The following is a 143,720-nucleotide window of genomic DNA, read 5'->3' on the forward strand; positions in this document are numbered from 1 at the left end:
CCCGACATCTCGCCTCAGAGGACTGAACGCAGCGCTGGGGGAGGATCACCAGAAACCACAGGTGTCGTAGTCATTTAATCCACTTGATTACCACCGTCCCTCCTAGCCCTTATTTTGATGTGACGACCTTGGGCACGGACCGAGTCCAGGCCACGACTGCAACCCTCAACATCTGACCCGGCTCCGAGTACCCCCCCATCTCTCAGGGTGGGCTAGCGAGTAGCGAAGTAGGCTTCACACTTCTTGCTCAGGTCAAGCAACGAGCCAAATATAAGTTTGCAGGGGGCTTAAAAATTGCCCTAATCAATGGGAACAGTGCTCAAATGACACGGAAACCGCATGGGGAAGATCCCTGGAAGCATCTCTGACTCTCAGGTCACTGCTGTGAACAACGTTGTCAGAGTATTACTCCACTTTTACGGGCTCACAATAGAACATACAAAAACAAAACTAAAATGGATTTTCCTGGGGAAAACGTTAAGGAACATTCTTTCCAGGGTAATGACTTTCGTATAAGGCAAAATAAATATCCCCTCAAGAAAATGCTGCTGCACACCTTGGGCCAGGCCCGGCATCAGCAACCGGCGAACCCAGGCAAGTGCTGTAGCCCTGAGCAGGCGGGAGGGGGGCACTCACCGCCGGGCACCACACCGCGCTATGGGATCCCTGAGCGCTCATGGGACCCCGCTTGCTCAGGGCCCCAGCAGCCGACGGCACAATACTTACCTCTCCCCGTGCGTTCGCAGCAGGTCTGGTCTCTTCCGCGGCTGCTGCACTGTGACGTCTCAGGTCAGAGGGCGCGGTGACGTCTTTACACTGCGCTCTCTCCTGAGCTGTCAGCGCAGAGCTGGAAGATGCCGGCGACGCTGAGGAGTCCGGAGCAGAGGCAGCAGGTGAGCAGTGAGGCGAGTATTTGATTTTTATTTTTTATATATGTATGGAGTCATGAGGTATTATATGGGATGAGGGGGGGGAAATGATATCCTGCATGGGGCATTATATGGGGAGGGACAAGTGACATCCTGCATGAGGCATTATATGGGGGGAAGGGGGTGACATACTGCATGGGGCATTATGTGGGGGCACAGCCTGCATGCGGCATTATGTGGGGGTCACTATTCTGTATGGAGCGTTATATGGGGGCCAGTATCCTGTATGGAGTGTTATATGGGGACCAGTATCCTGTATGGAGTGTTATATGAGGACCAGTTGTTAGGAGGGCGGTTGCAAACAACTTTAATATAATGGAACGCAACCGACCCCGGGGTCCGCGATGCAGCCTGGTGGACTGCTGCCGAACACTTTCCGAGTGGAAAGGAAAGCAACAAACTTAAATGTTAAACCCTTCCGTGTTTCTGCACACAGGAACGGGTATAGCGGTTCGCTCTATCTCTGTTAACAGCACGGGAGATGTGCGACTGTGAAACTATCTGTAGCCCTGTTACTGCACAGGGACTACACTGGCAGCGCTAGGATGCATGTGTGACTACGTCGACGGGTACACGTGCCTCCAGCCGGCGTGCTACCGGACTGAAGGGTACTACTCCACGTGGCAGACAGGCGATAGCCGTGAATAGGACGGCTGCAGGCTGCTCGGGGTGTTAGGCGACCCCTTTGGCAGAGCCAGACTGCTAGACGAAGCTACCTGCCTACCTTCACTAGCCTGCCTACTTTCACTACGAGGAGCACAGTCGTCCACACACAGCAACACTTGCTCAATGATCAGAGCGCGCTGCCATGTTTGTGGGCGGGCCTTTTAAAGACTAAGCCCTGCCCACTGATGCGCCTTTGGTCACGCCACCCGTGGACCAATCAGGCGGTGCCAGGTCACCGGGTCAGGTGGGTGCCAAACCACCAATCACGATCAGCCAGGTCACGGGCATGCTCAGTGCGGCAAATCCTGGACTTAGACTCCAAAAGCCCTGTCTCCCTCCGCAACCTATGCTTAATATTGCTAGGCACAAATACCCAGGAGACAATCTGTACATCTAGTGGACCAGCTAGGTGTTGGGACTGATGTTGATGCTGAGCAGCATCATCCCTGGCTGGACCAAAATGGGAGACCACAGAAGGTTCTGAACCTATTTCAAATCCAGCAACAGACCGACACCTAACATTATTCCCCCTTCTAACATCCCCCTCTACTTGACGCTCATTTTCCTTCACGAGCAGGGTAGCATGAATGTGGTCCACTGGGTCACAGAGAGGATTAACTGAACCGTGACCCCTCCGCTGTACAGGGTACCCTTTTTTAAAGCGGGGAGCAAACTTAGCAGACTCCCCGCGTACTTTAGTATTGCGGGCCGTGAGCCACACTCTGTCGCCCGGATAGGATACAGGAGCAGGACGACGAGAAGTGACAACCGACTCTCTGTGTAGAGTCCGTCACGGGTAACAGATGGGGAAGACCAGCCTGACTTTGGCGGAAAGATTTATCTCTCGCACAGACGGGACATGCGAGAACAAAGTCCTTGACGTCCTGGGGCCACCAATAGGACCGTTGAAGGGACTTAGTGGGCATGAGCCCAGGAGAGCACCATCTTCTGTAGATTAGGGGAAACAAACGTCCTCCCCGACGGAACCTGGTTAGAGGACACTGAAGCCACCCTCTCTACCTGAGAGTTCTTTTTGACATAGTCTGACAAGACCCGGGTCTTGGGGACAGACAAAGAATCTGTACTGGAAGCCACGACGGTAGAGGGATCAGAAACTACCCTACGGGTGAAAGTAACCATAAACTGAGACGCACAATTCTCACTCCAGGAAGAAATTCTCCCCGTATTCCAGTCAATGTATGGAGTATGACAACGTAACCAGGGGAGACCCAATAACACGTCATCTAATCCACCGGGAGTAATAAGATAGGAGATGACCTCCCGGTGACCCTGAGGAAATGACATGGAGAGGGGAATCGACTGGTGGGTGATTTGCGTGTCCAGGAGTGAACCATTGACTACTCTAAAATTCATGGGTCTTGGCAGTAACTCCATAGGGATGGCGTGCCTCTGGGCAAACGTAGATGACAAAAAATTGCCATCAGCACCAGAGTCCACCCACGCCTTGGCAGTAACTGCTGATGTACCAAAGGATAATGTCACTTCATACGATAATCTGGAGGAAGAAGCCCCCGAATCTAACACACCTCCTCCAACGGTGGTAAGACCTACTCGTTTTCCCGACTGCTTGGAACCCTTATTAACGGGGTACTCCAAGAGATGTGCAGGCCGGGAACGAGAGGGACGAGACTCCGTCCGGGATATATCCATAGCCTCAGGCTCCGGGTCAGGAGTCACGGGTTTGGAAACGGGTCTAGAGAAGGACGGTGCCAACCGACACTGGGGTCTGGGGACCTCCAGTTCTAATTTGTGTTCAGCATGACGCTAATCAATTTGGTTAGCAAGAGAGATTAACTCCTCCAGGGAGGTTGGAATCTCTCTGGTAGACAGAGCATTTTTAATATGCCCAGCCAGATCTTTCCAGAACACCGGGATAAGTGACCGCTCAGACCAGTCCAGTTCAGCCGCTAGGGTTCTAAACTGGATGGCATAGTGGCTGGCGGTGGCCGAACCCTGGATCAACGCAAGAAGCTTAAGGGCCGTATCATGCGTGACCTGAGGACCTAGGAATACACTTTTTAGGGTCTTAAGGAAAAGACCAGCGTTTGCTACAACCGGATCATTCCGCTCCCATAGAGGAGTAGCCTACTCCAGAGCCCCGTGGGAGAGTAATGAGATGACATAACCCACTTTGGCTCTTTCGGAGGGGAACCGTGCCTCCATCATCTCCAACTGAATGGAGCATAAATTAATAAAACCCCTGCAGGATTTACTGTCTCCAGAAAATTTTTCCGGGAGAGCAAAACGGGGTAATGGGGCAGTTGCAGCATTTATCGCAGCCAAGTTAACCAGATTGGCTGCTAGCGAAGCCGCCTGGGTAGATACTGCAGTGATATCAGTGGCCGGAGCTTGTTCCAGAGACCTAAGTCTGGTCTCCAGTTGCTGTATGTAACGCTGCAGTTGCTGGTTGTCGGCCATGTTCGGCAAGACCCTGGCGCTCTGATACTGTTAGGAGGGCGGTTGCAAACAACTTTAATATAATGGAACGAAACCAACCCCGGGGTCCGCGATGCAGCCTGGTGGACTGCTGCCGAACACTTTCCGGGTGGAAAGGAAAGCAACAAACTTAAATGTTAAACCCTTCCGTGTTTCTGCACACAGGAACGGGTATAGCGGTTCGCTCTATCTCCGATAACAGCACAGGAGATGTGCGACCGGGAAACTATCTGTAGCCCTGTTACTGCACAGGGACTACACTGGCAGCGCTCGGATGCGTGTGTGACTACGCCGGCGTGCTACCGGACTGAAGGGTACTACTCCACGTGGCAGACAGGCGATAGCCGTGAATAGGACGTCTGCAGGCTGCTCGGGGTGTTAGGCGACCCCTTTGGCAGAGCCACACTGCTAGACGAAGCTGCCTGCCTACTTTCACTACGTGGAGCACAGCCATCCACACACAGCAACACTTGCTCAATGATTAGAGCGCGCTGCCATGTTTGTGGGCGGGCCTTTTAAAGACAAAGCCCTGCCCACCGACGCGCCATTGGTGACGCCACCCGTGGACCAATCAGGCGGTGCCAGGTCACCGGGTCATGTGGGTGCCAAACCACCAATCACGATCAGCCAGGTCACGGGCATGCTCAGTGCGGCGAATACTGGACTTTGACTCCAAAAGCCCTGTCTCCCTCCGCAACCTATGCTTAACATTGCTAGGCACAAATACCCAGGAGACAATCTGTACATCTAGTGGACCAGCTAGGTGTTGGGACTGATGCTGAGCAGCATCATCCCTGGCTGGACCAAAATGGGAGACCACAGAAGGTTCTGAACCTATTTCAAATCCAGCAACAGACTGACACCTAACACCAGTATTCTGTATGGATCGTTATATGGGGACCAGTATTCTGTATGGGGCCCATAATACTGTATGGAGGACTATACTGTCCAGTCTGCACTGTGTGTTGCATGGATTCACTGGTTTGAGTTATTATAGAATTTACAATAGATAATGCTCATGTAATGTAAGAAGTGAAATCTTTGGGCTTGTACTACATATATATTTCCCTGTGGTATCTGTGCATCATGAACTGTGGTATGTGTTAAAGTGGCCCACTGAGACGCTTTCACCCAGGGCCCACAAAAACCTGGAGCCGGTCCTGCCTTAGGCAGTGTTCACACGTAGCATTTTTGATGTGTTTTTGCACTTTTGCATTGCTGTCAACGGTGAAAAATATATTCACCAGTAAATGTAATTTTAACATTTTACTACCTTATCTGGCCATGTGGTGTGTGAGACATGATCAGAGACATCCATACAGTGCTGAAAAAACATGGGAATAGCATGGGGAAGACCCCTGTAAGCTTCTTTGACTCCCAGGTCACTGTCTAAAACCGTGCTCATTAGACGTGATCCTATATTACTGCGGTAATAATACAGACATTTTTGGCAACATGACATATTAACCCCTTAACGACCGCAATAACACATTTTCACGGCGGCAGTTAAGAGTAGTTATTCCTCAGTGCAGTGAAAATGCGTCACTGAGGAATAGGGCTGTAGCGCCCCCCGAGAGTCGGAAATTCTCCGTGGTCTCAGCTACCCCCGGTAGCTGAGACCTTGGAGAATATGATCAGGGCCATTTTTTCCAGTCCCCGATCATATGATCACCATTATTCAGTGAATTCAGTCACTGCATAAGCAAGAACAGTATGGGAGACCTGCTCCTTTCTAATGGGAACATGTCGTTACTGTGGCCTAACTCTTTGTGTCTTTAAATTTTTATTGGGAATTTCCTAAATTTTGGCAGCCCTTGCAGTCACTGCATGGACATTACCACCATAGGAGACCCGCTCCTTTATAATGGGAACATTTTTTTTTTTGTCAGAGGTATTACGCCATTTTTACAGACTCACAATAAAACATACAAAAACGAAACAAAAATGGATTTTCCTGGAAAATTTGTTAAGGAACATCCTTTCCAAGGTAATGTCTTGTATAAAAGGCAAACTAAATATACAAAAATGAAAATGCTCCTCCACATCTTGGGCTATGTTCACACGTAGTGTTTTTGATGTGTTTTTGCACTTTTGCATTGCTTTCAACCATAACAAATGCATTCACCAGGAAATGTCATTTTAACATTTTACAACCTTATCTGGCCATATGGTGTGTGACACCTCATCAGACACATCCTGTTTAGTGATGAGCGACCACTAAAATGCTCGGGTACTCGTTGCTCGAGTCGAGCAAATTGGAATACTCGGGTGCTCGGTCCGAGTAATGAGCCCAATGTAAGTCTATGGGAAACTCGAGCATTTTTCCGGCGGCTCCCCCCGGTGGTCTGCAGAGGGCCTAAAAATTGCCCAAATCGATGGGTACAGTGCTCAAATGACATGGGAACAGCATGGGGAAGACCCCTGGAAGCATTTCTGACTCCCAGGTCACTGCTGTCAACAACGTTGTCAGAGGTATTACTCCACTTTTACGGACTCACAATAAAACAAAACCAAAATGGATTTTCCTGAGAAAAATGTTCAGGAACATACTTTCCAGGGTAATGACTTGTATATAAGGCAAAATAAATAACTAAAAACAATAATGCTCCTCCACATCTTGGGCTATGTTCACACGTAGCGTTTTTGCACTTTTGCATTGCTTTCAACCAAGACAAATGCATTCACCGGGAAATGTCATTTTAACATTTTACAACCTTATCTGGCCATGTGGTGGTTTGTGACACATCATCAGACACATCCTGTTTCATTTATGATGGAGGGACTCTGAAAGTCACAAAGCCTATTTTTATAGGGCCATCAGGCGGCCCTTACTTTTCTTAAAGGGCCAGCAGTCGGCTATGCTTTATTCCCTTTATTAAAGAGTGGTCACCTGTACTGTTATTTCGTATGCAGTGACTGAAACGGCTGTGAAAAATTTGGAGGAATTCCAATGTCCCTTGCAAGAGACGTAGATATGTTGATATGGTACATATGGTGGTGATATGGTGGTAGAGGATGAGTATGCGGAGAAGGAGGAGGACAAGAGCAAATAGACAAAATCAGGAAGCGTATACCCATGTCTGGGTGTTAAGACAGAGGTGCATGAGAATAGTTAGACCTCCCATATAAAAGACACTGTATTTGAGGTTATGTTACTCTGCTATCATTCGGTGGTGTTGAGAAGTCTGGCCCAATTCAGCCCAAGTTCATTTTTATAAGAGTCAGCCTGTCAGCATTTTCAGATGACAGGTGGATGCGCCTATCGGTTATAATTCCACCGGTGGCACTGAAAACCCGCTTTGACAAAACGCTAGCGGAAGGGCAGGCCATGACCTCCAAGTCATAGAGAGCCAGTTCATGACACGGGTCCAGCTTGGATACCCAATAATTATAAGGCACAGAGGAATCGCGGAGGACGTTGGTACAAAGTACTCCCTCAGCATCTTCCGCAACTTTTCCCTCCTTGAGAGAGTACCCCTCGCCTCAGGGCTTGCGCGATGGGAGGGGCTGAGAAAACTGTCCCAGAACTTTGACAGTGTTCCCCTGCCTCTGCTCGTTTGCATTTGTGTCACTCTCGCCTGTACTTATTGGTTGTCCAACGAACTGTGGCCTCTGCCACCAGCGTTTTCAGTTAGGAATTTTTTTAATAATTCCTCAACAATGGTCTTCTGGTTTTGCACCATTTTATTAGACCCTTGTGCCACGGGAAGAAGAGATACAAAGTTCTCCTTGTTGCATGGGACTAGAAGTTTGACAAACCAGTAATTACTGTTGGCCAAAATGTGTACAACGCGAGGGTCATGGGGAAAGGCAGCGGAACATAAACTCAGTCATGTGTGCCAGACTTCCAACAGCCAAGACTTCCCTGTCTTGACCAAGAGGATGACTGTCCATGCTCTCCTCTTCCTCATCCTGGTACTCCTCATTCTCCCTCTCCTCAGGCCATCCACGCTGAACGGTATGACTGTTGTGTGGGTAGTATCGTCTGTAGCGCAGGAAAACTGCTCCTGTTCCTCCTTCTCCTTATCATCCAATCTGCATTAAGATGAGATGAGGCTGGGCTGTGTGGCATCACCTTTCATAGTTCCTGATCCATCTCATCGATCTCTGGCTGCATTGCCTCCTCTTCAATTGTGAGCAGCGAGCATTTCAGCAGACAGAGAAGCAGGATGGTGATACTAATTATGGTGTCACCGCAGCTCACCATCTTGGTGGAGTCCTCAAAGTTTTGTAGGGCGGCACAGATGTCCAACATCCATGTCAACTCATCAGCTCTTATGTGCGGAGGCTGACCTGAATGCCGATAGGCGTGTTGAAGCTGGTACTCAACAACTGCCCTGTGCTGCTATCAAATCATTCCCAACATATGCAAGGTTGAGTTCCAACGTGTGCTGACATCGCACACCAGTGGGTGAGCTGGAAGCTGCAAATGTTGCTGAAGCACAGGAAGGGCGGCGGTAGCTGTAGCTGACTTTCTGAAATGGGCAGACACATGACGTACATTGACAAGCAGCTCAGGCAGATCCGGGTAGGTTTTGAGAAACCACTGAACCACTAGGTTGAGCACATGAGCCAGGCATCGTACGTGTGCAAGCTTGCCTAGCTTCAGAGCCGCCACCAAGTTTTCGGCCACTGTCACACACGATTGTGTCGGGCTGTAGGTTCAGCGGTGGCAGCCACAGATCAGCCAGCTCTGTTACAGCTGTCAACAACTCTGCAGCAGTGTGAGGTTTGCCCCCAAGCATATTAGCTTCAGAACAGCCTATTGCCGCTTGGCCGAGGCAGTGCTGCAGTGTTCTCAGCTTCCGACTGATGTGGCTATTTCGGAGATGGAGGCTGAAGAGGAGGAGCAGGTGCTAGAGCTATAGAATGTGGGGGGCGAACCTGATTGACCCAGGGCCCGCAATCCTCAGCGTCGGGAGGACGTGTTCCGTCCCAGGGTCCGACTGGGTCCAGGCTTCCAGTATATTAACCCAGTGTGCCATCAGCGAGACGTATAGTCTCTGGCCCAAGCACTTGTCCATGTGTCCTTGGCTAGGTGGACCTTCCCAGTAACTGCGTTGTTGAGGGCACGGGTAACGTTCTGGGACACGTGCTTGTGTAAAGCAGGGACAGCACACCGGGAGACATAGTGGCGGTTGAGCACCAAGTTCTAAGGTACGGCCGCCGCCATGAGGTTGCGGAAATATTCCGTCTCTACGAGTTCTGTGCCCTGTGGGTGGTTGGCTGCATATTTGCGCTTGCATTCAAAGGACTGGGTTAGGGACAACTGAACATTGCACTGGGACAAGGACGAGGTTGCTGATGGTGGTGACTGCGAGTGTGCAAACGACAGGTGCAGGGCAGGTGTCATCTTTGCCTGCGCCATGGGCAGGGGATTGGCATGCGCGCACAACAGCGGTACAGGCAGTGGTGTCACCCGCAGACACTGTTTCTGGACCCTGGCGCTCGGCCCTACTAGTCAGGTGCTTTGCTGTCATGTGCCTGAGCATGCTGGTGGTGGTAAGGATGCTAGTTTTGCTACGCCTTTCTCTCCTTGGCTGCAAACAGAGGCACCTTTACTTCTGCAGCATCAGAGAGATGAAGAAGAAGTGAGGCTGAATGGACCCAGTCAACTAAAGGTCAGTTTATAAAGCAAAGAGCCAATTTGCACCATGCGCTCCGGCCATGCTGGAACTGTAGCTGTAGCCAGAAACCCAGGCAATTATTTTTACGCTATAAATATAAAAATCCCTGCGATCTTGAGAATGGAGAGGATATTTAATAATAAGTAAATTGTAAAGTTGATTGTTTTTACAAGCAATTTGACCCATTTATGAACTTGAGACAACGCACTGAAAATCAAAGCATGAATTGGAAATAAGTTTCCGTAAATTCTCAAACAAGGCATCTGAGAATCATAACATAAATGGAGTTTATTAGAGCTCAGTAAATATGACTGATCCTCAGCATCAACCCCTGGATAACCAGTTAGTGCCTGGTGCCACTTATGAAGAATAGAACTCATGTAGCTCCAACTAGTACACATCCAGTTATACAAGGTAATAGGTACAAAGCACCCTACGCACGCACAAGACTTTATAGATCACAGTCTATGAATTTCTACATATGATCCAGACATATGATGCCAGACCTGAGGCTCGACGCTATACCATTGGCACCATGAGTGTTCATTATATGGGCCGGGAAATGAAGACGACCAAGTCATTATCACACCGGTGTCCCCATTCTGGCCTTTCTTTCTTCTTCAAACTTCTCTCTAGAGAAGATGCGTTTCCTCTGCAGGTCCAGGAGAGGTTCAGTTATTGGTTTTCCTTCCTTCTGCATTTGGGCCAAGATTATGGCTCTCAAGAGAGGCGGGTACAGCACATGGGGCAAGGCCTCCGGCTCGGGCACGGGGGTATACTTTTTAAAGTCGTCCTCTTCATGCCGAGGTACAACACGCCAGTCGTGGTACATGACTTTGCTTATCTCGGTCTCCTCCGACTCTTGTTTACCTGTTTAGAAGGCAGAACAGTGAAGTCAATGTCAGGGATAATAAGATCAAAACTGACACACAGCCATGCTTCTACCCAATGATCAAATAAGCTTTTCTACTCTAGATATGTTTTTGGGTATTAGCCGAATTCAGAAAAGGTTTATTGTAAATCACTACTGGAATGGAGAGATGTATTATATGCACACTTACCTCTAAATGTCAAGTAACCCCAAGCCTGACCAAAGTCCATATTCTATAAAAGAGAAGAAAATGAGATTTACATGCACCTAATTATAAAGTCACCTTAACATCTCTGTCTTAATAAGGTTAATTTCGGCACAGTAAAGTATAACTAAACTTTTATACGTTTTTTGATAGTTTAGAATTTCTCAGTACTCTGTAGTTTGGTGGGGGTGAAGATCTTGTAATGCCCCCCAATTGCTAAAAATCGACGGTCAGAAGTGCTTAGTTGTATATGGTCACAACAGAAAATCTATGAGTCCAAACACTGCTGAGTGCGCGATTACGCAGGAGCTGACCACTGTCTGGTGTGCCGAATAATTTTGCACAGTGGTCTCAGGGATTAACCAGTTTCAAGGGGCGCTGTGTTAGGAAGCAATCATGTGTTTATAATCCTGGACAATCCTTTTAGATGCACCTGTGGTGTGGCCAAGCTCTTGGTGCAAAGTTCCATGCCTGTTCGTGTCAGCGGCTGTGTGCACAGCCAAGTTTCAAGTGCAGGCAGCGGTCACTCTGGTCAAGTAATAATAATAATCTTTATTTTTATATAGCGCTAACATATTCCGCAGCACTTTACATACATTATCGTCGCTGTCCCCATCGGGGCTCACAATCTAGATTCCCTATCAGTATGTCTTTGGAGTGTGGGAGGAAACCGGAGAACCCGGAGGAAACCCACGCAAACACGGGGAGAACATACAAACTCCTTGCAGATGTTGTCCTTGGTGGGATTTGAACCCAGGACCCCAGCGCTGCAAGGCTGCAGTGCTAACCACTGAGCCACCATGCTGCCCAGTAAGCACTGCCAATCAACAAAGAGGGAGGGTGGAATGGTGCACTGAAAATTTGGCCATACCAAGGGCGCACTGAGCACCCTGAGTTGCTTAATAGTAGATACTTTTCTGGAAAATAATAGGTGTAAGCTAAACAACAGATATGATTTTTATATGGGCTTGGATCCCTATCAGACTTATTTAAACTGAGTTTGGGGATGACAGGCCTGTATAAATCCATAAACATTTAGCTCCCTTAGTGGCTTCAGCAGGGAGACAGATTTTCATTATGTGAGGGCATACAAAAAATAATAAACTTACATGTCTAATCACCCTCAGCTTCCAAGTCAATGCTTCAATGAAAGTACATATAGATGTCTTATGCTGCCAATTACTAGCTGCAGCGGTCTTGTGCAATACATGCAATCATTACAAGCATCCCTGCGGGGGCTAGTGATTAGCTACAGCGGTTACAAGGATTTACAAGACAAGTTGGGAACACAGTTGCATATAATGATCTGTTAATCTGTTCTTCTGGAAACGTCAACCTAAAGAACAATTCCAGAACAATTGTTATCTGATTAGGACCAAAAATATTTTTTTAAGGAGTAAGAGCTGCAATTTTTTTTTTGTTGCAGATTTACAAATTCCCTTCTTCCTTTTCCACAACCGCAGAGGTTCAAGGAGTTTTTAAGGATTCTTAAACATTGAGCTAAAAGCAAAAAATATAATATATATAATATAATATAATAATTATATTATAATTCCAGCACTGGGTCACTAACTGACTGAGTGTTTTGTGGCAGTTATCATAAAAACTCACATTATCAGCCACGGCAGAAGCTGAGCGCTGAGTCCCCATACTCATGAGCTGTGGCTGATTGACAGCTTAATCTATACTGTAAATAGGAGGACAATTGCTAATCAGGGTGGCGGGCGCTGGCAGCTCATGGATATTAATAATTCAGGAGTATGCTCACAAAACGGAGAGCACTATAGTGTCTTATGTGCAGATGCAGGCTCTGGTCTAAATAATTAATACAATCCTGTAGAAGATGATCAACCACTTCTCCAGGTCTGCACATAATGTCCTTACTTCATGAATAAGTTATGCCAGCCCTTCTGTGAAGTTTCTGCAGAAGGAGAACGCCGTGAGGCTGGCACAGAAGTTCACCCCACTGGCTGGTATGTCAACTCTGCCTTATTTATTAAAGCATCGCTCCAGTGTTTTTTTTTTTTATTTTACCTCTGGAGTGGTTTCACAAATCTAAATTCCCTGCTCCTATTATTATACTTACCAGCCGCTGTCTTCATCTGTTCCTGGCGCCTCTCCGCTTGTCTTCTGCAGGCTGTGACCTGCAGGATCACTTCAGTGTTTGCTGGGCATTTCTGAAGTCACTACTCATTGTAAGTCTATTAGAGCCAGTATGAGGATCTCATAGACTTGCATTGAGAGCATGTGACCATTACCTCTGACATCCGGTCAGTCAGAATTTAAGGTTACGAACTGGTGGAACTGGACTGGAGCAGCAACGGGAAGAGTTGAAGACAGCGTGTGGTAACTATAATGCTAGAGGCAGGGAACTTAGATTAACTCCTGTGCTGAAATAAAAAAAAAAAGGAAGGAGTGGTGCTTTAATACGGGCCGAGATGCAATACCCGACACTGCTCATGGACTAAAGAGAAGTGGTTTCTAGTGGTGAATACTAAAACTATTTTCCTGCTCTGTTTCTTTATACAAACAGCAATCAAAATTACTTCAGGACGAAAACAACCTCACAGTCGAAGTATTCAACTCACTAGGTTATACACTGCTTAGCATTCAGAGCTCTGCTGGATCGTGATCAGAGAAAACTGTGATTCTATCACAACTACAGCACCCAGTAAAGTTTGTGACACATCGCTGAAATCAATGTCTTTGCCCCTACATCATGCTGCTGTCATATTATATAGTACAAACCTGCTGACAGATTCCCTTTAAAGGGGTATTTTTACATGATAGGAGATAATTCCTAGATCGGTTAGGTTCTTACTGCTGGGACTTCCTCTGGAACAGGGCACTTTTATCCCAGTTACAAACACAATGGAGCGGAGCTGCGCATGTTCGACCGCTGCACTGTTCATTCCCTATAGGACTTCTAGAGAAAGCCAATTACAGGGCTTTAGCAGTCCCAGAAACAATGAATGGAGTGGGGGTAGGGGGAGTCAGAGCCCAATAATCTAGATGTTATCACCTATCCCGTGGAAAAGTAATTACTACTTCCTGCTGGAATACCTCTTTAAAAATACTTGAGCCTTAAATATTGAAATGCCAGGTGCCTAAATGATCACTACGAGATACACCAAAGGAGAGGGATCAGTCTTACCGGCATCTGCAAAATATAGCTTTCTGGAAAACAAGAGTCTAGCAGTCAGGGGGCTCCGGTGTTCTGTCTCCTGCACATCTAACCTTTAACATCAATCCCATTGAAAGAAAATAAATAAATATTAGCACTTGAAATACCCCGATAAATCCCATCATCCTCACCTCAGCTGTGTAATCCACTTTGACCTTAGTTATAGTCCAGTAACAAGGCTCATTATATTCCTCCAGCCACGATTTCCTAGTCACCATTCGTCCCACTCCAAACGCCCGTATCCCCGAGAGCAGAGTGAAAAGTCTCTTCTCATTCTTTACATCTTCCCATGCGAGAACAGGCAGACGTTTTCCAGTGAAGGGTCGGGTCATGGTCTGACAAGATAAATGGTGACATTCAGAATGCAATCAGAAACTTGGAATAGAGACCTACTGTCCCGGGACAATGACTGCGTGGACAGGGCTATGTCTGCTGTTGTGGACATGACTTGAAAGAGAATGAGTTGAAATACCAGACACAACCCATGGGCAAAAGTGGCACTTTTTTTTTTCTCTTTCATGCAATCCCTTCAAACAGTTTGTACAGCAGCTCTTCATCTAATATAGGGCATGAAAAGTCACAGCAGCTGCTAGTCAGGTCAGTTGCCAAGGTATCGTTCTGAAACCTGACAGATACTGTACACAATGCTTCCAGGGTATTGGATGGGTGCTACCTGCTGTGCTGCATCGTCTAAACACTTGATGTCAAGTCATACAGGTGCTGCACACATCTTTTAAAGGGGTGCTAAATTGCTGATGTGTGGGGGGTCTGACTCATGGGATGCATAGCAAGTACTAAATTGGGGAATTTTTATCCCCTTTACAAAATTGTCAAGGCAGGTCGAATCCCTGACAGCTGCTATGGGGCTAGCGGAAAAAGCCATTACTAGCACTCGGGAGCCCCATATTAAATGGATGGAGCAGCGGTTGAACATGTGCATCGCTTTTCCATTCTTACAGTGATAAACGTGACCCATTCTGATGATCAGTCCCAGTGACCGGACCCCCACCGATCAATAAGTTATCACTTCCCCTTTAAATTGACTATTTCTAAGCCAATGTGACAGCTTGGGGCAAATAATGTGCTGTATTTTACCAAATGCTATTTTTTTTCCCCAAATCCCACACCCCTTGGCTAAGTCTGGAGTGCGATTTTTGGATGTGTGCATTTACTTTTTACGGTAATGTAATAATAATAATTCACAACTGTCTCTCGTAATGAATGGAATGAGTTGTGTCGCACTCAAGCAGCAATCGGAAGCTACAGGTGCAAAATTTGTGACACAATGCTTTTCTATTAGGAGAAAATAAAAATCGCATGCGACTTTTTTTCTGCACTGCAGAAGACGCAATAACCTCATAATCCAAAGCATAGCGCTGGGAATCCCGTGGCCGGTTCTTCAGCTCCCTGTACGCCCGGATCTTTCGAGCCATCTCGGCAATGAGCCGTAACTTCTTTTTCTTAGCCATGATTCCCCGCACTGCAGAAATCCAAACACTTGAGGGTGACCCCGAGAATCTCGGCCAAATGTCGAGGACTGGTGACGTCAGTGAGCTGTCAAAGGAGTCACGTGATCCAAGGGACGCGCCTTGCTACTAGGCTTTTTTTTTTTTTTTCAATTAACTTTATTTACAATATGTTAAAATACAGTAGTAAATACATTAAGAATTCATATTTGAACTCTGAATTGTGTTTATTCCAAGCTCTATCCGGAATGTGAAAGAATTAACATTTTGTTATCTCCCGTGATAGAAAAATAATCAATCTGCCCGAAACAAAAATGGACGCTGACAGCCCTTCCATGTCTTGTCATGTGACTGCGTGTTTAGGGGAAAGAGAATGAAGTTGTCTTTATGAAGGAGCCATTTTAATGGAGCCATGCTGAGACAGAGGGACTAATCTACACCCTGCATTGCACATGGGGAGGTGAGATATCGTTAGGATGATGAGGGTTGTCCAAGAACAGAAAATGCAGAATCTGTCTGGTGCTTGGTTGCAGGTGTGATGTAAGTATATGCTAGTAAATAGTTGTATAGTTTAGAGGGGTTGTGCAAATTTAGAAATATATGGTGGTTTATTCTCATGAGATGCAATACCAGACACAACCTGTGGACAAGTGTGGTGCTATTTCTGTAAAAAAAACAGCCATGTTTTCGTAATTATGGACAGCCCTCTTTAAATGATCATAAAAAGGATGTCACCAATCACATGGTTGCCACATCTTATTTTTTTTCTAAGTGAACATACGTCATACTTGCCAATGTTTATGGGTTGACTTCACCACCTTAGGCTGACTTCACACGTCTGCGTTGTCCAGACCGACCGTGGATCTTCTGACCCGAACATAAAACAGCGTCATGCCTATAACACTATTGAGTTTGTGTCATGAGACCGGCGGGTGGTCCGTATTTGAATATCGGACGTGTGAAATTGATCTAAGGTCACATTTAGTTGGCAGTGATTTCTCTGGGACCCGATTCACCATTTGCTATTTATTTAAGTCACTTTTTTTGTCTCGTTTTATTTATTTACGTTGTGTGTGCCACAATCTTCAAAACAATGCACATATTATATTAGTTTTGCACAAAGTAAAAAAATGCTCTTAATTTCTGTGTTTAAAGACTTTTTAGTGCAAACAATTGCGTGTTCTACTAAATGTCGTAACATTTGCATAAAAATTTCAGATGCACGTAAAGAGCCTAAGGGGTAACATTTCTCCTTGTGGAGAGTGACATGTCTGACGTGCCAGAGTAAGGAGACTTATAGGCTATGCAATGCTCCTCTGGGAAATTAAATATGCAAATTGGCTCTTCAGCGAGGAAGATGACTTGAACACTAGAGCCAACTACTAGAAATAGCAATCCTAAGTCAATATCAACCGTTTATCAACCTTGCCACATAACTTAGAATAAAAGCCAAACCAGATACTCTATTTGCAGACACGTGTTTCAGGGTATTGCTAAGTGCAAAGCAAGAGATTGGTTGTGTCAAAATCATTTCAGGGGGAGGGGGAACTGAAGTACATTTGTGCAGAAATACATCAGCCGAAAACATCTGGTAACCCCACTAATAATATAACAATAATAAACATTAATAAAAAAAGAACAGGCACAAATGAAAAGGAGGATAATCCTCAAATAAAAACAGGCAACAACACAAAAAAATAGACTAAAAAAAGGTGCAAATAAAATAATGAACTGCGCCCTATGTTCGCAAATATACATGGAAATGTGAACAGCCCCAGACTAAATATGGACATCTGAATGAGGCTTTATATGTTTGCATTAAAGGATGATGCTAATAATATCCAGCATCTTTAATGTGTGTGTATGTGTATATATATATATATATATATATATATATATATATATATATATATATATATATATATATATATATATATTATTAATTAGTGACTGTTCTTTATGTTCTATTTTATCATGTGTTTCTTATTCTGATAGGAAGACTATCTTCTACCCATCCTGGATCTATGATGTCTGACCTCCTAATTTGAAGAGGATGATTAAATTAATGGAAAAAAAAAATAGTAAATCTGATATATCATAACCACATATTGTGATGGAAACTGAACAAGATAAAGGATTTATTTCAAGGTCCCCAAGGAAAATAATAAAAAGGGCTAAAACCTGGGAGATATCAGATTCCGAGACGGAGGAAGAGTCTACGAATGTTGAGACGGATGACGCCAAGACTGCGGAAATGCTAAGAAAAGAAAGTCTTCATGAAGAACTCGAAGCCTCTGAAATATCTCAGAATAGACTGGAGGATCATGATCTAAATACTAAAGTTCAACCATCCACTGAGGTCCCAACATCTACCTTACATGTGCCTTTATCTGGTTCCACAACTCTCAGTCCAACTAAAAGGACAAAGAGGAGAAAAAACCCTGATGAACTGGAAGCTGATAAGTTACGGGCAGACGAACAGAGAAAAGAAAAAGAGAGGATCCGGAATCAGGAGAAGGAGGAGAAGGCGAAGCGTAAAGAGTCTGCACTAGCGCTGAAGCTCCTGAGACCAGATCAGTGTGGGAAGTACATGACGGTCCAGCTGGATGCCGGTAGGACATTTTGTAACATTATGATCTAGTGGGTAAGAACTAGTGTATATATAAACTGGAGGTGACAATAGAAACTAGCTGAATGATTTCTAGTCGGTGACTTTAATGGTTCTTTTAAGTCCTCTTTTTATGGAGGTCAATGGGGTTATTTAAAACTGAGACCGTTAGGGGTTCCACCACCACCAAACTCAAGAAAATGAGCTCTCCCTTCACATTAGAGGCAGAGAGATGACTCTGACAAAATAGAAATATCACATCAGTATTAGAAATGAGAGAATTGCCCAATACAGGTTATTAAACCTGAGGTTATTCAGTTTGGGAAAACGAAGGTTTAGGAGTAGTGTTGAGCGAGTATGTTCTGTTCCGAGTATGCTCGGGCCGAGCTCCGAGTATTTACAGCTGCTCGGTGATATGTTTGAAACGCTCCCGTGTGCATGATTTGCAACTGTTTGACAGCTTTATTACATGTGAGGAATGTGTAAGAAATAGACATTCCTCACATGTATTAAAACTGTCAAACAGTCGCAAATCATGCACACGGGGAGCGATTCAAACATATCACCGAGCAGCTGTAACTACTCGGAGCTCGGCCCGAGCATACTCGGCGAAAGGGTTAACAGAACATACTCGCTCAACACTATTTAGGAGTGATCTTAATACAATGTACAAATATATGACGGAGCAATGATATGATATTATTACACTTAGGCCTGCAACTTTGTCAAGGTGGCATCCTCTACATCTAGAAGACAGAAGGTTTAATCATAAATCACAGACGTAGATTCTCTACTGTAAGAGCAGTGAGATTATGGATTCTTTAATGTAAGAGCAGTGAGACTGTGGAACTCTCTCCCATATGATGTTGTAATGGTTGATTCACTACTAAAATTCAAGAAGCACCTGGCTGTCTTTCTTGACAAATATAATATAACAGGTAATGAGCATAGGTTTCTGTGATGGGGCATTGATCCAGGGGAAACTAGTCTGATTGCCTTATGTGGAGCCGGGAAAGAATTTTTCTCTTAATATGGAGCTATTAGTATCTGCTTTATAAGATTTTTGCCTTCCTCTGGATCAATATGTTAGGCTATGGGTTGAACTCAATGGGCTCCAATCAACCTTAAAAACAACTGTGATTTGCAGGAGCTATGTCAGAAGTCCATGACTGCAGAACAGGAACCCTGTAAACCTCCTCCTACCTGCTAATGTTCCCGGATCCTCTTCTGATTTGTTGGCCTGGCATGAAGTCATAGTTGCAGCTTGATAAAAGCATGATATCGCACTAGACCTACTAATCAGAAGAGGTGGTGAGATGCCGGCAGATAGAAGGCTTTTCTCGCAGGGCTCCTGTCCGGTGGCCATGGACTACTAACTAAGGTCCTGCAAATCGATTTGCTTATCTCTAGTGAGTATGTGATACCACATGATTAAGGCCTTGTTCAGACCTCTGTTTTTCACATTGTGTTATTTTCGTGTTTCTATGGGACTGTTTGCATGTCTGCATGTTCAATTTCTTGCAAACTGAGTGTCTGTTTGTCATCCGAAGTTAAGTTGTTCTTTCACATCAGTGGGTCTGTGAAAAAAAAAAAAAAAAAAACACCAATGCCACCCATGTATAATTCGAGTGATGTTAATTTTTTTCTGTTTAGTGGTAATAGAAACTTGTAATTATTTTTATTTATTTATTTTTTTGCAAAAAAGAAAAATGGATGCCACGCTGATGTTAGAAATGTGGGCACAGACCTAATGCTGAAAAAAATCAGATCCAACACACTGATAAAAAGTGGTCAGTTTTTTTTCTCATGTGCAAAAAAAAAAAAAAGCTAGACGTCTTCACATCAGATAATTGAGGGAGGAGGGTTATGATTCATTGACAGTTGGGATTTTGATAAGTAAGATGCGAGGGATGGTGTATAACACTGGGAAATGTGTTGTTTTTCACCTGTAGATCAGCTATGCTAGGACTTACAGCTCTACCCCAGCTGTACAGACAAATTGCATTAAAATCTATTTTCAGCTACTCTGTCCCTTCACCATGCTTTATTCTTGGGCTCTGCTTTCTCAGGTTGACCCCTGTATATGGCATAAGCCCACCAGGGAGTCATTTTATGGCATATCTCTCTACACAACAAATAAGCAGCAAAAAGAACATTGGTTATCTGCAGAAAAATACTGAACCAAATCTTTCTCAATGGGGAGAATCTTGTTTAACTCTAGGGTATTTTATTGTATTTTCTGCAGGTCTCCTTCAGGATGCTGGATGTGAAGATCTACTGGAATCCTTGAGCACAGCCGGCTATAATTATGCCATAGAGCCGCACTCTGTTCCCTCTAGTGTCACTTGGCGGAGAGAGATGCCCGGAGACTGGTCGTGTGTCGTAAGATGAGCTTTATAACACTTTATGAAAATAAATTGATGAAATCTTTATAGATTTATTAAAGCTAGCTCAAGCGAACGGGGAAAAAGTGGATCGAGCGACCAATATGAGACTTAATTTTTGGGCAACCTCTCCGCTCTCTGCTTTTCTTTGCAGCATTATTTTTTCACTTGTGGTTAAGGGTCCATATTGGTACTGCTCTTATTTTCTGCCTCCTGTGTTGTTTTGAGGAGGGTATGGAGCTTTGCAGAGGAGAAGAACATGAAATGCTGATACTTGTGGAGCCCAAAGACTTTCTCGCAAGTGTTTGTTGCTACAATCAGGTAATGGGATGAGCACGGGCGTTTTTTGGCAAAGTGGGGCCCTAGGCAAAAATTTTATGTGGGGCCCTAAATGCTGACATTCTGCACCATCACACTCAAACATTTCGGTTGTATTTACATGCGCTGAGTTCAGGCCGTTTAATGAGCGATATCGACAATATTGAAGTCTTCCGACGCTTGTTTCCTGGCCTCTTTACACCGGTTGAGGAAGAATGATGGGCACACTGCTGGGATTTATAAATGTGGATCACGCACACACACACACACGCATGCACATACTGTGTGTCTGCACCCAACCATCTACATATACTATTAACATATATACAAGTTAAAATAATGCAATAAAATCTATAAACATAAACACTTATGTACACCCATCACACACTTGTATACGACCCACACACGTTCACGGCACATGCACACTCCACAACAAATGCTCAGCAGATACACACATTACGCACAGTGTATGGATGCAGGACAACAAACATTCATATAAACACATACAAATCTCACAGACAGCACACACCTCAGATACCAGATACACACACTGCTTTGTGCTGGAACGAATGAAGATTTTCTACAATATGAGCTGCAGCTTCTGCTGCTCACAGCAGCACTGTCCCAGCAGACAATTCCCTGCCCTCTCCTCTGCTGGGAGCTGGCATGAGGATGCGGAGGAGGCTGGCAGGGGCAGCCAGAGGAGGTGGGGCGAGGGAGGCTAGCAGGAGCCGAAGGGGGCTGGCTGGAGGAGACTGGCAGGAGCAAGGGGAAGCTCTTCAGACTGCAAGGCCTGCAGTGACATCGTGGTCTCATGATCGTGATGTCTCTACATCGGAAGCTTCACTGATAATGCTATTATCAGTGAAGCTCCTGCTGTAGCCGCTGGTGGCCCCCAAGGGAGGTGGGGGGGACCCTAAGCAGATGCCTATTCTGCCCTCCACCCTCCCCCATAACACCGGCCCTGGGGATGAGTGAGAAGTGTAGGAAGGAGTAAATGATCCATTACTATTTCAAGATCTTTGTTTAAGGTCATTGAATGTTATCATTCTCCTGCAGATCCATCTTGTAACCCTGTTGCTCAAGTTCAAATTTTGCTACAATTATATAGTCTGTAAGCCTGTATTCTGCCTACATAATCAGCAGAACAAATATTTCTCCTGTCCTGACGGCGTGCTACAATGTATCAGCACAGGTGAAATATATCAGCATTGAGTTCAGGCTAAATTTTTTAGACTGTATATGACACGCCCCCTGGGCCGTGCGTGGGGGAATACCCGGAAACGGGTCTCTGTGTAATGCTAGGGGTTGTAGTCTCCGTGGCTGCGACCCGGTCCCGTGGCTCAGGGTGGTCAAACCAGTGGCGGATCGGTTTATTTGTTTGTTTCAAAGTTTAAATGTCCGACTACGCCACCCGTGGATTGCGGTCACTGAGAACCGCCGCTGCGGGGCAGACCGCTGAGGCCGATGTTGTGTGCGCAGCAGAGGGTAGTATAACTCCCCATGGGAGGAGTATAGCCTCAGGGCAGCGTGTGTAAATGGTGAGGTTTGTGGTGCATGGGCGCAGCAGAAATGACTCAGAGTCCGTGCAGTGCAGTTCAGGGTCTTTACTGTTGGTAATGAAGAAGGCCCTGCCGGGAGTACTGGCTAACATTAGAGGCCTGGTCGGTCTGTGAGCGAACAAGAGTACCCCTGGCCAGGTGGAGTTGTAGACCTTCCTGTCTGACTGCACTCTTCCTGGCTACCTTGCTGTAGTCATGTAGTAGCCCACATCCCTGAGTGTACCGTGTGGTGCTCACCCGTATGGCTGGTGACTTGGGGCCTTTGGTAGCTTCCGCTCCTCGATGGTGGTGCCAGTCCCTTGCGTGTGACTGAGCCTCCGGGCTTCCTATGGCCAGAGGACCTGAAATCCCCTGCCAGGTGGTTTCTGCTGCTGGATGTGGATATCCTCACAGCCTCGGACTCCGGTGTCCGGTTCTCTGCGTCTTCGGCCAGGACGAGCTCTGCTAGCTCCAGCCCCTGGCTTTCAGCTCCTGTCTCCTCCAGTGCTCCTTGCTGCTCCTCTGTCCCTTCCTCTGGACTAGAACTCAACTCTCTAACTCTGCCCCAGATCCAGTTTATAAAGGGCAGGTTTCTCCCCTCCCTGGACTGGGGCAGGAGGCGTTGCATGCAAAAGTGCTCCTGACCAGGAAAACCCATGCTCGCTCTCAGACATGGTATTTCTACCACTGTGGCAACCAGACCTCCGGGGTGCCACATATACATGTTATGAAAAATATTAATATCCAAAATCCCACGAGCATTGTCAATCAACTTCAATCAGACCATTATAGGTCATATAGTGCATATGTGTGCATCAGTAATCACTCCAAAACATACAATTTAATGAAGGAGAAAAATTTACCTTTATTTGTTACATTGATTAAATATTATAATAAAATGGACATGATAATGGCAACACACAGAGGAGGAAGAAATGTTCTGCACACGAACCAGTAATTACATGATATAATGTTAAAGGCAGGTGGGACCAAAGAACAAGGCTGTATCAAAAGTCAATAAATTAGGATCATATGTCGCCTTGAGAAAGCGTGCAGCTAGCACGTGAAACATGTGTCGGGGACTCACTCTTTCCACCTAAATTCCATGGGAGGACTATCTGCAACATGGGTAAGGTTCCTTCACTCTAGGGGCATACTTTTGGTGGGATCTTCTTGACGTTTTTACGCATAATATTACTTTGAACAGGTTGATGTCACCTATGTCCAGCCCTATTGATCCCTTATATACTACACCCAATTGAGGCTCTAGATACGCAGGGACATAGCTATTAGCATCACTAATGGTGACATATGCCTGTCATATGATCCTAATTTATTGACTTTTGATACTGCCTTTCCCTTTGGTCCCACCTGCCTTTAACATTATATCATGTGATTACTGGCTCATGTGCAGAACATTTCTTCCTCCTCTGTGTGTTGCCATTATCATGTCCATTTTATTATAAAATTGTATCAATGTAACTAATAAAGGTATATATTTTTTTAATGAAACACTCCTCTTTTCTCCTTCATTCAAATGTTATGAAAAATAGTAGGTCTCTATGTGATTCATTAACAGCAAACAGTGATCTTGAAAACGACTATAAATTGAAATATGTTCTAAAAGAGTAACCACCGTTTTTATTTCATAAATCAATAGTACACATGAAAATAAGCAACTTTGTAATATACAGTTAGGTCCATATATATTTGGACCGAGACAACATTTTTCTAATTTTGGTTCTAGACATTACCACAATGAATTTTAAACAAAACAATTCAGATGCAGTTGAAGTTCAGACTTTCAGCTTTCATTTGAGGGTATCCACATTAAAATTGGATGAAGGGTTTAGGAGTTTCAGCTCCTTACCATGTGCCACCCTGTTTTTAAAGGGACCAAAAGTAATTGGACAATTGACTCCAAGGCTATTTCATGGACAGGTGTGGGCAATCCCTTCATTATGTCATTCTCAATTAAGCAGATAAAAGGCCGGAAGTTGATTTGAGGTGTGGTGCTATCTGTATAATTAAATTATCATACTGCTCTGTACATTGCAGGCTCCAATAACCTCCAGTAATGAAGAGACCCCAGGTTCTGTATTTGGATTTGCCAAGAAGTACCCTGATAAGAAGATCACATTGGTCATTTTGGGACTCAGAGATTATCGTAGGCAAGTACTATTGTTTTCCTAAGTCCTTTGTTAGTACTGTAATTCATTTAAAGGGGTTGTGCCGGACTTTACCGATTGATTATGGGTCGTCGGTATGAGAGCAGTGGGGTCTGACACCCAGCACCCTCACTCATCAGCTGTTAGCAGGTCCTGCTGCGGCCAGATGTAAATGGCGTACGCAGCAGTACTGTACAGCTGAGTACACCATCAGGGGCTTTCTCGGGTAATGAGCTCCGCTCCTATTCACTTCAATGAGAACTGAGCTGTAGTATCTGAGAATGGCCACTACAGTGTCTGTTCACTGTGTAAATCCAGCTTAAGCTGCAAATTACTGAATTGTGGTGGTGCCGGATTTCTCACCCCCATCGGTCTGATATTGATGACCTATCCTAAGGATATAAGGATACACCATTAATTTCAAAGTCCTGTAAAACCCCTTTAAGTGGTCGTATCACGGCCAAGAAGAAATATCCTAATGGTTTTCACCATTTTAACATTGTGAATTTGATAATTTTAGGGAAGGTCTCTTAATAAAACCGTATACAGCGAGTGTCCGTACTCTTTAATAAGATGTTTATTCACACTAGATGTCAAAGGTTGTCTCACAAAATGGAGAGACATTCGCTGGAGGTGAAAACAAGGCCTGGTGCGGAAGATGGTTGGGTAACCTGGAGACGAATAGATGAGGTGAGGTAAATGGTTGTTATATATATATATATATATATATATATATATATATATATATATATATATATATATATATATATATATACATACACACACACTAGATGGTGGCCCGATTCTAACGCATTGGGTATTCTAGAATATGTATGCGGCCGACCGGGCGCAATCAGTAGAACGTTGTTAAAATTTGCCGCCCATCTCGGCCACCGCGACCAATCAGCAGAGCGGCGTTTAAATTTGCCGCCCATCTCGCTGATTGGTCGCGGTGGCTGGCCGCGACCAATCAGCGTCGTATTAGTGTGGGCCCGGGAGCGGCGCTGCTTGTGCGGCTCCGTATTAGCGAGGACCGGGGAGCGGCGCTGCCTGTGCGGCTCCTTCTGCTGCGGGAAGGCGGGAGAAGAGGGCTGCTCGCAGCAGAAACATCCCGACCGGCTGCGCCACTCCCCGGTCCTCCGTTCACACTTGCTGGCCGCGGCCAATCAGCGGCATGGGATTTCTGAAAAAAGATGGCGGCCATTAGCGGCTCATCTGCGGGACGGAGCTCAGCGGCGATGCAGCCGGGAGATGAGCGGCGCGAGGCGCTCATCTCCCGGCCGGTAGCAGCGGAAGGACCGCCGGCGTCGCTGACCTCCATGCGGAAGGGAGGACCGGGGAGCGGCGCTCCGGGTCGGGATACTTCTGCTGCGAGCGCCCGCTCATGTCCCGGGTTCTCGCAGCCGAAGTAGCCGCACAGGCAGCCGCTCCCCGGTCCTCACCAAGACGATTCGATGATTGGTCGCGGTCTTCGGACCCGACCAATCACTGATCTTGGCTCCAGATTTAAACAGCGCTGTGCTGATTGATCGCGGCCGATATTTAAATTTGGCGCCCAAATCGGTGATTGGTCTCGGGCAGCGCAAAAGTTAAATACCGCTGTGCTGATTGGTCGCGGACGCTGCCCGCGACCAATCACCGATTTGGGCGCCACATTTAAATATCGGCCGCGACCAATTGGATGTCAGCGCCGCTCCTCGGTCCTCCCTTCACACCCTAGCCGCATGGATGTCAGTGGCGCTGCCTGTGCGGATACTTCTGCTGCGAGCTGGGACATGAGCGGGCGCTCGCAGCAGAAGTATCCCGACCCGCAGCGCCGCTCCCCGGTCCTCCCTTCACACCCTAGCCGCTGATGTCCCCACAGTATCTGCTTGGTGTTACTAAGGTCCGGACATTTGTGTTAAAAATCGCTGATTGGTCGCTGGCGCTGCCCGAGACCAATCACCGATTTGGGCGCCAAATTTAAATATCGGCCGCGATCAATCAGCACAGCGCTGTTTAAATCTGGAGCCAAGATCGGTGATTGGTCGCGGCAGATATTTAAATTTGGCGCCCAAATCGGTGATTGGTCGCGGGCAGCGCCAGCGACCAATCAGTGATTTTTAACACAAATGTCCGGACCTTTGTAGCACCATGCGGATACTGTGGGGACATCAGCGGCTAGGGTGTGAAGGGAGGACCGGAGAGCGGCGCTGCCTGTGCGGATACTTCTGCTGCGAGAACCAGGGACTTGAGCGGGCGCTCGCAGGAGAAGTATCCCGACCCGCAGCACCGCTCCCCGGTCCTCCCTTCACACCCTAGCCGCTGATGTCCCCACAGTATCCGCATGGTGTTACAAAGGTCCGGACATTTGTGTTAAAAATCGCTGATTGGTCGCTGGCGCTGCCCTCGACCAATCACCGATCTTGGCTCCACATTTCAACACCGCTGTACTGATTGGTCGCGGACGCTATTTAAATGTGGCGCCAAAATCGGTGATTGGTGGCGCCCAGCGTCGGCGACAAATCAGCACAGCGGTGTTTAAATGTGGAGCCAAGATCCGTGATTGGTCGCGGCCGATATTTAAATGTGGCGCCCAAATCGGTGATTGGTCGCGGGCAGCGCCCGCGACCAATCAGCGATTTTTAACACAAATGTCCAGACCTTTGTAACACCATGCGGATACTGTGGGGACATCAGCGGCTCGGGTGTAAAGGGAGGACCGGGGAGCGGCGTTGCGGGTCCGGATACTTCTGCTGCGAGCTCCCGGTCATGTCCCGGCTTCTCGGAGCGGAAGTATCCGCACAGGCAGCGGCGCTGACATCCATGCGGAAGGGAGGACCGGAGAGCGGCGCTAACATCCATGCGGCTAGCGTGTGTAGGGAGGACCGGGGAGCGGCGCTGCGGGTCAGGATACTTCTGCTGCGAGCGCCCGCTCATGTCCCGGCTTCTCGGAGCGGAAGTAGCCGCACAGGCAGCCGCTCCCCGGTCCTCACCAATACGATACACTGATTGGTCGCGCCCTCCTGACGCGACCAATAAGAGATTTGAACGCTGAATTCAAACACACTGTCCGCTGCTTAGGAACACGGCGCGCGACATTTAAAACCTGCTTCCATGATTGGTCGCGGACGCTGCCAGCGACCAATCACAGATTTCCGCGCCAAATTTAAACACGCTCTCCGGCCAATTACCGCAACATTTCAAATATCTACGCCACCTTCGGGAGATAGCACGGCTAACTCCGCCCATGTGGTCATGTGACTCACAAAATGCTCATAACGTACTGAGCAGGTTTTCTCTGTCACACTGTGCGAGGGACTTCTGTCACACTGTGCGAGGGACTTCTGTCACACTGTGCGAGGGATTTCTCTCAGGTTTACTGAACACGTTCTGCCAGTGACAGCGCGCTTAAGAGATACTTCTTTACGCTTCCTGTTTTATAATGGGTCATAAGCGAAAATACGCCACGGAGGAAGACCGAAAAGCAGCAGAAGCAGCAAGAAAACGACAACGTCGAGAGCAACAGGCACCACAACATACTGCCGCCAGACAAGCCCAGAATGCGGAAGCTCACAAAAACCGCCGGTAACTGGAGACACCGCAACACACTGCCGCCAGACAAGCCCACGATGCAGAATCTCAACAAAAACGCCGGGAACAGGAGACCCCGCAACACACTGCCGTCAGACAAGCCAAGGATGCAGAATATCGCAAGAAACAACGGGCGCAGGACACACCACAACACACTGCCGCCAGACAATCCCAGGATGCGGAATCTCACCAAAAACGCCGGGAACAGGAAACACCACAACACACTACCAGCAGACGAGCCCAGGATGCGGAAGCTCACAGAAAAATTCGGAAGCAGGAGACAACACCACACACTGCCGCCAGACAAGCACAGGATGCGGAATCTCACAGACAACATCGGAAACAGGAGACACTACAAGACACTGCCGCCAGACAAACACAGGATGCGGAATCTCACAGACAACGTCGGGAACGTGAAACACCGCAACACACTGCGGCTAGACACGAACACGATGCAGAATCCCATAGACAATGTCGTCTGAATGAATCTCCAGAATCCAGGACAAACCGAGAATAACACGATCGACAAATTTATCAAAAAAGAATGCTCTACCAACTAAGGCAAACCCAGCAGAACATTCAACTTACACGTTACGTAACAGACAATGAAACTATCATTATTCAACACTACTGTGGGAAGATGAATGTAGTTTGTTCAAAATGTGAATCTATGAATTTTATCGAGGAAAAACCATCTGACAATCAGTTTACTCAATGCTGCCAAAAAGGAACAGTGATGCTACCAAGATGTCACTACTCAGATGTGTTTGAGCAGTTGATGAAAGGAACGCATGAACACAGTAGAAATTTTATGGAAAATATCAGAAGTATCAACAGTTCTCATGCGTTTGCTTCATTTGGTGCCAACATTGCACCGCCCCCTGGATTCGGACCGTATTGTTTTAAAATTCATGGCCAGATCTACCACCGTACTGGAACACTTCACCCAGAACTAGGACAACCACCAACATTTGCACAATTATACATCTTTGATCCAAATGAGGCTACAGAACAAAGGATGAGCCGAAAAGAAAATGAAAAGTGTAATGGAGAACTGATGAACCTAATTGCCGTACATTTACAAACAATCAGCCCATTTGCTGCCGCATATCGCATGCTAAAAGACGTTGAAGCTGAGGAGGAACAGAGAGCTATGCAAAATGGGACGGAAATGCCTTCTATTATCATGGCCATTAAACAAGAACGTTAACAAGATCCCCGATGTTACAACAAACCACGTGTAAGTTAGGTCGCAGTTGTTTTTCAAAACGAAGATGGAGAGCCTCCTTTTCAAAGAGATATATTAGTCCATCTTAAGCCAGACAAAAACAACCCTTTCATTCCTAAAACACAACGGATTAGCATTTTGCACAGCAACCTTGATGCTCTTCTGTATCCGCTATTCTTTCCAAGCGGTGATCAAGGGTGGCATGAAAACCTACACCAGCAAGGAACTTCAAGAAGAATTACACAACTACAGTACTACAGTTTTCTTTTGTCTGTGCGAAATTACTTCAATCCTATTTTAAACGGTGGGAAACTGACACAACAGTACTTAGTAGACGCATACGTTAAAATTGAAGCAAATCGGCTCAATTTCATACGAAGGAATCAAAAACAACTTAAAGTTGAAGACTACTGCGTTCTTCAAGAACATTTGCAAAAACAATCCATTCAAAAAGGAATTCCAATTGGAAAAACAGTAATTCTCCCGTCGTCCTTTGAAGGTAGCCCCCGCAACATGCAACAGCGTTATCAAGATGCAATGGCAATAGTAACAAAGTATGGAAGACCTGACATTTTTTTAACCATGACCTGTAATCCTAAATGGCGGAAATTACAGAAAATCTACAACCCTGGCAGCAAGTTGAACACAGGCCGGACTTGGTTGCTCGCGTATTTCGACTAAAACTCAGCAGCCTTTTTGAAGACATCAAAAAAGGCCTTTTTGGAACAGTCGTAGCAATGGTACATGTCATAGAGTTTCAGAAACGAGGTCTCCCACATGCGCATATACTAATTATTTTAGACGCGGATTCCAAGTTTCGCACGGAGGATGAAATTGACAACATAGTGTGGGCTGAAATTCCTAACCAAGAAAAGTATCCTGAACTGTATAATATTGTAATCTGTAATATGGTTCATGGCCCATGCGGTGTAGCAAATCCAAAAAGTCCATGCATGGAAAACGGAAAGTGTACAAAAGGGTTTCCAAAGCAGTTGAAACAGCACACTGTTAAAGATTTGGATGGCTACCCATCCTACCGGAGACAACTGATTGATAACATTGTACACAACAAAAAGATTATAAATAACTCATGGATAGTTCCATACAACCCGTACTTATTAAAACGCTACAACTTTCACATAAACGTTGAAATCTGCGCTTCAATAAAAAGTGTTAAATATCTTTTCAAGTACATCTACAAGGGGCATGACAAAGCTAACGTCGAAATCCAACAAAAAACAGTCAATCACGATGAATCATCACGGTTTGTTGACTCAAGGTATGTCAGTGCTCCAGAAGCTGCTTGGAGAATATTTGCATTTCCAATGCATTCACAGTCCCATGCCATTATACGTTTAGCTATTCATTTACCAAATCAACAGCAGCTTTATTTCTTTGAAAATGCTCAAGTCGAAGATGTCTCCAAAACTTTAAGCACAACGTCAACATTAATGGAATGGTTTTTGCTGAACCAACGTGACGAAAACGCAAGGCAGTATTTGTATCGAGAGATTCCAGAGCATTACATTTGGAATAAAACTTGGAAGCCAAGACAACAAGGACTTAGCAGAATAATTGGACGCATGTATACTGTTAGTGTCAAGGATCAAGAAAGATATTGCCTTCGGCTGTTACTACTGCTTGTCAAAGGAGCTAGAAGTTACGAAGATTTGAAAACAGTTAATGGAGTATTGCACGATACATTTAAAGCTGCAGCTTTGGCTTTAGGACTTCTATTGGATGATACTATGTGGACATTTACTTTAGAAGACGCAGTTACTCTACATATGCCTAAGAAACTTTGTGAATTGTTTGCCTACATTTGTGTCTTTGGACCGCCTACAAATCCGGCTCAACTTTGGACAAATTTCAAAGAACATATAATTGAAGATTACTGCTTACGTCTTCACAACAAAAGTGGAAATTGTCACAATTGCGAATCTTATGCCATGCAAGATGTCCAAAATATCCTACTACTGCATGGAAAAACGTTTTCAGACTTTAATTTGCCACAGCCTGCAAGTCAAGTTGCACAAATTCAAGAGTATGACGAAGCTTATGAATTATTGTTGGCAACAGAGAAGAAAAACTCCTTAAATCAAGAACAACGGATTGCATATGACACTATTGTGAGCACTGTAGAAAACCAAGCCGATCCAACGCCAAAATGTTTCTTTATTGACGGTCCTGGAGGCAGCGGTAAAACATACCTCTATGAAGTTTTAATGCATCACGTTAGAGGATTAGGAAAAGTCGTATTGCCATCGGCTACAACAGGTATTGCAGCAAACCTTTTACGAGGAGGTCGCACTATGCATTCACTCTTTGGGATACCAGTTCCGGTCAATGAAATCTCTGTTTCCAGAATCAAACAAGACACATTTGCAGGAAAACAGTTGAACAGTTCAAATCTTTTGATACTTGATGAATGCACCATGGCGCCCAAATATGCTTTGAGCTTAATTGACAGACTTCTGCGTGAAGTTATGACTACAAATATTGCTGAAAAAAATGAAATTCCTTTTGGAGGTAAAGTTTTTGTCCTTGGCGGAGATTTTAGGCGATGCCTTCCAGTTGAACCGAATGGAACAAGAACAAATATTATCGAGTCAACCTTAAAAATGTCAGACCTTTGGAAAGAGTTTAATAAACTACAACTAATTAACAACATGCGATCTTCTGACCCAGAGTACAGCAACTGGCTTCTTAAACTTGGTAATGGTGAACTGAGCAATGAATATAACCTTGGAGAAGACATTATTGAAATACCAGAAGACATGGTGTGCACTGACTGCATCGCAAGTGATGTTTTTGGACAACGCGTTGAAATAGATGTAAACGACCAAAGCAGTGTTGAGAGGGCCTCTTCCTATGCAATTCTCTGTCCCAAGAACGATGACGTAGCTCTGCTAAATTCCCGTGTGATGGATAGAATGCCTGGAGAGTATAAATTATGCAAAAGTGATGATTCGGTGGATGTCGACAATGAAGATGAACGAGAGCATTATCCAGTTGAATTTTTAAATAGTGTTACGCCATCAGGAATGCCATCCCACAGACTACAACTTAAAGTTAGAGCAATCGTAATGTTGCTTCGGAATCTAAATACAAGAAATGGTCTATGTAATTGAACTCGCCTTATTGTTACTGGACTCCATTCCCACATAATTCAAGCAACAGTGATCACTGGATCTGCAAAAGGAGAGGAAGTGTTCATTCCACGCATTGATTTATGTGCTTCAGACACCGGTCTTCCATTTAGGCTTCGACGTCGACAGTTTCCAGTAAAACCAGCATTTGCCATGACAATAAACAAGTCACAAGGTCAAACTCTACAACGTGTTGGCATATATTTACCGGAGCCCGTTTTTGGACATGGACAACTCTATGTTGCATTTTCAAGAGTTAAAATGAGATCCAATGTCAAGGTGCAAGTTTTGGATACCCATTTACAAGGAAAGTTGCTTCCAGATAGTCCAAAAGTATTCACCAAAAATGTCGTGTACAAAAATATTTTTGGTTGATATTGTTAATAAATAAATTCTAGGGTCGTACTTCTTTTGTCCGATTTATTGTAAAATATTGTTACATATTCATGGAATAGTTTATATATTTTGATCATCTGTTTAATAATTTTGTTCAGTTGTATTAAGTTCTATAACCAATAATAGTTAATAAAGTATTATTTTGTGTATTCATTGTATTATTGTTAAATCTTCATGGCGACATCTGCGGCATCTGCTACTAAAGTGAATGCAGATTTGTGCCTATCCACGCACTTAGTCCCGGCGTGGAAAGCAGCGAATCTACAGACAGCAGCTTATCACAGCAGTATCTGAGAGCGTGTGCTGTGCCTCACATCCTGAGAGGAGCTGCTGAAAACAGGACACACAGCGCTGGAGCAGAGAAAAGGAAACAAGGTGAGGATTAGGGTTTAGTTTTTGAACTGTGCTGTAGAGATGGGGGAATGAGTAGGTCATACAAAACCAGGATAAGGGGGCCATACAAGCTAAGATGAGGAAGGCGTACAATCCAAAATAAGTCAGCCATACAAACCAGGATTAGAGGAATGACGCAGCCATACAAACCACATTGACAGACCGCGCTGTGGATGCTGGATGTGACACGACAAGGGATAACCCCACCCAGAGCCCGTCATTCACTGTGGTGCGCGGAACAGCAGACCCCTGGCTGCAGCCGCAAATAGTCGTGATGTACACGGAAGCAAGATCCGGCTGCAGGCGGGACAATTACGTGCTGGCTGTGCGTAGTCAGCGATGTTGTCACAAGCAGGATTGACAACATGACGTAATGACAAAATTCATTAGGGGCACCGAGGGGATACATTGTGAAGTTAATTAAAAGTAGTGCACAACCCATTTAAACACTGCTTCGCTGCTTAGTGGCGCCCGGTCAGCCGCATGCATATTCTAGATTACCCGATGCATTAGAATCGGGCCACCATCTAGTGTATATATATGTATATATGTGTATATATATATATATATATATATATATATATATATATATATATATATATATATATATATATATATATATAGCCAACCCTGTATTTGAGGTTATAGTGACATAGGATGAATGGGAGACCTTAAGCCTCGCTGATCAAAACAGTAAAAACTAGTCATTGCTCCTAGCAACCAATCACAGTGCTTCTTTATTTTTTCCAGAGCAGTTTAAAAAATGAAAGCTGAACTTTAATTGGTTGCTATTGGCAACACAGTTTTAATTCATGAGGGCCATTGGGTTCAGATTTTGGGCCAATTAATATGCTTATTTACTGACGACAAGTTTTCTAGAAATATGGCAGAAGTGAAGCAATGGCACCAGTGACCGCTCAGCTCCCTGGGTTCAGTTCTTAAGGGACTTGCAGTTCAGTGCTGCTTCCTGAATTTTCTGGGAATTACCTATAGGGACTTCGTAAGAAATTACATATACTATAATGATATAATATAAATGAGGGTAAATGTTATCATTTATTTGTATTATCCTTGGTTCTCTCTGTGGGTTTCAGGCCCTTGTGTTTATACAGCTGTATTACGACATGGAGGTGTTAAACCTAGACACATGGAAGCAGCTCGGGCAGCATGTATGTGCTGTGACGAAGAGTGTGGCTCAGCGCCCATTTCGGTGAGTATTAAGGTGTCACTAGGCACAATAATATGTATAGTTGTGCTCAAAAGTTGACATACCCTGGCAGAATTTTTCCTTTCTTGGCCTTGTTTCAGAGAATATGAATGATAACCAAAAAACATTTTCTCCACTCATGGTTATTGGTTGGGTGAAGCCATTTATTGTCAAACTACTGTGTTTTCTCTTTTTAAATCTTAATGATAACCAAAAACATCCAAATGACCCTGATCAAAAGTTCACATACCCCAGTTCTTAATACCGTGTATTGCCCCCTCTAACATCAATGACAGCTTGAAGTCTTTTGTGGTAGTTGTGAATGAGGTTCTTTAATTTCTCAGATAGTAAAGCTGCCCATTTGAGCACAACTGTACATTTGGTGTGGATTTGCTGTGCATAATGCAGTGGATCTCCCTAAATACATTAAAGGGGAAAAATCTGCAGCATTTCTGCATCCTGCTCATTATTCTGTACATCTGGATGACATTTTTGAAACCTGATCCTTATTGTATTGCTATGAAATTGCCATAAAGAATCTGCCACCTTCTGAACTTCCCATATGCCGTATTGTGTTGTGGTCAAAATATGAGCCACAGTGCAAGGACTGGTCCAGGTCTCCTGACCCAAACTTGACAGCCTTATATATGCCTATATAGATACCAGTATATCACGGATGTGTGAACGCAGCCTAAGGGCTTGTTCACACATTGCATTTTTTTCCGCATGTTTTTACTGTTGCGGCAAAGTGAATTAGATTTCTGACATCTCTTTCTGCTTTATTTTTTTCCTTGTAGATTTGAAGAAGTTTTAAATCCACAGCATGTTACTTCTTTTAGCGTTTTTAAAGCTTTTTTTCACACATACAAATGAATGGGGAAAAAAAATGTGTCAAGAACATACGCAATAACGTGCATATTTTACACAGCATTTTTCCTGCCAACGCTCCAATATTTGCATCAGAAAAAAATGCTGCAAATAATGAACGTGGTGTGCTCATACCCTTAGGTTGCTTTCAAATGACAATAATGCTCTATCAGTCGCAAAGAGATTAAATGGAGCTACACGCACACACTACCTGCGTTCACACCGAGGCCTCAGTAATTACTGACGTCCAAGCAATTGAACCCACTGCAGTTACAAACCCATTACCTATCGTGTTGGACACCTCCTTTTAGATGAAATCATCCTGGCTGCCTGTGAGCACCACTAGAGGGGGCTCACTGCATACTTTCCCGTATTAGTGGCTGCAGAAAAACAGAATTTTATCATTCTTATCTACATAGATGTTCTGTAACAAGAAAATTAAGCTTATCCCTCACAGTATAATTAGAAATGAATTTGCATAGAACTTTAAACCTGCCTTACTCCCTTGTGATTCATGATGTATTTGTGTCCATCATATAGAGGGTTGGGGTATGTAGAGCGGGTTTAAGCACTCCCATAATCACACCTCAATTATAATGGGCAAAGGTTATATATATTTATATTGCACTGCTCAAAAAAATAAAGGGAACACTTAAACTACAGAATATAACTCCAAGTAAATCAAACTTCTGTGAAATCAAACTGTCCACTTAGGAAGCAACACTGATTGACAATCAATTTCACATGCTGTTGTGCAAATGGAATAGACAATAGATGGAAATTATTGGCACTTATCAAGACACCCTCAATAAAGGAGTGGTTCTGCAGGTGGGGACCACCGACCACATCTCAGTACCAATGCTTTCTGGCTGATGTTTTGGTCACTTTTGAATGTTGGTTGTGCTTTCACACTCGTGGTAGCATGAGATGGACTCTACAACCCACAGAAGTTGCTCAGGTAGTGCAGCTCATCCAGGATGGCACATCAATGCGAGCTGTGGCAAGAAGGTTTGCTATTTCTGTCAGCGTAGAGTCCAGAGGCTGGAGGCGCTACCAGGAGACAGACCAGTACAGCAGGAGAAATGGAGGGGGCTGTAGGAGGGCAACAACCCAGCAGCAGGACCTCTACCTCCGCCTTTGTGCAAGGAGGAACAGGAGGAGCACTGCCAGAGCCCTGCAAAATGACCTCCAGCAGGTCACAAATGTGCATGTGTCTGCATAAACGGTTAGAAACCGACTCCATGAGGGTGGTATGAGGGCCCGACGTCCACAGATGGGGGTTGTGCTCACAGCCCAACGCCGTGCAGGACGCTTGGCATTTGCCACAGAACACCAGGATTGACAAAGTCACCACTGGCGCCCTGTGCTCTTCACAGATGAAAGCAGGTTCACACTGAGCACATGTGACAGACGTGACAGAGTCTGGAGACGCTGTGGAGAGCGATCTGCTGCCTGCAACATCCTTCAGCATGACCAGTTTAGCAGTGGGTCAGTAATGGTGTGGGGTGGCATTTCTTTGGAGGGCCGCACAGCCCTCAATGTGCTCGCCAGAGGTAGCCTGACTGCCATTAGGTACTGAGATGAGATCCTCAGACCCCTTGTGAGACCATATGCTGGTGCGGTTGGCCCTGGGTTCAGTGCCAGACCTCATGTGTCTGGAGTGTGTCAGCAGTTCCTGCAAGATGAAGGCATTGAAGCTATGGACTGGCCCGTCCGTTCCCCAGACCTGAATCCGATTGAGCACATCTGGGACATCATGTCTCGCTCCATCCACCAACGTCACGTTGCACCACAGACTGTCCAGGAGTTGGCGGATGCTTTAGCCCAGGTCTGGGAGGAGATCCCACAGGAGACCATCCACAACCTCATCCACAACCATCAGGAGCATGCCCAGGCGTTGTAGGGAGGTCATACAGGCACGTGGAGGCCACACACAATACTGAGCCTCATTTTGACTTTTTTTTTAAGGACATTACATCAAAGTTGGATCAGCCTGTAGTGTGTTTTTCCACTTTAATTTTGGGGGTGACTCCAAATCCAGGCCTCCATTGGTTAATAAATTTGATCTCCATTGATGATTTTTGTGTGATTTTGTTGTCAGCACATTCAACTTTGTACAGAATAAAGTATTCAGTGAAAATATTGCATTCATTCAGATCGAGGATGTGTTATTTGAGTGCTCCCTCTATTTTTGTGAGCAGTGTATATATATATTTAAAAAAGACATAGACAAACTGGAGCAAGTTCAGAGAAGAGCGACCAGTGTATATATATATTTAAAAAAGACATAGACAAACTGGAGCAAGTTCAGAGAAGAGCGACCAGAATGGTGACTGGTCTGCAAACCATGTCCTATGAGGAACGGTTGCAGGATTTGGGAATGTTTAGCTTGCAAAAAAGAAGACTGAGAGGAGACTTAATAGCTGTCTACAAATATGTCAAGGGCTGTCACATTGTAGAAGGATCATCTTTATTCTCATTTGCACAAGGAAAGACTAGAAGCAATGGGATGAAACTAAATGGGAGGAGACACAGATTAGATATTAGAAAAAACTTTTTGACAGTTAGGGTGATTAATGAGTGGAACAGGCTGCCACGAGAGGTGGTGAGTTCCCCTTCAATGGACGTCTTCAAACAGAGGCTGGACAGACATCTGTCTGAGATGATCTAGTGAATCCTGCTTTGAGCAGGGGGTTGGACCAGATGACCCAGGAGGTCCCTTCCAACTCTACCATTCTATATATATATACTGTATATATAATGCATTTCCCGTAAGAAATAAAAGAAAAAGCATATTCGGTATGGCTGCATCCCGTATAGCCTTAAAGCAAAAAACAAAACTCCAAAATTGCCATTTTGCCACATTTTTTTTCCAGAAAAAAAGTAAAAAGCCTATCAAAATGTGAAATGTACCAATAAAGACTGCAGCTCATAAAGCCAAAAAGGAACAAGAAAAATCAACAACTCACACAGTTCTTGACAGAAAAAGAATAGTGCATGTCTTGGACAAAGAGGGCACTAAACCAAATATTTTTTTAACAAAGTTCTTACTTTTCTTTGAAGCCACTAAAATAGTAAAAACAAACTATACACATTTGGTATTGTAATTGTACTGGCCAACAAAAATGAAAATGAGCTGCTAAATACAATAGTGTTCACGTTGGAGGAGGGGGTTGGGGACACTGCTCATAATTTTTTTTTGTCACATAATTTATTTGCCTGTAGGAAACATTGGGAAGCTCAGTCGTACTCATTCTGCACCTCGGTGGGAAGCGGCCGTGGGTGGGGTCCTCGAGGATCACTCACCGGTTTACCCATGGTTTGGAGTAGGCAAATTCAACAGCTGAACAGAGTTAGTCCAGCAATGGCTTCAGCCATAACCGAGGCTTATCCTTCACCACAGCTTCTCATGCAGGTTAGTTGTTGCATGCACAGTGGCTCTCTACAATATATACTACAACTCCCATCATATATTGTTTTTCAGGATTGCTTTTTTTATCTTCTCTCGCTGTCCCTCTCCAGGCTTACGCAGAATGCAATACTGAACGAGAGAAACTCTCTCTCCTCTCTGATCTACGGGTGCCACGTAAGGCAGGTGACACAGAAGAGGGCGATGACCCAGATGATGATTCTAGCAACACACAAGGTGATGGACCAGCAGGGGGGAGAGAAAGACGAATCGGTCCAGATTTATCACGACGGATCTGGCTTTTCATGACTGCGACTAATCCAGAACTAGTGTTGGATCTGAATTCATAGCACGGTGGGCTGTAGTCGCTAACCAGTAAGAACTATGGATTTTTTTTTTTCTTGGGTGGACTTCAATTAAATATAACATTTCTGTAATAATGTAATTACCTTGCGTCTGCCGGTCCAGTACATAAGATACAGCATTACGACTGAGAGCACGCCTTGCGGTAACGTGGTGGCAGGGGAGCTCACCATTACGGTATATTAATACTCATGTTTTCCTTGTTTCTTAAAGCGAACCGGTCACCAAGAATATGCAATGCAATCTGCGGGCATCTTATAGAGAAAGGAGGAGGTGAGCAGCATAATATGTGATTTTTTTAGAAAAGATTCTGTTTATTCTTTGATTTATTCATTTATACCTCCGCTCTCTCTAGGATTGCTGATCCAGTGGGCAGTCCGATCAGTGATTTGACAGTTATATAAAGATAGCTGTCAGTTATTGATAGCTCCGCCCACTGGACCAAAAACTCCAGAAAGAGCAGAGGATGATATGATGAAAATACAGATTATACCTAGTCTTTTCTCACAACACCATACATCAATCTGCTGAGCTCCCCCTGCTTTATAACATGATACCTGCAGATTATACTGCATTTTCATGGTGACAGGTTTCCTTTAAAGGGTTTGTTGTACACCAATAATTTTTTACTCGACCTATGATTAAAAAAAAATGGCAGTAGTTTTAATTTTTTTTTTTTTAAGTATACAGCTCCTGTGCACTTATGTGTTATATATAAATATATACTACAAACATCCTATTTGTAATCTGATGCTACAGTCGTGGTGATAGTCTATGATTGCAGTTTTACATAGAATCATAGAATGGTAGAGTTGGAAGGGACCTCCTGGGTCATCTGGTCCAACCCCCTGCTCAAAGCAGGATTCACTAGATCATCTCAGACAGATGTCTGTCCAGCCTCTGTTTGAAGACGTCCATTGAAGGGGAACTCACCACCTCTCGTGGCAGCCTGTTCCACTCATTAATCACCCTAACTGTCAAAAAGTTTTTTCTAATATCTAATCTGTGTCTCCTCCCATTTAGTTTCATCCCATTGCTTCTAGTCTTTCCTTGTGCAAATGAGAATAAAGATGATCCTTCTACAATGTGACAGCCCTTGACATATTTGTAGACAGCTATTAAGTCTCCTCTCAGTCTTCTTTTTTGCAAGCTAAACATTCCCAAATCCTGCAACCGTTCCTCATAGGACATGGTTTGCAGACCAGTCACCATTCTGGTCGCTCTTCTCTGAACTTGCTCCAGTTTGTCTATGTCTTTTTTAAAATGTGGTGCCCAAAACTGTACACAGTATTCCAGATGAGGTCTGACCAAAGAGGAGTAAAGACCGATAATGACTTCACGTGATCTAGACTGTATGCTTCTGTTAATACATCCCAGAATTGTATTTGCCTTTTTTGCTGCTGCATCACACTGTTGACTCATGTTCAGTCTATGATCTATTAGTATACCTAAGTCTTTTTCACATGTACTGTTGCTTAGCTCTATTCCTCCCATTCTGTATATGCTTTTTTCATTTTTATTGCCCAGATGTAGTACTTTGCATTTTTCCCTGTTAAAAACCATTCTGTTGGTTGCTGCCCACTGCTCCAGTTTATTTAGGTCTTTTTGAATCCTCTCTCTCTCTTCTCTAGTATTAGCTATCCCTCCTAGCTTTGTGTCATCAGCAAATTTAATCAGTTTACCCTCAATTCCTTCATCTAAATCATTGATAAAGATGTTGAACAATACAGGTCCCAGGACGGAGCCCTGTGGTACCCCACTTGAGACATTCATCCAGCTGGATGTGAAGCCATTTACAACCACCCTTTGAGTCCGATCACTAAGCCAGTTATGAATCCACCTAACAGTTGCCTGGTCCATTGCATACTTGGTCATTTTTTCAATAAGGATGGTGTGAGATACTTTGTCAAATGCTTTGCTGAAGTCAAGATATACTATATCTACAGCATTTCCCTGATCCACCCAGTCAGTGATTCTGTCATAGAAGGAAATTAAGTTAGTCTGACATGACTTGTTAGTTACAAACCCATGCTGACTCTGGTTAATCACTTCATTCTTATCCATGTACTTACATACATGTTGTTTAATAATTTGTTCAAAGATCTTTCCTGGTATAGAAGTCAGACTCACCGGCCTATAGTTCCCTGGGTCCACCTTCTTCCCCTTTTTGAAGATAGGAACAACATTTGCTCTTCTCCAGTCTTCTGGGACTTCTCCTGTTCTCCAAGAATTTTCAAAGATTATGGAGAGTGGTTCTAAAATTTCTTCTACGATCTCCTTCAGTACTCTGGGGTGTAATTCATCTGGACCTGGAGACTTGAACTCATTTATGTTAGCTAAATATTCCCTCACAATCTTTCTGTTTACAGATAACTTGGATTCCTCTATTCCTTTAAAAGGACAGTGAAGATCAGTTGATGTTACATTTTCTTTCTGAGAAAAAACAGATGCAAAATAGGAATTAAAAAGTTCGGCCTTCTCAACATCCTCTCTTACCATTTCTCCATTTTCATCCTGTAAAAATCCTATAGCATCTTTGACTTTTCTTTTACTTTTGACATACCCCCAAAATCCTTTTTTATTGCTTTTGACATCTCTTGCAAGCCTTAATTCATTGTCAGCTTTAGGAGCTATCCACACTGAATGGTAGTTTTTGTATAATGTATAAAAATATATACCGTATTATTTGGATTGTAAGACACTTTTTCCTCAAATTTTGGAGGAAAGTGGAGGGTGCGTCTTATAATCCGAATACTAGCCATAGTATATACTATATACTGGGGGAGGGTGGGAGGAGCGGCAGCGGGGGATGAGCAGTGCACAGGAGGCAGCAGCCTACGCTGTGCCCGCTGCTAAAGAAAATGAATATCGACTGCTCCCTACACCCATGGGCGTGGAGAGCAATGAATATTCATTTTCCTTAATAGCGCATACACTGTACCCGCAGCGCGGCTCCTGCTGCTGCCGGCGGTCAGTGTGCCCGCTATTAAAGCCCATGGATATTAACTACAACCCACTCCCATGTGTTGTAGTGAATATTCATGGTCTTTAATAGCGGGCACACTGACCACAAAGCGGCAGCAGGCGCCGCGCTGCGGGTACAGTGTGTGCGCTATTGAAGAGACTGAATGGTCACTGCTCCCCACGTACACAGTTTTGGCGCGAGGAGCAGTGAGTATTCCGTCATAGCACTCCACTGTGTGAGGGCGCATGGCAGGGACGCCATGCGCGGCTCACACAGTGAGAGTGTCGGCAGCAGAGCGGGACAGAGTGCTGGAGGAGAGAGGAGGTAAGTATAACTGTTTATTTTTGTGTGTGCAGTGTGATGGGGATCAGGGGGGCCATGCATTACCAGGATGGTGATCAGGGGTGCAATGCATATGGGAATGGGGATCAAGCGGTGCAATGCATATGGGGATGGGGGCCACGTATAACAGGAAGGAGGGGGACATATATACCAGGATGGGGGATATTAACAGAATTGGGGGACATTACCCCCTATAACAGTGTCAGCAGCAGACCCCCTCCCCCTTAACAGTGCATCGTAACCACATTTTTTTGCTTTATTTTTTTTTCTATTTTCCTTCTCTAAAACCTAGGTGGGTCTTATAGTCCGAAAAATACAGTATATATATTTTTAGATTAACTGTTTAGTTAATGTATCACCAAGTCTGTAGTGGATAGCACGTAGGATTTGATTGCTGTCTAAAAGTTGTAGACTGATTAAGTTTTGCATAGTAGTTGTATACTCAATAGGATGGATATATAGATGCATATAAACACAACTGCCATTTAGACGTGTCTACTAGATGATAAACAATCTTAAAAATCATTTCACCATATGAACAAGCGTTTCTGATTATAATCTGATACCAGTCTTATCGCTAGTCTATGATCATAGGGCTGTACAAGAACTGTATACCCTACTCCTTAGTGTATGTTTAAACGCCAAAAGTAATATAAAAAAATAAAAATTACTCCTATGTTGTTCAGGGACTAAGGTTGCGGAGTTCTGACCTCAGTGGAATTGGGCACAATTTGATTACATGGGGGTATTTAATTTATTGGAAACAGATGGGAGAGGAAATGAACGAGGCAGTTAGGGTTTCCGCATGCCTGATCCTTTGTTATCACATATAAGCAGAAGGGTCTGGCACTAGCTTATTACCTGTTCCCCATTGGGTACACATGCCCCTTCAGCATCTCAATGAAGCTGAGCAGGGAGGAAGGTCTGTGTGCCAGCAGTCATCTCGAGTGTACGAGATTGGATCCAGCCATGGGAAGGCAGGACATTTTTCTTCGGGAAAGGCTGTGGTCTATCCCTGTCTTCGGTGCAGCCTTATTTTGTAGACTATATTACAAGGCATAGGGAAACATATAAAGCAACCCAAGCTGTATTTCATACCGCAACTTTCATTGATATATAGGTGTTAAACAGGAAGCCTACATGAGATTCTAGCAGTAACATAGTAAGCAGACTACACCACAACCCAAACCCATCCAACTCGGGGTCCTAATGGATCAGGAAAAAAATAAAATAAAAACAGCTGTAAATATGATGTCGGTAGGGAGAGGACGAACAGTACAATGAACAGTTACTCCAATAACAGTATATGGATGTGGTCTCTACAGATCCTGGATGGAGGTTGTTCATACAGAAACCCATGTCGCCATGCTGTCAACCAACAGTTTGATGAGCCTTGAAGGAGGGGGGCTTCTGCAGGCCCCAGGGAACGTTTTACTTAGCCCTAAGTATTGCAGGTCACTGAAATGCCTATAGAACTGTTAGAAACTAGCATTTAAGAGTCACTCAGGTCCAAGCAGTAGCCATTCAATGATTACTGGGGTCTGATTCATTATACAGTCCGTAGTAGCAAAAACCCCAGTTGTTTTACAGATCCTGGTAAAGTGCTGGTAGAATACAGACCTCTTTATTCCTAAGGATAAGAGTATTAAAGGAGGTGTCCATGATTAGAATAAGGGGGTCAGCGCCACTCTAGTATTGCAGCATTCACTTTATTATTTATACACTGCAATGAAAGACACAGGCAAGAGTGGCGCTGTTCCTGTGGGAGGAGCTTTTTTTTTTTTTCCCCCACCCTTCTTTGATCCCGGACGAACCCCAATTAAATGGTCAGATGTTACAAATTGTGCCCCACCTAAGGCAGAAAGACAGCCATAGCAAAACGAAAACTAGGCTTCAGCTGTCTTAATCTAGCACCATCATTCTGATATTTCAAGGTCACCAAATGACAAGATCAGTGCCCGCTCCAGTTTCTATTTGTCCCTTTGATATCTATGATCAGCTTGGAGGTCATTGGATTTTTATATTCCGTCCTTGCAAAAGTTCACAGTGGGGTGTTACGGCAGACGCCTGGGCACCATGACGGTACCTCTTGCTGCTACTGCTAAACCCTACGGCATCGTTTCCGTTGACAATCTTCCGGTCCTAGTGGGCAGCTACTATCTGAGTCGCTCCCGCAGGAGGCGGTGGCTGCAGTGTCACTTTTGCGCTGTCTGGAGGGGCTGATTCCCATCTGTAAGACCCAGCCCAGCTTGTTACTCAGAACTTGTTTTAGACCTGGAGGGAGAGGTAAGGCCTCCAGGGAGTCTACACAGTCAGGAAGCAGCTGGCGCAAGCGGGCACAACACAGGTACTGGAGGGAAGTGCGGCAGCTGCACGAGCGGATTACTTTCATGCTGCTCTTCGCGGCTGTAGAACAGACCATGGGGAATAACTTCTTGTTCCGCAGCTGAGTGGCTGCTACGCCTGGAAGGTAAGAGGAACATGTAAGACGACCACTTTGTTCTGCCGAGTAATTTGTGACCACCCAGATCTGTTCAATCACCTACCGATACACTTCCTGTTCTTGTAGAACGTCAGCACTCCATGCCAGGTGTCCAGGTGTACTCCAATAATGGACCCTTGGCCAAAGCGCGTAGAGAAGCTGCTTTTATCACCTTTGTGCTGAAGCAAGCCTAGAAGACGGAGAAGAAGGATTACTATAGATTAATATGCAAATTGCCTCTTCAGAGAGGATTTGAACTTTATAGCGCCACCTGTTGGAAGCAGCAATCCTATTAGTCACAGAGCTGGTATGTCACTCTGCACAAGGAGAAACGTTACTCTATAGATTACTAGCATTACACAAAGACACACAAAAGTGATTCAAGTCCTCCAGGCTAAAGGATCAATACGACTCAGAGTAAAGTAACCCCCCATTGATTGAAGAAAAAAAATATGTCCTACTGAGACATGCAGTCAAGGAATGCCATTAATGACAGTCAGTTGGCAGATTACTAGCTACAACAAACAGCAGCCATTAATCTCATAGCATAACCACTCTTACCTGTGTATGAGAGACCCCAACTCTCAGCATCTTTCCCAAGCAGACTACAAAAGGAGTGTCGGTACTTGTCCAGGTTCACGTCTGACGTTCCAATGCCAACCATCTAAGAAATTAAAAAGATCGTCTGTTTTACCCTCTGGTACAACTATTTTATATACATTTTCAAGGAAAACGCAGGACAGGTATCTTTAGACTAGAACGGGCATTCCCCAACTATTCGCTTTCTTCTTTCTTTTAAATACTAAAGCAAAATGCACATTTGGCTTTGTGCTTGTTCTATAAATCGGGAGCTGTTATGTGTACTGCAATGTTCCTATAAGCCCCTATTCAGCATAAGGAGGTCAAAAGAGTGTTCTTTTAGCCTCAGTCTCGCTGGTAAGTGTATGCAATGTTTGTTTTACTGTATAGGCAAATGCACAAAGTCTGTACTTTCTTATACAGAGGGCTGTCACAAAGAAACATATACTATGCTGTATACAATTTTTTTATTTTTATTTGCAAGGGGTACCTATATGAGTGTATGCCATGACATTCACCTTGATTGTGGCCAGTCTCTGGCACATATACCTTCTGAGTGTGTGTCCCAGTGGGTACAGACATGTTATGCAACTGTAACTCTAGTTTAGACGTTATCATGGTGAACAAGCACAACACCGTTCCATTTTAAGACGCTTACACAGTTAAATTATTATTCATAAATTTTCTGTTTTGTTATGTATAAAAATCACCAGTAGCCGAATCTGTATGGGAGCCTTTAGACCTATTCAGGTCAATACAAAACTATATTAAAAGACTAAAGTTCACAAGCTATATAATTGCTGGACATTTTGCATGCAAGAAACCTGCAGCATTGTACATTGAAAGGAGAGTCAATGGAGTTTTAAAAAACCCAAATTGTATGCAGCATAAAAAAAAGTACAGGCCAGTTATGAACCAGATATGTTCTGTAAGTTTATTATATTATTATTATGTAAACAAAATAATACTAACCTCATCGCTGAGCTCCAGCCACCCTGCTGCCCGCCGTCCAGTCCTCTACTCTTCACTGAGGTCTGGATGTAGATGGAAGTCCATGCTTATAGTGAAGAGTTCAGAGATGCAGGAAACAGTGAAAAGAAGAGGACTGGATGGCGGTTAGTGAGACGGCTAAAGAGGGGAGTAGTTATTTTTTTTTTTACCAATATTCAGATCTCCAGCTGCCTCGCTGCCCGCCATCACGTTCACTCCTTTCCACAGTTGCCCATTGCATTGCCAGCCTCGTCACTATAAGCCAGGATTTCTGTCCGCATCCAGGCCTTGGAGGTCACTGCACATCATCAAGTGGAGGTGCATGCCCCAACCTTAAAATACACAGTGAGCTTTGAGGTCTGAATGTAGCCAAAAGTCCGTAGTAGTGAAGAGGACGGAGATGTGGCACGTGATTATAGCAGTAAGAGGACTGACCAGCGGCTGGAGAGGTGAGCAGTTTCCGTTTTGTATGAAAACTGTCACCACCCGTACCTGGAGACACTGACATGTGAAAGAGGCCTTAGGGGCAGATTACAAGCGTACCCTATATATGCTTTATTTTGATGGGGTGAACACCTCAGGAAAAAACATACATTTTAGTAAGTCTTGCCTAGAAGACTTGAATGGCGTACATACCATGTCTGTGCCATATACAGGCGAGGTCATCTTAATCTCCCAGAAGTGCTGACCTTCGCTGAGCACCTTGTTGCCTCGGATTGCAGCCGTGCCACAGCTATACTCCATGTGGAAGCCGACTTTCCGGTTGTCGCAGCTCAGAACTGTAGCAGTGGATTTACTGCAATCGTCCCAAACCCAGTCAAAATCTGCAACAGAAAGGAGAGAGAAAAAAAAACGAAAAGTGAGAACGTGTCAGTGGGTTTCATTAACGAGCTGTGGACTTTCCCATATCTTACAGTCATCTTCCTCTCCGCACTGGCAGCTCTTTATTTGGTGGAACGTGTGCAGGTTGGAGCAGTAGGGATCACTCTGGCTGTCGCAGCTACAGTAGGATTCACCCGTCACAGGCACAGCGCTGGGTATGGAGGGAGGCAAGTGGAGGAGCTCGATCTCAGAGTCGCTGTTACTGTGCTGTAAATGTAATGGGAATGACACAATCACTGAAAAGTTCAGAAGCTTCCTAACACACTGCGTTTTGATTCCTTACCATTTTTTCAAGATCTCTGCTTGCCGTCTGTGAATAGAAACATTAATATTTGCATCCAGAGGGTGAAGACTAGTACAGACCTAACAGGGAAATCTTGTTTCAAGTGTATCTACTCCAGGTAATCCTGTGGCCTGAAGGGGTTTTCTGGGAGTTCAAAGGGAGGGTAGCGTTAAGTAGGGTGGTAGATTAATTAAGTGTATGGAGAACTCAGGTTGGATACTTATTAGCCTGCTGCCCAAAGCTCTTCTTACTGCTGAGTCAGCTCATTGTCCAGGGGGTGGTCACTGTGATTTTCCCTATCAGGTCTTGGCTTTTTTTTTTTTTTTTTTAAACCTCCATTATGAGCCCCCAAGGCAGTGACCATTGGAAGCAGGTTATACCTGTATCCCTGGCTTCTTTTTTGCTAGGAAATTAGCATTATTGAAGACAGGGGTAACCTACCCTCAGCATCTACTGTACCTATTCCACAGCAATGCATATATTTAATCCTTTAAAAGTCAGATAGGCCATAAATATTAAATGAAAAGGGGTCTGTGACTCTTGGCACTCCCACAGATCAGAGGTTGGAGAGTGCTGCTCCTCTTTCGCAGTGGCCTGGTTCTGCATCTCAGTCATAATTCAAGTGATGGGCACAGCCACTCCATACTGAGCTGCGACACCGGGCACAGCCACTCCATACTGATCTGCGACGCCGGGCACAGCCACTCCATACTGAGCTGCGACGCCGGGCACAGCCACTCCATATTGTGCAGGGCAATGCTTGGTAAATTAAAGATGTGGCACTAGTCCCTTAAATAAGCTGATTGTTCAACCTCCTGCCAAGCTAATATTAAAGACCTATCCCAAGGACAGGTCATCAATATCAAAGTCCTAAAAAGGTGAGCTGAGGATTGCCTAGTGTGGATTCAACCATGGTAAATCAACTGGATTAGGACTGTGCACACTTGCAGGATCTGGATGTACAGAAGTTTTTTTAGTTTTTAAATTTAAAGTAGTGGACACCCCTTTTTTAATTAAATGTTAGGCCTCTATAAAATTAAATAATCCTTTTTTATATATAACTCCTGAGGGTATTTATATTATATTTATCAAATCTCTCCATACATGTGCTAATTAATATACAGCAATTGAAATGCTGATATATTAATGGATTTTCCCCAATCTGTTATTCATATTATGCCTGTAACAGACAAGACATGCCCTCTGTTCCCCTCATTAGAGCTACGTTTTATTTTTCTTGGTTGCTTGTATTGTTTTCTGTATTTTAATATGTCCTTTGTGTTTTTTTGTTTTTTAATTATGAATTGATAAATAAAAGATATGTTATTTATTGTGTCCGTTTTTAATTTCAATTTTGTGGTTCGCTATAAAATTAAAGCCAATACCCCCCTCCCGTACCAACTCTGTTCTAGTGGTGTCAGCGCTTGCGGTCCCAGGGCTGTGATGCGGTGGAATGACACGTGATGACCGGCGCCCACTCAGCGCTGGCGTCACTGTCTCCGCCTTCAGACAAACTGAACATGAAGTAGAAGTCTGGGATTAGCTGCGGCTATGACTTCCTCTTCATGATCATTTTGCCCGAAGGAGGAGAAAGTGACACCAGCGCTGATTGGGCGTCGGGCATCATGTGTTATTCCACCGCATCACAGCACCAGGACCGCGAGTGCTGTCACCATTGGAACGGAGCCGGCATGGGAGGGGAGTATAGTTTTTAGTTGTTTTTTTTTACCAGAACAGTTAGTTTAAGAAGGGGTTGTCCTAGAAGTGGACATCCCCTTTAAGAAAGTTTCAATCCAGCAGTTCTGGGAGTTAAAAATAAAACTACATAAACATATGACATGTTTTGAACTCAAGAAACCATGTAGTTAAGTTTAAGATGAAAAATCCATGTGGTTTGAAACGCGTCACTTGTGTCTGTAACTTTACTTTTTTTTTTTGTAAAATTTGAATAAATTCAATTCTACTCAAATGTACTCTTCTCTACAATTTTGTTACTACCTGGAAACCAGCTGTGACTCCTTATCCATGCATCCCTCTGAATTTTAACTACTGGATTTGCAAACCAGTGATGTCTTGGGTGAGCTGATTTTTGTTTTATACATAATGGTTTTAATTTACTGACAGCAAGCAAATAGTTTAATTCTGGCAAGAAGTTTACACAAATAACAGATAAGGAGGGTTAACCCTGATAAAAAAGAAACAAACCTACGAATCTGCACTAAGGTCAGGTATAAGATACTTATTGTCTAAAAAGAACGCTTTTCGGCAGAATCCCCTTCATCAGATAAAAAGGCAGCAGTAGGAATTTTACACAAAACCCATCAGATCAACCCAATGGTACAACAAGGACAAATCAGAACATGGAGAAAACAGAAATACAGGTGAGTGTATTACCTGCCCATCAGAATCATAGCCCCAGGCTTCATCTCCTGCTGGCAGAGAGGGTGCTCGCGTGTCCTGGTCTCTGCGTACCCCACTTAATACAAAGTGCCAGGCACGGCTGCTGCGTGGTCGACGAGCCATATTACGCATTGATGACTGCAAGAATTAAAAAATACATTATAAATGTTAATATAGCAAAATTACACAATGATAGAATTATGCAAAAGTTTCAGCCCAATCCACTACTGTCGTCTGCGACTAAGGAGAAATTGACAGAATATTAGAGGGTTTTTCCTATCTGATAAAATGATAGCATATATTGGTGACATGCAATCACTTTATGATGGGTCAGGGTCTGTCTTTTGGACCCCCACCAATCCTGAGAATGAAAGGTCTGCAGCTTTCCTGTAGAGTTACATCCCATTTTAATCCACTCCATTTTTCTTTCTGTATTTATTCCAGGAGTTATACATATACATACATTTTTTTTTCTCAGCCCACAAAGCCATGTCAGGGCTCGTATTCTGCGTGACGAGTTGTAGTTTTGAATTACACCATTCACTTTACCATACAATGTACTGAAAAACGGCAAAACAAATGTCAGTGAAATGGTAAAAAAAAAAACACAGCAATTCAGCTTATTTTTGTTTTGATTGAGTTGGATGTGCTTTAAAAATGTCCTGGGAACATGACTTTCTAGGTCATGATTATGGCAAAGCCATCTAGTGGCCAAACAGAACCTTGCAGATATTCACCTGCTGTAACCAATTAGTATTTGTGTACCCTGCTATTTAGATGAGGGGTGCACTAACTTTTTCTGGTCACATTGACTCACTCCTAATTCCAAATTTGCTTATGAGACATTGATGAATATCATAAGTATAATAGATTCAGGTCTCCCCCCTATCTGGAGAATGGGGGTCTCTGTCTGCCCCCAATCAGCAGACAGTGTACACACGTGACTCCTTCCATTGAAGACGATGGGTGCTGTGGTAACAACCGAGCATTTCACAACCCCCATTACCTACAATAGAGGGCGACATACGTAGACGGTGGCCGATTAACCTAATTCAGGGGTGCTGGCCCTCTCTGGATATATGGGGGGCCCAGAGATGTCCCCTGCTCTGTAGCGGATGAGCTCTGATTCTTTGTTTATCCTTGAGATAAGCGGCATCAGCAGCACCGGCGCTCCTCATCTCAGGGAGAAGCACACAGAGGAAGCATTCTACTGGAGTCTGGTTTTCCACCATAGAAGATATAAGGAAAAAAAAAGGGGCAGCTGTGGATGTGTTTTTTTTTGGACTACAACCCCCTTTTGGAGAATCCGTGTAATGTACACCAGCCCCCATGCCACAGATAGAAAACACATGTCCCTATGACACTACTCCTTGACTCCAAATCCCTATGACAACAACCTTTTCCACCTATGCTCAAACAGCTGCGACCAGATGGCCTCCCCCTCTCTACCTGCATCGCCCCTTACTATCACAGCTCCTAGGACTCCCCCCGAGCCCATGACGCTTAGTAACTACAGAGGCACCCCTTCCTCACTCACCCGCACACCTACCTACCTTCCTGCCAGGAGCCACAGCCGCACAGACGTCAACAATAACCCCTGAACTCACTGGGCCCCATCGACGATCAGCAACCCCGTTGATTGGGCAGCCAACCACGTCAATCATTCAATATTTTTCTATTATTGGCTGTTAACTCTGCCAATCAAGCTGAAGAGGCGGGACAAGAACGCCGGTCCTTCATGCTGATTGGATGTCTCTTTTAAGCCCTTTTACAGCAAAAGACCGCCTCCTCTCTCTTTACTGTATTCAAAACACGTGATTATAATCGCCGACCTGATTGGTTAAAATAGTTTCCGCCAATAGAATGCTGCGTTCTTCAACTCTTTAGTGGAATCAGCCAATGGTGTGATAATAAAATTGTGTACTTGTTGCTGATTGGAGGAGGATGATGCCAGTCTTGTTGTATCCGGAAGTGAGTGTCAAGCATGGATCCTGCGCCTGGTGAGCTCCTCTTGGTCTCGTCCCCATGTTATTGTGGCTTCTGTATGCTGTAGGTGGCGGCTGGTGTCAGCTCCTGGCTATGTGAGTCTCTCTGCCCATGCATTGTATAATCACCAGTGAGAGTACTTTAAACATTTTGGTCACTTTTTATTGCATTTTGGGGGAGGTGCAGCAATTGAAAAACACTTTACAGTAACGTAGGTTGAATAAAGACCTCGGTCCATCAAGTTCAACCTTCCTCCCCCAATTGTATTTTTTGTCTAATTTAACAGTAGCCCACAATGTTATGTGTATCAAGGAAATCACCCAGCCCTTGTATAAAGCTGTTATAGTGTCGGCCATTACTACCTCTTGTGGTCGGCATTCCACAGTCCAACTGCTCTGACTGTAAAGAACCCTTTCTTGTTTAGGTGCCAGAATCGCCTTTCTTCCACCCGTAATGAGTGCCCCCTGGTCCTTAGTATGGTCTTTGGAAGGAATAAGTCATGTGCTAGTCCTTTGTACTGACCACACATATTTATACATGTAAATGAGATCTCCTTTGAGGCATTGTTTTTCTAAGCTAAACAAGTCCAACTTTTTCAACCTCTCATCATATGAGAGACCTTCCTTCCCTTGTAATAATCTAGTTGCCGCCTTTGAACTGACTCTAACTTCTGAATATCCTTTTTAAAATGTGGAGCCCATAACTGGATCCCATATTCCAGATGTGGCCTCACCAGTGATTTATAAAGAGGTAACAATATGTTGGGATTGTGGGATTTCTCTTTTTATACATCCTAAAATCTTGTTTGCTTTTGCGGCTGCTGCTTGACATTGAGTGCTGCTGCTCAGCTTACTTGTAACCAGAATACCGAAGTCCTTCTCCTGTTCCTTAACTTTCTATTTTGATAGATCTGACATCTACAGGCGCAGTGATATCAAACATGCATTTTTTTTAAAATTCTGTTTATTTTTGGATAGTGACAAAGTGGGTGATTAAAATTTTTATGCATTTTTTTACTGCAATATTAATTTATTTTTCTTTCTAACTTTGAAAGTCGGATGTGTGACCCTGGCCTTACCAAAATAGAAGCTGTGTACGGTAAATTGTAAGGGGGGAAAAAATGTTCTCGGACCTGTCAGTGTCATTGGAGGGATTTTAAGAGTTAAGCCATGTTCACATGTTCAGTATTTGGTCAATATTTTACATCAGCATTTGTAAGCCAAAACCAAGAGTGGAAAAATATAATAGAAAATGTCACCTCTTCTGCATTTCTCACCCACTCCTGATGTTGGCTTACAAATACTGAAGGTGTGAACTTGGCCTAACTACTTTTTTTTTATTTTTTTTTAATAGTTTATTTTTTTATTTTGAGTAAATTTAAGATTTTAATATCAGACTTTGAAGGATGATTATCTTGAAACTCTAATGTGTTTGTCTACATGTCTCCTTGCAGATGGCAGTAATCTTGCTGGTGTGCGACATATTATCCTGGTATTGTCGGGAAAAGGAGGTGTTGGCAAAAGTACGATCTCCGCTCAGATTGCATTGGCATTGCGCCATGCTGGGAAGAAGGTGAATGTTGTTTAGTAACGTCTGCAGTTTTTATACTTGGAAGTTGGCTGGTACCGAATTCAGTGCGGCTTTCCGCCTCGTCTGGTAGACATGAGTACTCTTGTGTATCATTATTTCTCTTATCTCTTCAATGGGGGACACAGGAAACCATGGGTGGTGTATTCTGCTGCCACTAAGAGGTTGACACCATGCAAAAAAAAAATGTAGCTCTTCCCAGCAGTATATACCCACCAACTGGCACAAAGCTAATTAGTTTTAGCTTAGTGTGAGTAGGAGGTGGACACCGGGCTGCATTCAGCCCCGTTTCTACATTTTAGGTTTTGTTGTTTTTTATTAATGTTTTCATTTTTTTCAGATACAGCTAAGTGCCCAATTACCATTTAATATTGTCCTGAGTCGCCCCCTGTACAGCTTCCCTCACACAGTTTAATGCTCTCCTATGCACAGTATAATGCCCCCACACTGTACAAAGGCCCATCATTAGCTTTCACACTGTATAATGGCCCCCTAAATAAACTCCATATAGTATAATGCACTACCCATAGTCCCCCATACAGTGTAATGCGCTCCATACAGTATAATGCACTCCCCATAGTCCTCCACACAGTATAATGTACTCCCCATAGTATTCCACACAGTATAATGCACTCCCCATAGACCTCTACACAGTATAATGCACTGCCTTAGACCTCTACACAGTATAATGCACTCCCCATAGACCTCTACACAGTATAATGCACTCCCCATAGACCTTTATACAGTATAATGCACTCCCCATAGACCTCTACACAGTATAATGCACTCCCCATAGACCTCTACACAGTATAATGCACTCACCATAGACCTCTACACAGTATAATGCACTCCCCATAGACCTCTACACAGTATAATGCACTTCTCACAGGCCTCCATATAGTATAATTTATTCCTCACAGGCCTCCATATAATGTAATGCACTCCCCATAGGCCTCCATATAGTATAATGCACTCCCCATAGGCCTCCATATAGTATAATGCACTGCCCATAGTCCTGCATACAGTATAATGCACCCCCATAGTCCTGCATACAGTATAATACAATCAACATAGGCCCCCATATAGTATGATGCACTCCCCACAGGCCTCCATATAGTATGATGCACTCCCCACAGGCCTCCATATAGTATGATGCACTCCCCACAGGCCTCCATATAGTATGATGCACTCCCCACAGGCCTCCATATAGTATAATGCACTCCCCATAGGCCTCCACACAGTATAATGCACTCCCCATAGTCCTCCACACAGTATAATGCACGCCCCACAGTCCCCCATGTAGTATAATGCACTCCCCATAGGTCTCCATAATATATAATGCACTCACAAGAAAAAAAAAAAAAGTACAATACTCACCTCTCTTCCTCCTTCCCCTGCTGCTCCGGTCTCTGCAGCAAATGTTCTGTCGCCCGCACATCTCAGAGTAGCGGACACCATGTAGTGACGTCATTGCACCCGCTGTGCTGAGACGTCAGACGCAGAGGAGGAATGATGGGAGAGGGAGTGTTAGCTGACGCCCCCTCTCTTGGCATTGCATTGAACTGTATCGCATCCAAGAGTTTGTCCTTACACTGTGATCTAATATGGCTGATGTATGGGTTTATTTGTAGGTTGGCATACTGGATGTAGATCTGTGTGGGCCCAGTATACCCCGCATGCTGAATGCTGATGGTCAGGACGTCCATCAGTGTGATAGTGGCTGGGTACCGGTGTACGTGGACCAGGAGAAGAGTATATCACTCATGTCTATTGCTTTTCTGTTGGAGCGCCCTGACGATGCTATAGTGTGGAGGGGACCTAAGAAGAACGGTATGGAGGTTCCTATACATCCTAAGATAATTACGCTAGATAACACTGTATAGATAAATCTGTTCTCTCATTAGTATGCGCAGCAGGAGATCATACATGCATAGACCTAAGGCTGCACCCTGGACGGAAAGACAATGGATTTTACCTACATGTTTGGGCACTTTAAAATTTGTAGGTGATAAGATTATCTGCCTGGAAATGGACCCTTCATATCCATTCCTGTTACAGATTTTCACCACTGACAATGCTGAATGAAATTTGTGTTAAATCCACAGCAAAAATTCACATGTAATCCGCAACGGATGTGTCATCAAAACATGCAACATAGGGACTTGCTCATATAGTATACTTTTGACTTACCTTAGTCACCTGTTAAATCCCCCACTGTTTCAAGTCTGACCCTCCAGTGGTCTCCAATGGTTCTGCAGTGAAGATTTGGTGACTACATTTAAGTGATTGGCTGCAGTGTTCAAGGGAATGTTGTTCGTGATGTCATTCTTGCTATTTCAGCACTGCTGCTCTGCTTGTCTGTGCTATTATTGCAGAGTATTAAAGCGGTAATTAAGTGTATATTCAGAGTTTTGCTGAGGATTTTTCTTGCAGAAAATCTGCCTCAAGAACCCCTAGTAGTTTTTGGTTCGTTTTGTATGTTCTTTTTGACACTTTTTTGGGGGAGGTTTTTCCTTGCTTCTAAGGGTATGTGCACACAGAGTTATTTTGCCAAGTTTTTTGTGCAAAAGCTCCCAACTTTTTTTTGAAAATTTTTTAATTTTCTTCTACAAAAGCTCAGCAAAAAGACTCCAGGCCTGATTTATCAAACCTTTCATGTCAGAATTTTTTGCGTAAAAGCTTTGAAAAGTTACAAAATTTAATCTTGTTGTTGCACCTACATTTTGCCTTTTCGCGCCAGTTTCTCCCTGCTCTGTCAAAATGGGCAGAACCGGGGCAGGACTCAGCGCATCGCATGTGTGACACCACGGCTCATCTAATTCATGACGATCTGTGGCTGTCCATATGCCAAAAATCTCACTCCAGTCCCAGTCTCAATCCAGTGAGATTTCTGGTGAAGCCACGGATACGCACGCCACACGTCACACTCCAGATTCATTAATAGGCGTGTACCTCTTCATCAATCAGAAGTGTCTTACTCAAGCAGATCCCCCCCCCCCCTTCGAAATTAATAAATTATTCAAAGAGTCTGAAAGGTATTTTTACTATAGATTTTAGAGCGTAATCTGCTCAAAAATCCACTTGGAAAAAAAGCTTTTGTGTTTTATAACATTTTCATGCTCTTGGAAAACTTTCATACAATCCAGAATTAAGGGTCGGATAATATTAAACCCTTCACCCCCGGACATTTTCCATTTTTGCTTTTTCGTTTTCTGCTCCCTGTCTTCCCAGAACCATGTATTTTTTATTTTTCTGTCAATCTGGCCAGTTTTTTTGCAGGACAAATTGAACTTTTGAATGACACCTTTGATTTTTACCATATAATGTACTGGTAAACTGCAAAAAATTCAAAGTGCAGTGAAATTGCAAAAAATTGTGCAATTCCACAATTGTTTTTTATTTACCATGTTCACTAATTGCTGCAACTGCCTTGACATTATGATTCTCCTGGTCATTACGAGTTCTTAGATACCAACCATTTATTTAAAGAGGTTGTCCACTACTTCAGACATTGATGGTCTCTCCTACAGATAGGTCATCCATGTTAATCGGCCGGGGTGAGACTCCCACCGATCAGCTGTTATCAGAGCCGGCGGTCACCGCCGGCCCGAAGTACTTGCTTGCTAAGCTGGCTTTCTACTTGTAGTGGCCGCTGCGGGGTGCTGCACATCCGCCGTCTACTCAAATCAATAGGAGGCGGATGTGTAGTACCCCGCGGCCACCACTACAAGTAGACGGCCAGCTCCGCAAGTAAGTACTTCCGGCACCGATAGCAGCTGATTAGCGGGGGTGCCAAGTGTCAGGCCCTGGACGATCAAATATTGATTAGCTATACTATAGATAGGTCATCAATGTTAAAGTAGTGGACAGCCTCTTTAAGTGGTGAAAAATAAATTCCAAAATTTGGAAAAGAAAAAATAAAATTGTCATTTTCCGAGACCCGTAACGTCTCCATTTTTCTCAATCTGCTCGCCGAGCTGACGTTTTTATTGACAACATTTTAGGATAGATGGAATGTTTTGATCGCCCGTTACTACATTTAATTGCAATGTTGCAGCGTCCCCAAAAATAACGTAATTCTGGCATTTTTGATTTTTTTTCTCGTTACTCCGCTTACCGATAGGATTAACTCTTTTTATATATTGATAGATTGGGCGATTCTGAACACGGCGATACCAAATATGTGTATATACACTGCTCAAAAAAATAAAGGGAACACTTAAACAACAGAATATAACTCCAAGTAAATGAAACTTCTGTGAAATCAAACTGTCCACTTAGTAGGAAGCAACACTGATTGACAATTAATTTCACCTGCTGTTGTGCAAATGGAATAGACAATAGATGGAGATTATTGGCAATTATCAAGACACTCTCAATAAAGGAATGGTTCTGCAGGTGGAGACCACCGACCACATCTCAGTACCAATGCTTTCTGGCTGATGTTTTGGTCACTTTTGAATGTTGGTTGTGCTTTCACACTTGTGGTAGCATGAGAAGGACTCTACAACCCACAGAAGTTGCTCAGGTAGTGCAGCTCATCCAGGATGGCACATCAATGCGAGCTGTGGCAAGAAGTTTTGCTGTGTCTGTCAGCGTAGTGTCCAGAGGCTGGAGGCGTTACCAGGAGACCGGCCAGTACACCAGGAGACGTGGAGGGGGCCGTAGGAGGGCAACAACCCAGCAGCAGGACCGCTACCTCCGCCTTTGTGCAAGGAGGAACAGGAGAAGCACTGCCAGAGCCCTGCAAAATGACCTCCAGCAGGTCACAAATCTGCATGTGTCTGCACAAACGGTTAGAACCGACTCAATGAGGGTGGTATGAGGGCCCTTTATCCACAGATTGGGGTTGTGCTCACAGCCCAACACCATGCAGGACGCTTGGCATTTGCCACAGAGCACCAGGATTTGCAAAATCGCCACTGGCGCCCTGTGCTCTTCACAGATGAAAGCAGGTTCACACTTAGCACATGTGACAGAGTCTGGAGACACCGTGGAGAGCGATCTGCTGCCTGCAACATCCTTCAGCATGACTGGTTTGGCAGTGGGTCAGTAATGGTGTGGGGTGGCATTTCTTTGGAGGGCCGCACAGCCCTCCATGTACTCGCCAGAGGTAACCTGACTGCCATTAGGTACCGAGAAGAGATCCTCAGACCCCTTGTGAGACCATATGCTGGTGCGGTTTGCCCTGGGTTCCTCCTAATGCAGGACAATGCCAGACCTCATGTGTCTGGAGTGTGTCAGCAGTTCCTGCAAGATGAAGGCATTGAAGCTATGGACTGGCCCGCCCGTTCCCCAGACCTGAATCCGATTGAGCACATCTGGGACATCATGTCTCGCTCCATCCACCATCGTCACGTTGCACCACAGACTGTCCAGGAGTTGGCAGATGCTTTAGTCCAGGTCTGGAGGAGATCCCACAGGAGACCATCCGCAACCTCATCAGGAGCATGCCCAGACGTTGTAGGGAGGTCCTACAGGCATGTGGAGGCCACACACAATTCTGAGCCTCATTTTGACTTGTTTTAAGGACATTAATTCAAAGTTGGATCAGCCTGTAGTGTGTTTTTCCACTTTAATTTTGGGGGTGACTCCAAATCCAGGCCTCCATTGGTTAATGAATTTGATTTCCATTGATGATTTATGTGTGATTTTGTTGTCAGCACTTTTATTTTTGTACAGAAGAAAGTATTCAATGAGAATATTTCATTCATTCAGATCTAGGATGTGTTATTTGAGTGTTCCCTTTATTCTTTTGAGCAGTGTGTATCTACTATATAATTGTCTTATCCCGTCCGTCTGTCTGTCTGTCCAGGAAATCCCGCGTCGCTCATTGGTCCGGCAGCGGCCAATCAGCGCCGCGGGATTTCATAAAAAAGATGGCGGCCGTTAGCGGCTCATCTGCGGGATGGAGCTCAGCGGCGTTGCAGCCGGGAGATGAGCGCCGCGAGGCGCTCATGTCCCGGCCGGCAGCAGCGGAAGGACCGCCGGCGTCGCTGACATCCATGCGGAAGGGAGGACCGGGGAGCGGCGCTGTGGCTCGGGATACTTCTGCTGCGAGCGCCCGCTCATGTCCCGGGTTCTCGCAGCGGAAGTAGCCGCACAGGCAGCGCCGCTCCCCGGTCCTCACAAAGACGATTCGATGATTGGTCGGGTCCGAAGACCGCGACCAATCACTGATCTTACCGCAAAAGTTAAACACCGCTGTGCTGATTGGTCGCAGACGCTGCCCACGACCAATCACAGATTTGTGCATCACATTTAAATAGCGGCCGCGACCAATTGGATGTCAGCGCCGCTCCCCGGTCCTCCCTTCACACCCTTGCCGCATGGATGTCAGCGGCGCTGCCTGTGCGGATACTTCCACTGCGAGAAGCCGGGAGATGAGCGACTGCTCGCAGCAGAAGTATCCCGACCCGCAGCGCCGCTCCCCGGTCCTCCCTTCACTCCCTAGCCGCTGATGTCCCCACAGTATCCGCATGGTGTTACAAAGATCCGGACATTTGTGTTAAAAATCGCTGAATGGTCGCTGGCGCTGCCCGCGACCAATCACCGATTTGGGCGCCAAATTTAAATATCGGCCGCGACCAATCACCGATTTTGGCTCCACATTTAATCACCGCTGTACTGATTGGTCGCGGACGCTATTTAAATGTGGCTCCAAAATCGGTGATTGGTCGCGCCCAGCGTCGGCGACCAATCAGCACAGCGGTGTTTAAATGTGGAGCCAAGATCGGTGATTGGTCGCGGCAGATATTTAAATTTGGCGCCCAAATCAGTGATTGGTCGCGGGCAGCACCAGCGACCAATCAGCGATTTTTAACACAAATGTCCAGACCTTTGTAACACCATGCGGATACTGTGGGGGAGATCAGCGGCTAGGGTATGAAGGGAGGACCGGGGAGCGGCGCTGCGGGTCGGGATACTTCTGCTGCGAGCAGTCGCTCATGTCCCGGGTTCTCGCTGCGGAAGTAGCCGCACAGGCAGCGGCGCTCCCCGGTCCTCACTAATACGATTCCGCTCCTCACCAATACGATTCGCTGATTGGTCGCGTGCGGAGAGCGCGACCAATCAGTGATCTTGACGCTAAAGTTAAACACCGCTCTGCTGATTGGTCGCGGCCGCTGCCCGCGACCAATCACCGATTTGGGCGCCACATTTAAATAGCGGCCGCGACCAATCACCGATCTTGCCGCCACATTTAAACACTGCTGTGCTAATTGGTCGCGGACGCCAGCCGCGACCAATCAGCAGTATTGGCGCAAAATGTAAACACCTCTTTGCTGATTGGTCGCGGTCGCAACTAATCAGCGATTTTGGTGCCAAATTTAAACACGCTCTCCATTCCTCACTAACACGGTTCGCTGATTGGTCGCGGCCGCAGCCCGCGACCAATCAGCGATTTGGGCGCCAAATTTAATCACCATTCTGCTAATTGCGCCCCGTCGGCCGCATACCTATTCTAGAATACCCGATGCGTTCGAATCGGGCCACCATGTAGTATAAAATAAATATATTTCTTGTACTACACACACCAGACTTCAGACCTGTTATATGTAGCAAAAATGCTTATCTGCTCATAGCAGATCGGCATTGACAACCACAGGGGTCTCCTGCAGACCCCCGGGTTGTCATTCCAACCCATCGGCGTCCCGCGTTCATGTGATAGGATTGGTGATGGGCGGAGCTAGTGAACCGCTTCCGGCGCAGGCATGTTAAATGCCGCTCTCAGAGATTGACAGTGGCATTTAACATGTTGGCAGCCGTGGGTGGATTGCAGCATATTTTTCGAGCACGTCGAAGATACTCTGGTAGCACAGGAGCGTGCTCACATAAACCCTTATCCGAGCTTGTTCGCTCAACACTACTGCCAAGGTCTGATCTAGTTGTCAACGATAGGTAATTCAGTCTTAGTCTGTACCATATGCTGCATGTCTTGCATCAAATAGCAATCTCACAATGATATAAAGGGCCCTTGTCTCTATTTATTGTCTAGCACTGATAAAACAGTTTGTGGGTGATGTGGCCTGGGGAGATTTGGATTTTCTTATTATCGACACTCCACCGGGAACCTCCGATGAGCACATCTCCACTGTGGACGCACTAAGGCCTTTTAACCCAATGGGAGCTGTATTGGTTACCACTCCTCAGGTACTTTCTCCTTTTTTATGACCTGCGCTAGCGCTTTTTCCACCCTAGTGCAAAAATACAGAAAGCGCCACTCACAAAAAAACGGTCCCTGTATCCACAATCAGCAGCAGCTGATGGGCTGCAGCGCTCACGTTACCTAAATAATCAGCAGTCTCAGGAGGCATGCAGCGCTCGTATGATGTAAACCATGTCCTAATATCGCCGGTGGGACACTGTGCTCGTAGTAAAGAAGTGGTGCATCTCCAGGGTTTAACTATTATTTATTTTACTAGGCATATTAGGGATATTGAATAGGGGTTGTTCACTGGTTAAAATCTACCTTATGGGGTAGCTACCTATAGGTGGTACTATAGTAAGTTTACTTGGTTTCTGGTTAAAATATAATTTGCTTGTATTATAGGATGATATCACTGTTATTAGTAGGTCTCATAAGTATGCATCTGTTTTCAGGAAAGCTGGGTGATATAAAAGTGCTTGCCACTGTAGCTCCTTCCAACCTTCTTGAGTTGTGCATAGATTCCTAATTATCCAATGATGGCTGCTCCATTTTGTATTCTCTGTTAGGGTTTTCTCCTGACATACGTGTTGTTTCAGGCAGTATCTATTGGAGATGTGAGACGTGAACTGACGTTTTGCAAGAAGATGGCGCTTCCGGTGGTTGGGATCGTGGAGAACATGAGCGGATTTGTTTGTCCCCACTGTACGGTGAGCTGAAGAGCGAGTATAAGGGGATGAATGTGCCTTGCCTCTCCTCTGTATGGCTGGATGTGGTGGCCACCGCATTAAGCAGATGGTTTGGGGACTCCTGATCAGCACATAGTAACTGGTGGCCAGACATTTCTACCATATTCTGTAATTATGTTATAACTGATAGAGCTTTGCTGCAGTAACTGTTCTCATACATGGTGTTTCTGTCTCACGCTAGGAGTGCACCAATGTTTTTTCCAAGGGAGGTGGTGAGGAGTTAGCAAGACACGCAGGAGTGCCATTTCTGGGTAAATAAGAAAACTGAAAAATGCTAGTTTATATTTCATTCTGTTCTGCAGATACAGTTGTGCTCAAAAGTTTACATACCCCGGCAGAATTTTTTTCCTTTCTTGGCCTTGTTTCAGAGAATATGAATGATAACCAAAAAAGTTTCTCTACACTCATGGCTATTGGTTGGGTGAAGCCAATTATTGTCAAACTACTGTGTTTTCTCTTTTTAAATCATAATTACAACCAAAAACATCCAAATGACCCTGATAAAAAGTTCACATACCGTGGTGATTTTGGCCTGATAACATGCACAGAATTTGACACAAATGGGTTTGAATGGCTGCTAAAGGTAACATAGAATCATAGAATCATAGAATGGTAGAGTTGGAAGGGACCTCCTGGGTCATCTGGTCCAACCCCCTGCTCAAAGCAGGATTCACTAGATCATCTCAGACAGATGTCTGTCCAGCCTCTGTTTGAAGACGTCCATTGAAGGGGAACTCACCACCTCTCGTGGCAGCCTGTTCCACTCATTAATCACCCTAACTGTCAAAAAGTTTTTTCTAATATCTAATCTGTGTCTCCTCCCATTTAGTTTCATCCCATTGCTTCTAGTCTTTCCTTGTGCAAATGAGAATAAAGATGATCCTTCTACAATGTGACAGCCCTTGACATATTTGTAGACAGCTATTAAGTCTCCTCTCAGTCTTCTTTTTTGCAAGCTAAACATTCCCAAATCCTGCAACCGTTCCTCATAGGACATGGTTTGCAGACCAGTCACCATTCTGGTCGCTCTTCTCTGAACTTGCTCCAGTTTGTCTATGTTTTTTTTTTTTAAATGTGGTGCCCAAAACTGTACACAGTATTCCAGATGAGGTCTGACCAAAGAGGAGTAAAGACCGATAATGACTTCACGTGATCTAGACTGTATGCTTCTATTAATACATCCCAGAATTGTATTTGCCTTTTTTGCTGCTGCATCACACTGTTGACTCATGTTCAGTCTATGATCTATTAGTATACCTAAGTCTTTTTCACATGTACTGTTGCTTAGCTCTATTCCTCCCATTCTGTATATGCTTTTTTCATTTTTATTGCCCAGATGTAGTACTTTGCATTTTTCCCTGTTAAAAACCATTCTGTTGGTTGCTGCCCACTGCTCCAGTTTATTTAGGTCTTTTTGAATCCTCTCTCTCTCTTCTCTAGTATTAGCTATCCCTCCTAGCTTTGTGTCATCAGCAAATTTAATCAGTTTACCCTCAATTCCTTCATCTAAATCATTGATAAAAATGTTGAACAATACAGGTCCCAGGACGGAGCCCTGTGGTACCCCACTTGAGACATTCATCCAGCTGGATGTGAAGCCATTTACAACCACCCTTTGAGTCCGATCACTAAGCCAGTTTTGAATCCACCTAACAGTTGCCTGGTCCATTGCATACTTGGTCATTTTTTCAATAAGGATGGTGTGAGATACTTTGTCAAATGCTTTGCTGAAGTCAAGATATACTATATCTACAGCATTTCCCTGATCCACCCAGTCAGTGATTCTGTCATAGAAGGAAATTAAGTTAGTCTGACATGACTTGTTAGTTACAAACCCATGCTGACTCTGGTTAATCACTTCATTCTTATCCATGTACTTACATACATACATGTTGTTTAATAATTTGTTCAAAGATCTTTCCTGGTATAGAAGTCAGACTCACCGGCCTATCCTCACCTGTGATCTATTTGCTTGTAATCAGTGTGTGTGCATAAAAGCTGAGTGAGTTTCTGGGATCCAGGAAGACTCTTGCATCTTTCATCCAGCCACTGACGTTTCTGGATTGAGTCATGGGGAAAGCAAAAGAATTATCAATGGATCTACGGGAAAAGGTAGTTAACCTGTATAACACTTGAAAGAGATGCAAAACAAATATGCAAGGAATTGATAATGCCAGTCAGCAGCCTTCAAACTGTGATTAACAATTGGAAAATCAGGGGCTCTGTAAAAACCAAACCACGGTCAGGTAGACCAACAAAAATTTTGGCCACAACTGCCAGGAAAATTGTTCGGGATGCAAAGAAAAACCCACAAATAACATCAGCTGAAATTCAGGACTCTGAAAACTAGCGGTGTGGCTGTTTTCAAGATGCACAATAAGGAGGCACTTGAAGAAAAATAGGCTGCATGGTCGAGTCACCAGGAGAAAGCCATTACTGCGCAAATGCCATAAAGTATCTTGCCTACAATATGCCAAACAGCACAGAGACAAGCCTCAAAACTTCTGGAACAAGGTAATTTGGAGTGATGAAACCAAAATTGAACTTTTTGGCCACAACCATAAACATTACATTTGGAGAGAGGTCAACAAGGCCTATGATGAAAGGAACACTATTCCTACAGTAAAGCATGGAGGTGGATCGCTGACGTTTTGGGGATGTGTGAGCTACAAAGGCACAGGAAACTTGGTAAAAGTTGAAGGAAAGATGAATGCAGCACGTTATCAGCAAATGCTGGAGGAAAATTTGCACTCATCAACCCGGAAGCTGCGTATGAGACGTACTTGGACTTTCCAACATGACAACGATCCAAAACACAAGGCCACGTCGACCTGCCATTGGCTACAGCAGAACAAAGTGAAGGTTCTGGAGTGGCCATCTCAGTCTCCTGACCTCAATATCATTGAGCCACAATTGGGAGATCTCAAGCGCGCAGTTCATGCTAGACAGCCCAGGAATTTGCAGGAACTGGAGGCTTTTTGCCAAGAAGAATGGGCAGCATTACCATCTGAGAAAATAAAGAACCTCATCCACAACTACCACAAAAGACTTCAAGCTGTCATTGATGTTACAGGGGGCAATACATGGTATTAAGAACTGGGTATGTGAACTCTTGATCAGGGTCATTTGAATGTTTTTGGTTGTCATTAAGATTTAACCACTTTACAGCCTGTGCCGTATTTGTACGCACAGGCTGTAACCCCACGGTTCAGTGAGGGCTCCGGCGCTGAGCCCGCACTGAATCGGGCACATGTCAGCTGATTATTACAGCTGACATGTGCCTGCAACAGCTGCAGGTGCAATCGCGATCCACCCGCGGCTGTTAACATGTTAAATGCCGCTGTCAGTCTCTGACAGCGGCATTATACATCGCCGTGCCGGAAGCGGGTCACTTACCTCACCCATCGGTGACCCCCGTCACGTGATCGCGGGTCATCGATGGGTGGGCATGACAACCCTGGGTCTGCAGCAGACTCCAGTGGTTGTCATGAGCTGGTCGCTATGAGCGCCACCTAGTGGTCGGCGCTCATAGCACAGGACCATTTCTGCTACATACTGGTGATCTGCTGATCACCTGTATGTAGCAGAGGTGATCAGACAAGTGCTGCTTCTAGTCTCCGTAGGAGACTATAGAAGCAAGCAAAAAGTAAAAAAAAAAAATGTTTTTAAAAATTATAAAAATATATATATATATATATATATATATATATATATATATATATATATATATATATATATATATATATATATATAAAAAAAAAAGTTTAAATCACCCCCCTTTCGCCCCATTCAAAATAAAATAATAATAAAAAAAAGAACCACATGCACATATTTGGTATCACCGCGTTCAGAATTGCCCGATCGGTAAACGGCGTAACGAGAAAAAAATTCTAAACTCCAGAATTATGTTTTTTGGTCGCCGCAACATTGCAATAAAATGCAATAACGGGCGATCAAAACATTGGATCTACCCCAAAATAGTATCAGTGAAAACGTCAGCTCGGTGCGCAAAAAATATTAATTATTCCTACCGTTAATTACGTTTCCAGGAGTCCATCATAACGGCACGACAGGAATTAAGTCCTCTGTTCCTCTAGGGACAGGAAACACATGAGAGGTTAAAAGCCCCCCCTCCCCCGCCCCACCCTCATCACACCCTCAGTGTTTGTACTAATCATGAACCAGGATGGATGCAACTCTATTTTATTATATACATATACTGTACCAATGTTACATTCACATTAGTGTCAAGAGCAGGGGAGGGAAATATGATGCCGTTATGATGGACTCCTGGAAACTTAATTAAAGGTAGGAATAATTCCTATTTTACCAGTACGTCCATCATAACGGCACGAAAGGAGACATAACAAATCAAAATTGGAACGTTTAGGGCGGGACTACTGCCTGAAGGACTTTACAGCCATAGGCTAATTGTTGACTGAACAATACATCTAATTTATAATGTTTACTAAATGTGGATATATTAGACCAGGTTGCCGCCTGGCAAATTTGGCCTACTGATGCTCCCGCTTTCTCCTCCCAAGAAGCGGAGATTGCTCGAGTGGAATGAGCTTTAAGGGAAATTGGTGGATCCTTCCCCTCTAATTCATATGCGAGGGTGATAGTCCTTGTCAACCACCTTGCTAGAGTCGGCTTAGAAGCTTTCTTGCCCTTATTTACACCCGAGAATTGCCGGAACAGTTTTGAGTCTCTCCTCCAGGGGGCTGTGACTTCTATATACCGAATAACTGCCCACCTGACATCCAAGGTATTGAAGGATTTTTCCTTTTCATTTTTGGGAAACTGGCAGAAAGATGGCAGTATTATTTCTTGATTCAGGTTAGTACTGGACACCACTTTAGGATGAAAGGATGGATCCAGTTTAAGAACCAATCTGTCCTCTAGGATCTTAAGGTATGGGTCCAGAACTGAGAGAGCCTGGATCTCACCTACCCGCTTCGCTGTAGTAACTGCCACAAGAAAGGCTGATTTCATAGAAAGCCGGTCTACTGATGTGTCTTCCAGGGGTTCAAAGGAAGACTTACATAAAGCTCTCAACACAAGGTTCAGATCCCACGGCGGTACCAGACTCCTTTATCGTAGGTCTTAAACGAGAAGTTGCTTTTATGAACCTTGATATCCATGGGTGGTCTATCAAGGAGTAGTCCAAGAAAGTACTTAGAGCCGAGATATGAACCTTTAACGTATTTGGTCTCAGACCCTTATCAAACCCCTGTTGGAGGAAATCCAGAATCTTTGGAATATTGGGGCGAGAAAAATTTCCCACAGACTCACCTGCAAAGCTACAGAACTGTCTCCAGATTCTAGAATAGATGGCTGACGTTACTGGTTTCCTACAAGCTTGGAGAGTTGTAATCACTCGATGAGAAAGGCCCTTAGAGGCTAGGATCCGCCTCTCGGGTTCCATGCTGTCAGCTGGAGGAATTGGATGTTCGGATGTAAGGGACCCTGCGATAGAAGATGTTTCCTGGCTGGGAGTCTGAATGGGAGATCCACCGACATCCGGTGTAGCAGAGGAAACCAGCTCTTTTTGGGCCAGTAAGGCGCTATCAGAATAAGAGCTCCCCTCTCCTGTTGGATTTTCCTTAGTACTCTTGAGATGAGAGGGACTGGAGGAAAGGCGTACACCAGTTTTGTTCCCCATGATTGAGAAAGGGCATCTATTCCTTCTGGGCTGTCGGCCGGGTCCAAGGAGAAAAAGCGCTGAAGCTTCCTGTTTTTTCTGGTCGCAAACAGGTCTATGGACGGGGTGCCCCATCGTTGAATGATTTGATGAAAAACATCTGGATTTAGTTCCCAATCTGAGGGACCAGCTCTTGCTCTGCTGAGAAAATTTGCTACCATGTTTTCGGACCCCATTAGATGAATAGCCGATATTGAAAGAACATTTCTCTCCTCCCAGTGGAAAATTCTTGCCGCCAAGGATTGTAACCATTTTCCTCTTGGACCTCCTTGTCAACGAAGAAAAGAGATGGTGGTGCCGTTGTCTGAGAAAACTTTTACGTGATTTCCTCTGAGCAAATGTTGACATCTTTGAAGAGTTTCCCAGACTCCCATTAGCTCTAGAGCGAACCTTAGATATTGCTGGTGACTTGGGTGAATTGGAACATGGTAATATGCATCCTTGAGGTCTAGGGTGCACATTACCGATCCCTTCTCGATCAATGGAATGCTGGTTTTTATAGTCTCCATTTTGAACCTTTTGTATTCCACCCACTGGTTTAGGGGCTTGAGGTTTATAACCGTACGGCGTTTGCCTGAGAGTTTTAACACCGAGAAGAGGGAGGAATAATGGCCTAAACCCTGCTCTGAAGGGGGAACGTTTTTTACCACATGTAGGGATTGAAGGACTAATATATCCTGCCATAAACTTCTGAGATCTACAGGGGAGCGAGGACGAGTGATTTGGAAACGACGAGGGAAAGTATGGGAAAAGTCCATTTTGTAACCTTCCCCTAAGGAACGCAGGATCCATTGATTTTTTTGTAATGGACGTCCACTTGTCCCGAAAGAAACAAAACCTGCCCCCCACTCCAATGGCGTCATGGTCTAGCTGGGGCCCCAGAGGAGACCTGATCTGCTCTGTCCTTTCCTACCTTCCTGTAAGACCATCTCCCTGTCTTACCCTTACCCCTGTAATCACGTTTCGGGGAGCGACGGGTTCCACGAAAGGGCCGGTATCTCTTAACCATATCCTCGGGAAACCCTTTTTTCTTGTCGGACGCTCTCTCTAGGATCTCTTCCAACACTGGACCAAAGACCCCGGTACCCGAAAAAGGAATTGAGCACAGCTTATTTTTTGAGTAGGTATCACCCAACCATGTTTTTAGCCATATTGCTCGTCTAGCGGTATTAGTACACTACATCTAGCTGCGAATCTGACCGATTCGGCCGAGGCATCCGCCATGAATTGCGTCGTCAGCTTTAACAAAGAAAGAGAGTCTGATAGCATTTCTACAGGGGAGTCGGACCTAATTTGTTCTGACAGCTCGTCCAACCAAAGGCACGTGGATCTTGCCACTGAAGTGGCAGCGATATTAGATTTAATTATGGCTGCTGAGTCTTCGCAACTCCTCTTGAGCATGCTCTCCGCCTTCCTATCCATTGCGTCTTTGAGGCAAGACAAATCTTCAAAGGGGATGGACGTTCTCTTAGCCACTTTCGCTATTGGGACATCAAACTTTGGGAGGAAATCCCTAAGGTAGATGTCCTCCGGACTGAAAGGAAGACAGGATTTAAAGTCTCTTGGCACAATGAGTCTTTTCTCCACTTCTTCCCATTCCTCCATAATCATTGCTTTCAAATGCTCATTTACTGGGAACACTCTATATCTCTGAGTCCTCAGATCTGCGAACATTTCATCTTGTCTGGAGTGGGAGACCTGAGTGTCCTCCAAGTTCATAGTATGCCTAACGGATTTCAATAGCTCATCCGTATGTTCTGCAGAGAAGATATATATTTTTTCTCTCTTGTGAGGGTAACTGAGAGACGCGATCCTCGTCCTCTTCCCGACTGTGCTCTGATGCGGAGTCTAAATATTCTCCTTCCTCAAACAACTCTTCCATCTCCCACCTGGGTCTTTTCTGGCGAGGAGAGGGTTGAACTATTTGGGGTGACGGCTGTGTATGGGAAGGTATAAGGCTTGAGACTGTGTGTTCTGGACCTCCTCACTGATCATAGATCTCATATCCGTCAAAAAGGAAGCTTTTTCTTCCTTTTAAAACCTCAGCTATACATTCTTTACACAGCCGCTTTTTATATGAGTCCTGAAGCTTAGTGTTACAGGATACACATCTTGATTTTTTGGAGGATGATCCGGACCTCTGGGCTCCCCTATCCTTATCCAGAAAAAAGGACACCGGAGATTTGTTAATAAAAGACCTGTCCTTGATTACAGGGTTCAGTTATCCAGGCAAGGTCCTAAGACTGTACTCACACTGCCCAGGGACTCTGAAGGGGCTTCTGGCCGTGTAGGATTGGATTCCAAGGTGTCAGAGTGTGTGTGCCTGAGGTGTACCCTTTTATAGGGTCTTACCTGATCCAGGTGAGTAGGCCACGCCCCCAACGACAACCGCTGCTTCTGCCGGGATGCTTGCTAAGTTCTGTCGCCATTCAGAACGTGCCCTGAAGGCTCATCACAGCCTCCGGGCACCTGTGCGGTCAGGCCGCCGGAAGTCCCGCCTCCCGGCGTCATCGCTCCGGAATGACAGGCCCACGTGGCGTGCGTTCCACCCTGGAACGGACGCCGGCCCAAAGCGGATGTCTGCTTACCTTACTCCGCCCCACGGTGTCTCCCGGTCGGAAGTCTAGGCCCAAGTATACAGCGCTCCTCCCTGGAGCGCACGCAGCCTCCGGCCCTTCAGGACAACGCTGGTGGGCAGCGAAACGCTCAGAGCCCCCTGTCCGGGGGATACAGTGGCATAATGGCGGTTTCTGGCTGAGGGACCCCCGCTCAGTGGGGTATCAGCATGGAGCCTCTGGACCGAAGGAAGGGGAGAGTTCAGACCCCCCCCCCCCCCCCAATCCCCCTGGCTCTCAGGTATCTTTAAGCTTTAGAGAGAACCTCTCCCTAGCGTCCTGTCCTGCTAGGGACAGGAAAAACACTGAGGGTGTGATGGGGGGAGGGGGACTTTTAACCTCTCATGTGTTTCTTGTCCCTAGAGGAACAGAGGACTATGGGTCTTGGAAAATGGAGCCTTTTTTTTTTTTACCAAACTTTGGAATTTTTTTTCACCACTTAAATAAAAAAGAACCTATACATGTTTGGTATCTACGAACTCGTAATGACCTGGAGAATAATAATGACAGGTCAGTTTTAGCATTCATTGAACGTGATAAAAAAAAAAAAAATCTGTGGTATTGCACTTTTTTTGCAATGTCACCGCACTTGGAATTTTTTTCCCTTTTTCCCGTACACGATATGGTAAAACTAGTAATGGCGTGGAAAAGTACAACTCGTCCCTCAAAAATTAAGCCCTCACACGGCCATATTGACCAAAAAATAAAAACGCTATGGCTCTGGGAACAAGGGGAGCAAAAGACGAAAATGCAAAAACGGAAAATCCCAGGGTTGCGAAGGGGTTAAAAAGAGAAAATACAGTAGTTTGACAATAAATGGCTTCACCCAATCAATAACCATGAGTGGAGAAAAAGTATTTTTGTTATCATTCATATTCTCTGAAACAAGGCCAAGAAAGTAAAAATTCTGCCAGGGTGTGTAAACTTTTGAGCACAACTGTAGATAGAGGGAATCTTTCACCTGTTTTTTGACACCTAAAGTGAGGGCGCATAATGTTTGGGCTAGAGACACTGATTCTAGTAGTGTGCCACTTAGTGGGCTACTTGCTGTAATTTTGATAAAATCACGGTGTTGCTCATTTTACAAGAAATCAGTTCTAACAATACATCTTCTCTCCTTTGCAGGGTGTGTCCCGCTTGATCCCATTCTGACCCAAAGTCTAGAAGAGGGGAAAGACTTTATTCGGGAGTTCCCCAAGAGTGCAGTGTACGCCTCCATCACAAGCATTGCTCAGCAGATCCTGGACAGTGTTACACAGGGGTCCTGACCATGAGGATTTCTGAGATCTGAGGACTTGTCATGTATATTGTCATACTTCAGTCCTGATGTCCTGACACTGCTGGTGGGAATGACGCTGTCTTCAGTGCAGGATCTTGTCACATAGGAAGTTGTCAGCCTGGCATTAGATTAATCTCCTGCAAACATGCATTGACTGTTTATATTGTACAGAATCAGTTGTGATTTTGCTGGAGTAATGTGATCTTCTTTGTTGCCTTTATTATATTAAACCCTTCCGAGCCTGCATCACACATGTTATATGTCTTTTATACAGCAAACATCTGCTGTTAAGAGCAAATATCTGGGCTAACTTATTTTGCTGCTGTTTAACCACTTTAAATGCCACTGTTAGAAACTGACAATGGCATCAAAGGGGTTGTCCAGTATTTGAAAAACTTTCTTAAATTCTGTGGAGCGTGTATTCATTTTTATTTTACTCAGAAGGCTACAGCATTTACAAAGTAGTTGTTCAAGTGGCGAACAACTCCTTTAAGTGGTTCTATCTGGGATAAAGGGGGAGTGTTATAAGGCCTAATGTAGCCATCTTCTTGGTACTCACATACTGTTATAAGTACTGTAGTACAAGAGATTAACCCCTTTCTGACGTGTGACCTAATAGTACGTCATGGTGACCTGGGCCGATTGGACCAATGACTTACTATTAGGTCATATGGCGATCGCGCCCGCACACAAGGCGATTGCCGCTGGGTGTCAGCTGATGGTCACAGCTGACACCCGGTACTATGTGCAGGGAGCGGTCCTGCACCGCTCCCTGCACATTAACCCTCTCAATGCTGCGATCGAAGTCGATCGCATGATTGCGGGGGCAAGGGGAGTTGATCGCAATACTCACCTCCTCCCCCGGCCTCCAGCGCTGTCTGCCGCGGCTTCCCGGATGTTGCCTTGACGACCCATAAAACTGTCCCACTAGTTAACCCCGTTAATGAACATGGTAAAAAAATAAAGCAAAAAACAATGCTTTATCATCATACCGCCAAACCAAAATGGAATAACACCCGATCAAAAAGATGAAATATAAATAAAAATGTTACCGCTGAAACGTCATCTTGTCCCGCAAAAAACAAGCCACCATACAGCTCCATCAGCCAAAAGATAAAGTTATAGATCTCAGAATAAAGCGATGCAAAAAATATTTCTTCTATAAAATATCTTTTATTGTGTAAAAGTGCCAAAACAAAGAAAAACAATATAAATGTGGTTCAACTGTAAACATACTGACCCGAAAAATAAAGCTGCCTTATCAATTTTACCACACGCGGAGCAGAATAATAAAAAAAACAAAAACATAAAAACAGTTCCGGAATAGCTGGTTTTTGTTCTGCCTCCCAAAAATCAGAATAGAAAGCGATCAAAAAATGTCACGTGCCTGAAAATGGTACCAATAAAGAAGTCAACTTATCCCGCAAAAAAACAAGCCGTCACATGACTCGGCCAAAATATTGAAATATTATAGCTCTCAAAATATGGCGATTCAAAAGCTAGATTTTACAAAAAAATGTCTTATTGTGTGACAACTGTCAATCATAAAAACCTGATATGATTCTGGTATCGCTGTAATTGCACCGACCCGAAGAATAAAGTAGTCTAATCACTTAAACCACATGAGGAATGGCATAAAAAATAAACTCTAGGGTTAGGGTTGTGCTAGAGTTAGGGTTAGAATTGTGATTTTTTTTTTTTTCAAAAGTGAAAAAAAAAAAAAAAAAAAATGACGATATGGCAACTAGTGTTGAGTGCAAGTGCTCGCTACTTGAGTTTGCATCGGGTGCTCAGGTATGCACGGAGTATCGCGGGTGCTTGAGTGACATGCTCGAGTCTCCGCCCCATATGCTTTGTGGCCAAGAAAACCTTGTGGGGATTGCCTGCCATGCACGAGCGATCCCCACATGTTTTTTTTTTGGGGGGGGTATCTAATAACTGTGAAACGTGAGCGGGGACTCGAGCACCCGCGATACTTGATGCATACCCGAGTACCCGATGCAAACTCAAGTAGCGAGCACTTGCGCTCAAGACTAATAACATTAGGTCATCATATTGAATAAGTTATCAAATTCTGTGTCGTACCTCCTGGGTTCAAAATGTTCACTCTACCCCTTGATAAAATCCTTGAGGGGTGTAGTTTCCAAAATGGGGTCACTTGTGGGGGGTTTCCACTATTTAGGCACATCAGGGGCTCTTCAAACGTGACATGGCGTCCGCTCTCAATTCCAACCAATTTTGCGTTCAAAAAGTCACACAGTGCTCCTTCCCTTCTGAACCCTGCCTTGTGCCCAAACACTGTATTTTCCCCACATATGGGGTATTGGTGTACTCAGACCCCAAAAATTGTTGTGCAATTTCTACTATCTTCTCCACTTACCCTTGTGAAAATAAAAAAATTGGGGCTAAAACTTCATTTTTGAGGAAATAGAATTTTATTTTCAAGGTTCCATGTCATAAACTTCTGTAAAGCACCTGGGGGTTAAGGGTGCTCACCACACATCTAGATAAGTTCCCTGAGGGGTGTAGTTTCCAAAATAATGTGTCCCTTGTGGGGTTTTTCCACTGTTTAGGCACATCAGGGGCTCTCCAAACGCAACATGGCATCCGCTAATTATACAAGCAAATTTTACATTCAAAAAGTAAAATGGTGCTCCTTCTCTACTTTATTAACTATTTTATAAAACCTACACGCACCAATTGGAGTCATACGCTTTAGTAAAATCACAATAGCTTTATTAGATATACACAATACAAAAAATGATTAAAATCATAAATAGAGGTGTAATTGGAGAGACTCAGTATGTAGTCTCTGCAAGGTAAGGGATACCACATATAATGTAGTGAATCAGTTAGTCATAATCATCATTTCATATACTGTGTATATATATGTAAGTTGTTAATACAACCCCACAAACAAATATTAGTCCCTGCCATCAGCATAGGTAATAGGTGAAGGGCCATATAACTGTGCAACTACATGCTTATTTTCAATATAAGTTATATTAAAAAGACTCACCCATTCTGTTTGTGGTACTCCCACCTAGGAGACACCCTTGGACGCGCGTTTCGCGTTAGTTTTTTCAGCAAGGAGGTACTTACACCGCAATGCTGTGCTCCTTCTTATAATGCAATTCACACTGATTGATCCTCATTGCGCATGCGCGTCGCCCTGCACCCCCGGAAGGAATGAATCCACTTCTGGCATTCACCTAGCGCGCACGTCATAGGGAAATCCCATATTGACGTCACGGACATGCGCACTAGATATGTTGAAGTCATCAATGGATTCCTCCGTGAGAGTGCAACGCGTATGCGCGGGCCGGTCATCAGAGTCCAATATAAGTTGCGCTGCAAGAGGAACAAAGGGTAATGCGTGGACATCCCTTCTTAACAGGTACCATATTCAGTATTCAGCTATTCGGGTCCCATACAGCGCAGGGGGTATATAGATATCTTGTATATAACAATAAACAAAAGTATAAAATGTAAAACATGATTACATAATCTTGAAATTATCCAATCTGCATGATGCGGTGAAAACACACCTGAAGTGAAATGACAAAACCCTAGTGTAAATATATGTGCAATCAGGGTAAAAATCTAAATTAAAATAAAAAATAATAAAATATTACCCCCCATAGACAAGGCAGATACAGCAGATATACTTATAGCCCATGTCCTACATAAACCATTGCTGGACCTGGGATAGAAGACACATCTACCGTTTCCCGTTCCTCAATTAATGTGTTACAACAATAACACCAGTGTGTGAATAGGTGCTTAGATTAAATTCCTCACTAAAATTCATGAGGAATAATAAGACACAAGAGTGATCTACAACAATGTGAAAAATGTTAAAGTAAAGTGATACCACCCTAAAACCCCAAATTTATGGCTTTCGGATGATTCCTAAAGCAAAAAAAGTGTAAGAGAGTGCATGTACCATATGCACATACTGACTGCGTAAGCACATGCGAACAAGCACACATTAAATATATGCTTACATGCAGAATTGTCTAGACTATGTCATGCTAAAACCCCACATTGATATCACTGTATGGAAGACAATGGATAATTCATAAGAGATAAAAGGGGGGAAAGAGAACTAATAATACATATATAAGATCAATAACGTCCATTAGCACCACTATAAATTACTCTTGATGCCACAGTAGGAACATATATTCTCCAATCTTTTACTTCCATTATACAAAAAAGCCTTCCTTAATTTTCAGAGAAAGAATGTACACCATCATTCAACATCTTCATCCTCTTTCCAAGACTTGACTTGCAGCATACAAGAAGAACTTAATGAGCACAGCTAAAATCCAAAACACAAACAGAGACAAACTTAATACAAAATTAAATTAAAAACCCACATAAGGACAATTATCTTATAAAAAGGAGCAAAACTAAGTTTTTCATTTAGTCCTGTCGGGGACATGGTGTCTAAAACAGCAATCCACCTACATTCTTTTTGTGCCAACATGCGTTTCAAATTTTCACCTTCTGATGCCACAGTGCAGGCGGTCAATGCCTCTGACCTTAAGAAACCGTGGATTACTGCCATGATGGATCAGAAAATGTTTGGGCAGGGTTTTTAACATTGATACATCCTCAGCCTTTTGTGCGTTCAGAATGTCTCTAACATGTTCTCGGACGCGAACACGAAGCTGCCTGCTGGTAAGGCCCATATAGATTTTCTGGCAAGGACAAGTAGCATAGTATATCACATATGTGCTTGTGCAAGAAATGTATTGAATAATATCAAAAGTTTTACTGCCATCAGCAGATTTGAAACTATTACTCCTAATATTCTTTTCTTTGCAGGCCAAACACTCATCACAAGGGAAACATCCCCATTTTTGCTTACTGTTATTAAGATTTAACGGGTTATTTGTTTTGGCTATATAATGGCTATCTACCAGTATATCCTTCAATTTTTTTCCCTTTCCTTGATGAGAATAGTGGTGTTTCAGACAGGTGTAACGCTAAGACCGGGTCCGTTTGTAACACTGACCGATGCTTAGAAATAATCTCCTGCATATTCTTCCACTGACAATTGTAAGTAGAAACGAATCTCATCTCAGGGTTCGTCAGTAAGATCTTCTTGGGTTTAAATAATAGATTTTGTCTAGAAATTTTTTTAGCTCTAATATATCCGTTTTTGATTATACGATTGCTATAGCCCCTAGATTTAAATCTTTCTCTTAAGTCAACAGCTTGTGATTCAAATTTCTCCTTTGTTGAGCATATCCGCTTCATCCTGAGGAATTGACCAACCGGGACAGCCCTGATAGTATGATGGGCATGAGCCGACGACGCATGCAATAATGCATTTACTGAAGTGTCTTTCCTATATACGTCAATCTGGATCATGCCCATACTATCAATTTCGATTTGCACATCCAAAAACTCAATTTTTTGCTTGCGTGCCTTATAGGTTAACTTAATGTTATATGAGTTACCATTCAACTCCTCCACAAAACATGCCAGTCCAAGTTCGGTTCCTTGCCATATAAATAAGATGTCATCAATATACCTATGCCAACAGTGCACCTGGTCAATGGTCGAGACCCCCTCTGTATGAAAGACGGATCTCTCCCAGAGGCCAAGGAACAGGTTGGCATAGGATGGGGCACAAGCCACCCCCACTGCTGTTCCTCGTTTCTGCAAGAAAAAACGATCCTTGAACACGAACATGTTATGTGTAAGAATGAAATTTAGCAACTCCAAAATTAATTCACAGATAGGAGCGTCCCAGTTGGAAGTCCCCAGGAAGAAGCGGACAGCGTTAAGTCCATCCTCATGTGAGATGCACGTATAGAGAGATTCAATATCAGCTGTGACTAACCACATATCATGTTCCAACCCAATACCATCCATTTTGGACAGGATATCGGTAGTATCCCGGATATATGATGGTAAAGTTTCCACCATAGGTCTCAAATAAAATTCAATGAATTTACATACAGGGTCACAAAGTCAGTCAATGCCTGAGACGATGGGTCGTCCCGGTGGATTGACTGGATCCTTGTGAACCTTCGGTAGCAGGTAGAACGTTGGTATTTTGGGATACTCCACCAATAAACCGTCCAAAACTTTTTTGGTAATTATACCTTCCTCAAACGCTTTCTGAAGTACAGAGTATAATTTAGATTTGGGAAGGGAGATGGGGCAATGTGATAACTTTTCGTATGTCACTCGGTCATTTAACTGACGTAAAGCCTCCTTTTCATACTTAGCCACTGGCCAGATCACAACATTTCCCCCCTTGTCCGCTGCTTTGATCACCACATCATCCCACGATTTTATTTCTTTTAAAGCTCTACGTTGATGAGAGCTCAAGTTATCATTGGTTATAAACTTAGATAATTTTTTTAAATCTTCAAGAACCAATTTAGTGAAGATTTCTACTTGTGGGCAAGTGTACTAAGGGGAAAGGTCGTAGATCTGGGCATGATAGATTTGGGGAACATACCTGGTCGATCTCCAGATTGTTCTTCTAATAATTCCTCCAAGATTTTTAGAGCTTCATTTTCTGCTGCAGTTGTTAATCCTGTCTCACATCCAGTTTTATTATGTAGTTTTTTATTAACTATTTTGTGTGACATCTCTGATTTAAGGGCATAAAAATTAAAATTTTGAAAGTTGTAGAACTTAACATTTTTGACACATTTCCGTTTTTTCACAAACGCAAGTGATATTGAAGAAGTTTTACCACAATCATGAAGTACAATATGTCACAAAAAAAACTCAGATTCAGCGGGATCCATTGAAGCGTTCCAGAGTAATTATCTCAAAATGACTGTGATTAGAGTTGTAAAACTTGGCCTGGTAATTAACGTGCAAACCACCCTCAGGAGTAAAGGGGTTAAGGAGAACCTATCATGGACAAAAAAAAAATAATAATTTTTAAATCAGTTAGCCAATACTAAATTACAGAATACTGCAGATTATATTGACTACAACATCCAATCAGTTAAGGAAATCGTACAGTAGAGAAAGGATCATGTACACAGATCTATACACAGTCTGGTACACAGGTGTCAGCAGACCCTAGCGTGGACCATCGCCTGCTATCAGCGGTGCCGGCTCTGATGAGGAGGATGTGGTGGCTCTTAGAAGAGCCTTTGGTTGTTCGGACAGATGTGGAGGAGCGGCGCTCACTTGCTCTTGCTCGCCTTGCTGCTCTCGGTCTTCTTGGGCAGCAGCACGGCCTGGATGTTGGGCAGGACGCCTCCCTGGGCAATGGTCACCCCACCCAGCAGCCTGTTGAGCTCCTCGTCATTGCGCACCGCCAGCTGCAGGTGACGGGGGATGATGCGGGTCTTCTTGTTGTCCCGGGCGGCATTGCCGGCCAATTCCAGGATCTCAGCAGTCAGATACTCCAGCACAGCGGCCAGATAGACCGGAGCGCCGGCGCCGACTCTCTCGGCATAATTGCCCTTGCGGAGAAGCCTGTGCACACGGCCGACTGGGAACTGGAGTCCTGCCCGGGATGAGCGGGTCTTTGCCTTAGCACGGACTTTGCCTCCTTGTTTGCCGCGTCCAGACATCGCTGTAATCTTCTCCAAATCAAGACAAAAACACAGAAAGAACTGAACTCTCCAATAATGCCGTTTTTGTCTCCTCAGTCGTCTTTTTATCCGCTGCTGCCCCGACCTCCTACCTTATCATTGGATGGATCTGAAGCCCCCAATGGAGAGCAGACGTGTGGAAACACCAATAAGACGCAGCGGGCGCGGCTTACACGGGTCACGTGACTTTCTTACCCAGTAGGAGAGGAGCAGGCAGCATTGCTCATTTGCATGTGCGTCTATAAATACCGCTGTGCTGGAGGAGCAGGAACATTGTTCTCTCTTCTCGGAGTTGTGATCGCTGTATACGCACCATGCCTGATCCCGCCAAGTCTGCGCCAGCGCCCAAGAAGGGCTCCAAGAAAGCCGTCACTAAGACTCAGAAGAAGGACGGCAAGAACTGTAGGAAGAGCAGGAAGGAGAGCTACGCCATCTACGTGTACAAGGTGCTGAAGCAGGTCCACCCCGACACTGGCATCTCCTCCAAGGCCATGGGCATCATGAACTCTTTCGTCAACGACATCTTCGAGCGCATCGCAGGGGAATCCTCCCGCCTGGCTCACTACAACAAGCGCTCCACCATCACCTCCCGGGAGATCCAGACCGCCGTGCGCCTGCTGCTGCCCGGAGAGCTGGCCAAGCACGCCGTGTCCGAGGGCACCAAGGCCGTCACCAAGTACACCAGCGCCAAGTGATCTGCTCCGTCTGCTGCTCCGCCATCACCCCAAAGGCTCTTCTAAGAGCCACCACCCCGTCTACATCAGAGCTGTGGCTGCTCCTGTGTCCTCTCCCGTCTACATCAGAGCTGTGGCTGCTCCTGTGTCCTCTCCCGTCTACATCAGAGCTGTGGCTGCTCCTGTGTCCTCTCCCGTCTACATCAGAGCTGTGGCTGCTCCTGTGTCCTCTCCCGTCTACATCAGAGCTGTGGCTGCTCCTGTGTCCTCTCCCGTCTACATCAGAGCTGTGGCTGCTCCTGTGTCCTCTCCCGTCTACATCAGAGCTGTGGCTGCTCCTGTGTCCTCTCCCGTCTACATCAGAGCGGTGGCTGCTCCTGTGTCCTCTCCCGTCTACATCAGAGCGGTGGCTGCTCCTGTGTCCTCTCCCGTCTACATCAGAGCGGTGGCTGCTCCTGTGTCCTCTCCCGTCTACATCAGAGCGGTGGCTGCTCCTGTGTCCTCTCCCGTCTACATCAGAGCGGTGGCTGCTCCTGTGTCCTCTCCCGTCTACATCAGAGCGGTGGCTGCTCCTGTGTCCTCTCCCGTCTACATCAGAGCGGTGGCTGCTCCTGTGTCCTCTCCCGTCTACATCAGAGCGGTGGCTGCTCCTGTGTCCTCTCCCGTCTACATCAGAGCGGTGGCTGCTCCTGTGTCCTCTCCCGTCTACATCATAGCTGTGGCTGCTCCTGTGTCCTCTCCCATCTACATCAGAGCTGTGGCTGCTCCTGTGTCCTCTGCCGTCTCCATCAGCTGTGGCTGCTCCTGTGTCCTCTCTCGTCTCCATCAGAGCTGTGGCTGCTCCTGTGTCCTCTGCCGTCTCCATCAGAGCTGTGGCTGCTCCTGTGTCCTCTCCCGTCTCCATCAGAGCTGTGGCTGCTCCTGTGTCCTCTCCCGTCTCCATCAGAGCTGTGGCTGCTCCTGTGTCCTCTCCCGTCTCCATCAGAGCGGTGGCTGCTCCTGTGTCCTCTCCAGTCTCCATCAGAGCTGTGGCTGCTCCTGTGTCCTCTCCCGTCTCCATCAGAGCTGTGGCTGCTCCTGTGTCCTCTCCCGTCTCCATCAGAGCTGTGGCTGCTCCTGTGTCCTCTCCCGTCTCCATCAGAGCTGTGGCTGCTCCTGTGTCCTCTCCCGTCTCCATCAGCTGTGGCTGCTCCTGTGTCCTCTCCCATCTACATCAGAGCGGTGGCTGCTCCTGTGTCCTCTCCCGTCTCCATCAGAGCTGTGGCTGCTCCTGTGTCCTCTCCCGTCTACATCAGAGCTGTGGCTGCTCCTGTGTGCTCTCCCATCTACATCAGAGCGGTGGCTGCTCCTGTGTCCTCTCCCGTCTCCATCAGAGCTGTGGCTGCTCCTGTGTCCTCTCCCGTCTACATCAGAGCTGTGGCTGCTCCTGTGTCCTCTCCCGTCTCCATCGGAGCTGTGGCTGCTCCTGTGTCCTCTCCCGTCTACATCGGAGCTGTGGCTGCTCCTGTGTCCTCTCCCGTCTACATCAGAGCTGTGGCTGCTCCTGTGTCCTCTCCCGTCTACATCAGAGCTGTGGCTGCTCCTGTGTCCTCTCCCGTCTACATCAGAGCTGTGGCTGCTCCTGTGTCCTCTCCCGTCTCCATCAGAGCTGTGGCTGCTCCTGTGTCCTCTGCCGTCTACATCAGAGCTGTGGCTGCTCCTGTGTCCTCTCCCGTCTACATCAGAGCTGTGGCTGCTCCTGTGTCCTCTCCCGTCTACATCAGAGCTGTGGCTGCTCCTGTGTCCTCTCCCGTCTACATCAGAGCTGTGGCTGCTCCTGTGTCCTCTCCCGTCTCCATCAGAGCTGTGGCTGCTCCTGTGTCCTCTCCCGTCTACATCAGAGCTGTGGCTGCTCCTGTGTCCTCTCCCGTCTCCATCAGCTGTGGCTGCTCCTGTGTCCTCTCCCGTCTCCATCAGAGCTGTGGCTGCTCCTGTGTCCTCTCCCGTCTTCCCGATGTGTCTGGTTTCTCTGCGCAGCCCGGGTCTCTATCACAGGGTAAATAACGGGGAGAATGATAACAAAATGCTGAACAGGCTAAAGGTGACGTCTGATTCTGGTGTTTGCTTCTTCAGAGCTCAGTGGCACTTTTAGCAATGAAATAATCATTTCTGATGACCGTTCAGTGGTTCGGTTTAATTCAGGATTCTCGCGTTTCTCCAAATTTAACTTTTTCTTTATGTTGTATTTTTCCATCGTGATCTGGAAGGTGAGATTGGTCTGAGTTCTTTTATAGAATATATGGAACAATTCACTTTACAGCGGAAGAAGTTACATAATTACGTTTAGATGCTGCAGACATTGCACAATGAGCGGGAAATTTAAACTCCCTAGCAAATCTCTGTTAAGCCAATCAGCAGAGAAAGGTGCTAAAATGGCCAATGGTTAACAAGTTTGAAGTTCCCGCTCAGTGGCTGATGGCTTTTTCGGTTCTTTGTCTTCATATAACACGTGGTCCCAGGATTGACCGATATCTGGAAATTTGCTTGTGTTGAGCGATCACTGGTCGCTTACGCCCATACAGGGGTCTGTAGATTTTCAGATTAGAGGAGCAGTATCCGCTTTCTGTAATACGAGACCCGGGTTCAGCTTCTCTACGATTTCGTGGATATAAAGAGTGAATCTGCGTTATCCAGATGCTGTGATGTGCCCCGTGTGTCTGACCTGGAGACGATCAGATCTCCCTTTATCTTCAGGACTTTACATCACAATCCGTATTGTGGCCGACGATATAATGGCCAAGGACACATCCTATAAGAGACATTTCATGGAAAGGCTACCCCTACTTTTCCAAGCAAAATCCCACCATATCTCCCGGATCATCTCCCCAGCAGTGTATTCCAGTAATCCATGTACAGATCAATTCTACAGCTACAGGCAGGAGGTTTGTGACAGGACATGTACGATCATTACACTCTGTAAGACTCAGGATCCTATAGGTCAGACATGCCGTGAGATGAGATTCACATCCTCCTCACAGGAGCTTTTTTTGTATAGATTTCTGCTCCTTCACTTGTCCTCCCCCGCTTTATCCAGTGTCAGGACGGGCAGCTCTCAGGCAATAAATCCACATGTAGAAGCTCCAAGTATGAAGAAGGGGAACAATGAATTCGTAGTAGAGAAATAACCCAATACAATCTCTAGATAAGATCCTCTAATACCAGATGTAGTAATGTATAACGAATATAGGGGATCGCGGTGGAGACTATTCAATGCGACAAATTGAGAAACCAAAAACATTAAGACTCAGTCAGAAGTAAGCATCAATCACTCTGGATAAATAAGCAAACTTGAAGATAGAGAGCCCACAAAATATTAGGTGCAATCAATCCTTTGGAAAGCAAAGTGTTAATATGATATGAGATAATCGAAATGCAAAAAGCTCCGATCACAAATCTGACTAAGAAGATGAAGTCTCCCCGGGGAGAAGTGGCCTCTGTGCTGTCAGTGCAGCTGCCGCCTCTTACAGGTTGTTGTTCCTGCAGGATATGGGGAGATATTAGCGGCTGGGCTCAATCAGGAAGACGGATGAGATGAGATCTTGGTTCTGGATCCTTTTCTATCATTATTATGGGACAATTGATTGTCCTAATGTAGTTTGTACAAAAGAAAGGAATACGAGGAAGCAAATGGACAGCAGTAAGAGGTGTCTGACATGTGCAATCTAACACCGGGTCCCAACTCTGCAGCAAAGTCATCAATGAGAGAAAAGGAATCATTGTCTGGAGAAAAGAAAAGACAAATACTCGGGCTATGCTTTGTTGCTGTGATGAGAGTCACCATTACTAATTGCAATGTTCCTAGTGCCGAAAATATAAAGAGTTGAGCTCCTGCAACTGTAGGAAGAGCCTAGAATAAAGAGGGAGAGGTTTCATCATTTTTAAATGTAGGTTACTATTCTCTATTGAAACCTATGATAATCTGAGATTATTGAGGATTGGCCTGTATCAGGCTCAGTGTATATACAGGGTAAAATATATCCTGTGCTGTTGCCTGTAATATCGGTAGTTGTCACAGCCTGGGAAGATAATATTATAATAGAAGCTGGAAAGAACTGCAGAAACTGCACAATGAGCGGGAAATTCAAACTCCCCAACAGTTCTGTGTTCAGCCAATCAGCAGAGGAAGGAGGAGCTAATGTAGATTCTGTAAGACCCGCCCGGGAACCTCCTCCTCTCTGCAGTCCTCTCTCTGGTCCACCTATAGGCTATATAAAAAAGGAATCAGTGACGTTTCAGCATTGATTTCTGCTCTCTAAGGGAAGATGTCTGGTCGCGGTAAAGGAGGGAAAGGTCTCGGGAAGGGCGGTGCCAAGCGGCACAGGAAGGTGCTCCGTGAGAACATCCAGGGCATCACCAAGCCTGCCATCCGCCGTCTCGCTCGCAGAGGAGGCGTCAAGCGCATCTCCGGCCTCATCTATGAAGAGACTCGCGGTGTCCTGAAAGTCTTTCTGGAGAACGTGATCCGTGACGCCGTCACCTACACCGAGCACGCCAAGAGGAAGACCGTCACCGCTATGGACGTGGTGTACGCGCTCAAGCGCCAGGGCCGCACTCTCTACGGCTTCGGAGGTTAATTGTATTCTCTGCTCCATCCTGACAACCCAAAGGCTCTTTTCAGAGCCACCACATCTTCTAGATGAGAGGCTACAATCTCCTGTTGTGGAATAATCCCTGTGCTTGTGTGAATGCCAGTACAAGCTTTATACGCTGTTCAATAGGAATTAATTTGATGACTCCTTATTGAGAAAGACGTTTCAGAATTCTGGCACTGAAGAGTTATTACCATTAATAGTGTGTTTTTGGAATGATCTAAAGTCTATGAGCGGTTCACTGCGTCCTATACAGGAATCTGTAGATCTCCCGAGTTATGGAAGCAGTATCCGCTTTCTGTAATACAAGGTACATTCCTGCTCCCATCAGTAGCGATGTTCCGAGTGCTGCTCGGAGAAAACCTTGAATGACGGAGTGAAGTTTATTCTCTATGGAGACCTAAGATCCTGTGATTTAGGACTGGGCTTGTATCCGGCTCGGTTTATATGCAGAGTACGATGCCCCCTGGTCTCTGTATCCTCAGTGGGGGAGAGCTGCCCCCAGACCAGATTGCGATCTCCGCTACATAAAAAGGAGCCGGAAATAATCAGACGGACAAAATACAGCTACTGAGCGGGAAACGCAAAACCGCTAACGGATCTGTGATCATCCAATGACCAAAAGACATAGGCAGACGCCGACCACTACCCGATACAGAGGGGTTCCTCCATTTAACTCCTTAGTGACCATGTGTCTGCTTGTAAACTCCTGAAATATACTGGTGCCTTGTCTGTTCTCTTTGTGCAGCCCCCACTGATTTCTGGAGATGTTCTCTCTTACTGGTCTTATGTGGCAGATAATACATATAATGAACTATCGGCGTGGCTCCTGCAGCGTGTGAGATTCATACCCCCACGCAAATTAAATACAGTGCAGGCTGTTCTATGTACGGCACACACTGCTTTATATACTTTACAAGCTACTCTAAATACTTTATAAGTTGCTCTATATACTTTAAATGCTGCTTTTCATACTGTATTGACAACTGTATATACTGTACACACTGCTCTATATACTGTACAGGCTGCTCTATATACTGTACACATTGCTCTATATACTGTACACTGCTCTATATACTGTACAGGCTGCTCTATATACTGTACACTCTGCTCTATATACTGTACACTGCTCTATATACTGTACAGGCTGCTCTATATACTGTACACACTGCTCTATATACTGTACATACTGTTCTATTATCAGTGACACTTATAAGGCTGCTGATCTGGGCTGTACAGATGTGGAGTTGTGCAGTCTGTGCACTATATACAGATGTGCTCTGTGTATAGAAGCTGCATTTTGTGTCTTCTGTCAGTATTTCACCTTTTGCACAATAGTGGGGTCACATACATACATTAATATCTCACAGTTATCTCACCGGAGATGTTTATGTGTTTGATTGGGGGATGAGTCGCATTGTGAAGCTGGCGCCTTATCAGAGCTCTTCCCTCCCTTACCTGCTGCAGAGTCACAGCTTCACACAGGGTCAGACACGATATTACCCAGGTGATTGTGTGGCGCCCCTGAAGGTTCGGACCCCACAGAGTTATTGCATCTCACCAAGAGATGTGGTACCTCACTCTCAGGTAAGGAAGGAGTATTGCTCAGGAACTTAACACTACATCCACTACACCACATTTCCGGGGGACAGGGCGATAATGCTCCTACGTAGAGCACAAGTGTCCCTGATCCCTGGCTTGAGTGGGGGGAACCACCTAGAGAGGGGGAACTAGGTAGTGGATGGGTGGAGGACGTAGATCCTGGGAGCACTGTAGTAGGAGGTATAAAAACAAGGAACCATCTTAATTCAGTGTAGTCAGTCAGAGGAGGAAAGTGACAGGAGCAGGGGCTCTGCATGAGCTCTGCTCCACAGGCAGGCCTAGTTAAGAGGCCTGAGCCTGAAAGGAGTGAAGAGAGGAGAGGGAGCAGGACGGCTCCAGGAATAAGGAGAGAAGTGACCCTAGGGGTACGGGCCGTGCAGCAAGCCACCCGTACGCCTGCCGCTGCGAGGAGGTAGGGGGGTCAGGCCAGAAGAAGGGAACCGGGTCCCTCAACCAGCAGAGACTACAGGGCTCAACTGGGAACCGGAGGCTGCAGCACTTCAAGTACAGCAAGCCGTCCACACCAGCCACTAGGAAAGTAGCCACATAGGGCCAGGGGACGGAACACACGTCGCCCGCCAAGGCCCAAGGACACTGGACAGAGGTGCCGCTACGTGTAAGGTACAAAACGAGAGGCCAGAGAGGACACACTGAAGGGGATCCTGATAAATGATCCAGAGATACCTGAGGGTCGACCGTGCCCCTTACTGCGTGAGTACAGGGCGCCGTGGGCTCTTACACTGGCCCTGCAACTGGAACTACTTAAACCATGAGTAAAGGATCTGGGACCGCATCATCTGGGCTCTGTGATCATTCTTGCACCGCAACACATTGCACCATCACCACCATCATCCATACAGGCTGCCCTGAAGCTACACTCTTCCTTTGGGGAGTTACACTACCTTGCTGCACATACCACCAGCTTCAGCGGACTGCTTTGCAACGGCGATTCCCAATAACCGCATTCCACAGGTGGCGTAGTCGGACTATTTAAACCAGATACACATAGACTACCCCTGGTTTGACCGCCCTGGGTCACGGACCGGGTCGCCGCCACAGTGACTACAACCCCCAGCATCTACAAGGTCCGGCTCCGGGTACCCCACGGTCCAGGGGGGCGCGTCAATTGCAATCAGCCCCCTATGTGGATCATCTACTGATGTGGATAAGTGTTCACCCCCCAATACTCTGCACATTCGGGGTGTACTTATATTACAGGTCAGGGAGGTGGCAGTCAGCGGAGGCCATCGCCTGTGTTACCCTTCTGGGCTCTCAGCAGCTCCAGGTCGTCCCCACAACGTACAATCCGCTTCCTGTACGATGTATATTGTAGTAAAGATCCCTGTGATGGTGACAAGAGCCGGGAATAGGAGGAACGAGCTCCCGCAGCAGTTTTATCTCCCCGGATACACAGTGATGCGCAGATCGGGAGGACGGCGGCGATGATCCCAGGACCTCCTCTCAGCCCTTTCCCGGCATCTCTGCTGGTGACGGCTACAAACGGTCAGTGGAGATAATGGAGAAGAGGAAGCGAGGGAGAAAGCGCGCTCTGCTGTCCGGTGTTAGCCGGCAAAGGGCTTTTATCCAGGGCAGGGAAGCACAAGGGGAGAGCGGAGCTTCACTCGGGATCAGCTAGAAGGAGGCGGTGCCTGTGCTCAGTGTCAGCCAATAGATGCTCAGGACTATGCAGTTCAGCAGCCAATCAGTGAGCAGTAAGCCTGTACATATAACAGGCGCCGCCAGCTCCGGCCTCAGTGTTTTCCTATCACGAGATATTTGTGTTCTAGTTCCACAGCACACGATGGCAGAGACCGCACCAGCCGCCGCTCCCCCTCCCGCAGAACCGGCCGCCAAATCCAAGAAGCAGCCGAAGAAATCCGCCGCCGGGGGTGCCAAGAAAAGCAAGAAACCCTCCGGTCCCGACGTCTCCGATCTGATCGTGAAAGCCGTGTCCGCCTCTAAGGAGCGCAGTGGGGTGTCTCTGGCCACCCTGAAGAAGTCTCTGTCTGCCGGAGGATACGATGTAGAGAAGAACAACAGCCTCCTGAAGCTGGCCGTCAAGTCTCTGGTCACAAAGGGCGCCCTCCTCCAGTTGAAGGGCAGCGGCGCCTCCGGGTCCTTCAAGCTGAACAAGAAGCAGCAGGAGACTAAGGACAAAGCGGCCAAGAAGAAGTCAGCAGCTGCGGCCAAGCCCAAGAAACCCGCTGAAGCCAAGAAAGCTGCCAAGTCTCCGAAGAAGCCAAGAAGGCTCCGACCACGGCCAAGAAGAGCCCGAAAAAGGCCAAGAAGCCCGCAGCAGCAGCCAAGAAGGCGACCAAGAGCCCCAAGAAGCCAAAGTCCGCCCCGAAGCCCAAGAAGGTGACGAAGAGTCCAGCTAAGAAGGCGGCCAAACCCAAAGCTGCCAAGAGTCGTGCTAAGAAGGCTGCTAAAGCCAAGAAGCCCGCAGCTAAGAAATAAGCCAAAGGCACCCTGTTATTACACCACAAAGGCTCTTTTCAGAGCCACCACCTTGTCCCCTCCAGAGCTGTATTATCAGAGCCACCACCATGGCCCCGGCAGAGCTGTATGATCAGAGTCTCCACCTTGTCCCCGGCAGAGCTGTATGATCAGTGCCATCACCTTTTCCCCTGCAGAGCTGTATGATCAGTGCCACCACCTTGTCCCCAGCAGAGGTGTGTAATAAGCCACCACTTTGTCTCCGGCAGAGCTGTATGATCAAAAAGAAGGAAGGGGCCGATGTCCTCCGGAATTTTTGCCGTTTGTTCCATGATACTAATCAGTCATTACTAGTGATGAGCGAGCATGCTCGGTACTCTCCCGAGCATCTCAGTACTCGAGATGCTCGGAGCTCACCGAGTACTTTCGAGATTCTCGGCGGGAGCTCGGGTCCCCGTCCTGCATGTTTGGCGCTATTTAGAGCACCAATCATGCAGGGATTGTCTGCCACTCACTGTAATGTCACAGCCATGGTGGTTGTGGCATTACATTGATTGCCCAAATCGATGGGAACAGTGCTCACAGTGAAACATGAAAAGCCGGCAATTCATCAGCGGCATACACCGGTACCCGACAATTTAGAACAGAAAGAATAGAGCATCACACATAGATTAGATAGATAGAAACATGTCAGTCACATATATAATAAGTACAGTGACAGTGTTGGTTACTGTACTTGTTATTTAGTGTTAAAATAAAGGATTTATTAAAAAAAAAAATGGCGTAGGGTTCCCCATAATTTTAGTCTCTAGCGGAGGTTAAGAAGACGGCTGGGGCAGATGTTTGAAGCATGGGAAGGGGGTAATACCCACAGAGCTTCCCAGTCTACTAATATCAGCCCCCAGCTAAATACCTAGCCTTTACCAGCTATTAAAATGGGGGACCCCCAAAAAAATGACGTGGGGTTCCCTCTTTTTAAATAGCTAGCAAAGGCTAGGCAGACAGCTGGGGGCTGATATTAATAGCCCAGGAAGAGTGCCATGAATATTGGCCCCCTGCCAGGCTAGAAACACCAGCCGTCAGCTGCCCCAGAAATGGCGCATCCATAGGATGTGGCAATTCTGGCACTTAGCCTCGCTCTTCCCACTGCCCTGTTGCGGTGGCAGGGGGTAATAGGGCTGGGGTTGATGTCAGCTTATAATGCCAGCTGACATCAAGCCCAGGTTAGTAATGGAGAAGCGTCTATAAGACACCCCCATTACTAACCCCATAGTCAAAGTTAAAAAAACACAAACATCCAGAATAATGTCCTTTAATTGAAATAAACACACAATTCTTGAATGTTCTAAATTAAACCATGCCATCACGCCCATTCCAGCTGAAGCCAACGGTCTCCTGCAATAAAAATAAAATAATAAAGTAACCTCATCATTAACTTTCCATGGTTCCCAGGACAGCTTCAGCTCTGCTACATTCACATGACAGGCTGGATCGCAGCCGAAAGCTGCCATCCAGCTTGCCATGCCGCAGACAGTAAGAAACGCAGGCATGCTTGCGCTCCTCAGTGTCTGGCTGTGACGGCATCCAGATGAGCCGAGTTCATGTCCAATGAACTCAGCTCACCTCATGCACGTCACTGACAGCGTGGGAAAATTCTCCTGCGCTTGCGGTGAGCGTGAGAGAATTCTCCTGCACTCTCCGCGGTCATGTCTAATATTGGCGTGACCCCATGAATTTCAGGCTTAGGGCCAGCTGATAATACCAAGCTGGCCCTAACCCCTTTATTACCCAGTGAGCCACCGCAAGAGTGCCCTGGATGAGTTGGTTACAACACCAGAAGATGGCACTTCTATGAACGCACCATTTTCTGGGGTGACTGCAGACTGCAATTTGCAGCAGGGGCGGGGGGGGGGTCAGAAAGCTTGGGCCTCCCTGCGCTGCGGTTTCCAGCCCCCAGCTGCCTAGTTGTACTTGGCTGGACACAAAAATAGGGCGAAGCCCCACGTGTTTATTTTTTTTTTCATTATTTCATGAATTTTATGAAATAATAATAAAATTAGGGCTTCCCTATATTGTTGTGTCCGGCCAGGTACAAATAGGCAGCTGTTGGTTGGGGGCAGCCCGTTCCTGCCTGCTGTACCTGGCTGGACACAAAAATAGGGCGAAGCCCCACGTCAATTTTTTTTTATTTCATGAAATTCATGAAATAATTTTAAAAAAATTGACGTGTGGCTTCGCCCTATTTTTGTGTCCAGCCAGGTACAGCATCCAGGAACGGGCTGCCCCCAACCACCAGCTGCCTATTTGTACCTGGCCGGACACTACAATATACGGAAGCCCTTTTTTTTTTTATTCTTTCATGAATTTCATGAAATTATTTAAAAAAAAAAAATGTGGGACTTTGCCCTATTGATGTGTCCAGCCAGGTACAACTAGGCTGCTGTGGGCTGGAATCCGCAGCGCAGGGAGGCCCAAGCTTTCTGCCCCCCCCCCCCCCCCCGCTACAAATTGCAGTCCGTAGCCACCCCAGAAAATGGCGCGTTCATAAAAGTGCCATCTTCTGGCACTGTACCCAACTCATCCAGGGCCCTGGTGCAGTGGCTCACTGGGTAATAAAGGGGTTAGGGCCAGCTTGGCATTATCAGATGGCCCTAAGCCCGAAATTCATGGGGTCACGCCAATATCAGACATGACTGCCATGAATATCTAGTAAAGCATTTAAAAAAAAACACAACATCCAGAATAAAGTCCTTTAATTGTAATAAACACACAATTTTTTAATGTTCTAAATTAAACCATACTTACCGTCATGCCCATTCCAGCTGAAGCCAATGTCTTCTGCAATAAAAGTAAAATAATAAAGCAACCTCATCCTTACCTTTCCATGGTTCCCAGGACAACTTCATCTCTGCAACATGCACATGACAGGCTGGACCGCTGCAGAACGCTGCCATCCACTTACCATGCCACAAACACTGAGAAGCGCAGGCATGCTTGCTCTCCTCAGTGTCTGGCTGTGACGGCATCCAGATGAGCCGACAATGAACTCAGCTCACCTCATGCACGTCACTGACAGCGTGGGAAAATTCTGCTGCGTTTGCGGTGAGCGTGAGAGAATTCTCCCCCAGTTGGTGTCTGGGGGAGTTATTCCCTTCAGTGCTATTATAAATGTGCAGAGGTAGTTTGACTACAGCTCTGTTGTGGGTTTCCCTAGATAATGTTATCTTACACTTCGAACAATCCCCATCCCCTTCTTTCAAGGGTTTCAAGGGCAGTATCTCGTTTCTGTATATTCCCCGCACATTGTTAGGGGAGAGTTACGTATCTTGTATTACAGAAAGAGTATACTGGTCCCTTGATCCGGGAAATCTGGAGATTCCTATATGGAATCAAGCGAGCAGTGATCGCTCAACACAAACTTCCCGATTTCGGTTCATCCTGAAACTTTACAGAAAGACAGAACAGGAAAAGTCATTAGTCTCTGAGCGGGAACTTTAAATCAACATGATTAGCTCCTCCCCTTCCTCTGCTGATTGGCTGAACACAGGATGGTTAAGGAGTTTGAATTTCCCGCTCATTGTAGTTTCTGAAGTTTCAAAATGTAAAGATGTAACTTCTTCTGCTGTGAAGAGAAGTGTCCGGTCTATACATAAACCCCACTAACCACAATCTCATGTAATCGCCTTCCAGATCACGGTGGAGTCATTGAATACATTTTATATTTGGAGAATCAACGTGAGAATCAAGATAATTTAGAAATATAAAAGTGAGTTATAATTTTGAATAGGAGTAAACTTGAGACGTAGCACTCGCATGCCTTCTTCCGGGGAAGAAGTTGAGAATTTTGCTATGGTGATTTAAATATAGGGGTGCTGAAGTGAATATTAATGAGCCGCACACAACTAGGCCCCTGAGTACTGTTATTATTGGGGAGCAAAATTATAAAGCTATTGATTATTGCCCCCACAGCTCATCAGAAATTACAATATTTACTTTCTCCTAATACTTGTATTTTAATTGGCAGAGATCATAAAACTCAGATATCACTTGTTTCTTCAGATGAGGATTAACACTCAGAGAACACGAATTGTTATCTTCTCATAGAAAATAATGACAGCAGCTCAGATGGATAAAATAAAACGGAACGGTATAATCATTTTGAGCATCTGATTTATTCTCAGTCCAATAGTCCCATATCCAATGGAGAATCTAATAATGGTATGGGAGTGGGATAAATAATTAAACGGGCCACAGAGCAGTTGATAAACTATTTAATGCAGACTTGTAAATGTTACCTTCTGGAAGACTCTGCATTCCAAAAAAACAAGGGAAAAACTATTGAAAGCATTCCATAACCTGTCATTCCTCAATTGATGGAGCTGCAGGATGACGGACTGATGGGGCGCTCCGATCTGAGAGAGTAAGCTCTAACTTGTCATAGTTTAATCACTGATAAATTTGATATACAGTAGGAGACAGATGTCTTGATGAATATTGAAAGGGCAACAATGAGGCAGACTGAGGCGTTCACTAACTTACAGGGAAACAACAGTCTGCAGATATTTAATAAAAATAAGCTTAGCGGACTATTGATATTAGCTGTGCAAAACCATCTCCTATCTCTAAGCCGCTGGGGAAATATAACTGTAAAAGACCGAACCCCTTCTGCTATTAGAGGAAAAATCCATAAACGCCATTTTTTTCATACAATTAGTAAAAAAAGCTAAGCAATATATGAATCCCATTATCCCACAAAGAGGATCTATTCCTAATCATAAGTCGTAACAATAATTTTGTTAATTCTATATACACAGTAGGAACTCTATACCTGCACAGGAAAAAAAAGTCAAACTAAATTTAACCCATAGAAAGCACTATTTGGAGAAATATATTTCACCAATCTCAACAAAATCATTTTCTAGATCTGATGATGCTTTCCATGGAAAAAATATGTATCATCCGAAAAAACAGCCTGCCAACCTCGATTAATCATTTCAATAAGCAGCGCACATCATTTAAACTACAACTGGCTAAATGGGAATAAGTATAATCTGAAAATCAGAGGAATACCAGAATCAGTGACTCCAGATACATATCTCCATATCTCTATATTGCAAACACGATCACTCATCACTCCGGAATAACCAACCCATAAAGTTGTTTTACAAGCGTACAGAATGAGATCACACTAGAAAAATGCCTTAGTGGGTAGCTCATAACATCTTACATCAAATACCCATTAAAAGATAAGCTTTATTAGTTCCAATAAAAACAAGCCCAACACTAAAGCGTACAGAATGCCCAAGAAAAAAAATATATAAATGTCGAAGGAGGCTCGGAAACAATAATTGTTTCCTTTAATCATTTTCCATAAGGAGTAAACTACTGGCACTAACAGAATTCCAAAAAAGAGATACCGGCTCCTATACTTCCATTCTCCTCAAAGACCTCTACAATACACTTTTCCCTGGGGAATCCTTTAAAAGCACTACAAAGGAACTTTTCCAAGCAGGAATTAAATACCAATGGCTGCTGTCAGCAACCCTACAGATAAATTACCATAACAAAATGCTCTTCATTTCTTTCCCCGATGAAGTCAAGCAACAACGTCTCAACATTTACTCCTATTCAAAAGAATAACTATCTTATCGTGATTCTCGCTTTATTTCTCCAAATATACAATGTATTAAGTGACTCCACCGTGGTCTAGAGGTGATTACATGAGATTGTGCTCTGTGGAGTTTATCTATACACCGGATACTTCTCTTCACAGCAGAAGTTACAATACATTTAGAAGCTGCAAAAAATACAATCAGGGTAAATTAAAGCTCCCTAACCGTCCTGTGTTCATCCAATCAGCAGAAGAAGGGGAAGAGCCAAGTCTGTCAAAGAATTTGAAATTCCTGCTAATTGGATGATGGCTTTTTTTTTTTATGTCTCTGTAACCCTTAGTTTCAGGACTGGGGGATATCAAATAATTTGCTTGTGTTGAGCGATCACTGGTCGCTTGAGCTGCATAGAGAAATCTCTAGTGTTACTTGATCAAGGGACCAGTATCCGATTTCTGTAACACAAGGTGCATATCTCTACGCCTAACAATGTTCCGGTAATATAAAAATCAACGAGGAACTGCAATTTAAAGAACCTTGAAAGAAAGGGGTGGGGGACTGTCCAAATCGTAGGTTATTCTCTAGCGAAATCTACAACAGAGATATAAGTAAACTATTTCTGCACTTATAACGGCATTGAAGGGAATAACTCCATCGAGATACCTATAACGGACTGAGCAGAGAACTGATGTTACTAAGCAGAAGTGAACACTCAGCAGAATATGAAGCAGATGTGAGGGATCAGCTCGTTATTATGGAGGATTTGGTGGCTCTGAAAAGAGCCTTTGTTATAGTCAGACGTGTAGGACGGATCTAAGCTCTCTCCCCACGGATCCGGCGGGCCAGCTGGATGTCTTTGGGCATGATGGTGACCCTCTTAGCGTGGATCGCGCACAGATTTGTGTCCTCAAACAGCCCCACCAGATAAGCCTCGCTGGCCTCCTGCAGGGCCATGACGGCCGAGCTCTGGAAGCGGAGATCGGTCTTGAAGTCCTGGGCGATTTCTCTCACCAGGCGCTGGAAGGGAAGCTTACGGATCAGCAGCTCGGTGGACTTCTGGTAACGGCGGATCTCACGGAGAGCGACTGTCCCTGGCCGGTAGCGGTGAGGCTTCTTCACTCCGCCAGTGGCGGGAGCGCTTTTCCTGGCGGCCTTAGTGGCCAGCTGCTTGCGGGGAGCTTTCCCTCCGGTGGATTTACGAGCGGTCTGCTTAGTTCTGGCCATAGCTCTGTATAGAGGAGAACAGAAGTGATGAGAGGAGCGGAGAGAGCGGGATATTTATACTCCTCTGCTCCTGTTACCGCGTCATGTGAACACGCCCCCTACAACTCTATTGGCTAGTTCATAAAATAACATGAGCCCGCCAAATACGTGTGATGTCTGCGGCCAATCACTGTTCTGAGCTGTTCCCATTTTTTTTCCAATACAAAAAGATAAAAAGAGCTTATTTGTTCCTTTCTACCATGTTAGTTTTGAAATTAGTTGTACAATATTACATTAAAGTGATTTTTGTTTTATGCAGGAGCTGGAACACACCTTTTTTTTCTTGTTCAGACACTTTTTATCTGTTACTAATAGACGCAGGGTCACATTATGTCTACATGCGTCTTCTACAGCAGCAGCCAGTGTCTATATTTCTATACACCCAGTACAGTGAGCTGTACAGCGGCTCATCCATCATCAGTGACATTCCGCAGCGCAATGGTTTTCTAGTTCCCACATCAGAGAACTACACCCCCACATCCTCCTTCACTAATCCAGATGCAGGTGACAGGGATGATGGATTAGGATGATGGAACCAGTGACATGATTCCCCTAGGACATAGGCCCCTTCCCTCCAAACACGACACTGTACTGTCAATTGCAAGAGATCTGCCCGGATCTGGCCGCGTTCATAGGACTGGTGTGCTCAGGACACAGCGCAGCTCTCACGTGTAGTAAAGTCCCGATTCATCTGTACTCTGCTGCTCCCTGTACACACTATGATCTAGAAGCGTCAGGAAATATACGGACTCTGATCATACAGCTCTGCCGGGGGCAAGGTGGCGGCTCTGATCATCCAGGAGGCTCTGCATTCACCCACGTAATATTCTAGATATATTCCCTGTGGTGTCCGCGCCCATCCTACCACAGACTAAAGCCAGCTTCATATGTTCCACCAGGAGCCTGATGTGATCGCTCGGGGTCTGGGATGGGGGAAGTCGCCTCTTCCGTGCAGCGCTGGGGAACGCGTATAGATGTGGAGCCGGGATCTGCACAAACACTAATGAGTTAAACAGAGGAGGATTTATTTTTATCGGGTACTGGTTGACACTTTAGACCGATGTTTCTCGGTCATTGATTGATCACAGATGTGTTAGTTGTTTTGAATGTCCCTCTCAGACGGACGTCGGATTCTTTTACGTCTCCCCTCCCCCACCCCAATATTGGTAGCAGTATATTCACTAATGTCCAGGGTGGTTTCCTTACTACTACCCTCATCATCCCGGCTCGGCGGTACTACTGCACACAGCCGGACATTAGCTCCTCAGGAGGAGGCCGCTTCTTTGTGGCCCGGATTTTTCTTAGGAAATGTAGCATCATGTTCCATCACAAATCTCCTGCCTGGAGCTGTGGAAATGTTCTCTATGTAGATTGCGGGAATAAATTACTGAGAAGATAAGGGAGACATGGAGGGATCTGCTATGAAGTGTGCTTAGTGTTTTTTGGTGGGATATTGCTTAACCCCTTTACCCCCCAGGGTGGTTTGCACTTTAATGACCAGGCCAATTTTTACAATTCTGACCACTGTCAATTTATAAGGTAATTACTCTGAAACGCTTTAATGGATCCCACTGATTCTGAGACTGTTTTTTCGTGATATATTGTACTTCATGATAGTGGTAACATTTCTTTGATATCACTTCCATGTATTTGTAAAAAAATTGGAAATTTGGCGAAAATTTTACAATTTCACAATTTTCAAAATTCGAATTTTTATTCCGTTAAATCAGAGAGAAATGTTACACAAAATAGTTAATAAATAACATTTCCCACATGTCTACTTTACTTCAGCACAATTTTGGAACCAAATTTTTTTTTTATTAGTGCGCTATAAGGGTTAAAAGTTGATCAGCGATTTCTCATTTTTCCAACAAAATAAACAAAACCATTTTTTTAGGGACCACATCACATTTGAAGTGACTTTGAGGGGCCTTTATGACAGAAAATACCCAAAAGTAACACCATTCTAAAAACTGCACCCCTCAAGGTGCTCAAAACCACAATCAAGAAGTTTATTAACCTTTCACGTGCTTCACAGGAAATTTTGGAATGGGGAAGAAAAAAATTTACATTTAACTTTTTTCACAACAATGTTACTTTAGACCCCATTTTTATTTTTTCAGTGATAACAGGAAAAATTGGACCCCAAGATTTGTTGTGCAATTTCCCCTGAGCATGCAGATACCCCATATGTGGGGAAAAAGCACTGTTTGGGTGCACAGCAGGGCTCAGAAGGGAATGAGCGCCATTTGACTTTTTGAATGTAAAATTTGCTTGAATAATTAGCGGACGCCATGTTGTGTTTGGAGAGCCCCTGATGTGCCTAAACAGTGGAAACCACCCACAAGTGACACTATTTTGGAAACTAGACCCCTCAGGGAACTTATCTAAATGTATACTGAGCACCTTGAACCCCCAAGTGCTTCACAGAATTTTGTAACATTGAGCCGTAAAAATAAAACTTTCACATTTTTCCCACAAAAATGTTTTTCAGCCCTAAGTTTTGCATTTTCATAAGGGTAACAGGAGAAATTGCACCATACATCTTATTGTGCTATCTCTCCTGAGTTAGCCGATACCCCACATGTGGGGGAAAACCACTGCTTGGGTGTACGGCAGGGTTCGGAAGTGAAGGAACGCAATTTGACTTTTTGATGTAAAATTTGCATGAATAATTAGCGGATATTCCCCTGATATGCCTAAACAGTGGAAAACCCCCACAAGTGACACCATTTTGGAAACTAGACCCCTGAGGGAACTTATCTAGATGTGTGGTCAGCACCCTTAACCCCCAGGTGCTTCACAGAAGTTTAGAACAAGAAGCCGTGAAAATAAAAAAATCTAACTTTTTCCACAAAAATGATCTTTTTGCCCCAAATTTCTTAGTTTCACAAGGGTAAGAGGATAAAATGGAACCTAAAAACTGTTGTGCAATTTCTCCTGAGTACTCTAATACCCCATATATGTGGAAAATACACTGTTTGGGCGCACGTCAGGGTTCAGAAGGGAAGGAGCACTGTGTGACTTTTTGAACGCAAAATTGGCTGGAATCAAGAGTGAACGCCATGTCGCATTCCGGGAGCCCATGATGTGCCGAAATAGTGGAAAACCCCCACAATTGACTCCATTTTGGAACCTAGACCCCTCAAGGATTTTATTAAGGGGTATAGTGTACATTTTGAACTCAAAGGTACTACAGAATTTGAAAACATTTGTCATCATATTTAATAAGTTGTCATTAGTCTTAAGCGTAAGTGCTCGCTACTTGAGTTTGCACCAGGTACTCGGGTATGCACAAAGTATCGCAGGTACTCGAGTGACATGTTCGAGTCCCTGCCCCGCATGTTTCACGGTTGTAAGACACCCAAAAATAAACATGCGGGGATCGCTCGTGCATGGCAAGCGATCCCAGCAATGTTTCTCTTTGGCCGCGAAGCATATGGGGCAGAGACTCGAGCATATCACTCGAGCACCCGCGATACTCAGTGCATACCCGAGCACCCGGTGCAAACTCAAGTAGCGAGCACTTGCGCTCAACACTAGTCGCCATATTGTCATAATTTTTTTTTCTTAACTTTTGAAAAAATCCCAACCTCAACCCCAACTCTAATACAACCCTAAACCCAACCCCAACCATAGACCCAACCGTAACCCTACCCCAGCCCTAACCCCAACCCCAACCCTAACCCCAACCCTAGGCCAACCCTAACCCCAAAACTAACCCCAACCCTAACCTTATCTCATCCCTAACCCTAGCAGAACCCTAACCGTAGCCGAACCCTAACCGTTCCTCATGTGGTATAATTGATTAGAAGACTTTATTCTTCGGTGCTATTACAGCGATACCAGATTCATATAGGGTTTTTATGATTGACAGCTGTCACAACACTAAAAGACGCTTTTATTTCAAAGACTTGTTTTTACATCAGCATATTTTGAGAGCTATAATTTTTCCATATTTTATCCGACAGAGTCATGTGAAGGCTTGTTTTTTGCAGAACAAGTTGACATTTAAATTGGTACCATTTTCGGGCATGTGATATTTTTTGATCGCTTTCTATTCTGATTTTTGGGAGGCTGAAAAAGCAAAAACCAACAATTCAGGAATTGTTTTTTTGCTTTTTTTTATGCTGTTCCGCGTGTGGTAAAATTGGTAAGGCAGCGTTATTCTTCTGGTCAGTACGTTTACAGGGGTACCGCATTTATATAGTTTTTTATGATTTGGCGCTTTTACACAATAAAAAAGATTTTCTAGAAAAAATATTTTTTTAGTATCGCTTTATTCAGAGAGCTATAACTTTTTTATTTTTCAGATGGTGGACTTTTGTGGAGGCTTGTTTTTTTGCGGAACAAGGTGACGTTTTCAGCGGTACCATTTTTATTTACATTTGTCTTTTTGATCGCGAGTTATTCCATTTTTTGTTTGGCGGTATGATGATAAAGCACTGTTTTTTGCTTTGTTTTTCGTTTTTTTTTTTTACCGTGTTCACTAAATGGGTTAACTAGAGGGGCTGTTTTATAGGTCAGGTCGTTCCGGATGTGGTGATACCAAATATGTTTTTTTATTGTTTTGTTTTTTTTTTCATTTATTTTTTGGGGATTATATTTTTCTTTTTTTTTATATATTTTTACATTTTTATTTTTTTACTTTTCTACTTTTTTTTTTACTTTTACACATTGTCCCACTATGGGACTTTCACTTTTTGCAGCCTGATGGGCTGCATGGCATAGAGAGCAGCAGCTCCCTTTGTCATGCAGCCTGTCAGCGCTGCACACAGGGAGACATTACTTTGGTCGCACTCTGCGCATGACCAAAGTAACATCCTGCCTCCTGGTGACCCGGATGATGTCATGACGACACCGGGTCATCATGACAACTTCCGGAAGCCACCTCAGACATCGATGGACGCTGGAAGGAGAGGTGAGTATAGCGATCACCTCCCCCCTTGCCACCGCAATGCTGCGATCGACTTTGATCGCAGCATTGCGGGGGTTAATGTGCCTGGAGCGGTGCGGGACTGCTCCCTGCACATATTACCGGGTGTCAGCTGTGACTGAGCTCTGGCCTCAGTGTTTTCCTATCAGGAGATATTTGTGTTCTACTTCCGCAGAACACGATGGCAGATATCGCTCCAGCCGCCGCTCCCCCTCCCGCAGAACCAGCTGCCAAATCCAAGAAGCAGCCGAAGAAAGCCGCCATCGGGGGCGCCAAGAAAAGCAAGAAACCCTCCGGTCCCAGCGTTTTCCATCTGATCATGAAAGCCGTGTCCGCCTCTAAGGAGCGCAGTGGGGTGTCTCTGGCCGCCCTGAAGAAGGCTCTGTCTGCCGGAGGATACGATGTAGAGAAGAACAACAGCCGCCTGAAGCTGGCCGTCAAGTCTCTGGTCACCAAGGGAGCCCTCCTCCAGGTGAAGGGCAGCGGCGCCTCCGGGTCCTTCAAGCTGAACAAGAAGCAGCAGGAGACTAAGGACAAAGCAGCCAAGAAGAAGTCAGCAGCTGCGGCCCAACCCAAGAAACCCGCTGCAGCCAAGAAAGCCGCCAAGTCTCCGAAAAAGCCCAAGAAGGCTCCGACCGCGGCCAAGAGCCTGAAAAGGCCAAGAAGCCTGCAGCAGCTGCCAAGAAGGCGGCAAAAAGCCCCAAGATGCCAAAGGCCGCTCCGAAGCCCAAGAAGGTGACGAAGAGTCCGGCTAAGAAGGCGGCCAAACCCAATGCTGCCAAGAGTCCTGCTAAGAAGGCAGCTAAAGCCAAGAAGCCCGCGGCTAAGAAATAAGCCAAAGCCGCCCTGTTATTACACCGCAAAGGCTCTTTTCAGAGCCACCACCTTGTCCCCTGCAGAGCTGTATGATCAGTGCCACCACCTTGTCCCCTGCAGAGCTTTATGATCAGTGCCACCACCTTGTCACCGGCTGAGCTGTATGATCAGTGCCACCACCTTGTCCCCGGCAGAGCTGTATGATCAAAAAAAAGGGAAAGGGCCAATGTCCTCCGGAATTTTTGCCGTTTGATCCTAATTAGTCATTACATTATTACAATACTGATGATGGAAGAGCCACTGTAGAGCTCCGTGTACTGGTAATCTAGTAATAGTGACATCAGCGTCGGTTGTGCTCCTGTGTTTGAATCAGCCGGTAAACTGACTGTAACATAAAGACTCTTGTCAGAGCCAACAAATCCTCCCTCAGAACGAGCTAATTCTTCACATTCTGCTCTGATGCTTGTGCTCAAACATCTGGTCGCTGAGTTCTTTGCTGCCAATGCTGCTCAGTCTTCAGTTGGTGTCTGGGGGAGTTATTCCCTTCAGTGCTATTATAAATGTGCAGAAGTAGTTTGACTACAGCCCTGCTGTGGGTTTCCCTAGATAATGTTAACTTACAGTTCGAACAATCCCCATCCCCTTCTTTCAAGGGTTTTAAGGGCAGTACCTCGTTTTTGTATATTCCCCGCAAATTGTTAGGGGAGAGTTACGTATCTTGTATTATAGAAATAATATACTGGTCCCTTGATCCGGGAAATCTGAAGATTCCTATATGGAATCAAGCGAGCAGTGATCGCTCAAAACAAACTTCCCGATTTCGGTTCATCCTGAAACTTTACGGAAAGGCGGAAAAGGAAAAGCCATTAGCCACTGAGCGGGAACTTTAAATTAACACGATTAGCGCCTCCCCTTCCTCTGCTGTTTGGCTGAACACAGGATGGTTAGGGAGTTTGAATTTCCCACTCATTGTAATTTCTGCAGTATCTAAATGTAATGATGTAACTTCATCTGCTGTGAAGAGATGTATTCGGTCTATACATAAACCCCACTAACACACTCTCATGTAATCGCCTTCCAGATCACGGTGGAGTCATTTAATACATTTTATATTTGGAGAAAGAACGTGAGAATCAAGATAATATAGAAACATAAAAGTCAGTTATTATTTTGAATAGGAGTAAACTTGAGAGGTAGCACTCGCAACTAAGCCCCTGAGTACTGTTATTAATGGGGAGCAGAATTATAAAACTGTTGATTATTGCCCCCACTGCTCATCAGAAATTACAATATTTACTTTCTCCTAATACTTGTATTTTAATTGGCAGAGATCATAAAACTCAGATATCACTTGTTTCTTCAGATGAGGATTAACACTCAGAGAACACGAATTGTTATCTTCTCATAGAAAATAATGACAGCAGCTCAGATGGATAAAATAAAACGGAACGATATAATCATTTTGAGCATTTGATTTATTCTCAATCCAATAGTCCCATATCCAATGGAGAATCTAATAATGGTATGGGAGTAGGATAAATAATTAAATGGGCCACAGAGCAGTTGATAAACGATTTAATGCAGACTTGCAAATGTTACCTTCTGGATGACTCTGCATTCCAAAAAACAAGGGAAAAACTATTGAAAGCATTCCATAACCTGTCATTCCTCAATTAATGGAGCTGCTGGATGACGGACTGATGGGGCGCTCCGATCTGACAGAGTAAGCTCTAACTTGTCATAGTTTAATCACTGATAAATTTGATATACAGTAGGAGACAGATGTCTTGATGAATATTGAAAGGGCAACAATGAGGCAGACTGAGGCGTTCACTAACCTACAGGGAAGCAACAGTCTGCAGATATTTAATAAAGATAAGCTTAGCGGACTATTGATATTAGCTGTACAAAACCATCACCTATCTCTAAGCCACTTGGGAAATATAACTGTAAAAGACCGAACCCCTTCTGCTATTAGAGGAAAAAATCCATGAATGCCATTTTCTTTCATACCATTAGCAAAAAAAGCTAAGCAATATATGAATCCCCTTATCCTACAAAGAGGATCTATTCCTAAATCATAAGTCTTAACAATAATTTTGTTAATTTTGTTAATTCTATATACACAGTAGGAACTCTATACCTGCACAGGAAAAAAAAAGTCAAACTAAATTTAACCCATAGGAAGCACTATTTGGAGAAATATATTTCACCAATCTCAACAAAATCATTTTCTAGATCTGATGATGCTTTCCATGGAAAAAATATGTATCATCCGAAAAAACAGCCTGCCAACCTCGATTAATCATTTCAATAAACAGCGCACATCATTTAAACTACAACTGGCTAAATGGGAATAAGTATAATCTGAAAATCAGAGGAATACCAGATCAAGTGACTCCAGATACATATCTCCATATCTCTATATTGTAAACATGATCACTCATCACTCCGGAATAACCAACCCATAAAGTTGTTTTACAAGCGTTCAGAATTCCCAAGAAAAAAAAATATATATTTTGAAGGAGGCTCGGAGACAATAATTGTTTCCTTTAATCATTTTCCATAAGGAGTAAACTACTGGCACTAACAGAATTCCAAAAAAGAGATACCGGCTCCTATACTTCCATTCTCCTCAAAGACCTCTACAATACACTTTTCCCTGGGGAATCCTTTAAAAGCACTACAAAGGAAATTTTCCAAGCAGGAATTAAATACCAATGGCTGCTGTCAGCAACCCTACAGATAAATTACCATAACAAAATGCTCTTCATTTCTTTCCCCGATGAAGTCAAGCAACAACGTCTCAACATTTACTCCTATTCAAAAGAATAACTATCTTATCGTGATTCTCGCTTTATTTCTCCAAATATACAATGTATTAAGTGACTCCACCGTGGTCTAGAGGTGATTACATGAGATTGTGCTCTGTGGAGTTTATCTATACACCGGATACTTCTCTTCACAGCAGAAGTTACAATACATTTAGAAGCTGCAAAAAATACAATCAGGGTAAATTAAAGCTCCCTAACCGTCCTGTGTTCAGCCAATCAGCAGAAGAAGGGGAAGGGCTAAGTCTGTCAAATAATTTGAAATTCCTGCTAATTGGATGATTGCTTTTTCTGTTTTTTTTTTTATGTCTCTGTAACCCTTAGTTTCAGGACTGGGGGATATCAAATAATTTGCTTGTGTTGAGCGATCACTGGTCGCTTGAGCTGCATAGAGAAATCTCTAGTGTTACTTGATCAAGGGACCAGTATCCGATTTCTGTAATACAAGGTGCATATCTCTACGCCTTACAATGTTCCGGTAATATAAAAATCAAGGAGGAACTGCAATTTAAAGAACATTGAAAGAAAAGGGTGGGGGACTGTCCAAATCGTAGGTTATTTTCTATCGAGGTCTACAACAGAGCTATAATTAAACTATTTCTGCACTTATAACGGCATTGAAGGGAATAACTCCAAGGAGATACCAATAGCGGACTGAGCAGAGAACTGAGCGCCCCTGTTGTTACTGAGCACAAGTGAACACTCAGCAGAATATGAAGCAGATGTGAGGGATCAGCTCGTTATTATGGAGGATTTGGTGGCTCTGAAAAGAGCCTTTGTTATAGTCAGACGTGTAGGACGGATCTAAGCTCTCTCCCCATGGATTCGGCGGGCCAGCTGGATGTCTTTGGGCATGATGGTGACCCTCTTAGCGTGGATCGCGCACAGATTTGTGTCCTCAAACAGCCCCACCAGATAAGCCTCGCTGGCCTCCTGCAGCGCCATGACGGCCGAGCTCTGGAAGCGGAGATCGGTCTTGAAGTCCTGGGCGATTTCTCTCACCAGGCGCTGGAAGGGAAGCTTACGGATCAGCAGCTCGGTGGACTTCTGGTAACGGTGGATCTCACGGAGAGCGATGGTCCCTGTCCGTAGCGGTGAGGGCTTTTCCTGGCGGCCTTAGTGGCCAGCTGCTTGCGGGGAGCTTTCCCTCCGGTGGATTTACGAGTAGTGTTGAGCGAGCATGCTCGACACTGCTCGGTACTCGCCCGAGCATCACGCTACTCGGGATGTTCGGTGAGCATCGAGCATTTCCGGGTTACTCGGGCGGGAGCTCGGGTCTCCGCCCTGCATGTTTGGCGCTCTTTACAGAGCCAATGAACATGCAGGTGTGTCACCCCAGGCCTGGATGCCACAAATATTAAAGGCTGTGTCTGAGAGCAGGAGGGAGGTTCCCTGAGACCCTTAGCATGCAGCACCTCCTGTCCCAGGCCAGTAGGGGGAGCAGGCTGTCCTATAAAAGCTGGAACTGGGGCAGGGTTAGAGAGACCAGAACCCACTTCTGAAGTGACCAAAAGGGTTACTTAGAGGAAGGGATAGGTCAGCAGCAGCTGAGGAGTCCGTTAGGCAGAAGAGGAACTGCAGGCCAGGGAGAGAGGCGACGAGAGCCGGTCCTGGCAGAGAACCAATCTACCGGACATTGGGGTCCGAGGCTGTCAGGGTTATAAGCCCAGCAGCAGAGCACCAATCCGTGAGGGATTTCATGTCCTTTGGCCTAAGAAGCCCGGAGGCTCCGCCACAACAGAAGGGACCAGCAAGGCCAAGAGAGGCCAAAGGTAAAATGAAACCAAGTTGCAAGCCATATGGGCGAGAAGTACACGGCCAGCTCAGGGACGTGGGCTATTACACCACGAAGAGGGGGACAGTCAGAAAGAGCATAGAGAGAACGGTAGGCCTACACACTCACCCTGACCAGTGGGGCTCGCCCGAATGCTCTCAGACACCCAGGTCCATTCCTAACCGGTACCACTGTTGGGTCATTAATAATACCTACAATAAAAACCCTGGACTGTTTGAAGCGGACTCTGAACTCTTACTATTGCAGCCTGCACTATCACCCCCAGCATCCACCTACACTGCCCTGAGGCTACATTATTCCCGTGGGGAGTTATCCTACCCCTGTTCTGCACACCAACACTAGCCTCAGCGGTCTGCCTTGCAACGGCGGTTATCCATGACCGCAATCCACGGGTGGCGTAGTCGGACATTCAAAACACTGATAAATAGACTGCCACAATTTGGTCTGACCACTCTGAGCCACGGGATCGGGCTGCCACTACAACCCCTATCAGCACCGTACACCAGAAGGCCCATTTCCGGGTACCCCACGGCCCAGGGGGTCGAGTCAGCTTTGGCGTAGTCGGCAGGATTGTGACCAACCCGCCACAAACGGGTATTGTGTGCCTGAAAAAGACTTTATACTTACCTGAGTGAAGTTTCCCGCCATTCGGGGCCGTTTCCCGCCGTCGGGCGCCATCTTCGGGATGCCACGCGGGAAGAAGAGGGGCGTGGACGTCAAAAACGCGCGAGACCTGAAGCCCCGCCGTTTGCTGAGACGCTGCGTAAGGTCCTGGAAGGAGATCCAGCGGACGCCGACGTCATCACCAAGAAACGCAAGGTCCTCGCCCAGAGCATCGCGAGCGGAGCCGCGGCCTACAGAAGTGGATCGCCGGAAGGTAGGCCACGGTTAACTAGGGGGGAGGAAGATGTCGGACGCGGAGGGACCCTCCACCACCAGCGTAGCCGCTGCAGCTGTGATGCCGTTTTCCATGCCCTATATCCCCGGAGCGGCCTGGCTGCCACAGTATGCCGGAGAGTCGCATACCTTGGGCGACTTTAAAGAAAGGCTGTATAGCCTGTTCAAAGTTGATCCCCTGACAGAAGAACAGAAAGTAAGCATACTGATAGGGCAGTTAACTGGTGCGGCCCAGCGGGAGGTAAAGTCTTGGACAGCTGAGGAGAAAAGGACGGTAAGGGGGGTTCTGACCCGTCTACGGGATACCTTTGATACCCGTACCTCAGCAGAAATCAAAATGCGGTTCTATGGATGTAAGCAGCAAGCTCAAGATAGCATCAGAGATTATGCCATAAATTTACAGGAAGCCCTGGGAGCAATCAAACAAGCTGACCCTGGCAGCGTGCAGGATACAGATAAACTATTGACTGACCAGTTCATAGAAGGTCTGCTGTCCAACGCCCACAGAACTCAGCTGTGCCTCATGGCCCTACAGAACCCTGATTTGACTTTTGCACAATTTAAAGATAGGGCCATCCGGGTGCTCCGAGAACCCGCACCAGGTGGCGCTGTAGCTTCCCAGCGTCCTGTCATCACTTACCACCAGGAGGCAGCGCCCTACCATGCAGACCTTGTGGGGGCTGAGGCGCAGGCCCTAAACCCATCCCAGCCTGCAAACCTGCACCATCAGGTCCAAGAACTAACAAAGAGTGTTGCTACATTGACCAGGACCATACAGTCGTTACAGATGGACCCGTCAGGACCAATCAAGCTGGCTTCCAGTCCGGAGGATGCCCCGTGGCGTCGACAGAAGAGGATCCCGTCATTCAGAGGGAGGCCCGCCGATCGTTACACTGAGGATGGACAGCCGATTTGCCACCGTTGCAGCCAGCCAGGACACATAGCCAGGTACTGTACTTTAAATGGGTCCGACCTGGGGCAGAGGGCCAACCCCCAGGCATAAGGTCATCAGGCCCGTCTAATTGGCGTGATAAGTACGTGGGGGGACGCCCAGTTTTACCCGTAGTGCTGGACGGTATCCCCATGAGTTGCACTGCTGGATACCGGGTCACAAGTAACTACCATCCCCTATGTACTTTTTAAGCAGTATTGGAGTGACACTGACATAACCCGCTATACAGACAATGACTTGAGCATCATCGCCAGCAATGGCCAGCCCGTGCCGCAGGTGGGGTTCAGAGAGATGACCATTAAGATTGGTAAAGTTGAACTGCCGGCACAGGGAGTGATCATTGTGAACATTGACCTTCGAGAAAGTCACCCTAAAATAACCTTGGGTACTAACGTGATTGAAAATTGTCTTTCAGAAGTGATGGTAATTTTGCAGCAGGTGGCGATGAATGCTAGCTCCAGCCAACAGAGGGTCCTCCAGAAAGAGATAAGAGCCCTGATGAGACAGCAACAGGTAGAACTGTCTGGTGGTGAGATCGGTAGCGTGAGGATGAGCGACCCGTTCCCCATTGCCATGCCTCCCAAAAGTGAAATGATGATCTGGTGTCGGACTGCAATCGGGTTAAGAGGGAGAGACTACCAAGCCATGGTAGAACCCGTGTACTCAGACAGCAGGCCCACCATTTTGACAGCCCGGGGGGTGGTTGATGTCCGCCATGGAAGGGTGCCCGTCCGGATCTTAAACATTGGGGAAAGGGAAGTACACTTGCCCCGGTACGCTACACTAGCCAAATTGTATACTGTTGAACACAATGCTGTCAGGGCCGTGGAACCATTGCCTCTATATCCCCAGGCGGAGGGTAATGGCTCCCAGAAACCCAAGGGGGACTGGTGCCAGAAACTTCACGTGGGTGCTGACTCCACTCCCTTGCACCAAAAACAAGGAGTCTACCGAGTGGTTCAGGAGTACGAGAGAATCTTTAGTAAGCACCCGCTAGACTTCGGCAGAGTGAAAGGGGTAGAACACCACATCCCCACGGGGAGCCACCCACCAATAAAAGAGAGACACAGGCCTGTACCCCCTGCACATTATCAGAACGCAAAGGGCATGCTGAGAGAAATGAAAGAAGCTGGGGTCATTAGAGATAGCTGTAGCCCCTGGGCAGCTCCCTTAGTTTTGGTAAAAAAGAAAGACGGTACCATGAGAATGTGTGTGGACTATAGAAAGGTTAATCGTATCACCCATAAAGACGCGTACCCGTTACCTAGGATAGAGGAGTCTTTAGCCGCACTAAAATCAGCTAACTTCTTCTCTACTTTGGATCTTACTAGCAGGTACTGGCAGGTTCCTGTGGCAGAGGCTGACAAGGAGAAGACCGCCTTCACCACCCCGATGGGATTAAGTGAATTCAACTGTATGCCATTCGGGCTCTGTAACGCACCCGAGACCTTCCAGAGACTGATGGAATGCTGTCTATGGCACCGAAACTTTGAGACGGTCCTACTTTACTTAGACGACGTGATTGTATATTCGAAGACCTATGAGGACCATCTAAAACACCTGGCAGAGGTGTTCGAAGCCCTGGTAGGCTATGGCCTGAAAGTGAAGCCCTCAAAGTGTCACCTGTTAAAACCGAAGGTACAGTACCTGGGGCACGTGGTGAGTGCTGAGGGAGTAGCCCCCGACCGCGACAAGGGTACAGTAATCAATAGCTGGCCAAGCCCCTCTAACATCAAACAAGTGAGGCAATTCCACGGGTTGGTAGGCTACTACCGAAGGTTCATCCCCGGGTTCACCAAGATGGCAGCCCCTATGCAGGACCTCCTTATAGGACAATCTAAGACCAGAAGCCAAAAGCCACCCTTCAAGTGGGACAAGCCGGAAGAGGAGTCCTTCCGCCAGCTGAAGATGGCCCCCACGGGGGATGAGATCCTGGCCTACCCCGATTATGGCCAGCCTTTAATCCTCCACACAGACACCAGTAATGTGGGGCTGGGAGCCGTACTGTCACAAAACCAACAGGGCAGAGAAAGGGTGATCTCGTACGCCAGCTGGAAGCTGAGGCCCACCGAAAGAAATCCAGAGAATAACAGCTCCTTCAAGCTAAAATTCTTGGCAGTGGTGTGGGCCGTCACAGAACGGTTTAAACATTACCTGGCCTCTGCAAAGTACACTGTGTACACGGACAACAACCCGTTGACACACCTGGACAATGCAAGACTTGGTGTCTTAGAACAGCGGTGGATGGCCCGGCTATCAAATTATGACTTCACAATCAAATACCGGGCAAGCAGAACCAACGCCAATGCAGACGCCCTATCAAGAATTCCCCACCTACCCGAAGGAGAAGAGGACTCAGAAGAGCTGGAGGAAGTAGAGCTCCTTGCGTTCCACCGGTATGGGGCAACTCAGTATTCTCACCGGGTAAGAGACAAAGACTTAACCACCATCATGTTCAATCCCTTACCCCACCACGGCTGGGCTGAAACACAAGATAGCGACCCTGCAATTCGCTTGGTGAAAGACCTGTTGTCCCAGGAAGACGCTAGCCCTGGCCCGGACGCTCCAGAGGAAGCCAAGCAGTTATGGAAGGAGAGAAGCAGGCTATTCCTCTACGAATGTAAGCTGTGCAGAAAGCTTGTCAACCACCGGACGCACGAGCTGACCTGGCAGATAGTGGTCCCAAGGCAAGATGCAGCAATGGTCCTGAAGGCCTACCATGACAGAGCGGGACACTTCGGGTGGAAGAAGCTAGAGTTCCTACTGAGAGAGTGGTTCTTCTGGGTCGGTATGAGAGGGGCCATAGAGAAGTGGTGCAGGGACTGCGGTCCATGTCACCTCAGAAGGAAGGATGGTACCAGCCAGAAGACACCCTTGAGGCCCATAGTCACCAGGCAGCCTCTTGAGCTGGTAGCTCTGGACCATGTGAAATTGGTTCCAAGTCGGTCGGGCTACGTCTATGCCCTGACAATATTGGACCACTATTCCTGGTTTGTGGTGGTGGTTCCCGTTAAAGATTTGACAGCCCAAACAGCAGCCAGAGCCATCCAACAACACTTCTGCCGTCCACACGGGTATCCGGAACAGGTCTTGACAGATCAAGGTCCAGCGTTCGAGGCGGAAATCTTTCAGGAGTTCTGCAACCTCTACGGCTGTAAGAAGATTCGGACAATGCCTTACCACCCGCAAACCAACGGGCTGTGTGAGAAAATGAATAATATCGTCATTGATCTCCTCAAGACGTTGACCCTGGAGGAACGCAGCCTGTGTCCGGAGAAGCTTCCAGACCTGATAGACTTATACAACCATATCCCGGTGAATGCTACCAACTGCACCCCGGCTTACCTGATGCGAGCAAGACCAGATAAGCTGCCTATGGACCTGGAGATGGGAGTCCTGACACCCGAGGACACCTTCCCAGATGCGGATTGGGATACGGAACGGCGGCTACAGTACAAGAAGGTACAGGAGAGTGTGGAGAGGAGTCTGGCTCAAGCGAGAGAAAAGCAAGAGAGGCTCTTCAACCAACACGCCCCTGCTGGTCCCCTGGAACCTGGCGAGCAGGTCCTGAAGTGGAAGAGAAAGCTTCACAAGCTAGATGACCAGTGCGAGAGAGACCCGTACACACTACTGCAGTCCGACCACAACAACCCGAAGGTATGTGTAATTGCCAAGGATGGAGGAGAACCCACTAGCACCATCTCCAGAGACCACCTAAAACGGTGCCCCAAGCAACTGCAGAGTCCAAGCGAAGATCAAGATGACCTTGAACCCGCAGCGGACAAGGAAGAAATGGTCAGCACCGTTCTCGGAGAGATCCCCCGGTCCTGGACTCGGATAAACGATGCCATAGTGCTACCCGTCCTACAATTCCTTCAACCTACCCAGCAGGAGCCTACAGGAGAGCAGGAAGAACAAGAGGAACAAGCAGCCCCGGAGGCAGAAGAACCCATGTCAGCAGACCAGGAGAGTCAACCCTCTGCTAACAGTGAGCCTGCCATGCCTGCGGTAAGCCAAAGGACCCGCAGACAGCTGCCTGCACTGCCTGTAAGCCCAGCTAGTAGCTGTACCATAAATGCTAGTGGGGAAAGCCAGGTTAGACCACCACCAGACAGTGGGTTACGCAGGTAAACCCGGAGCACTAGGGGTCAAATACCAGCTCGCTGGAAGATCTAAATGCTGTATATTGCAAATGTTTTATGTTTGTTACCTGATTATTAATAATGTTTTTCCAGTTTTCCTAGTACGATGGACTGAGAGGTCATGGACACTGAATGGCCGGAACTGTCTTGTAGATAGTTGCATCTGGTGCCCTCTTTCGAAGATGGCCACGGAAGAAAAACTTGTCCGGCGTGGCCTCCTTGTGGTTCAAAGTAGTTAGCTTTTACCTTGCCGCCACGCCCAAGGGCAGGAACTTGGGGTTTGTAGGGACAGGTCCCCACACTGTGGAAAACTTCACCTGGTTGGGTGACATGGACACCCGGTCACGGAAGCGCCGTGACTTTAAGGACAAAATGTGCTTGTAAATATGTTATGTTATCATTTATACCCTGTATTTGTATTTCCTGTTTAGTCCGGAGTACTAAATTTTACTAGGGGGGAATGTGTCACCCCAGGCCTGGATGCCACAAATATTAAAGGCTGTGTCAGAGAGCAGGAGGGAGGTTCCCTGGTTAGGGACCATTAGCATGCAGCACCTCCTGTCCCAGGCCAGTAGGGGGAGCTGGCTGCCCTATAAAAGCTGGAACTGGGGCAGGGTTAAAGAGACCAGAACCCACTTCTGAAGTGACCAGAAGGGTTCCTTAGAGGAAGGGACAGGTCAGCAGCAGATGAGGAGTCCGTGAGGCAGAGGAGGAACTGCAGGCCAGGGACAGAGGTGACGAGAGCCGCTCCTGGCAGAGAACCAATCTACCGGACATTGGGGTCCGAGGCTGTCAGGGTTATAAGCCCAGCAGCAGAGCACTAATCCGCGAGGGATTTCATGTCCTTTGGCCTAAGAAGCCCGGAGGCTCCGCCACAACAGAAGGGACCAGCAAGGCAAAGAGAGGCCAAAGGTAAAAGGAACCCAAGTTGCAAGCCATACGGGCGAGAAGTACACCACGAAGAGGGGGATAGTCAGAAAGAGCAAAGAGAGAACGGTAGGCCTACACACTCACCCTGACCAGTGGGGCTCGCCCGAATGCTCTCAGACACCCAGGTCCATTCCTAACCGGTACCACTGTTGGGGGGTCATTAATAATACCTACAATAAAGACCCTGGACTGTTTGAAGTGGACTCTGAACTCTTACTATTGCGGCCTGCACTATCACCCCCAGCATCCACCTACACTGCCCTGAGGCTACACTCTTCCCGTGGGGAGTTATCCTACCCCGGTGCTGCACAACACCAGCCTCAGCGGTCTGCCTTGCAGCAGCAGTTATCCCTGACCGCAATCCACGAGTGGCTTAGTTGGACATTCAAAACACTGATAAATAGACTGCCACATTTTGGTCTGACCACCCTGAGCCATGGGATCAGGCAGCCACTACTACACCCATCAGCACCGTACACCAGAAGGCCCGGTTCCGGGTACCCCACGGCCCAGGGGTCGAGTCACAGGGATTGCCAGCCAGTCACTGTAATGCCGAAGCCATGTTGTTTGTGGGCATTACAGTGATTGGCTGGCCGCACAGCGTCACCTCGATTATTTAAAACCGGGCGCCGCCATCTTGGACACAGTCGCTCCGGATTAGACAGTGTAGGGACAGGGCTGCTGAACTAGGGAGAGATTTTTCCTGAAAAATAGTTAGGGTAGGGTCTGTAAAGGCTGCCAGAACAAACAAACAGTCCTTCTCAGGACTAATATCCATCCCAGATATCAGGCAGGCAGGCTGTATAGGAGACGCAGTGGTTATACCAGCAAACGCTGCATTATAGTCCTGTGTGCTCCAGTTTCTGAAATTGCTGGACTTAGCTCCCGGTCTAGGGGGCCAGTAAAAATCCTTTTTTTTTTCATCTAAATCCTCTTTTTTTTTTCATCCATCACAATGTACAAATACCTGTCTTATTAACCTATTGGTGCCCCCCTCCCCCCAAAAAAAAGTCTGTCTCTAATTTTTCAGACACAAATATATCTGTTGAAAAGAGTCTGGTATAGGCCATAGAAACAGAAGTGTGGTTTAGTAGTATCCAGTTTTGGGCCTTTGGTATTTAAAAAAAAACAGTTTGAGTGTGTCGCTCACTGTTCAGTCGCAAATCTATATATTTAAAAAAGTGTGGTATACACCAGTAAACTAAAACTGTGGATTTGCTGTTCCATGGTAAAAAATCTCTATTATCCTATTTTTCGCTTTTTTTGCCTTAAAAAAACCCAGTAGTGTCTCCTGACTGTTCTGACACAAAAATATATCTATTGAAAATAGTCTGGTGCGCGCCCGACAAATCCCAGTGTGGTTTTGCAGTTCTACGGGTAAAATCTCTGTAGTATCCAGTTTTGGGCCTTTGGTATCTAAAAAAAAACAGTTTGAGTGTGTCGCTCACTGTTCAGCCGCAAATCCATATTTTTAAAAAAGTCTGGTATACACCAGTAAACAATAACTGTGGTTTTGCCATTTCATGGTAAAAAATCTCTATTATTCAAGTTTTGGTATTTTTTCCATAAAGAAAAACAGTAATAGTTTCTCCGTGATTGTTCAGATTGTTTAAAAGAGTCGGGTGTAGGCAGAGAAATAGAACTGTGGGTATCCTCTTCCACGGTTCTAATCTACTTTTTATTACCCTTTTTCCATTGATAGCGCGAGTGTAAGCTATTTTACTTCCTTTACAATGGGCAAGGTGCGTGGCAAGGGACGTGGAACTGGAAGTTCTGGAGATAGTTCGTGCAGAGGACGGGGCCGTGGCCAAGGTGAAAATGTGCCACAACCAACAGCCACATCTTCTCGCTCCCACTTCTTGACCGAATTACTAGGGAAGCACAGAACAACACCAGTATTGCGAACTGATCAGTGTGAACAGGTTATTAATTAGATAGCAGATAATACTTCCAGTTACCTGGGCACCACCACCTCCGGTCTGTCTTCCACACGGTCAACACTTAGTAGCCGGGAGTCTCGACAGCATATTCCTCCTCACTTTGATGCTCCTTCCTTCCACCTTGCAGAGTGTCGTCAGAGAGCAATTGATCTCACACTTGGACACTCTGAAGAGCTGTTCACTGGTCCATTTCCATATTTGTGCCCCTCGCCTGCTACGCTTGAAGTGGTGGAAGAGGAGATCCCATGTAGCGTTGCCCAAATATTTGAACAGCCACGGCCACAGGAAGTCGACGCTGACAATTTGTCACAAGAGGTGAACGATGACGAGAAACAAATGCCAGGAAGTGAGGAGGAGCATTGTGGTGCGCAAGTGGAAGAGGAGGAGGTGGTGGATGATCTAGTAACTGACCCAACGTGGCAGGAGGACATGCAGAGTGAGACCAGCAGCACACATGAGGAGGGAGGCAGTGTACCCCAACAGGAAGGAAGAAGCAGTGTGGTGGCTGCAGACAGAAGGTGGGCAACCGTTCCCCGTAACACCAACACAAGGGACGTTGCCAGTGAGAGTGGTAGGTCTTCCAGAGTCTGGAATTTTTTTAAAGACTCTGCTGATAACCCCAAAAAGGCCATTTGTACCACCTGCCATGCCAGCATCAGCAGGGGTGACAAAACTACCAGCCTGACCACCACCAGCATGATCAGGGACATGGCAGCAAAGCACCCGACTTTGTGGGGCGAAACCCAGGGTCCACGACCAGTGTCAGCGGGTGACACCACTGCTTCTTCCGCTGTTGTGCGTGCAATAGAACCCCCTGTTGTGTGTGCAAGGCAATCCCCTGTCCATACTGCACGTAAAGATGCCCCCTCCTCTCAGTCTTCACTTGTTATGGCAGTTTCTCAAGAAACAGCATCAACGTCCACGTCCCACCGCAGCGTTCAAATGTCCATATCCCAGACCTTTGAATGAAAGAGGAAATTCGCAGCTAACGCCCGACAGGCCACAGTCCTAAATTCGCACATTTCACGACTGCTTGCGTTGGAAATGCTGCCTTTTAGGCTGGTGGAGACGGAATCCTTCCGCAACCTTATGGTGGTGGCCGTCCCTCGGTACTCGGTCCCCAGCCGACACTAATTTGCCCGGTGTGCCATCTCCGCACTACACAAGCACGTGTCCCAAAACATCTGCCGTGCCCTCAACAACGCAGTTACTGGGAGAGTCCACCTGACAACGGACACATGGACAAGTGCTTGTGGCAATGGACGGTACATCTCCCTGACGGCACACTGGGTAAACATAGTGGAAGCCAGGACCTAGTCAGACCTTGGGACGGAACACATCCTTCCAACACCGAGGAATGCGGGCCCTATGTCAGTCAGAGTTGCCCCCACAGTGTACAGCTCCTGCGCATCATCCTCCTCCTCCTCCTCATGTCCAGGCTCCATCTCAGATATCACCACATCAGTTACAAGCTTGAAGCACTGCAGTACTGCCTCCGCCAAGCGGCAACAGGCTGTGCTGAAACTCATAAGCTTAGGTGATAAACCTCACACTGCTTGTGAGTTGTGGACAGCTGTGAAAGAGCAGGCAGATCTGTGGCTGAGACTGCTGAACCTACATCCAGGCATGGTCGTGTGTGACAATGGCCGTAACTTGGTGGCGGCTCTGAGGTGAGGCGAGATCACACACGTACCATGCCTGGCTCATTTGATTAACCTCAAGGTTCAGCGGTTTCTTGAATCGTACCCCAAGTTGCCATATCTGCTCGTGAAAGTACGCCGCCTGTCAGCTCATTTTCGCAAGTCGGCTACAGCTTCCGCTGCCCTTGCTGTGTTGCAGCAGCGCTTGCAGCTTCCGGCACACCGACTGGTGTGTGATGTCCCCACACGTTGGAACTCTACCCTCCACATGTTGCAAAGGATTTGTGAGCAGAAGAGAGCAGTTGTGGGGTACCAGCTGCAACAAGGCCATTGATAGTTAGGTAAGACTCCACACATAAGACCTCAGGAGTGGACCTGGATGTCTGACATATGTACCATCCTGACAAACTTTGAGGAGGCCACCAAGATGGTGAGTGGCGATGACGCCATCATTAATGTCAGCATACCACTTGTCTGTCTGTTGCAATGCTCTCTGCAGAGAATTAAAAAGGAGGCATTGCAGCCAGAGTATGATGAGATGGATCAAGAAGCCGTAGTGGGCGATTACACACAGCCCAGCCTCATCTCATCCCAACGTGCATTGTGGGACAATGAGGGAGAGGAGGAGGAGGAGGAGGAGGAGGAGGAGGAAGAACAGGAGCTGGTATCATGCGCTGTAGACGGTAGTACCTGTACAAGTGTCATACCGTCGGTTCAGCGAGGGTGGCCTGAGGACAGGGGGGAGGAGGAGGAGGAGGAGGAGAGCATGGTCAGTCGTCATCTTGGTGAGGGCACGGAAGTCTTGCCTGTTACCATTCTGGCACACATGGCTGATTTTATGTTACGCTGCCTTAACCGTGACCCTTGCGTCATTATTGGTTGGTGACACTTGTAGAACCCCGCTACAAGGAGAACTTTCACTCTCTTATTTCTGAGGTGGAGAGGTCTACAAAAATTGGCCAGTACCAGAAGGCCCTTGATGCAGAACTGTTTAAAAAATTCCCATCTGAACAGGCTAGCGACACAGGTCACAGTTCGTTGACCAACCAAAGCGTACAAACGAGAGAGAGGCAACTCCAATCCAGCAGAGGCAGGGGAACACTGTCAACGTTCTGGGACAGTTTTCTCAGACCCTCCCTTTGGACAGACCCTGAGGCGCGGGGTACTCTCACAAGGAGTGGAAAGTTTCAAAAGATGGTGAGGGAGTACCTTACCGACCGTACCAGCATCCTCCGTGATTCATCTGTGCCTTTTAATTATTGGGTATCCAAGCTGGACACTTGGAATGAACTTGCTCTGTACGCCTTGGAGGTCCTGGCCTGCCCTGCCTCTAGCTTGTTATCGGAGCATGTTTTTAGTGCCACTGGGGGAATTATAACTGATAAGCGCACTCGTCTGTCAACTGACAATGCTGACAAGCTGACCCTTATCAAAATAAACAAGGGCTGGATTGGGCCAGACTTCTCATCACCACAAAATGACAGCAGAGTAACATAAAGACAAATCCACTGTGTTATTTTGGAAGGTGTATTCACATGCACCGCTTCATACCCACACATGGGTATACGCTTTCTCATTTTGGCTGTTTTATGTTCTTCTCCTTATCCTCAGCCTCCACCACTACTATAACACCAGGGTGAACGTGGTCCGTGATGCCATTATTGAAAGTTCCTCCGTCCTTATTTTTGTCAGCTTTTACTTGGAAGGCATAAGCAAAGACTGTGGGAGACCCACTCACCAATAATGGGAATAATATTTTTGAGATGCAGTACTGTATGGCTCTTGTAAGGGGCATTAAAAGCGTCTTGTTATACCACTCTGACCTCCATGTCTCTTGTAAGGGGCATTAAAAGTATCTTGTTATACCACTCTGACCTTCACGTCTCTTCTGAGGGGCATTAAAACCGTCTTGTTATACCACTCTGACCTCCTCGTCTCTTGTAAGGGGCATTAAAAGCATCTTTTTATACCACTCTGACCTCCACGTCTCTTCTGGGGGGCATTAAAACCATCTTGTTATACCACTCTGACCTCCACGTCTCTTGTAAGTGGCATTAAAAGCGTCTTGTTATACCACTCTGACCTCCACGTCTCTTGTAAGGGGCATTAAAAGCGTCTTGTTATACCACTCTGACCTCCACGTCTCTTGTAAGGGGCATTAAAAGCGTCTTGTTATACCACTCTGACCTCCACGTATCTTATAAGGGGTATTAAAAGCATCTTGTTATACCACTCTGACCTCTGCGTCTCTTCTGAGGGGCATTAAAACCATCTTGTTATACCACGCTGACCTCCACGTCTCTTGTAAGTGGCATTAAAAGCATCTTGTTATTCCACTCTGACCTCTACGTCTCTTCTGAGGGGCATTAAAACCATCTTGTTATACCACTCTGACCTCCACGTCTCTTGTAAGGGGCATTAAAACCGTCTTGTTATACCACTCTGACCTCCACGTCTCTTGTAAGGGGCATTAAAAGCGTCTTGTTATACCACTATGACCTCCACGTCTCTTCTGAGGGGCATTAAAACCGTCTTGTTATTAGTGTTGAGCCACCCCCGTAGTGTTCGAGTTCGGTTCGGTTCGTCGAACACCCGTGTGTTCGCCGAACTGTTCGTCGAACTGTTCGTCGAACACCTTCGAACACCGTTAAAACCAATGGCAGGCAAACAAAAACACATAGAAACACATAGAAAACACCTTCAAAGGTGTCCAAAAGCTGACAAACTGCTCAGAAGACACAACTAACACATGGAAAAGTGACAAGTACATATAGTCATGCGAAAAGAAAAGAGGTGGAGGAGTAAAAGGAGGGGGAGACACAGATATAGGCATGTCATGCCCTTCTAAAATCCAAAAAGTGAGAAGCCGACACGTTCAGTCCGCTCCTGCCCGTGCCACCTCCGTGTCGCCATGTTTGTGCCAGAGCCGCGGGGGACCCTGACGGCCAGCCCCCTCTCCCAATACTGGTGCCTGTCCGCTGGTGGGTCGAGCGAGCCCCCCTGTGGTGGAGGCAGCTCTTAGCTTTTTAATTTAAATTGTCTCTCTAATTTGAATGAATACACTTTAAATCCATTTACAAGGATCTATTGGAGGGCAAGTCTCATGCCAGCAGCCGCGTAATTCCAGCTCCAGTAGCGTCCACTAAAGCTGCTGCAGTTAAAAAGCTTTTATAAGGATCGAGCTCGGCTATCCACCGCAAGGCATCCTACTGCCAGTCCCAGCCCCTATGCCTTGGGGTGCCTCCTGATGCTCTTCACTGAGTATCCCGTGGTCCCGAAGCATTTCCTTTGAAAAAATTAAGTGTCCAAACTACAGGTGGTGTAGCTTGCTTAACAGCCGGGATAATCCGCTGACTAGCAGACACTGCTACTAGGCACAAAGTATTTCCTGGGCTAGATGCAGTTAAAAATTTGTAATTAGATACTCTCGTTGGATGCTGAGAAAGCATTACATAGAGTCTCCTGGCACGCCATATATGATTCTCTTAAAAAGCTTGGGGTAGGGGTCTAGGGGACCCTTTTATAGCCAAAATCACGGCCCTGTATCACAATACGTCACCTAGGCTGAAGATAAATTGAACTGTAGCACCCTGAGGGCTCGGTTGCTACAGAGGTATTGCACCTCACCCAGAGGTGTGATATCTCACTCTCAGGTAAGGATGGAGTGTGGATCAGGACCCGACACCTGCATGCATTACACCACATTGCCGTGGGGCAGGGCGACCAATATGCCTCTGAGATGGGCACGACAGTCCCTGTCCCTGGCTGGAGTGGGGGGAGGGAACACTGAGGAAGGGGAACCCTGTAGTGCAGGAGCAGGGAGGAAGCAGTTCCTGGGTGCATTGTGAAGGGAGTATAAAAGGTGGGCACCATCTTAGTTCAGTGCAGAGAAGTCTGAGCAGAAGTGGCAGGGAGCAGGGGCTCTGCATGAGCTTTGCTCCGGAGGCGGGCCTAGTAACAGAGGCCCAGGCCTGGAAGAGGTAGAAGGAAGGAAGAGGAGCGGAGAAGGCTCCAGGAACGAGGAATGAAGGGATCCCAGGGGTGCGGACAGGCGAGTCGCCACCGCACGCCCGAATCCACCTGCGTGGAGGGGTCAGGCCAAAGGGGGAGACCAGTCCCCGAAACTAGTGGAAGCAGGAAACGACCCTCAGCTAGAAACCGGAGGCTGTGACATTTTATGTGGCGCAGCCCCTCGCTACACCCGCTAGGAAGGCACCACATAGGGTCAGGGAAACTGGCGCCAAGTTTACCAAGAGGAGGCCCGAGGCAGCCGGACAGAAGGGTTGGTAAGGAAGGCTAGAAAAAGGACACACAAAGGGTGTCCTGTGAAGCGCTCCAAAGTTATCTGGGAGTTGTCTGAGCCCCTCACCTGGTGAGCACAGTACGACGTGGGCAGCCATTACCTGCAGACGTGGTCTGGATAATAAGAACTGTGAGTAAAGGCCCTGGACTGCATCACTGACTCCGTGTCGTTACTGCTGCTGCCCTGCACCATCACCCCCATCCTCCGCATACACTGCCCTGAGGCTATACTCCTCCTGTGGGGAGTTATGCTACGCTCTGCTGCACCCACAACACCAGCCTCAGCGGTCTGCCCTGCAGCGGCGTTTCACTCTGACCGCAATCCACGGGTGGCGTAGTCGGACATTTAAACATCAAAACCACATAAATAGTTCCGCCACTGGTTTGACCACCCTGAGCCACGGAACCGGGTCGCCGCCACAAAGACTACAACCACCAGCATCCACCAAAAAGGGTCCGGCTCCGGGTGCCCCAAGGCCCAGGGGGTGCATCAGAACATTTTCATCACCTTTCACAATCACCAATGGGACAAGGCAGGGATGTCCTCTGTCCCCTCTCTTATACATCCTAGTGACGGAGCACCTGCTCTCATCAATTCGCCATAACCCCAATATTAGGTGGATTGAGGTGGGAGGCACCGAGTACAAGTGCTCTCTATTTGCTGATGATGTCCTAGTATATATCACTCAATCACATATATCCATCCATGCTGTTATGGCTGAAATAGATCACTTTGTTACATGGTCAAATTTTAAAATCAATGCAGCGAAGTCTGAGGCCCTCGATGTCTCCCTCCCCAAATCCATATAGGATTCCATGCAGTCCAACTTTCCCTTTGCCTGGCCCTCACAGGGTATCAAATACTTAGGAATTCCTATTCATAGAGACCTCTCCCATCTATGTTATCTTAATTTTGGGCCCTTTATTGAACAACTCCATACAGACCACGGTTGGCAAGTTAGAACTGTAAGATTCACTACGTGAACCACTGGTATTTTGTGGAAAAGCACATGTACACTGTGTTCCAAATTATTATGCAAAAAGTGTTTAGGAGTGATAAGGGAAGAATTTGTTTGTTTGTCAGTTAAACTCATTGATGGTGATGTGTGTCAGGGCTCTTTATATCACTGTAAGCAATTGCAGACACCTGTACTAATTAGTTTGGCAGGTGTGTCCAATGAAAGGCAAGACTACTTAAGAAGGCTGTCTCACATTATTAAGCAGCCTACATTTTCTGCCAAAATGGGAAAGAAAAAGGATGTGTCAGCTGCTGAGAAGCAACAAATTGTGGAGTGTTTAGGTCAAGGCATGACTACAATCAACATTGTGCGATGATCAGGATGAAGTGTCTTGGCAATCAAGAAGTATGTAGCTGATTCACAGTACACACGTGTGCGTGCTGATGAGGGCAAATTGAGGACTCTTTCCTACAGGCAATTAGGCAATTACGTCAGGTTAAAAGAGCAGCGGCAAAAAAGCCTTGTCATAGCAGCAGACAAGTTTTTGAAGCTGCTGGTGCCTCCAACGTCCCCCGAACAACAAGATGCAGGGTCCTTCAGAGGTTTGCAGCTGTGCATACGCCATCCTGTCGACCTCCTCTATCCACTTCACACAAGCAGAAACGGCTCCAGTGGGCCAAACATTACATGAAGACTGATTTCAAAACTGTTTTGTTCACGGATGAGTGCCGTGCAGCGCTCGATGGTCCAGATGGATGGAGTGGAGGATGGCTGGTTGATGGACACCCCACGCAAACACGGCTACAGCGCCAACAAGGAGGAGGTGGAGTAATGTTTTGGGCTGGAATCATGGGGAGAGAGATTGTCGGCCCCTTTAGGATCCCTGAAGGCGCTAAAGATGAACTCCATAATGTATGTGGATTTTCTCAAACAGCACTTCCTGCCATGGTTCAAGAAGAAGAACCGTGTATTTCACAGCAAGATCATTTTTTTGCATGATAATGCACCATCTCATGCTGCACATAAAACATCTGCATCTCTGGCTGATATGGGCATAAAAGGGGACAAACTTATGGTGTGACCCCCATGCTCCCCTGACCTCTACCCCATTCAGAACCTCTGGAGCATCATCAAAAGGAGTGTCTATGATGGCGGGAGGCAGTTCACATCTAAGCAACAGCTCTGGGAGGGTATTCTGTCCTCATGCAAAACAATTGAAGCAGAAACCATCCAAAACCTGACAAATTCAATGGACGAGAGAGTTCAGAAGCTCCTTTCGAACAAGGGGTCCTATGTGAAAATGTAACATCACCTAGAATAAAGTTTTGAGTTGAAAACTGTTTGATTTCAGTTTCTAATAACCTGCTAATGCTTATAATTTCAAAAATGACCATTTTTTTGGTCTTTATTAAAATGAAAAGGTTGATCGAAAAGTTTGGGGGATCTAAGAGTGTGGCAACCCAGTAGTCATGATTACTTCGAATTCTGACAATATGAGGGTCATGTTGCAGGTAGTGCAGCAAAAAGGCACTTATGTGTCTTGCGCATCTCGGAGCCCCAAAATTATTTTCCGGGCTAGATGCAGCTAAAAATTATTATTAATTTTAAATCTGGTGGAGCTTAGTATAGATGGCATAATAGGATCAGTGCTGCACACTGCTACAAAGCCCAAATTATTTTCCAGTCAAGATACAGATAAACATGATTAGTAATTTTAAATCTGGTGGAGCTTATTATAGATGGCCTAATAGAATCAGTGCTGCACACTGCTACAAAGCCCAAATTATTTTCCAGCCAAGATACAGATAAACATGATTAGTAATTTGAAAGCTTAAAACGGTTGGTAGGGTGATTTTAACCAATCATCAAGCTTTTACTCTCCCCAGGATGACATAGGGGTAGAAAAGTCGTTTCGGATCCATGATTTGTTCATCTTTATGAACGTGAGTCTGTCTACATTATCAGTGGAGAGCCGCGTGCGCTTATCTGTCAGCACACCACCAGCAGTGCTGAACACACGTTCAGACAGAACGCTGGCTGCGGGGCATGACAAGATCTCCAAGGCGTAAGTGGCTAGCTCCGGCCATTTATCCAGATTGGAAGCCCAAAAAGAGCAAGGGTCCAGTGACACAGTCATGGCTTCAATGTTTACTTGGAGATACTCCTGTACCATCGTCTCTAGGCGTTGACTATGTGTCAGACTTCTTGTCTCCTGTGGCCTTGCAAAGGATGGGCTAAAAAAGTGGTGAAATGATTCCGCAAAATTGATGTTACCAGCAGATACTGTGGTTCTGTTACGGTTTGAGTGCTGAACACTTGACGGTCCCACGGTTGGCAAGATGGAACTGTGAGATTCACTACGTGCACCACTGGTGTTTTGTGGAAAAGCACATGTAAGATTCTGCAACAGTCTCTGCTGATACTCCTGCATGCGTGCATCCCTTTCTATGGCAGGAATAATTTCTGCAAATTTACTTTTGTACCGGGGATCTAACAGTGTGGCAACCCAGTAGTCAGGATTATTTCTAATTCTCACAATTCGAGGGTCATGTTGCAGGTAGTGCAGCAAGAAGGCACTCATGTGTGTTGCGCATCCAGGTGCACCAAGTACCTGTTGTGTTGGTGGCGAGGTAACAATCATGCTTCCTTTCTCTGTCCTCTCCCCCCAACCTCGCACAACAGAAATGTGATCAAGGTCTCCCTCATCTGATGAGTCTTCCATCAGTTCGTCCTCCACTTCTTCCTGGGCTCCTGCACCTTCCTCACTAGTTTGGCTGCTACCATGCGCCCTGGTAAAACCATCTCCCCCACCCTCACATGCCTGCCGCCTTGGTGCTGCCGACCGTCTGGACCTTGCAGATGTTAGCCCTTCCGCATACAACTCCTCCTCCTCTACTTCCTCCACCTCCTCTTGTGCCACCACCTGACTCCGAATTCTGTTTAACATGTGCTCCAGCATGTAAATCACCGGAATAGTCTTGCTGATAATGGCATTGTCAGCACTAAACATCTTCGTCGCCATTTCAAAACTGTGCAGAAGGGTGCATAGGTCCCTGATCTGAGACCACTCCTCCAGCGTGATTTGCCCCACCTCTGGATCTCGTTGGCCCTGGCTATACGTCAGAACGTATTGTACCAGGGCTTGTCGGTGCTGCCACAGTCGCTGCAACATGTGCAGAGTTGAATTCCACCGGGTAGGCACATCGCATTTTAGCCGGTGAAGTGGCAGGCCCAACGACTTCTGTAGAGATGTAAGTCGCTGAGCTGCGGGATGCGAACGGCGGAAGTGAGCACACAGCAACCGTGCGCTCTGCAGAAGGCCATCTAGTCTGGGATAGTGGGCTAAAAATTGCTGGACAACCAGGTTCAACACGTGAGCCATACAAGGCACGTGTGTGACATTGCCCCGGCGAAGGGCCGCACCCAGGTTTGCAGCATTGTCGCACACGGCCTTCCCTGGTTTCAGGTCCAGTGGAGACAACCATTCATGAAATTGGTTCTCCAGAGCTGACCACAACTCCTCAGCTGTGTGACTCACATTTCCCAGACATTTCAAAGTAAAAACCGCCTGATGACGTTGAGCCCTACTGCCATCATAGTAAGGAGGTGTGCAGGATCCCTTCTGCGCAGTTAGAAAGCTTGTGGCATGACCAGACAGGCTTTGGGGGCAGGTGGAAGACCGAGAGGATGTTGAGGAGGCAGAAGCAGTGGAGGAACTTTGCCATAAAGAGGATTGACGCACAACTCGTGGGGACGGCAAGACTTGGACAGCAGCCCCTTGTCCTGCTGTCACCATAGTTACCCAGTGCCCAGTCAGCGACATGTAACGCCCCTGTCCATTGCTACTCGTCCAAGTGTCTGTGGTGAAATGCACCCTGTCACACACAGAGTTTCTCAAAGAAGCGGTGATGTTGTGTGCGACATGCTGGTGGAGCGCAGGCACACCTTTCTTTGAGAAGTAGTGCCGACTGGGCATCTGGTACTGGGGCACTGCGACGGACATAAGGTCTCGAAAATCCTCTGTGTCCACCAGGCGGAAAGGCAGCATTTCTGTAGCCAAGAGCTTGCAGATGGTGAAATTCAACCTCTTAGCTTTCTTATGGCTAGGAGGAAATGGTCTTTTACTTGTCCACATCTGAGGGACCGAGGGCTGGCTATTGTGCTTAGACGGGGTTGATAAGGGTGTCCCCGGCAAACTGCCGGTCTGTGAGGAAGATGCAGGCGGACATGTTAGGTTGCCTTGATCCAAAGGTGGTGCTATCGATGTCGGACAGCGCTCAACACCAGCTGGTGTTACCACCTCCAAAGAAAATGATGACCTGCCAATCACGCTGGCTGTTGCGGGTAAAGAGGTGGCAGGTCTGCGCCCCAAAACAGGTGTGACTGCTGTCCACCCAGTCACAGAGGATGAAGAGGCCGCGGATGCACAAGATATGGCAGACGGTGGTTGGCCCGGCCGGCTAGGCCGCATTGTAGCACACTGAGCTTCCCACTGCAACTTATGCTTCATGTCCATGTGCCGGTTCATGCATGAAGTACTCAAACTATGTATTTTTTGGCCTCTACTTAGCTTTTGCTGACAAATGTTACAGATAACACGAGTTGGGTCATCTTTATCGATCTGAAAAAATGCCCAGGCTATGCAAGGCTTAGCACCCATGCGACCTGAAGAGCCACCACGACTTGTGGTGAGAGGCAGAGTTGTGTTTGAGGATGCAGTTGTTGACGTGCTTCCAGTACTACGTCTCTGTCCAGGAAGGCGCAACCTGACCTCGTCGTCACTAGCATCTTCCTCCACCTCCTCTGCTGACTTCATCTCTTGGCTGACTGTGGGTTGACAGTAAGTGGGATCTCCGACCTCATCATCATCACCCTGTGCGTTATCACACCCGTCGTCCTCAGAGCCAACCTGTTCCTGCCCTGACAAAAAACTAAAGTTGTCGCTCCAATCAGGTATTTGAGTCTTATCATCGTCTTCCTCATTGTCTCCACCAACAGGAGTTACAGTTTGGGAATGAGGGTCTACATTATGGTCAGAACCTTCTGCGTCTGGTCCTGGATCCGACTCATAAAGATTCTGGGCATCAGTGCAGATCATTTCCTCGTCTGGATTCACAGAAGCGCTGGAGTCGACCTCTGATTCCCAGGCTATAGTATGAGTAAACAGCTCTGCAGACTCAACCATCTGTTCTACCTCATACTCAGACGGGCAGCTGGAGATTTGGGAGCTGTGAGGAAGCAAGTGCGATTTGGGTGACACCTTTGAGGACTGGAGTATTTGTGATGTTGAAGTTGATGTGGAGGAGAGCCCACTTAAAGGAGCACTTGATATCCGTTGAAGCACCTGCTGTTTTTGTGCCTCATCTGGAATTTGTAGCGATTGGCGTGGCCGTAAGAAAGGGATCTTATCACATTGTCCGCTAAAAGAAGTAGACATTTTAGTTTGGCTGGAAGATGGTCTTTCTTCTGCAGATGTTACTGTTGCTTTAACACCTACCACACGGACACAACCTTTTTTCCCCTTCCCAACACGCCTATTCCCCTTTCCACCAGCAGCAGGCCTTTTTCCACTCATTTTGGTGGTTAACTAATTCACAACTCTGGAGTTGTTTGCACAAAAAAACAATGGATGGTAACCGAGCAGAGCTGAGTGGCCAAACTGTGGTATTAGGCCAAAACTATTGGCTGGGTTAGATGCAGAAAAAAATTATTTTGAATTTGCAACCTGATGGAGGTCAGTATAGATGGACTAATAGAGAAAGTCCGACACACTACTAGAAGGCCAAATATTTTTTCAGAGGTAGATGCAGAAAAAAATATATTCAGTTTGCAACCTGATGGAGGTCAGTATAGATGGATTAATAGAACAAGACCCACACACAGCTAGAAGCCCAATATTTTTTCAGAGGTAGATGCAGAAAAAAATATATTCAGTTTGCAACCTGATGGAGGTCAGTATAGATGGACTAATAGAACAAGTCCCACACACTGCTAGAAGCCCAAATATTTTTTCAGAGGTACTGTAGATGCAGATAAAAATTAGTTTTAATTTGCAACCTGATGGAGGTCAGTATAGCTGGACTAATAGAGAAAGTTCGACACACTACTAGAAGGCCAAATATTTTTTCAGAGGTAGATGCAGAAAAAAATATATTCAGTTTGCAACCTGATGGAGGTCAGTATAGATGGATTAATAGAACAAGACCCACACACAGCTAGAAGCCCAATATTTTTTCAGAGGTAGATGCAGAAAAAACTATATTCAGTTTGCAACCTGATGGAGGTCAGTATAGATGGACTAATAGAACAAGTCCCACACACTGCTAGAAGCCCAAATATTTTTTCAGAGGTACTGTAGATGCAGATAAAAATTAGTTTTAATTTGCAACCTGATGGAGGTCAGTATAGATGGACTAATAGAGAAAGTCCGACACACTACTAGAAGGCCAAATATTTTTTCAGAGGTAGATGCAGAAAAAAATATATTCAGTTTGCAACCTGATGGAGGTCAGTATAGATGGATTAATAGAACAAGACCCACACACAGCTAGAAGCCCAATATTTTTTCAGAGGTAGATGCAGAAAAAAATATATTCAGTTTGCAACCTGATGGAGGTCAGTATAGATGGACTAATAGAACAAGTCCCACACACTGCTAGAAGCCCAAATATTTTTTCAGAGGTACTGTAGATGCAGATAAAAATTAGTTTTAATTTGCAACCTGATGGAGGTCAGTATAGATGGACTAATAGAGAAAGTCCGACACACTACTAGAAGGCCAAATATTTTTTCAGAGGTAGATGCAGAAAAAAATATATTCAGTTTGCAACCTGATGGAGGTCAGTATAGATGGATTAATAGAACAAGACCCACACACAGCTAGAAGCCCAATATTTTTTCAGAGGTAGATGCAGAAAAAAATATATTCAGTTTGCAACCTGATGGAGGTCAGTATAGATGGACTAATAGAACAAGTCCCACACACTGCTAGAAGCCCAAATATTTTTTCAGAGGTACTGTAGATGCAGATAAAAATTAGTTTTAATTTGCAACCTGATGGAGGTCAGTATAGATGGACTAATAGAGAAAGTCCGACACACTACTAGAAGGCCAAATATTTTTTCAGAGGTAGATGCAGAAAAAAATATATTCAGTTTGCAACCTGATGGAGGTCAGTATAGATGGATTAATAGAACAAGACCCACACACAGCTAGAAGCCCAATATTTTTTCAGAGGTAGATGCAGAAAAAAATATATTCAGTTTGCAACCTGATGGAGGTCAGTATAGATGGACTAATAGAACAAGTCCCACACACTGCTAGAAGCCCAAATATTTTTTCAGAGGTACTGTAGATGCAGATAAAAATTAGTTTTAATTTGCAACCTGATGGAGGTCAGTATAGATGGACTAATAGAGAAAGTCCGACACACTACTAGAAGGCCAAATATTTTTTCAGAGGTAGATGCAGAAAAAAATATATTCAGTTTGCAACCTGATGGAGGTCAGTATAGATGGATTAATAGAACAAGACCCACACACAGCTAGAAGCCCAATATTTTTTCAGAGGTAGATGCAGAAAAAAATATATTCAGTTTGCAACCTGATGGAGGTCAGTATAGATGGACTAATAGAACAAGTCCCACACACTGCTAGAAGCCCAAATATTTTTTCAGAGGTACTGTAGATGCAGATAAAAATTAGTTTTAATTTGCAACCTGATGGAGGTCAGTATAGATGGACTAATAGAACAAGTCCCACACACTGCTAGAAGCCCAAATATTTTTTCAGAGGTACTGTAGATGCAGATAAAAATTAGTTTTAATTTGCAACCTGATGGAGGTCAGTATAGATGGACTAATAGAGAAAGTCCGACACACTACTAGAAGGCCAAATATTTTTTCAGAGGTAGATGCAGAAAAAAATATATTCAGTTTGCAACCTGATGGAGGTCAGTATAGATGGACTAATAGAACAAGTCCCACACACTGCTAGAAGCCCAAATATTTTTTCAGAGGTACTGTAGATGCAGATAAAAATTAGTTTTAATTTGCAACCTGATGAAGGTCAGTATAGATGGACTAATAGAATGATGCTAAAAGATTTTACTTCACTAGGTGCAGTAAAAAAATTGGTATTCTATACACAGGTGGTATATCTTGCAACACAGATAGGCTACTCCACTGACTAACACACTCTGCAATAGGCCAAAAAGGATTAGCTTTGCTAGATTCAGCCAAATGCTGTGAAAAAAACTTGCACAGCACTGGCACAGACCTGCCTGGCAAAAACTGATAGGAACTCATGTAACCTAGTCCTGAAAAGGACTGCAATTACAATTAGTCTTTACTCCCACAACCGATCTATTTAAGAGCACAGACCTCCCTGATAAAAGTCGTAGGAAATGCTGTAACCTAGTCCTTAAAAGGACTGCAATCACAACTATTCCCTACTCCCAAGCTATCTGTATATTTGTGCGAAAATTGGCTTGAAATTAACAAGGTATAGCGCACACAGCAACAGCGGTGCCGTCTAACACGCAGCTGCAGCAGTGAGAAAATGGTGGCGACGGGGAAAATGGCTTGGTCTTATAGGGCAAGGACATGTGACATACACTGCCAATCACACATGCCCTTGCTTGTGTGAAAAAAAGCACTTCGCTCCGTGTGTGCGCTGCTGATAGGCTGACAGATTGCACCTCCCCACTGTAAATGCGGGAAAGAGAAAAAAAAATGGAGATCTTCATTGTTCCTGCAGAGATCCATCCCCTGCCCCTCCCCCCACCCCGCTGTACACTCAAACTGCGTATTAACATTAATTTTCATCATTACTGAGAAAAAATCCAGTTATGATTTTGGTGCACGAACAGTTATCGAACATAACCTCGAGCAGCCGAATTTTTCTCAAATTGTTCGTGTTCGCCGAACGGCTCGAACACCGCCCAAAACAGCTCGAATTTGAGATTGGCGAACAGTTCGAGTAGAACAACGCTCATCTCTAGTTGTAACCTAATCTTAACTTTAATTTTGTGTTCCCACAGCACCATCGGCAAGATGACGACATCCCGGCTACGGAACGTAGTATGGAGGAGGCGAGTGTGCTGTCAAGGAATGAGGAACCTATGGCATCGGCGAATGAAGACCCTATGGCCTCTACAAGTGAAGACCTTGTGCCTCGGCGACAAAGAAAATCAAGGAAAAGAAAGGCCAGCTTGCCGCCATCGCCAGATCTAATATCTCTGGCGAACAAGATTCTACTGATGCAGACCCAGGCCAAGCGGGACAGCTTTGCAACATTTGCTGGCGAGAGACTACAGAGGCTGGATGACCGACAGAGGGCCCACGCAGAAAGGGTCATGTTTGATACTTTAAATAAAGCGGCAGCCGGTGAACTTAATGAAACTTCTACTGTACATACTCTGATCGACCCTGGCCCTTTTCAACAACATTCTTGCAAAGGATCCGGCATCCACACAGCCTTGCCCCCCCCCCCCCCCACAGTATCCCATGTGTTCAGATTCTTTTGTTTCCCCCAGGCATGGATACACAAATACAGGCAATCGATACGAAGAACTGTAGTGATGTTTCATTTCAATTTTTGTTATTATTTTGTAAATATCGTTAATTTAATACTTATTTAAATTGTTAAAATTGTTCACATTTTTGTTTGTTTATAAAAAAAATGTTTTATTGTCCGCTTTTTTAACTTTACCCCTGCCCTCCGATCTCCCCCTGATTGAAATAAAAATGTTTTTTTGTTGTCTTATTTTCTGCTTTACCTCTTCCCGAGGGTGGGACCCCTTACCCCTGCCCTCCGATCCCTTCCCAATCTCCGTTCCCTCCCCTCCATTCCCTACCCTCTATTCCCATCCCTGCTCTCCGCTGGTGATCACCTCCTCCCCTTCTCCTCTTCCCGCTCCAGGCTTCATCACCTGTCTTCTGTCTTCTCCCTGTGTCCTCTGGTCTTCTTCACAGCTGGTCTTCTTCCCCTCCTATTCCTACTTCCCTTGTTTAGTCTTTGGGGTCACAGTCATGGTGCACTGTATGGCAATGATCTGCCATACCATGCACCATGAGTCTGACTCTGATTATAGGTTGTATATACCAGATTCTTGATAGGGCGTTGATCCAGGGAACTAGTCTGATTGCCGTATGTGGAGTCAGGAAGGAATTTTTTTCCCCGAAACGGAGCATGTTTTTTTTTTGTCTTCCTCTGGATCAACATGTTAGGTCTTCCTTCAACTTTTCATACTATGTTCCTATTCTTTCCTATTCTTTCCTCTTCTCTCTTCTTCTTGAATTAGCTGGCATCTGTGAAAGCCGACTTCAGACGGCTTTCCTGCCCCCACACAACATCAGCTGATAACCTCAATTAGCAGGCGGCTATGAAAGCCGACTTCGGAGTCGACTTTCCTGCCCCCGCACAACATCAGCCGATAACATCAATTAGCAGGCGGCTATGAAAGCCGACTTCAGACGGCTTTCCTGCCCCCACACAACTTCAGCTGATAACCTCAAGTAGCAGGCGGCTATGAAAGCCGACTTCGGAGTCGACTTTCTTGCCCCAGCACAACATCAGCTGATAATATCAATTAGCAGGCGGCTATGAAAGCCGACTTCAGACTGCTTTCCTGCCCCCACACAACATCAGCTGATAGCCTCAATTAGCAGGCGGCTATGAAAGCCGACTTCGGAGTCGGCTTTCCTGCCCCCGCACAACATCAGCTGATAACATCAATTAGCAGGAGGGTGTGAAGGCCGACATTGGAGTCGGCTTTCTTGCCCCCGCACCACTCGTCAGGCAGTATCACACAGGATAGGATTAGATACACAACTCAGCAGACAGTATCACAAAGAATAGGATTAGATACATGACTCAGCAGACAGTATCACAAAAAATAGGATTAGATACACGGCTCGTCAGGCAGTATCACACAGGATAAGATTAGATACACAACTCGTCAGGCAGTATCACACAGGATAGGATTATATGCACAACTCGTCAGGCAGTATCACACAGGATAGGATTAGATACACAACTCAGCAGACAGTATCACACAGGATAGGATTAGATACACAACTCAGCAGACAGTATCACAAAGAATAGGATTAGATACACAACTCAGTAGACAGTATCACAAAGAATAGGATTAGATACACTGCTCGTCAGGCAGTATCACACAGGATAAGATTAGATACACTACTCGTCAGGCAGTATCACACAGGATAAGATTAGATACACAACTCGTCAGGCAGTATCACACAGGATAGGATTATATGCACAACTCGTCAGGCAGTATCACACAGGATAGGATTAGATACACAACTCAGCAGACAGTATCACACAGGATAGGATTAGATACACAACTCAGTAGACAGTATCACAAAGAATAGGATTAGATACACGGCTCGTCAGGCAGTATCACACAGGATAAGATTAGATACACTACTCGTCAGGCAGTATCACACAGGATAGAATTAGATACACAACTCAGCAGACAGTATCACACAGGAAAGGATTAGATATACAACTCAGCAGACAGTATCACAATGAATAGGATTAGATACACGACTCAGCAGACAGTATCACAAAGAATAGGATTAGATACACCACTCAGCAGACAGTATCGCAAAGAATAGGATTAGATACACGGCTCAGCAGGCAGTATCACACAGGATAGAATTAGATACACAACTCGTCAGGCAGTATCACACAGGATAGGGTTAGATACACAACTCTTCCGGCAGTATCACACAGGATAGGATTAGATCCACAACTCAGCAGACAGTATTCGGAGTTGGCTTTCCTGCCCCCGCACAACATCAACTGATAACCTCAATTAGCCCGCAGGCACAGACCCCGTAAGTATCGCGGCTCTTTCCAGCAGATGCGGACATCAGCGCTGTAGTGCAGTGTATTGCAGCGCAGAGACCGGCTCTCTGCACAGCAACACCAGTGCCAGCCGCCGGCCTATCAGAGGCCAGCAGCTGACATCTGCGCAGGGCAGTGACGTCATACGCCACTGCGCTGGGACGCAGATGTCAGCTGCTGGCCTCTGATAGGCCGGCGGCTGGCACTGGTGTTGCTGTGCAGAGAGCCGGTCTCCGCACAGCAATACTCTGCACTGCAGCTTGATGTCGGCGGCTGCTGGAAAGAGCTGCGATACTTACGGGGTCTGTGCCTGCGGGCCGCATGAAGCAGCCGGAGGGTCCACATGCGGCCCGCGGGACGCGTGTTTGAGACCTCTGATCTATACAGATGCATACATATAATGGGTGTGAGTGATGAAACATCTTGTTTGTTTGTAACAAAGTGTAGACAACAGTGGATATAAACTTTAACTTTTCTTTATAAAAATAGAATAAATATAACAACAAACCAAAAAATATCAACAACATAAAAAAAAATTTTTATTGGCTGCCGCGACGCTCTTGGGCTGCCACAAATCTTGCCAGCATCACTCCGTGCTGGTGGATCTCTTCACTAAGTCTCCGCTGTGACGCCAGGAGATCGTGTAATGTTGGGATTTCTACGGAGGTAATTGTTAAACTTAAGTCCAATAATTCTGTACATTCATCAAATTAAGGCTATGTGCCCACAATGCACCACACCCGGGTACCATCCGCACATTAGAATGCGCTAATTACGCAAGTACAGACGCAGTATTGCGGAATTGGCGCATTATAATGCAAGTCAATGGCGGCGCAAAAAAAAAAACCCTTCTGAAAAATAATTGGTAGTGCTTCGTTTTTTTCCGCAATGATAATCTGCAGCGGAAATTTCCGCAGCATTTGCACAGCACATACGAATTATCATTGGGGAACATTGCTGCCCTTCTACCATGCGCTTTTAATGCGTTTCCACAGCTGTAAAAACGCTGCAGAAACGCCTTAAAAAACGCATCTTGGGCACACAGCCTATCAGGTACATGTTTGTTATTTAACACTTACGGTTTTTGACTTGCTCGGGTGATGACGAGCTGATGGACCACCCGGATCCCCTGGCATCACCGGCTAGGGAAAGACACAACACTTCATAGTACATGACAGCCCTATACTTTCCAAGTTGTATGGACCGTATTTTATGTGAAAGCATTACCGTAAGACGAAGCTGCACCTATATCACGGAGTGATGCTGGCGAGCCTGTGGATGACTCCCGCTGGGGCTCTGGGGCTGCAGGTGCTGGAAAACAAATAACATTAGATACCTAAGGTAAATGCAGTTGTAACTAATGTGCTGCCATATATTGTGCTAACGTATTTTAAAACCACTCACCACGATGGGGCAAAGTCTGTGACCGGATGCTGGTGATACGGTCAGCAGATCTATACTTCAGATCCTCCAGCTTCTTCCTGATTTGGGTAGCAGAGCGCTGCACCCCAAATCTCCGGACCAGGCCCCGACCGATCCTCTGCAGCACCGCCCGTTTATGGAGCACTGGATGTTCAGAGTGCACATGGCACTCATAATCCAGTGCATCCAGTTGTGCTACAAGGTAGCGCACCTCAGCATCGCCCCCAAGGAGATGCTCTCATTCTGGATGCCATATTGCTGCTGATGAGCTAGGCCGCAACTACGTCGTTAAACACGCCGACGACGCATCAACGTCGGTAACCACGCCCACGACGTATTAACGTCGCCCGCGCGCTTATTAGAGGACGCTACTGCGCGCTAGCTGCGACCTGAATTATTAGCATCTCTGTCATACTGGAGACGCTGTTTTGATAATGCGTGATCTGTAGAACGCAGCAGCATCTCCAGTCTGACGGTCACACAGGAACACTGGTGTCTAGGTGGTTTTAAGTAGAAATATATATCTATATTTTTAGATAGGTATGCATACTTTTGTGTCTGTGACTATGTATGTGTATATCTAGTTATCTGTATATAAGTGTAGATATGGGTGTAGATTTTTATGTATCTGAATATGTATGTGTATATGGATGTATATGGATGTATCTGTATACATATGAGTACACCTGTGGCGTACCGCCATTGGCGGCAGGCCACATAACTGCTATGGGGCCCGTGGCCGTAGGGGGCCCGTGAGCCAGCGGACCCCATAGCAGTCTCCCCATTCTGTACCCCACGCTCCGCTGTTTGATTGCCCTCGCCGCCCACTGCCACTGTGTTCAGACATGGCCGCGCGCTGTGCAGCTGTGTCTTGTGGTAATGATGGCAGGAGCGACACTGCACCTTTTATTGTGCTTGTGTCGCCCCTGCTGCGTCATTACTACAAGACACAGCTGCACAGCACACTACGCGCAGCCATTACTGAGTACAGTGCCGGTGGGCTGCGGTTAATCAAACAGCGGCAACGCTGCTACGATGCACCACGCTGTGTCAGACAATGGAGCTGCCAGCTGCTGTCGTGATGAGAGAGACAGGCTGCAGAGACTGAAGCAGCGGGGAATGAGGAGTGGTAAGTATGTATTTATTTATTTTTGTAAATCAGTCAGTACTGATAATACTGGAGGACTGGGGCTGCCTTTTACCCTATGGGGGGCTGCGTTATACTGTGTGGAGGACCACAGCGAGTGCATTATGTATATGTATGCATATGTATATGCTCTCCCATCCTGATATACAGGGCTGTGGAGTCGGCAAGCCAAACCGACTCCTCAATTTCCATGACTCCGACTCCACGACTCCGACTCCCTCATACATGGCTCATGTGATACATTTCCTATAGCACAGATTCATCTCAGCTAAAAGTCCAGATCCAATCAGGAATAGAACATTTATAGGACATTTCATAAATTTCCCAAATTCTTTGGAAAAAAATATTCCACACAAACTGCATTGAACTACTGTACCCAATTTATTATATATTTTATGAGTCGGTCCTTTTTATACCGACTCCAACTCCGACTCCACAGCCCTGACAGTAGGGTCATTACACTGTGCATGTGGAGGCTAAAAAGGAGGAATTCACCATCGGGGTATCATACTGTGTTAAGGGGGACACTTTTGTTGGCATGACATTTTATGGGGCTATGAAAGAGGAATCTAGGAGTTCAGAAAGGAAGATAGTTGCTATGCAAAGGCTGGAAGGTTGTGAGATCTGCTCTTCTGTGTCCCCAACAATTATTTACTTTTTTTTTTTTTTTTTGTGGGGGTCCCCAATTATAACTTCTGATATGGGGTCCCATGATTCCTATGTACACCCCTGGAGTACACGTATTTATATACGGGCCCTTACTACTGAAACAATGAGAAACAAAGCTTTTGCAAAGTAAAACACAGTTTATTACACAAATCAGTACAAAACTGAAAGTAGTGTATAATTGTCAGTAGTTGCCCACTATAAGTTCTGATGCTGCCAAGTAACAGCACCAGGACCTTTAAAATACTGGCAGTAGTTGTCGCGGCAGGTCTTCGCATCCTGGGTGTTTCTGCCATATCCCACTGGTTGAAGGCCTGCAATTGCAGGATCGTTTGCACTCCATTCTCCGGGCTCCACTTCCCCATTGGCTAGGTCCACAGAGTCCACGAAGCCAGGCGGACAGTACATAATTGCATCACGTCGACGAAGAAAGTTGTGAAGCGTGCAACTGGCCAAAACAACAGAGTCTATTGATGTAAGCTTCATGTTAATTGGCGTATGAAAAACTCTGAAGCGGTTGGCCATGGTACCGAAGGTATTTTCTACAACACGACGTGCCCTTGACAAACGATAATTGAAAATTCTTCTTTCCTGGGTAAGACTTTTTTAGGGGAACGGTTTAATAAGATTGGGATGAAGTGGGAAGGCTTCATCGCCGACAAAAACAAAATTAAGGTTACCTGTAGTCTCTGAGTTGGGAGGCAAGTGTAGGTCACAGTTGTCCAATCGCTCTCCAAAAAATGTGTGCGCTAAAACACCACCATCAGAAACCCTGCCGTTCATGCCAACATCTACATTTATAAATTCGTAATTGGCGTTAACAAGGGCCATCATGATGATGCTGAAATAGCCCTTTTAATTATAAAAATAGGATCCGCTATTTGGTGGCTGAGTGACTCGGACATGTTTCCCGTCCAAAGCCCCACCACAGTTAGGGAACTGCCACAGCTGTTCATAATCAGAGGCAATCTTTTTCCATTCCTCCTCCGTGTTGGGAAACTGTATGTAACTACGTAGACTGTGGTAAATCGCATTACATGTCTCCGGGATTAGAACACTGAGCATGGGCCTTGAAATGGCTGCAGAAAAATGCAAGTCTTGGAGTGAGCGTCCGGTGGCCAAGAATCTCAGTGTGACTGCCAATCTTTCATCTGCCGGAATGGCAGCACGCATCGCTGTATCCTTCCGTTGAATATGACATGCCCCCTGGGCCTGTGTTGTGCAGGGGATACCCGGAGCCGGATCGCTGGGTCTTGTAGTCTCAGTGCGGCGGTGACCCGGTCTGTGCCCAGAGCGGTCAAACGTCCGACTACGCCACCCGTGGATTGCGGTCAGTGGGGACCGCCGCTGCGCTGCAGACCGCTGAGGCTGATGTTGTTTGCGCAGCCGAGTATGGGATAACTCCCCACGGGAGAAGTATTGCCTCAGGGCAGCTAGTGTGGATGATGGGAGTGATGGTGTGAGCATCCCAGTATTGATGGTGCTGGTGCGGCGATGAAACACAGAGACGTGTGGTGCAGTTCAGGGTCTTTACAGATGGTATAACGCAGACCCTCCCGGGAGTACTGGTTAGCAGTAGGGGCCTGGTCAGTCTGTAAGCAAGTAGGATCTACCCTGGCCAGGTGGAGTTGTAGGCCTCCCCGACTATCTGCACTCTTTCCTGGCTACCTTGCTCTATGCGGGTAGAAGTAGCCCACGTCCCTGAGTATACCGTCTGGTGCTCACCCGTATGGCCGGTGACTTGGGGCCTTCCGTTAGCCTCCGCTTCACGATGGCAGTGCTGGTCCCTTGCTTGTGATCGTGCCTCCGGGCTTCTATGGCCAGAGGACATGGAATCCCCTGCCGGTTGGATTCTGCTGCTGGACCTGGATGTCCCCACAGCCTCGGACTCCGTGTCCGGATTTAGTGTCTTCAGCCAAGGCGAGCTTTCTAGCTTCCAGCCTCTGGCACTCGCTCCTGCTCCTACAGAGCTCCTAGTTCTTGCTTTCCCTCTCCGGGCTCTGACTCTCAGACTCTGTCTGCTCTGCTTGTTCTGCAGGCTCTGTCTGACCTAATCCCACCCCAAACCCAGTTTATAAGGGCAGATTCCTCCCCTCCCAGGTCTGGGTGGGCAGTGTTGCATGCTTAGGGCTCCTGACCATAGAAACCTCCCACTTGCTCTCAGACATAATATTTCTATTACTGTGGCAACCAGACCCCTGGGGTGCCACATTCCCCCCTAGTAAATTTTAGTACTCCGGGACTAAACACATTTTTTAAAGAAACATAAATACAAGGGTATAAACGATAATACAATAACATATTTACAAGAAGCTTTAGTTCTTTAAAGGTCACGGCGTGTCCGCAACTGGGTGTCCATATCACCCAAGGTGAAGTTTGTGAAACAAGAGCGTGTCCGTGTCACAAAAGGTGTAGCTTTAAGCGAAATAGGGGACCTGTCCAAAGCAAACCCCTTGCGTTGGCCTTGGGCGTGGCTGCAAGGCTGAAGCTAGCTACTTTGGGCCGCAAGGAGGCCACGTCAGACAGGTTTTCTTTTCCGCGGCCGTCTTCGCAAGAGGCACCAAGGTGCAACTATCTACAAAACTGTTCCGGTTATCCAGCGTCCATAACATGTTAGTCCAAAGAAATCTGCAGGGTAACTGAGAAACATAATTAATAACAGGCAACAAACATAAACCATAAACATTTTCAAGAAACAGGTAAATTTACAGTGCATTACTTTATATTTTCCAGCGAGCGGGCATCTGACCTCTAGTGACTCTAGTGGACCTACGGAGCTCACTAACTGGTCCTGCACTACAGGGTGTAGGAGGTGTTATGGGTAAGCTGGGCAGCTATCTGCATACTCTTTGGCTCACTAGGGGCACGGCAGGCTCACTACTAGCAGAGGGTTGATCCTCCTGCGTTGCTGGTGTGGATTCTTCTGCCTCCTGGGCCGGCTGCTCTTCCAGCTCTACCTTGTCTTCTGTAGGCACTTGAGGGGCTGGCTGGAGAAAAGTGAGGACGGGCACCACGATAGCGTTGTTTACTTGTGTCCAGGACCGGGGAAAGTCTCCGAATACGGTGCTGATCATTTTCTCCTTTTCCTCTATGGGTTGAGGGTCTTCCTGATCTTCATCCGTGCTTTGCAACTTCTCGGGGCACTTTTTCAGGTGGTCTCTGGAGACAATGGCTGTGGTCTCTCCTCCATCCTTGCTGATGACGTACACCTTTGGATTATTGTGGCTTGAGGGCAGTACGGTGTACGGGTCCTTTTCCCACTGGTCGTCCAAATTATGGAGCTGCCTTTTTCTTTTCAAGACCTGCTCTCCAGGTACCAGGGGAACAGCGGGAGCATGTTGGTTATAAGCCTTCTCCTGCCTTTCTCTCGATTGACAGAGACTTCGCTCGACGCTCTCCTGTACTTTCTGGTACTGTTGCTGCTGCTCTGTATCCCAGTCTGCCTCTGGCGAGGTGTCCTCGGGTATCAGGACTCCCATATCCAGGTCAACAGGCAGCTTACCAGGTCTTGCTCGCATTAGGTAAGCCGGGGTACAGTTGGTGGAACCTACCGGGATGTGGTTATACAGGTCCACCAGATCGGGCAGTTTCTCAGGCCACAGACTTTTTTCTTCCAGGGGCAATGTTTTTAGCAGATCTATCACCACCTGGTTCATCTTCTCGCAGAGTCCATTGGTTTGGGGGTGATAGGGCGTTGTTCTTATCTTCTTGCAGCCATACAGGTTGCAGAACTCCTGGAAGACCTCTGCTTCGAAGGCTGGTCCTTGGTCCGTCAGCACTTGGTCCGGGTACCCGTGTGGGCGGCAGAAGTGCAGCTGGAAGGCTCTAGCTGCTGTTTGTGCTGTTAAGTCTTTGACAGGGACCACCACTAGGAATCGGGAGTAGTGATCCACGATGGTTAGGGCGTAGACATACCCGCTTCTGCTTGGAGCCAGTTTAACATGGTCCAGAGCGACCAGTTCCAGCGGCTGCCTGGTGATGATGGGCTGCAGGGGAGTCCTCTGGCTGGCACGGTCCCTTCTTCTTAGATTACACGGGCCACAGTCTCTACCCCTCCTCTCAATGGCTCCTCTCATGCCTATCCAGTAAAACCGTTCACGCAGCAGGAACTCCAGCTTCTTCCATCCGAAGTGCCCTGCCCCATTGTGGTAGGCCTCCAGCACCATAGCTGCGTCCCGTCTCGGTACCACAACCTGCCAGATCAGTTCTTGTGTCCGGGAATTGACCATTCTGCGGCACAACTTCTACTTGTAGAGAAACAGTCTGCTCTTCTCCGTCCACAGTTGCTTGGTCTCTTCCGGGGCGTCTGGGTCCAGGCGGGCATCAGCCTGGGTCAGCATCTCCTTCACCACACGGACTGCGGGGTCACTGTCTTGCGTCTCCGCCCACTTGTAGTGGGGTAAGGGGTTGAACGTAGCGGATCGCTGGCCCCTCACACGGTGGGAATACTGGGTAATCCCATGACGGTGAAACGCAGGGAGTTCGATCTCTTCAAATTCTTCTGGATCCTCCCCTTCGTCCGGTAGGTTTGGCATCCTGGACAGGGCGTCCGCGTTGGTATTGGAGCGTCCTGCCCGGTATTTGATCGTGAACTCATAATTGGACAGGCGGGCCATCCATCTCTGCTCCTGGGCACCCAGTCTTGCAGTGTCCAGGTGTGTCAACGGGTTGTTGTCTGTGTACACGGTGAACCTAGAAGAGGCAAGGTAATGCTTGAAACGTTCGGTTACTGCCCACACCACTGCCAGGAACTCTAGCTTGAACGAGCTGTAATTCTCAGTGTTTCTTTCCGTGGGTCGCAGTTTTCGGCTGGAGTAAGCAATTACCCGTTCTCTCCCCTGCTGGATCTGGGACAGTACGGCTCCTAGCCCGATGTTGCTTGCGTCCGTGTGGAGGATAAAGGGCTGGCTGTAATCAGGGTACGCCAGGATTTCTTCCCCCGTGAGGGCCATCTTCAGCTGGCGGAAGGACTCCTCCTCCAGCTTTTCCCATTTGAAGGGTGGCTTCTGGTTTTTGGCCTTCCTGGACTGGCCTATCAGGAGGTCCTGCATAGGAGCTGCCTTCTTGGTAAAACCGGGAATGAATCTTCGGTAGTAGCCTACCAACCCGAGGAACTGCCGCACTTCCTTTATGCTGGATGGGCTTGGCCAGTCCTTAATCACGGTGACCTTGTCAGGGTCGGGGGCTACTCCGTCAGCACTCACCACGTGTCCCAGGTACTGTACCTTTGGCTTCAGTAGATGACACTTTGAGGGTTTTACCTTTAGGCCAGTTTGCCAGGACTTCAAACACTTCTGCAGGTGTTCCAGATGGTCCTCATAGGTCTTGGAATAGACGATGACATCGTCCAGGTATAATAGGACCGTCTCGAAGTTCCGGTGTCCCAGACAGCATTCCATCAACCGTTGGAAGGTTCCTGGTGCGTTGCAGAGCCCGAACGGCATACAGTTAAATTCGCTGAGTCCCATCGGGGTGGTGAATGCGGTCTTCTCCCGGTCCGCCTCTGCTACAGGAACCTGCCAGTACCCGCTAGTGAGATCCAAAGTAGAGAAGAAGTTAGCAGATTTTAATGCAGCTAAGGACTCTTCTATCCTTGGTAACGGGTACGCATCTTTGTGTGTGATATGGTTGACCTTCCTGTAGTCTACACATATTCTCATGGTGTTGTCTTTCTTTTTCACTAAGACTAGTGGAGCTGCCCAGGGGCTACAGCTGTCCCTAATTACCCCAGCCTCCTTCATGTCTTTTAGCATCCCCTTGGCGTGTTGATAGTGTGCAGGGGGTACGGTCTCCTTTATGGGAGGATGGTCTCCCGTGGGGATGTGATGTTCTACCCCCTTCACTCGCCCGAAGTCTAGCGGGTGTTTACTAAACACTCTCTCGCACTCTTGAACCACCCGATAGACTCCCTGTTTTTGGTGTGAGGGAGTGGAGTCAGTACCCAAGTGCAGTTGCTGACACCAGTCCTCCATTGGTTTCTTAGAGCCGTTACCTTCCTCTGGTTGGTATGGAGGCAAGGGTTCCACGGCCTGTACAGAGTTCTGGTTGATGGTGAACAATTTGGCTAGCGTGGCATACCGGGGCAGGTATACTTCTCTCTCCCCGATATTTATGATGCGGACGGGCACCCTCCCATGACGTACATCGACCACCCCCCGTGCTGTCAAAATGGTGGACCTATTGTCTGAGTAGACGGGTTCTACCATTGCTTAGTAGTCTCTACCTCTTAGACCAATAGCTGCCTGGCACCAAATCATCATCTCACTTTTTGGGGGCATGGCAATAGGGAACGGGTCACACATTCTCACGCTTCCTATCTCACCACCAGATAGTTCCACCTGTTGCCGTTTCATCAGTGCCCGGATCTCTTTTTGGAGGACACGCTGCTGGCTGGAACTGGCGTTCTTGGCAACCTGTTGCAAAATAAGAATCACCTCTGCAAGACAGTTTTCAATTACGTTAGTACCTAAGGTTATTTTTGGGTGACTCTCGTGACGGTCAATGTCCACAATGATCAGTCCTTGTGCCGGCAGTTCAACTTTACCGACCTTGATGATCACCTCTTTAAATCCTATCTTTGGCATGGGCTGACCATTGCTGGCGATAATGCTCAGGTCGTCATCTGGGTAGCGGGTTATGTCTGAGTCATTCCAGTACCGCTTGAAGAGCAAGTACGGGATGG

At 46.0% G+C, this 143,720-nt stretch overlaps 9 protein-coding genes and 1 pseudogene across 16 annotated transcripts; 6 read left to right on the forward strand and 4 right to left on the reverse strand.

Annotated features, from left to right (window-relative positions):
* Positions 1 to 9,945: 9,945 nt before the first annotated feature.
* On the reverse strand, positions 9,946 to 15,526 carry MRPS34 (mitochondrial ribosomal protein S34). Its single transcript, XM_073645892.1, has 4 exons — positions 15,295 to 15,526; positions 14,071 to 14,274; positions 10,741 to 10,783; positions 9,946 to 10,549 (listed from the first exon to the last, which is right to left on the reverse strand). The coding sequence occupies exons 1-4, from the start codon at positions 15,406 to 15,408 to the stop codon at positions 10,263 to 10,265; spliced, it is 648 nt and encodes a 215-aa protein (XP_073501993.1). The 5' UTR covers positions 15,409 to 15,526; the 3' UTR covers positions 9,946 to 10,262.
* A 206-nt stretch (positions 15,527 to 15,732) lies between these two features.
* EME2 (essential meiotic structure-specific endonuclease subunit 2) lies at positions 15,733 to 40,527 on the forward strand. 5 transcript variants are annotated; one of them, XM_073648164.1, is made up of 9 exons: positions 15,733 to 15,865; positions 17,401 to 18,017; positions 20,259 to 20,395; positions 20,626 to 20,718; positions 24,315 to 24,427; positions 25,015 to 25,114; positions 34,258 to 34,373; positions 38,463 to 38,652; positions 38,760 to 40,434. In XM_073648164.1, the coding sequence occupies exons 2-9, from the start codon at positions 17,519 to 17,521 to the stop codon at positions 38,994 to 38,996; spliced, it is 1,485 nt and encodes a 494-aa protein (XP_073504265.1). In that variant the 5' UTR covers positions 15,733 to 15,865; positions 17,401 to 17,518; the 3' UTR covers positions 38,997 to 40,434. The 5 variants fall into 5 exon arrangements, with proteins under 5 accessions (XP_073504265.1, XP_073504267.1, XP_073504263.1 ...); XM_073648166.1 differs by having other exon boundaries at positions 15,749 to 15,945; positions 38,722 to 40,527; XM_073648162.1 differs by having other exon boundaries at positions 15,749 to 15,945.
* A 2,875-nt stretch (positions 40,528 to 43,402) lies between these two features.
* On the reverse strand, positions 43,403 to 51,627 carry SPSB3 (splA/ryanodine receptor domain and SOCS box containing 3). Of its 2 annotated transcripts, none has more exons than XM_073648168.1 (7): positions 51,486 to 51,627; positions 49,927 to 50,070; positions 47,282 to 47,456; positions 47,004 to 47,191; positions 45,360 to 45,462; positions 44,863 to 44,988; positions 43,403 to 44,779 (listed from the first exon to the last, which is right to left on the reverse strand). In XM_073648168.1, exons 1-7 carry the CDS (start codon positions 51,594 to 51,596, stop codon positions 44,418 to 44,420), a joined length of 1,209 nt encoding a protein of 402 aa, XP_073504269.1. In that variant the 5' UTR covers positions 51,597 to 51,627; the 3' UTR covers positions 43,403 to 44,417. The 2 variants fall into 2 exon arrangements, with proteins under 2 accessions (XP_073504269.1, XP_073504270.1); XM_073648169.1 differs by having other exon boundaries at positions 51,482 to 51,594.
* Positions 51,628 to 51,833: 206 nt separating this feature from the next.
* NUBP2 (NUBP iron-sulfur cluster assembly factor 2, cytosolic) lies at positions 51,834 to 72,244 on the forward strand. Of its 3 annotated transcripts, none has more exons than XM_073648170.1 (7): positions 51,834 to 51,932; positions 53,372 to 53,490; positions 55,137 to 55,335; positions 61,502 to 61,656; positions 62,251 to 62,361; positions 62,582 to 62,651; positions 71,845 to 72,244. In XM_073648170.1, the coding sequence occupies exons 1-7, from the start codon at positions 51,917 to 51,919 to the stop codon at positions 71,985 to 71,987; spliced, it is 813 nt and encodes a 270-aa protein (XP_073504271.1). In that variant the 5' UTR covers positions 51,834 to 51,916; the 3' UTR covers positions 71,988 to 72,244. The 3 variants fall into 3 exon arrangements, with proteins under 3 accessions (XP_073504271.1, XP_073504273.1, XP_073504272.1); XM_073648171.1 differs by having other exon boundaries at positions 51,876 to 52,013; XM_073648172.1 differs by lacking the exon at positions 62,582 to 62,651.
* Positions 72,245 to 79,167: 6,923 nt separating this feature from the next.
* LOC141161119 (histone H2A type 1-like) lies at positions 79,168 to 79,560 on the reverse strand. Its single transcript, XM_073645893.1, has one exon. The coding sequence runs from the start codon at positions 79,558 to 79,560 to the stop codon at positions 79,168 to 79,170; it is 393 nt and encodes a 130-aa protein (XP_073501994.1).
* Positions 79,561 to 79,895: 335 nt separating this feature from the next.
* On the forward strand, positions 79,896 to 80,276 carry LOC141161370 (histone H2B 1.1-like). Its single transcript, XM_073646178.1, has one exon. It carries the CDS (start codon positions 79,896 to 79,898, stop codon positions 80,274 to 80,276), a length of 381 nt encoding a protein of 126 aa, XP_073502279.1.
* A 4,265-nt stretch (positions 80,277 to 84,541) lies between these two features.
* Positions 84,542 to 84,868, forward strand: LOC141161120 (histone H4-like). The gene has a single exon (XM_073645894.1). It carries the CDS (start codon positions 84,557 to 84,559, stop codon positions 84,866 to 84,868), a length of 312 nt encoding a protein of 103 aa, XP_073501995.1. The 5' UTR covers positions 84,542 to 84,556.
* Positions 84,869 to 88,286: 3,418 nt separating this feature from the next.
* LOC141161371 (histone H1.11R-like) lies at positions 88,287 to 88,942 on the forward strand. The gene is given in 2 exon segments (XM_073646179.1): positions 88,287 to 88,728; positions 88,731 to 88,942. Coding segments are annotated over 2 exon segments (654 nt in total).
* Positions 88,943 to 95,343: 6,401 nt separating this feature from the next.
* LOC141161121 (histone H3) lies at positions 95,344 to 95,760 on the reverse strand. The gene has a single exon (XM_073645896.1). The coding sequence runs from the start codon at positions 95,752 to 95,754 to the stop codon at positions 95,344 to 95,346; it is 411 nt and encodes a 136-aa protein (XP_073501997.1). The 5' UTR covers positions 95,755 to 95,760.
* A 5,150-nt stretch (positions 95,761 to 100,910) lies between these two features.
* LOC141161122 (histone H1A-like) lies at positions 100,911 to 101,563 on the forward strand (annotated as a pseudogene).
* Positions 101,564 to 143,720: the final 42,157 nt, after the last annotated feature.

This window comes from Phyllobates terribilis, unplaced genomic scaffold (genome assembly GCF_046119375.1).
Source record: "Phyllobates terribilis strain yellow unplaced genomic scaffold, ASM4611937v1 Scaffold_9__5_contigs__length_417890890, whole genome shotgun sequence".
Lineage (NCBI taxonomy): Eukaryota > Metazoa > Chordata > Amphibia > Anura > Dendrobatidae > Phyllobates > Phyllobates terribilis.

Coding starts and splice junctions, on each gene's coding strand:
- LOC141161370 (XM_073646178.1), top strand. CDS start 79,896: ATGCCTGATCCCGCCAAGTCTGCGCCAGCGCCCAAGAAGGGCTCCAAG.
- SPSB3 (XM_073648168.1), bottom strand. CDS start 51,596: ATGATTGACGTGGTTGGCTGCCCAATCAACGGGGTTGCTGATCGTCGA. Junction 50,071..51,485: donor CTGTGGCTCCTGGCAGGAAG/GTAGGTAGGTGT, acceptor TAATTCTTGCAG/TCATCAATGCGTAATATGGC. Junction 44,989..45,359: donor TTGGGGTCTCTCATACACAG/GTAAGAGTGGTT, acceptor TCCGTCTTCTAG/GCTTGCTTCAGCACAAAGGT.
- EME2 (XM_073648164.1), top strand. CDS start 17,519: ATGGAAACTGAACAAGATAAAGGATTTATTTCAAGGTCCCCAAGGAAA. Junction 20,396..20,625: donor CCGGAGACTGGTCGTGTGTC/GTAAGATGAGCT, acceptor TGTTGTTTTGAG/GAGGGTATGGAGCTTTGCAG. Junction 25,115..34,257: donor CCTGGAGACGAATAGATGAG/GTGAGGTAAATG, acceptor TGTGGGTTTCAG/GCCCTTGTGTTTATACAGCT.
- NUBP2 (XM_073648170.1), top strand. Junction 62,362..62,581: donor TTGTTTGTCCCCACTGTACG/GTGAGCTGAAGA, acceptor GTCTCACGCTAG/GAGTGCACCAATGTTTTTTC. Junction 62,652..71,844: donor CGCAGGAGTGCCATTTCTGG/GTAAATAAGAAA, acceptor TCTCCTTTGCAG/GGTGTGTCCCGCTTGATCCC.
- LOC141161121 (XM_073645896.1), bottom strand. CDS start 95,754: ATGGCCAGAACTAAGCAGACCGCTCGTAAATCCACCGGAGGGAAAGCT.
- LOC141161120 (XM_073645894.1), top strand. CDS start 84,557: ATGTCTGGTCGCGGTAAAGGAGGGAAAGGTCTCGGGAAGGGCGGTGCC.
- MRPS34 (XM_073645892.1), bottom strand. CDS start 15,408: ATGGCTAAGAAAAAGAAGTTACGGCTCATTGCCGAGATGGCTCGAAAG. Junction 14,275..15,294: donor GCTATGCTTTGGATTATGAG/GTTATTGCGTCT, acceptor TTATCTTGTCAG/ACCATGACCCGACCCTTCAC. Junction 10,784..14,070: donor AAGTGGATTACACAGCTGAG/GTGAGGATGATG, acceptor TCTCTTTTATAG/AATATGGACTTTGGTCAGGC.
- LOC141161119 (XM_073645893.1), bottom strand. CDS start 79,560: ATGTCTGGACGCGGCAAACAAGGAGGCAAAGTCCGTGCTAAGGCAAAG.